Below are 144,179 nucleotides of genomic sequence, written 5' to 3'. Positions count from 1 at the left end.
AGTCTTTTTACCCTGCTGCCTTCAGGTAGGCGATACCGAAGCATCCGGGCCCGCACACAAAGACTGGATAACCTCGCAAGGCACCTGGTCCAGATGGCATATCAGGTAGGGCCCTCAGGGGCTGTGCTGACCAGTTAGCTGGAGTCTTCAGTGACATCTTCAATCTCTCTCTAAGTTTGTCTGTACTCCCTACCTGCTTCAAGAGGACAACCATCGTAACTGTAATGCAGTTGCGTGTGTAAACTTCCTGACGGGCTCAGAACAATAGAGGGCTGAGCACACAGCCCTGGGGCGTGCCTGTGTTGGTGATCAGTGTGGATGAGGTGCGGTCACCAATTCTCACCACCTGTGGCCTCCCCGTCAGGAAGTTGTGGATCCACTTGCATAGGGAGATGTTTAATCCCAGGTCCACGAGCTTGGAGACGAGTCTGGAGGGGATGATGGTACTGAAAGCAGAGCTATAATCAATGAACAGCATTCTCACATACGTATTCCCCTTATCCAGGTGGGAGAGAGTGGTGTGCATGGTCAGGGCGATAGCATCATCTGTAGACCTGTTGGACCGATATGCAAACTGCATAGGGTCCAGGGTGGGGGGCAACGAGGAGCAGATTAATGGTTTGACCAGTCGCTCAAAACACTTCATGGTGATAGAAGTCAGTGCTATTGGGCGATAGTCCTTCATGTCGGTGGCTTTGGTTTTCTTGGGCACAGGGACGATGGTTGTCCTCTTGAAGCAGGTAGGGAGTACAGACAAACTTAGAGAGAGATTGAAGATGTCACTGAAGACTCCAGCTAACTGGTCAGCACAGCCCCTGAGGGCCCTACCTGATATGCCATCTGGACCAGGTGCCTTGCGAGGGTTGATCTTTTTGAAGCATAGCCTCACCTTAGCTTCAGTTAATGTAGGCACGCCACTGGCTCTGCCTTCAGGCAGTTCCACTGCAATGGGTTCACTGTCCCTCTCGAAACGAGCATAGAAGTCATTTAGCTCGTCTGGTAGTATGACAGATGCCTGGGTCTCGCTACAACCTCTCCCTTTGTAGTCAGTAATGGCTTTAAGTCCGCACCACATACGTCTAGGGTCAGAGCCATGATAACTGGACTCCACTCTGGTTCTGTAAGACCTTTTTGCTGCTTTGATGGCCTTCCGAAGTTCGTATTTGGCCTTCCTGTACAAATCAGGATCCCGGAGTTAAAAGCGGCAGCCCGGGCTCTTAGGTTGGTCCGGACCCCAGCATCAACCCAGGGCTTCTGATTGGGAAAGGACTGAACAGACTTCTTAGGAACGATGTCCTCAATGCAGTGTTGGATAAAGCTGGAAACAGTATCTGTATATTCGTTAATGTTCCCATCTGCTGCCGCTCTAAACATCAGCCAGTCAGTGGTCTCAAAACAATCCTGGAGAATCGCAACACTCTCATCACTCCATAGATGGACTGTCCTCACAGCTGGTCTCACCTGTTTTAGCTTTTTCCTGTATGCGGGGATGAGAAAAATGGAAATGTGATCGGCCTTACCAAAAGCAGGGCGGGGAAGAGGTTTCTGCATAGCAAACCTGCATGATCGTGCTGTCTTTGAAATGTGATCAGATGTGTCTTTTGATTTGCGCCATTTCCTCTCCGCTGTCCTGAGTTCGGTCCGGTGTTCACTAAGAACCTCAGACAACCAGGGGTTGGGGGGGTAGCGCGTGCAGGCCTGGAGGAGAGAGGGCAGATACTGTCTAGAGAAGAAGTTAGAGTGAAGCATAAGGTATCCGTTGCAGTATTCACATTCAGAGAGGAGAATTGTGAGGGTGAGGGAAGAGAAGAAGATACGGCAGAGGAAAGATGGGCGGGAGAGAGTGAACGCAGCTTTCGTCTGAAAGTGACTGGTGGGGGGGTTGTTGGTACAGGGATAGAGAGTTGTAGACTGAAAGTAATGAGGAAATGATCTGAAACATGGAGAGGTCTCACCAAAATGTTGTCTGTAATGCAGTTGCGTGTGTAAACCAGGTCCAGTGACATCCAGGATCTTTGTACGAGCTGCTGTTTTCTCTAACACGGAAAACTGGGCAACCCACATCTCTTTTCAAGCCTGAAGTGAGCAGGTTTTTGTGTAGGTGAAGACGTCGTTGAACTCCTTTTTGCAAAACAATATGTTAGCTGAGTGCATCCTCTGCTGCTCACATCCACATTGATGGTTGGCCCCGGTGTCCTCTGCTGCTCACTTCCAGAAAGGAAAATAGCATGTGACTCACTATAAAGAGTAGTTGTGGCCGAGAGGTTAAGGCGATGGACTTGAAATCCATTGGGGTCTCCCCGCGCAGGTTCGAACCCTGCCGACTACGTGGCTCCTTGTCACTTTGTCCGTTTGCGACAGGAATTGTGACATCCGGGATCTTTGTATGAGCTGCTGTTTTCTCTAACAAGGAAAACAGGGCAACCCACATCTCTTTTCAAGACTGAAGTGGGCACCGTTTCAAAAGGCCCAGATCATATTAGATTTTGGCCATTTTATTCAGGCTGTCGGAGCAATGGCTTTGGCATCCCCCGAGTGAGCAGGTTTTTGTGTAGGTGAAGACGTCGTTGAACTCTGAACATCCTCTGCTGCTGACATCCACATTGATGGTTGGCCCCGGTGTCCTCTGTTGCTCACTTCCAGAAAGGAAAATAGCATGTGACTCACTATCAAGAGTAGTCGTGGCCGAGAGGTTAAGGCGATGGACTTGCAATCCATTGGGGTCTCCCCGCGCAGATTTGAACCCTGCCGACTATGTGGCTCCTTGTCTGTTTGCGACAGGAATTGTGACATTTACATTACATTTGGTCATTTAGCAGACGCTTTTGTCCAAAGCGACTTACAAATTAGGACTAAATTAAGCGAGTCATCGTGAAGAGGCAAGAAACAACGCAAGAGGTGCTCAAAATATGAAAATCAGGCAATGTTCAGAGTAGCATAAGCCCGATAAGCAAAGGTTTTAAAGGAAAAAGGTTTTTTTTTCTTCTTTTTTTTTTAGGTTAAGTGCTCACGGAAAAGATGGGTTTTCAGCTGTCTTTTGAATGTTGCCAGTGATTCTGCATTCCGAATGAGGCTGGGGAGAGCATTCCACCAGCATGGAACTGTGAATGAGAATGTTCTGGAAAGTGATTTTGTGGCTTTCTGTGATGGAACCACGAGACGTCGCTCGTTGACCGATCGTAGGCTTCTGGTAGGAATGTAGACTCGTAGAAGTGAGTGAAAGTAGGAGGGAGCTGAGCCTGTGATAGATCTGTAAGCAAGCGTCAATGCCTTGAACTTGATGCGAGCAGCGAGAGGTAGCCAGTGCAGAGAGATGAACAGAGGAGTGACGTGGGCCCTCTTGGGCTTGTTGAAGACAAGACGAGCTGCAGCGTTCTGAATCATTTGTAGAGGTTCAGTTGCACATGATGGAAGTCCAGCCAGAAGGGCATTGCAATAGTCAAGCCTAGAAATGACCAGGGCCTGGACGAGAAGTTGTGTTGCATGCTCAGTTAGGAAAGACCTGATCTTCCTGATGTTGTGCAGTGCAAACCTGCATGATCGGGCTGTCTTTGAAATGTGATCAGATGTGTCTTTTGATTTGCGCCATTTCCTTTCCGCTGTCCTGAGTTCGGTCCGGTGTTCACGAAGAACCTCAGACAACCAGGGGTTAGAGGGGGTAGCGCGTGCAGGCCTGGAGGAGAGAGGGCAGATACTGTCTAGAGAAGAAGTTAGAGTGAAGCATAAGGTATCCGTTGCAGTATTCACATTCAGAGATGAGAATTGTGAGGGAAGAGAAGAAGATACGGCAGAGGAAAGATGGGCGGGAGAGAGTGAACGCAGCTTTCGTCTGAAAGTGACTGGTGGGGGGGTTGTTGGTACAGGGATAGAGAGTTGTAGACTGAAAGTAATTAGGAAATGATCTGAAACATGGAGAGGTCGCACCAAAATGTTGTCTGTAATGCAGTTGCGTGTGTAAACCAGGTCCAGTGACATCCAGGATCTTTGTACGAGCTGCTGTTTTCTCTAACACGGAAAACTGGGCAACCCACATCTCTTTTCAAGCCTGAAGTGAGCAGGTTTTTGTATAGGTGAAGACGTTGTTGAACTACTTTTTGCAAAACAATATGTTAGCTGAGTGCATCCTCTGCTGCTCACATCCACATTGATGGTTGGCCCCGGTGTCCTCTGCTGCTCACTTCCAGAAAGGAAAATAGCATGTGACTCACTATAAAGAGTAGTCGTGGCCGAGAGGTTAAGGCGATGGACTTGAAATCCATTAGGGTCTCCCCGCGCAGGTTTGAACACTGCCGACTACGTGTCTCCTTGTCACTTTGTCCGTTTGCGACAGGAATTGTGACATCCAGGATCTTTGTATGAGCTGCTGTTTTCTCTAACAAGGAAAACAGGGCAACCCACATCTCTTTTCAAGCCTGAAGTGGGCACCATTTCAAAAGGCCCAGATCATATGTGATTTTGGCCATTTTATTCAGGCTGTCAGAGCAATGGCTTTGGCATCCCCCGAGTGAGCAGGTTTTTGTGTAGGTGAAGACATCGTTGAACTCTGAACATCCTCTGCTGCTGACATCCACATTGATGGTTAGCCCCGGTGTCCTCTGTTGCTCACTTCCAGAAAGGAAAATAGCATGTGACTCACTATCAAGAGTAGTCGCGGCCACGACTACTCTTTATAGTGAGTCACATGCTATTTTCCTTTCTGGAAGTGAGCAGCGGAGGACACCGGGGCCAACCATCAATGTGGATGTGAGCAGCAGAGGATGCACTCAGCTAACATATTGTTTTGCAAAAAGGAGTTGAATGACTTCTTCAACTACACAAAAACCTGCTCACTTCAGGCTTGAAAAGAGATGTGGGTTGCCCAGTTTTCCGTGTTAGAGAAAACAGCAGCTCGTACAAAGATCCTGGATGTCACTGGACCTCGTTTACACACGCAACTGCATTACAGACAACATTTTGGTGAGACTTCTCCATTTTTCAGATCATTTCCTCATTACTTTCAGTCTACACCTCTCTATCCCTGTACCAACAAACCCCCCACCAGTCACTTTCAGACGAAAGCTGCGTTCACTCTCTCCCGCCCATCTTTCCTCTGCCGTATCTTCTTCTCTTCCCTCACCCTCACAATTCTCATCTCTGAATGTGAATACTGCAACGGATACCTTATGCTTCACTCTAACTTCTTCTCTAGACAGTACCTGCCTGCACGCGCTATCCCCCCCAACCCCTGGTTGTCTGAGGTTCTTAGTGAACACCAGACCGAACTCAGGACAGCGGAGAGGAAATGGCGCAAATCAAAAGACACATCTGATCAAATTTCAAAGACAGCCCGATCATGCAGGTTTGCACTGCACAACATCAGGAAGATCAGGCCTTTCCTAACTGAGCATGCAACACAACTTCTCGTCCAGGCCCTGGTCATTTCTAGGCTTGACTATTGCAATGCCCTTCTGGCTGGACTTCCATCATGTGCAACTAAACCTCTACAAATGATTCAGAACGCTGCAGCTCGTCTTGTCTTCAACGAGCCCAAGAGGGCCCACCTCTGTTCATCTATCTGCATTGGCTACCTCTCGCTGCTCGCATCAAGTTCAAGGCATTGACGCTTGCTTACAGATCTATCACAGGCTCAGCTCCCTCCTACTTTCAGTCACTTCTACGAGTCTACATTCCTACCAGAAGCCTACGATCGGTCAATGAGCGACGTCTCGTGGTTCCATCACAGAAAGCCACAAAATCACTTTCCAGAACATTCTCATTCACAGTTCCATGCTGGTGGAATGCTCTCCCCAGCCTCATCCGGAATGCAGAATCACTGGCAACATTCAAAAGACAGCTGAAAACCCATCTTTTCCGTGAGCACTTAACCTAAAAAAAAAAAAAAAAAAAAAACTTTTTCCTTTAAAACCTTTGCTTATCAGGCTTATGCTACTCTGAACAATGCCTGAACTTCGTATTTTGAGCACTTCTTGCGTTGTTTCTTGCCTCTTCACGATGACTCGCTTAATTTAGTCCTAATTTGTAAGTCGCTTTGGACAAAAGCGTCTGCTAAATGACCAAATGTAATGTAAATGTAAATGTCACAATTCCTGTCGCAAACAGACAAGGAGTCACGTAGTCGGCAGGGTTTGAACCTGCGCGGGGAGACCCCAATGGATTTCAAGTCCATCGCCTTAACCTCTCGGCCACGACTACTCTTGATAGTGAATCACATGCTATTTTCCTTTCTGGAAGTGAGCAACAGAGGACACCGGGGCTAACCATCAATGTGGATGTGAGCAGCAGAGGATGTTCAGAGTTCAACGACATCTTCACCTACACAAAAACCTGCTCACTCGGGGGATGCCAAAGCCATTGCTCCGACAGCCTGAATAAAATGGCCAAAATCACATATGATCTGGGCCTTTTGAAACGGTGCCCACTTCAGGCTTGAAAAGAGATGTGGGTTGCCCTGTTTTCCTTGTTACAGAGAACAGCAGCTCATACAAAGATCCTGGATGTCACAATTCCTGTCGCAAACGGACAAAGTGACAAGGAGCCACGTAGTCGGCAGGGTTCAAACCTGCGCAGGGAGACCCCAATGGATATCAAGTCTATAGGCTTAACCTCTCGGCCACGACTACTCTTTATAGTGAGTCACATGCTATTTTCCTTTCTGGAAGTGAGCAGCAGAGGACACCGGGGCCAACCATCAATGTGGATGTGAGCAGCAGAGGATGCACTCAGCTAACATATTGTTTTGCAAAAAGGAGTTCAACGACGTCTTCACCTACACAAAAACCTGCTCACTTCAGGCTTGAAAAGAGATGTGGGTTGCCCAGTTTTCCGTGTTAGAGAAAACAGCAGCTCGTACAAAGATCCTGGATGTCACTGGACCTGGTTTACACACGCAACTGCATTACAGACAACATTTTGGTGAGACCTCTCCATGTTTCAGATCATTTCCTAATTACTTTCAGTCTACAACTCTCTATCCCTGTACCAACAGCCCCCCCACCAGCAGGGTTGGGGAGTAACGGAATACATGTAATGGCGTTATGTAATCAGGATACAGAAATCCAGTAACTGTAATCGGTTACAGTTACGTCAAAAAACGTAGTAACTTAATCAGATTATAGTTACATTTTGAAAAAAGGGGGAATACTTTAAGGATTACAATGGTTTCATTTAAAACTAAATAAATAAGTATTTTGGCATAATAACACTATATTAAGCGCTGCTTGATTATACAGTAGTTCCTGGTTCTGTTGCCAGTAATGACTCACGTGTGCCACGCGCTGGTGCGTGTGCAAATAACAGCTTTCTACAATCTCCTCAGACGCAGATTGAATCACTGCTGCTAGTAGAAACGATGCTGCCTGCGGGTAAAATCGCTTTTAATTCATGGAAATTCCGCTGCTATTTTGCAGAAATTAGGAGAGTAGCTTTTTTAGTACCCAAAATGTCCTTTCTTAATCTTTTCTCGCGTAACGGGATGGTCGCTGTCTCTAGGTAACGTAGGGGAACTCCCACTGCCAACGCCCCAAGTTCAGTCAGGCAAATTAAGAAAGATCACGGCTTTAGTCAACATGCAGGCCTATTTTAAAATAAACTAATATGTAGATTGTGTAAAAATTTTAAATGTTGTGTTTTTATTTTTTATTTAAAAATTAGTTAAAAATAAAACAAAATAATCTGTAATACCATACATTAGCCACTAGATGTCTGTATAGCCCTTTACATAAATATATATTCAGGCCTGTGTGTATATTTTGCAAATATTGTACACTGGACCAAATTCTTAATAAATAAAAGTTTTTTTTATTTTTTTTATAAAATTTCTTCTTGCTTGACTTTATTTATATACGTGACCTTGAAGTAATCCAAAAGTAATCAGTTACACTACTTTCATATTATAGTACTTGGATTACATTACTGAATACTTTTTTTATGAAGTAATTTGTAACTGTAATGGAATACATTTTTAAAGTAACCCTCCCAAGCCTGCCCACCAGTCACTTTCAGACGAAAGCTGCGTTCACTCTCTCCCGCCCATCTTTCCTCTGCCGTATCTTCTTCTCTTCCCTCACCCTCACAATTCTCATCTCTGAATGTGAATACTGCAACGGATACCTTATGCTTCACTCTAACTTCTTCTCTAGACAGTATCTGCCCTTTCTCTCTCCCTAACCCCTGGTTGTCTGAGGTTCTTTGTGAACACCGGACCGAACTCAGGACAGCGGAGAGGAAATGGCGCAAATCAAAAGACACATCTGATCACATTTCAAAGACAGCCCGATCATGCAGGTTTGCACTGCACAACATCAGGAAGATCAGGCCTTTCCTAACTGAGCATGCAACACAACTTCTCGTCCAGGCCCTGGTCATTTCTAGGCTTGACTATTGCAATGCCCTTCTGGCTGGACTTCCATCATGTGCAACTAAACCTCTACAAATGATTCAGAATGCTGCAGCTCGTCTTGTCTTCAACGAGCCCAAGAGGGCCCACGTCACTCCTCTGTTCATCTCTCTGCACTGGCTACCTCTCGCTGCTCGCATCAAGTTCAAGGCATTGACGCTTGCTTACAGATCTATCACAGGCTCAGCTCCCTCCTACTTTCACTCACTTCTACGAGTCTACATTCCTACCAGAAGCCTACGATCGGTCAACGAGCGACGTCTCGTGGTTCCATCACAGAGAGCCACAAAATCACTTTCCAGAACATTCTCATTCACAGTTCCATGCTGGTGGAATGCTCTCCCCAGCCTCATCCGGAATCATGCAGAATCACTGGCAACATTCAAAAGACAGCTGAAAACCCATCTTTTCCGTGAGCACTTAACCTAAAAAAAAAAAAAAAAAAAAAAACTTTTTTCTTTAAAACCTTTGCTTATCGGGCTTATGCTACTCTGAACAATGCCTGAACTTCGTATTTTGAGCACTTCTTGCGTTGTTTCTTGCCTCTTCACGATGACTCGCTTAATTTAGTCAAAAGCGTCAAAAGCGTTAACTTTGGACAAAAGCGTCTGCTAAATGACCAAATGTAATGTAAATGTAAATGTCACAATTCCTGTCGCAAACAGACAAGGAGCCACGTAGTCGGCAGGGTTCGAACCTGCGTGGGGAGACCCCAATGGATTTCAAGTCCATCGCCTTAACCTCTCGGCCGAGAGGTTAAGGCGATGGACTTGAAATCCATTGGGGTCTCCCCACGCAGGTTCGAACCCTGCCGACTACGTGGCTCCTTGTCACTTTGTCCGTTTGCGACAGGAATTGTGACATCCAGGATCTTTGTATGAGCTGCTGTTTTCTCTAACAAGGAAAACAGGGCAACCTCTTTTCAAGCCTGAAGTGGGCACCGTTTCAAAAGGCCTAGATCATATGTGATTTTGGCCATTTTATTCAGGCTGTCGGAGCAATGGCTTTGGCATCCCCCGAGTGAGCAGGTTTTTGTGTAGGTGAAGACGTCGTTGAACTCTGAACATCCTCTGCTGCTGACATCCACATTGATGGTTGGCCCCAGTGTCCTCTGTTGCTCACTTCGAGAAAGGAAAATAGCATGTGACTCACTATCAAGAGTAGTCGTGGCCGAGAGGTTAAGGCGATGGACTTGAAATCCATTGGGGTCTCCCCGGGCAGGTTCGAACCCTGCCGACTACGTGACTCCTTGTCTGTTTGCGACAGGAATTGTGACATTTACATTTGGTCATTTAGCAGACGCTTTTGTCCAAAGCGACTTACAAATTAGGACTAAATTAAGCGAGTCATCGTGAAGAGGCAAGAAACAACGCAAGAAGTGCTCAAAATACGAAGTTCAGGCATTGTTCAGAGTAGCATAAGCCCGATAAGCAAAGGTTTTAAAGGAAAAAGGTTTTTTTTTTCTTTTCTTTTTTTTAGGTTAAGTGCTCACGGAAAAGATGGGTTTTCAGCTGTCTTTTGAATGTTGCCAGTGATTCTGCATTCCGGATGAGGCTGGGGAGAGCATTCCACCAGCATGGAACTGTGAATGAGAATGTTCTGGAAAGTGATTTTGTGGCTTTCTGTGATGGAATCACGAGACGTCGCTCGTTGACCGATCGTAGGCTTCTGGTAGGAATGTAGACTCGTAGAAGTGAGTGAAAGTAGGAGGGAGCTAAGCCTGTGATAGATCTGTAAGCAAGCGTCAATGCCTTGAACTTGATGCGAGCAGCGAGAGGTAGCCAGTGCAGAGAGATGAACAGAGGAGTGACGTGGGCCCTCTTGGGCTCGTTGAAGACAAGACGAGCTGCAGCGTTCTGAATCATTTGTAGAGGTTTAGTTGCACATGATGGAAGTCCAGCCAGAAGGGCATTGCAATAGTCAAGCCTAGAAATGACCAGGGCCTGGACGAGAAGTTGTGTTGCATGCTCAGTTAGGAAAGGCCTGATCTTCCTGATGTTGTGCAGTGCAAACCTGCATGATCGGCATGTCTTTTGATTTGCGCCATTTCCTCTCCGCTGTCCTGAGTTCGGTCCGGTGTTCACAAAGAACCTCAGACAACCAGGGGTTAGGGGGGGTAGCGCGTGCAGGCCTGGAGGAGAGAGGGCAGATACTGTCTAGAGAAGAAGTTAGAGTGAAGCATAAGGTATCCGTTGTAGTATTCACATCCAGAGATGAGAATTGTGAGGGTGAGGGAAGAGAAGAAGATACGGCAAAGGAAAGATGGGCGGGAGAGAGTGAACACAGCTTTTGTCTGAAAGTGACTGGTGGGGGGGTTGTTGGTACAGGGATAAAGAGTTGTAGACTGAAAGTAATGAGGAATTACTTTTTATTGTTTATTCTATTTATTTATGTTCCCATTTAAATGCGTTCTAATGTCATATATGTATGTATGTACCAAGAGCTCCTGTAAAAACCACAAAAAATTCCTTGTGTGTTTGTGCACACTTGGCGAATAAAGCTCATTCTGATTCTGATTCTGATTCTGAAATGATCTGAAACATGGAGAGGTCTCACCAAAATGTTGTCTGTAATGCAGTTGCGTGTGTAAACCAGGTCCAGTGACATCCAGGATCTTTGTACGAGCTGCTGTTTTCTCTAACACGGAAAACTGGGTGAGCAGGTTTTTGTGTAGGTGAAGACATCGTTGAACAAAACAATATGTTAGCTGAGTGCATCCTCTGCTGCTCACTTCCACATTGATGGTTGGCCCCGGTGTCCTCTGCTGCTCACTTCCAGAAAGGAAAATAGCATGTGACTCACTATCAAGAGTAGTCGTGGCCGTTACTTCCAGCGATCGGCCGGCTTCTAACTTCCTAACACTTCCTAACAACATTTGAATACTTCCGAACAAGGTCGGAACGAAAATCCGAACGAGGTGCGAACACCTCCTAACTAAATCCGAACACATCCTAACGCAAATCCTAAAACTCTGAACATATGGGGCAAAATAGCCAATCAATTCCTACCAAACGGTGGGTGAAAGAGCCAATCTGCAATCGAGTTGATATGCCAATCTCGCCGCTGATTGGCTGAACTAGTATTGTCACATTCCAGCTGTTTGCAACTCACGGGACATCTGCCATCCAGAGATTCAAGGTACAAATCTGTGACACTAATGTTAACCTATTTGTTCAAACATTAATTCATGATTTTGAATAAAGATTATTTGGATCGGTACGCTGGCGTAGCAAGGTAAGTCAACTTAACATTGACATGTGACGTCTTGCTAGCTAACGCAAGTTATGGAGATATGATTACATTTGAAACCATTTTTAAGTTTTACTAAGTGTTAACAGTGAGATTACGTGGTTTTTACAATCAATTAACACTGCTTTTGTCATTTTTTAAAAGATGGACAAAATGTGTCACTAAAAACTCATTCGGTTTAACAATGAATATATTTAAAATTAATTTGCAGATCATTATTCATGAACAAACCTGATTTGACATTTACGTTGAGATATAGTGTATGACACAGAAGAAATATAAAATAACGTAATAATTTTATTGGTCTACTTTAAACCCTCCAACATATTCAAGTTAAACATTGCACAGGGAAATTAAAAAAAGGGAAATGTTTTTCTTTTTCTTTTTTACTCTCTGCTTTATATTTGTATTATTGTAGTTCCTTTAGTTATTAAAAATAGTATTATTCAATTTAAATATTTTCTATATCGGTTTACTGAATGACCAAGGCTGGTTATACCGAATGACTATGTCTGCTGCCCTTGACATTTTGAATAGTTTAAACAATACACAGGCACAAATAGCTACAAAAGCACAGTTTATTGTACATATAATATTACTATTTCAAACATTACAACTTTTCATTGTTATTGCAACAAAGATATTTACATAAAACTCGTATTGTCTATACAAACCCCATGTCAATACGATGTTTGATGTAAATATAATTAAATCCTGTTGGATTCAGTAAAAGAGAAAAGGTATTACTACCTTACATACTTTGGATGTCATATATTTGTTTATTATTATTATTATTATTAAAGAAAAAAAATACTGTTACGTCATTGATCCATTAACAGTGTTGGGGAGTAACGGAATACATGTACCGGCGTTACGTATTCAGAATACAAATTATGAGTAACTGTATTCCGTTACAGTTACAGTTTAAATAGTTGGTATTTAGAACACAGTTACATTGTTGAAATCAATGGATTACATGACGATACTTCTCTGTTTCAAGAGTTTATTCACTCTCTAAAAAAATTAAGGCAACTCCATGCATTTCCCAGAAGCCCCAATATGGAAAAAAAAAAAAAAAGCGCGGTTTGCGTGCAGTCACAATGGAGTCGGAAGAGGAGAAGCGGGAGCTAGAGGTAGAGATGGAGCCAGAGCAACAGAGCAGGGCAAGAATGCGTTTCTATCTTGGAAATTCAAACAGCATTTCACATTAAAGAAAGAGAAGGGAGAACGAAATATAACTGTGCAGTGCAACCTCTGCTTGCCAGCAACCAACCTCCTTTCGGCGTCGTCCAAAGACTCCACCTCCAATCTGAAGCAGCATCTTAAAGTAGGATAGGCTACTACTAATTTGGATATTTCCAAATACGTGCAGTCAATACTTGAAATATAAGTTCTCCGAAAATGCATTAATACCAATAGTGAAACGTCTGTATATATCCATACTGCCTTAATAAAGGAGTCCAGACATTAGATAAAAATATCGGTCTACATGCGATTTATATTTAATATGAGGGAAATAAAACATGCGTGACACAAAAAATCTTCATTGCAATCTGTGAATTACACTGCGCAAACCAAAAGTAATACTAGGCCTACTCACCAGATGAATAAGGGTTGGCTCTCCACAGAACATAAAATATTTATTTTATTTTTAGTATTCGCATTTATGAGGAAAAAATACAATGTTACGGTCGTGACAGTTCTCCGTTACGGACGTGAGCAGCACTCTGAAAGCGGCACTAAAAGACTGTTTTAAAACTTTCACAGAGACCTCAAACAGAAAGCACAAAGCCTTTCTTTAAAGTGAATTTCGTTTTGTATTAATTGTATCTTAATTTTAATCAATATTTCATCAACCAATTGCCAGGATTTAATAAGAAGTAAATATAGCAGACAATAATCACGGAGGCGCCACGTGAACTGGAGCTGGACTCATAAATGAACGCCCGTTTCACACATAGCCTACTCTGTTTGCAGTGCGTATGCGGTGCGTATTTTTTCTCTCCCGTACCCATGTTAACAGGTTAGAGCTTTCACACTGCGGTCCGTTTATCCGTTCCAGTTGTGGTGCGTATACAGGAGTGCAGCGATCGTTTCCGCACCGAGTCTATTTCTGCTGTGCCGCAAAAGCTGAATTAAAGTGACAGCGCATGTTTCGTGGTCAAAATAAACACAGATTGAGCTGAAAATGTAGTAATTTCACCATAAGTGCATATAATTAAATAAAATGTAGTAATACCATCATAAATTAATTTAATTAAACTAGTGCAAAATGCCTGTGCAAAATCAGTTTTAAATTGTTGGTTTGGTGCCCGTGAAAGAGACTGTGAACGCATTGAATTCAGGGAGCAGGCTAGGTTACTACAAATGATGGCTGTGAATAAACTATAATATTCAGAAGTAAACAGTGTAGCTGACTGAGTGTTTATGTATACCACAACCTTCTAAGTGCTAGTGCAAAATGCCCGTGCAAAATCAGTTTTTGAGTGTGTTTTTAGTAATTGTTGGTTTGGTGTGTTTGTGTGCTCATTGTTACAATTACACAGCAAAAGTTCAGTAACATTTTTATTTGTGATTGGTAGAAAGAAAATTAATCAAAATGGATTTATCACGTTCTGGAACCAAACTATAATATTCAGAAACACAAGAATAGGCCTGTTTATTAAGCAGGTCCGACACTTATAAAATGCAATTCAATGTGGAAGTAATCCAAGTATTCAGAATACGTTACTCAGATTGAGTAACGTAACGGAATACGTTACAAATTACATTTTTGGGCATGTATTCTGTATTCTGTAACGGAATACATTTTGAAAGTATCCTTCCCAACACTGTCCATTAACACAGCCAATAGCTACTGCCAAGAAAAGCACAACTACATTGATTTGTTCCACAATATTTTTCAGATATGACCAAAACAGGAAAATCCTCTGCCTATTGGAATGACATCTGCCATAGGTATGCCCAGGGCACCTTCCAATTCAGTACAGGCAAAAGGCCTGGAAGCAAAAAATGGAAGGAGGCCCTGGAGCGAATTGATGCCTGTCCCCTGCAAATCTTAATTTTCTCCCAGACAACAGATAAGGCCTTGATTGAGGCAGGGCCTATGGTAGAGGAAGCGGGCAGTTCAAAAGAGGCAGGGACATCACAGGGAGAACAGGGGGTGAAGTGTTCACTGTGTAGTGTGGTTGTGGAGGCAGAGAAGTTCTCCGAGCACCTCTCTGACCACCACGTTGAAGAGAGGTGTGACAGCTGTGGGGCCAGGATCCAGGGTGCTTTTGGACTGCTCCAACACATTGAGTCCAGCCATTATGGGGCCCTATTGGCTCCACGTATCAGCCCTTCAAAAAATCCCATACCATCTCCATCTCCGTGCCCCTCACCATCTCCAAGGCCGGCGCCACCACAGCAGCACTTGCCGTCTTCACTGAGAGCACCAGTGTTTCCATCCCAGTGGCCCACTCCATCCCCACGACCCACTCCACCACCACAGCGCTCTCCATCCTTGCGGCCCACTCCACCACCACAGCGCTCTCCATCCCTGCAGCCCACCCCATCCGCACGATCCACTCTGCCACCACAGCGCTCTCCATCCCTGTGGCCCACTTCATCCGCACGACCCACTCTGCCACCACAGCGCTCTCCATCTCCACGGCGTTCTCCATCTCCACGGCCCACTCCGCCACCACAGCGCTCTCCATCTCCACGCCGTTCTCCATCTCCACGGCCCACTCCACCACCACAGCGCTCTCCATCCCTGCGGCCCACCCCATCCGCACGACCCACTCTGCCACCACAGCGCTCTCCATCCCTGCGGCCCACTTCATCCGCACGACCCACTCTGCCACCACAGCGCTCTCCATCTCCACGGCCCACTCCACCACCACAGCGCTCTCCATCCCTGTGGCCCACTTCATCCGCACGACCCACTCTGCCACCACAGCGCTCTCCATCCCCGCGACCCACTCCACCACCACAGCGCTCTCCATCTCCACAGCGCTCTCCATCCTTGCGGCCCACTCCACCACCACAGCGCTCTCCATCCCTGCGGCCCACTCCACCACCACAGCGCTCTCCATCCCTGCGGCCCACCCCATCCGCACGACCCACTCTGCCACCACAGCGCTCTCCATCCCTGCGGCCCACTTCATCCGCACGACCCACTCTGCCACCACAGCGCTCTCCATCTCCATGGCCCACTCCACCACCACAGCGCTCTGCATCCCTGCGGCCCACTCCACCACCACAGCGCTCTCCATCCCTGCGGCCCACTTCATCCGCACGACCCACTCTGCCACCACAGCACTCTCCATCCCTGCGACCCACTACAACACCACAGCGCTCTCCATCTCCACGGCGCTCTCCATCCCCACGGCCCACTCAATCCTCATGTCCAGCTCCCTCACTGCAGCCCACACCATCTCTGCCTCAGGCTGTTACTGATTGGGAGCACTTTCTTCCCAGTCAGTTCAAGAGAGTTCTTCAGCCAGCAGATTGGGTGTGGATTGCCAAGTGCCTCTATGAGCCCACAGGGCAGCTGAGGCAGAAGTTCCAGGCGAACTGGTTTTATCCACCAATGCAGCCCAAGCCATCTCCTCCTGAGCCCGGGTGGTACTTCCGACAGAGGATGTTCTTGTGGGCACCAATGAGAATGTGGGGAATTCCTCTTAAATGCCCACAGTGTGGCCGGAAGATGCACCACTCAGGGATCTACCCGAAGGTCAGGGAGGTGATAGACATGGATAGCCGCTACTACCTGCTGGGTGGGGACTATCCACGTTGCAGTGCATGCATGTTGCCAGTATGCCCATGGAGCAAGGACATCCTTTCACAACTGGATGTGGCACACAGGACCATGTTTCCAGCGGTGCTGACCACTAAGCTTGCCCTGGACAGGAAATGTGTGACCTTCCTCAGGCCAAGGACTAGCGGCAACAGTTCCTCCTACCTCCAGTCAGCAGTAGAGGAAGTCCATAGTGAGGACTGGGCACGACGGACCATCCAGTACCTCTCTGACTGTGAGCATCATTTGAAGAAGGTTGCCCTAGTCCAATCTGCAACAGCACCTGCCTTTACTGCACCTGAACCCTTCAGGCCACTTCCACTCGCCCAGTGGTTTGAGACTGTCCACTCCAACGACATCCTCAGCCATCTGGACGAGATGAAGGGGGTGATTACCTCCACCTATGGCCGAATCCTGAAGATTACTACTAAGAAGGTACAATACATGAAGGTTTGAGCTTGAGGTTTATTTTCAGTCATCCATGTTAAGTAATTGGAAAAGATATAATTTCATTATAATGATGAAAAAGTGTGCATTTGTGTTATATATATATTGTAATGCTCCATAACAAAAAGAAGAAAATGTATAATTAAGTCTGTCAGAATGTCTTTATGTTTCCTTATGTTTGTTTTTCAGATCACAAAATGATGTTTTACTCTGGGTTCGGGCCTAATATCCGAGCTCGGAGCCCTCTCCCCGGACAGCACGCCAAATATGCATACCATTTATTCTATCTAACTTATTTGTAAGTGTGAACTCGTGAAAAAGCTGGCTGGTGGCATTGGGGACACGGCTGCATGGATGACCAACATTGGCAATGAGCTCGGCCAGGCTCTAAACAGTGTTCTGACAACAGCTGAAGGCGCAGGACTGGAGGAGCTGTGCCAGGGCGTCGTCAAACGCTACCAGAATGCTGGCGAGCAAGAGCCTGAGGTCATCTATGTTGACCGGGATTGCTGCAGTCAGTCAGGTGGGATTTTGTGGGATTTTTCACAATCAAATGTGCATTGCAATATATTTTATAAAGGTTAATAGTGGTGTGAAAAAAGTTCCCCTTTCCCTATTGGTGATGGTAATTTGTATTATTATTACCGTCAATGTAATGTAATTGTAATAAATTATAATGACTGAAAAATATGTTGAAGTGAAATCAAATGCATGCTTTTTGATTTTTTCCCCTCAACAGGTGCACCTGCAGTGCTAAATCTTTTTCGGCCATGGAAGTCTATTGTAAGGCTAGATATCTTCCATTTTATGAGAAGATTCAACTGTGGCCTTACTACAGAGCACCACCCTCTCTATGGTACCTTTTGTTCAAAACTTTCCTCCTGTATCTTTGAGTGGGATCAGGAGGATGTGAAAGAACTTAAGGCGGCCAAGAGAGGGGAGTGGAAGAGCAGCCATGGTGGACAGGCTCCCACTGAGGCACAGCTCATGGCCAGTATCAGCCCAGGTGAACTGGCGAAGCACTGTAGGCGGCGGACACGCAGGGCTGAGGAGATCCGGGCCATGATTTCAGGGCTGTTGGAATCAGTGTGGGAGCTAACTGACACTACAGGGTGTCTGGGAGATGCAACAAAAACATCTTGAGTGCATCCAGGACCCTCCACATGTAGAGTTGTAAATGAGTCCTAAATGTGCTTACAGTGAGGAAAATAAGTATTTGAACACCCTGCTATTTTGCAAGTTCTCCCATTTGGAAATCATGGAGGGGTCTGAAATTGTCATCGTAGGTGCATGTGCACTGTGAGATAGAGGTCTGCGCGGGACTGTTTTTTAAGTCCCGCTCCCGCCCGCTCCCGCTGGGGTTATATCCCGCACCCACCCGTTCCCGCTATATATACACTATTTGTTCACCCGCTGTCTGCTTAGAATAATTTTCTTCCCGACCGACCATCCCGCTTAATATAGATCTCCCAGAATTTCACATGTAGGCCTACATTTTCACAGAGAAAATAAAAATGTAGTCTGCACAAATTTTTTTTTGTTTTTTTTTTTCGCCTTGTCAATAGCCTATACAAAATTTAACATTTTGCTGCAGACAGTAGGGGAAAAAATGTCGCAGCGAAAAAAAAATGAAGTGTAGGCTATTATTTTTATTCGTATTATCAAAATTCGTAACATTTTGCTGTCAACACAGGAAAAGTGTCAGAGAAAGAAAGAAAATATGACATGTCATTAAGCAAAATATGTAGGCCTTAACCGAACAATATGTAGGGCAGACTGTAGCCTATACAGGTGTGTGTGTGCGTGAGTGTGTGTGTGGGTGTGGGTGTGTGTGTGCGCGTGTGTGCGCGGGTGGTCGATAAGATTAAGATTAGGTAAAGCGAAGATATGCTGTTCTTAAAGAACGTCGGCGTCGGGAACGTGATATTGAATGACTGACCGCTCCCGTTCAAATTACACCAGAGTAACCGACCGCTACCGTTTTTTAGTCGGAAATTTAATCCCGCGGCGCAACATATCTGGTCGGGTATGCAGACCTCTACTGTGAGAGACATAATCTAAAAAAAAAAAATCCAGAAATCACAATATATGATTTTTTAACTATTTATTTGTATGATACAGCTGCAAATAAGTATTTGAACACCTGTCTATCAGCTAGAATTCTGACCCTCAAAGACCTGTTAGTCTGCCTTTAAAATGTCCACCTCCACTCCATTTATTATCCTAAATTAGATGCACCTGTTTGAGGTCATTAGCTGCATAAAGACACCTGTCCACCCCATACAATCAGTAAGAATCCAACTACTAACATGGCCAAGACCAAAGAGCTGTCCAAAGACACTAGAGACAAAATTGTACACCTCCACAAGGCTGGAAAGGGCTACGGGGAAATGCCAAGCAGCTTGGTGAAAAAAGGTCCACTGTTGGAGCAATCAAATGGAAGAAGCTAAACATGACTGTCAATCTCCCTCGGACTGGGGCTCCATGCAAGATCTCACCTCGTGGGGTCTCAATGATCCTAAGAAAGGTGAGAAATCAGCCCAGAACTACACGGGAGGAGCTGGTCAATGACCTGAAAAGAGCTGGGACCACCGTTTCCAAGGTTACTGTTGGTAATACACTAAGACGTCATGGTTTGAAATCATGCATGGCACGGAAGGTTCCCCTGCTTAAACCAGCACATGTCAAGGCCCGTCTTAAGTTTGCCAATGACCATTTGGATGATCCAGAGGAGTCATGGGAGAAAGTCATGTGGTCAGATGAGACCAAAATAGAACTTTTTGGTCATAATTCCACTAAACGTGTTTGGAGGAAGAATGATGAGTACCATCCCAAGAACACCATCCCTACTGTGAAGCATGGGGGTGGTAGCATCATGCTTTGGGGGTGTTTTTCTGCACATGGGACAGGGCGACTGCACTGTATTAAGGAGAGGATGACCGGGGCCATGTATTGTGAGATTTTGGGGAACAACCTCCTTCCCTCAGTTAGAGCACTGAAGATGGGTCGAGGCTGGGTCTCCCAACATGACAATGAACCGAAGCACACAGCCAGGATAACCAAAGATTGGCTCTGTAAGAAGCATATCAAGGTTCTGGCGTGGCCTAGCCAGTCTCCAGACCTAAACCCAATAGAGAATCTTTGGAGGGAGCTCAAACTCTGTGTTTCTCAGCGACAGCCCAGAAACCTGACTGATCTAGAGAAGATCTATGTGGAGGAGTGGGCCAAAATCCCTCCTGCAGTGTGTGCAAACCTGGTGAAAAACTACAGGAAACGTTTGACCTCTGTAATTGCAAACGAAGGCTACTGTACCAAATATTAACATTGATTTTCTCAGGTGTTCAAATACTTATTTGCAGCTGTATCATACAAATAAATAGTTAAAAAATCATACATTGTGATTTCTGGATTTTTTTTTTTAGATTATGTCTCTCACAGTGGACATGCACCTACGATGACAATTTCAGACCCCTCCATGATTTCTAAGTGGGAGAACTTGCAAAATAGCAGGGTGTTCAAATACTTATTTTCCTCACTGTAGGTGTGGCAGGGGGTCATCCTCACTGGAGAGTTTTCACCGCCACCAGTGTGCCTTCATTCCTGGTAAATTCTGAATGTTAAATTGCAGTATGTTATGTAGATTTTAGATTTTTAAGTTAAAAAGATTCTTGTCTCATTATTCTACAGTATGTTACTCTTTAAATTGTAGGTCCTCAGTTTAAAATAATTGCTACTGAATCTGTGCATTTTCATTCTTAGGATGGAGATGCAATGCCATGCACACACAAATGTACATGTTAGAGGGGGCCTCGAGATGGAACATGAACCGGGCAAAAGATGCTGTATCTGTGGTGGGGGCCTCAAACCTCAGGACATTCGATGTCTGCTTAATGTCTCATTTAAACAACATGAGCCAACGGGTCCTTGGTTGTTCTTTGATGCCAGAATTCACCCCTCCAGGAAAACCCACTGGTAAGATCTCTCAGGGCAATGCTGAGTATTGGAGTATTGTGTGTGTGTGTGTGGAGGGGTATGTGTGTGTCCTCTCCCCAGGCACGTGCACACATAGACATCAAAGGGGGCTTGAGCACCTGCCCTTTTTATTCCTGGAGAGAAAGTGCCCTTTTTTCTGGGGTGCTTTTATTTTATTTTTGAAAAATAATATATATTCCTGTTTGCGCACAGCTTCCCTGTCAAACAAATATATTTACTGAAGAATAGTATATCTAAATATCAGGTCAGGAGTTCTGAAGCGCTCCCTCTCTGATTTAAACCCGATTGTATTGCTTCCGCTAAAGAAAATAGTACACTCCGTCTCTACGGTTAGAATCCTGTGAGTCCATAGCAACGCTCTGTTTTTCATGGCAACGGTCTGTTATACTCTGCCAAAGTCCTAGGCAAGTCGTGCCACTCGGCCGCCATCTTGGCAACGCCTCCAGGCAGCTATTTCGGACTAACAAGACCAGGCTCCTTTCTAAATGAATGGGCAGAGAGTCAGAACTGCACTTTCACTGGTCACTGGGACATAAAAACTGCATGTATAGAAACAGCAGTAAAATATGATAAAAATCGCTGAAAAAGTTTGATGACTTTGCCCCAAAATAAGGTTTAAAACGTCTTTTCCCCCACAGGTTATACTTTTGCTACGCATGCGCAAGGGTTCACGACACCAACTTCATTTACGTCTCTATCCAGAGAATGCTGGTGTTGTGCATATTCAGTGTCAATATTGTTCTCCTTTATTTAAATACAAGCAGGTTTGCACTTTATCAGTAATAACAATGTATTGTATAGATCAGTTGTTTTAACTATTCATTAAAATGAATCGGTTCAAATGAATCATTAGTTTGCGAACTGGACGTGCCATACGGTTGTGTGATTATCCCAGCAGTTAGGACATGGACATCCCACAAGGTTAATGTCAACACAGAAAACATTACATCACTGGATAGGTTTTTTCGTTTATTTAGAGAGTCATTTTATGTCAGCTGAATGTGCGGAATGCATTTCAGAGAAGATAAGGCAACGTATTTTAGCACAATTCACACCCAACGGTAATTCAGGGGAATTTTAAGTGTAATTGTGATTGTCAAAACATTTGGTAACTAAATAGAATTTTATGAAGTTTAGTGACAACATGTTACAATGTTTACATTGTACAATGACTGGTAGGATACAGTTTTTATTATAGCTTGACAAAAATGTCAAGATTTCAATTACATTCTTGTGATTTGATTCTGATTTTGATTCAATATTGACTAATTTGGATACATGTTTATTTTAAATTTTATTTAAACAAATAATCTCACCTAATGCTGTAAACATAGAGGGCCCAATCTGCTGGTATTATTAAAGGTTAAAAATAACAAATTAAATTAAATATAATGCAGTTTTTGTTATAATAACAATTATTTAATGACATAAGTAAAAATATAATAAATATGTAATATAGTGCTCAGCAAAATCTCCTCTCTAGCTATTTTTTCTATGCAATTAACATGCTATGGTCATTAAATGGCTTTCCTGAGGTTAATGTAAGGTTATGTGACATAATTGTTCTCCTGCTGTTATATTGACCTCTTTCCGTGGTTGAAAAACACTAATTGGTCGATATTATGTATACTTTCAGTAAGTTGTACTGCGTCTTTAAATAAAAAAGTAACAGATGATCGGTTCACGTGCACTTGAACTGAGGCGCTCAGCGATCTGTCACGTCACATTTACAAGCGCCAAACGTATTTTTGTCTGAATTTCGTAATAAAATTGACGGAATCTAAGAGCTGAGAATTAGTTTAATATTAAAAGTATCTCTTTGCTCCGCAATATTTCTGTGCGTGAAAATGGATGTGTGGCGTGAGAGCGTGTGAAAAGTGTAAATTGCGTGAGAGTTGGCAGCCCTGATAACAGACCGCATTCTACATTGGGAATTCAACCAAGTCATGTAATAAAATAAGCATATATCACCACCAGGTGATATGCTTTAGTTATTTTGTTTATCCTATTTACCTGCATTGCCCTGTCAATTAGATGCAAATGTGCGCATTTTAACTAGTTGACGCCTAATTTGCATACAGAACGTCCCCAGTTAATGACTTGCATCAAGAGTCTTTCCCCTATGGAGCGAATTATCTACTTCGCAAAGGAAAACTCCACTCGCAAACAAACTCGATCCGCTTTGCAAAGGAAAACTCGACTCGCAAACAAACAGAAAGCAATGTGCAAGCACAAAGGTCAGTTTGAGTGAAAATGCAGTGGAGTTACAAATATGTATTGTGTTTTACAAATATAAATAAATGAGCCAAGATAATACTTCACAAATATATACAAACCATCCTTCAAATTGCATGTAACCTTTGAACAAATACCAAATCTAGTGCATACAAATGCATATCTGTCTGTTATGATTGTGTGACACTTCGCTTTTTATGAGATCTCTCGGCTCGATTTTCTCACAAATGTGTCCAGGCAGATTTTCTCACAAATGTGTCCAGGCAGATTTTCTCACAAATGCGTCCAGGCAGATTTTCTCACAAATGCAGTTGAGCAACTTCCTCTTCTAAAACAGTAGATGGCGCTAAACTCTGCCATCATGTTGCTTTTTGTCATTTTTTTCTGCATCTGACTCATGCGAAATTACTAAATTAGTGATTATGTCTATACTTGAACAAATCTATTTCTTTCGTTCTCCATAAATGAATGAGAACATTAGTAAACTAATTTAGTAATTTCGCATGAGTCCGATGCAGAAAAAAATGACAAAAAGCAACATGATGGCAGAGCTTTCAGCTTATAGATTCCCCGATCCTAGAGAGAGTGAAGTGCTACTAAGTGCTAATGTGGATTTCTGTCTAGATATGCAATAAACATTTTGCAAGAGAAAACCTCAAAAAGGTTAATTATAGATCAAATAAGACAGAAACACACCCGTTCACCGGTCATTTTCCTCAGCTGTAGGCAAAGGCAAGTTTCAAATCAGTGCTTCTCCTGGGAGACTAGCGCTAAATTAGCCTCTAGTTTAGCGCCATCTACTGTTTTAGAAGAGGAAGTTGCTCAACTGCATTTGTGAGAAAATCTGCCTGGACGCATTTGTGAGAAAATCTGCCTGGACACATTTGTGAGAAAATCTGCCTGGACACATTTGTGAGAAAATCGAGCAGAGAGATCTCATAAAAAGCCAAGTGTCACACAATCATAACAGACAGATATGCATTTGTATGCACTAGATTTGGTATTTGTTCAAAGGTTACATGCAATTTGAAGGATGGTTTGTATATATTTGTGAAGTATTATCTTGGTTCATTTATTTATATTTGTAAAACACAATACATATTTGTTACTCCACTGCATTTTCACTTAAACTGACCTTTGTGCTTGCACATTGGTTTCTGTTTGTTTGCGAGTCGAGTTTTCCTTTGCAAAGCGGATCAAGTTTGTTTGCGAGTGGAGTTTTCCTTTGCGAAGTAGATTGAGTTTGTTTGCAAAATTCTGGATTTGTTTGTTAAACTAGATGTACCGCATGGCGGTACAAAATATGACCGCCGCTCAGGCCTGCACTGGCTTTCCATAAAAATAAATGACGTGGAGCAATTTGGCTGTATTGCGTGTTTATGTATATAAGTTGTATATTTTAAAAGACTGTCTGGAGTATTCCTGTGGATCATGGATAATTTAGAGTTTTGTAATTATTTGCCATTACTATTTAAGTTTTATATCAAAAGTCATTAGTTTAGACACTTAACATCCATAATGTGAAAACGTCACATCCATAACAGTGGTTAACAGTAAAAAGCGACTGAAGTGCCCTTGAGCAAGGCACCTAACCCCTCACTGCTCCCCGAGCGCCGCTGTTGTTGCAGGCAGCTCACTGCGCCGAGATTAGTGTGTGCTTCACCTCACTGTGTGTTCACTGTGTGCTGAGTGTGTTTCACTAATTCACGGATTGGGATAAATGCAGAGACCAAATTTCCCTCACGGGATCAAAATAGTATATATACTTATACTTATACATACTAAGTATGAAAAATCTGTGTTTTTTTTTTCCAAAGGACCCTCCCATTCAATTTATACAAACCTCTACCAAACGGTTGAGGTGCCTGTTGATGGTAAAAGTCTGTTATCTGACTTTGGCATGGGTTTGTTGTGTTTTACTGAAATAAAAAAACATTTTTTCCCCAAAAAAGTGGTTTTATCTTGTAGCCCTGGTCCCAGAGTTTTAAAAAAACAATGTTAACAAAATTAAACTCATTCCCACTGTACCTAGTAGAACACTTAAGTAAATGTCCCATTGAAATGAATGGGATTTTATGGATTTAGGTGAAGAAAGTGTACACATAATACATTTTGGTCTGTACCATGAAGAGAAAACTGATTCAACTATATAAACTATATATTTTCTGAAAGCGTAGACTCTCAGGATGTGATCTAACATGGCATGAAACATGTCCCACCCACGTCATTAGTATACTGCCCAAGCATAACACATTGGGTATTGGTAAATCGGGTATATGGCTGATACCTAAAAAAAGTAGTAGTATGTGCATGTCTGTCTGTGTGTGTGTGTGTATGTGTGTGTGTTTGTGTATGTGTGTGTCTGTGTGTGTCTGTGCGTGTATGTGTGCATGCGTACATGTGTGTGCGCGTGTGTGTTTGTGTGTGTGTGTCTGTGCATGTGGATTTGTATGTGTGTGTATGGGTGTGTGTCTGTGCCTGTGGATGTCAGTGTGTGTGCATGCTTGCGTTTGTTTGTATTCCTGCATGTGTGTGTGTGACAGTATCATCCTAAACCAGCAACCCTTCGCTCAACAGCACCATCTACAGGCCGATGAGTGTACAGTCACTAAATGTGCACATAAATGAATTTATTTTATACCCCCCCATGGATGAAATTCTACGAAACTTAGCATACCCCCAGAGGATGTCAAGTTAATCATACACATGAAATATGGTGCAGTTCTGAACATCTCCACTGAAGATAGGGGCGATTAAAGCAGAATAATATTGCATTTAAATTTTTTATGGGAGGGGCGCAAATCACAAATGAGTGATTATGGGCTAGGTTGATGTGGGCCCTTAAGACCAACATACCATAAAAATTTCTTCATCCTCGGTTCCACGGTTCAAGTAGTTATTTAGGAAAAACTGCATTTTTTGGGTTTGGGGGGGCCCAGCGCGGGGGGGGAGTGGCCCCCGGGGACCAAACGAAATTTTTCCATAAAAGTCTAGTGGGGCTACATGCCCACCAAATTTCATGTTCCCCGGTGTTTCGGTATCCCTGGTATCGTTGACGAAAAATTCACGGGGGGCCCAGCGCTGGGGGGTGGGGGGGTTGGGTGGCCCCCGGGAACCAAACGAAATTTTTCCGTAAAAGTCTAGTGGGGCTACATGCCCACCAAATTTCATGTTCCCCGGTGTTTCGGTGTCCCTGGTATCGTTGACGAAAAATTCACGGGGGGCCCAGCGCGGGGGGGGAGTAGCCTCCGGGGACCAAACGAAATTTTTCCGTAAAAGTCTAGTGGGGCTACATGCCCACCAAATTTCATGTTCCCCGGTGTTTCGGTGTCCCTGGTATCGTTGACGAAAAATTCACGGGGGCCCCAGCGCGGGGGGGGAAGTGGCCCCCGGGGACCAAACGAAATTTTTCCGTAAAAGTCTAGTGGGGCTACATGCCCACCAAATGTCATGTTCCCCGGTGTTTCGGTGTCCCTGGTATCGTTGACGAAAAATTCACGGGGGGCCCAGCGCGGGGGGGGGAGTGGCCCCCGGGGACCAAACGAAATTTTTCCGTAAAAGTTTAGTGTTCCCCGGTGTTTCGGTGTCCCTGGTATCGTTGACGAAAAATTCGCGGGGGGGGAGTGGCCCCCGGGGACCAAACGAAATTTTTCCGTAAAAGTCTAGTGGGGCTACATGCCCACCAAATTTCATGTTCCCCGGTGTTTCGGTGTCCCTGGTATCGTTGATGAAAAATTCACGGGGGGCCCAGCGCGGGGGGGGAGTGGCCCCCGGGGACCAAACGAAATTTTTCTGTAAAAGTCTAGTAGACCAACATACCATAAAAATTTCTTCATCCTCGGTGCCACGGTTCAGGTAGTTATTTAGGAACAACTGCATTTTTTGGGTTTGGGGGGGCCCAGCGTGGGGGGGGAGTGGCCCCCGGGGACCAAACGAAATTTTTCCGTAAAAGTCTAGTGGGGCTACATGCCCACCAAATTTCATGTTCCCCGGTGTTTCGGTGTCCCTGGTATCGTTGATGAAAAATTCACGGGGGGCCCAGCGCGGGGGGGGAGTGGCCCCCGGGGACCAAACGAAATTTTTCCGTAAAATCTATAGTGGGGCTACATGCCCACCAAATTTCATGTTCCCCGGTGTTTCGGTGTCCCTGGTATCGTTGACGAAAAATTCACGGGGGGCCCAGCGCGGGGGGGGAGTGGCCCCCGGGGACCAAACGAAATTTTTCTGTAAAAGTCTAGTAGACCAACATACCATAAAAATTTCTTCATCCTCGGTGCCACGGTTCAGGTAGTTATTTAGGAAAAACTGCATTTTTTGGGTTTGGGGGGGCCCAGCGCGGGGGGGGAGTGGCCCCCGGGGACCAAACGAAATTTTTCCGTAAAAGTCTAGTGGGGCTACATGCCCACCAAATTTCATGTTCCCCGGTGTTTCGGTGTCCCTGGTATCGTTGACGAAAAATTCACGGGGGCCCCAGCGCGGGGGGGGAAGTGGCCCCCGGGGACCAAACGAAATTTTTCCGTAAAAGTCTAGTAGACCAACATACCATAAAAAATTCTTCATCCTCGGTGCCACGGTTCAGGTAGTTATTTAGGAAAAACTGCATTTTTTGGGTTTGGTGGGGCCCAGCGCGGGGGGGGAGTGGCCCCCGGGGACCAAACGAAATTTTTCCGTAAAAGTCTAGTGGGGCTACATGCCCACCAAATTTCATGTTCCCCGGTGTTTCGGTGTCCCTGGTATCGTTGACGAAAAATTCACGGGGGCCCCAGCGCGGGGGGATAAGTGGCCCCCGGGGACCAAACGAAATTTTTCCGTAAAAGTCTAGTAGACCAACATACCATAAAAAATTATTCATCCTCGGTGCCACGGTTCAGGTAGTTATTTAGGAAAAACTGCATTTTTTGGGTTTGGGGGGGCCCAGCGCGGGGGGGAGTGGCCCCCGGGGACCAAACGAAATTTTTCCGTAAAAGTCTAGTGGGGCTACATGCCCACCAAATTTCATGTTCCCCGGTGTTTCGGTGTCCCTGGTATCGTTGACGAAAAAATTCAGTAGATGACGAAAAAAAAAAAAAAAAAAACTTTGACAATCCCTATATGACCGCTTTCGCTAGCTACGCTAGCGGCGGTCATAATTATGGCACATAATTCGCTCCATACTTTCCCTCTGAAATTTAGAAATCTAAATTGGTGAATTTAGAAGAAATCTACAGATGCAAACAGATGGAGGATACACTCTAAAAAATGTAGTAAATCTGAGTAACTGCATCTGGTACATTAATAAATAAAACTGAGTAGAAATAAGTTAACATTAAACATTAAAAATAACAATATTTATAAATTAACTTTTTATTTATGAGTAATTAATAAATTAGCAGATTTTACTATCTGTAACAAAATAGCAGCAACAGCCCTCTTCAGTTTAGAGTGAATATTTGTGTTGATTTTAAAGTGTTATGCATTCTGATAACACCAAAATAATTAAAATGATGTAGTGCCTTGTGCAAAAATAAACAAATTATTAGTAAAACACGCCCCTCTGCTTGATGCAGTTATTTAGGTTATTCTAAATATATACTTGAAACTAGTAGCATAGAAAATGTTTTCAAAACATGCACATTGTGGAATGGTTTCCTTTGCTGATCTATAAACCTAGTGAATACTAAGGAGACCATGGTTTCTGTGTGAACTGATTATTTTGTAGACATCTTTTGAAAATGAAACAATTGCGTGAGTTTGAGGAAGATAAAATTAATTAACTTTTTAAATAAATGTTTTAAAAAGGAAGTCAGAGTTGTGTTAATATATATACTTTTTTGTTAAAAAAAACAAAAAAAACAACAACGTAAGAATGAGAAGTGCCCTTTATTTCACTTGAGCCCCTGCCCCTCAAAATGTCTGTGCACGTCCATGCCTCTCCCCGTAAACAATGTCTTAAAAATTATTGCAGGGGAGCGCATTGCAGTGGAGTACTTGTTGGCCCAGTCCAATAGAGGCGACCAGTTATTGGGACACCACAATGACATACCTGAAGTGCCCCCAGAGGAGCCGGAGATGAAAGTGAAATTGACACAACTGTGTGCCATGCAGCTGACCTTAGGGCTGATGACTCTGACCTTCCAGTAGCTGACGTGGAGGCCCAGGTGACTAGTCAGGTGGGTGACACTGGACCCAAATCCCCTGATGAGGAGGTCAGTGAGGAACAGGAGGATGACACTACAAGTCCTAGCACATCAGGCCAGGTAATGTTGCTATCTTTTACTTAAAAAAAAAAATGTAACTGGTGAAGTGCAAAACACGTATTGTCAACCGTTTGAAAAGTTATAATATTTTCATGTACAAGGCAAAATAATTACAACATCATATATATTTATTGGACTGTGGTTGGCTTTTTTCCTACATTTTCAGAGTATACAGTGTGATTCCAGAGGTGTCTTGGGCTGGGAGGCAGTTGATGCCCTCGCAGCCTACCTGGTTGGCCTAAACCGAACAATCACTGCCTTATCATCAAAAGAGGAGGCCGACATAGTCCAGCTGTACATGGCTCTGCATGCCATGGACAAGATACCATCAAAATATAGCCAGAGGGTTAAGAAGAAGACTTTGACAGGACCTTGGAGAGCATCCAGGAAGCGGAGTGGCTCTGCTCCAGGACAGCAGGCAGCAGAGAGGTAATTTAACTATTTCGATCTTCACTAGTTTATTACCCAGTATACAGTCCAGTTTATATTGTCCTTCTTTTCCATAGACTGTTCATGACTCATGGGCAGGCGGCTCAGGACCCTGAAGTCCACAGGGTCTGTGAATGTGTTTGCCTACGGCTTTTGAAAGAGTTTCAGCAAGCACGGAACAGGCCCAAGGACACACGAGGAAAAACTCTGCCAATTCCACAATCTATTGTGGTGGTATACAGCCACCTAAAACAGCTACTGGAGGACAGCAGAGCGGTTCTAGGACAGACTAACCTGGTTCTGGTCCCGATAAACACCACTACTGTCTCCTCGTGGTGAGTCTTCTTTTGCGCAATACTTTTATACAATCATAGTAGTACATCAAGATTGTACTAATAAAACCTTCCTGTACATGTTTCCTTTAGAAATTATACTAAGTAAAGACAATGGGCTTTAATCTGTTAAAATTGCTAACATCAAGATGAAGAATGTTTCTCTTGCAGGCTACTAAGAAGACAGAAACGTGTGGACAGAGACATGCTGCTGCAGGGTACTGCACTGCCCAAACAATTATATTTGGCAAAGGATTCACTTCCTGAAGCACGCACACTTCCAGCTGCTCCTGCACAGCATGGGCATGAGGCCATGGTATTTGAGGAGCCAGTAAATCAGGAGGGAGAGGCCTTCATTCGTAAGCGAATCTCCAACAGGTGCCCACTGCCCACTGCTCCTCCTGGATCTTACTCTACATTTCCCATATACCCACCAGCACCACACTTTGCATTCTCCACTCTTGGGTCCTACCCACCCATTCCCAGCTACCCACCAGGTCTACCAGTGCCTTAGTCTACCCAGTTTATGCCCCCTCCCCAATTCCAGCCACCTTCCCAAATCCAGCCCCCTCCCCAAATCCAGCCCCCTCCCCAAATCCAGCCCCCTCCCCAAATCCAGCCCCCTCCCCAAATCCAGCCCTCTCCCCAACTGGGTCTCCCCAACTGGGTCTCCCCGCCCAGGATCGAACCCTGCCGACTACGTGGTTCCTTGTCACTTTGTCTGTTTGTGACATCCAGGATCTTTGTACGAGCTGCTGTTTTCTCTAACACGGAAAACTGGGCAACCCACATCTCTTTTCAAGCCTGAAGTGAGCAGGTTTTTGTGTAGGTGAAGACGTCGTTGAACTCTGAACATCCTCTGCTGCTGACATCCACACTGATGGTTGGCCCCGGTGTCCTCCGCTGCTTACTTCCAGAAAGGAAAATAGCATGTGACTCACTACCACTATCACTGATTCATTTTCAAGAGAAGTCGTGACCGAGAGGTTAAGGCGATGGCCTTGAAAACCATTGGGGTCTCCCCGTGCAGGTTTGAACCCTGCTGACTACGTGGCTCCTTGTCACTTTGTCTGATTGCGACAGGAGTTGTGACACTTTGTACGAGCTGCTTTTTTTCCTAACACAGACATTGGGCTCTTTTCAAGCCTGAAGTGGGCATCGTTTCAAAAGGCCCAGATCATATGTGATTTTGGCCATTCTATTCAGGATGTTGGAGCAATGGCTTTGGCATCCCCCGACAACTTCACGGCCTTCACGTTGTGCAGCTCATGAGTCGCCGCATTATATTTTATGGAGAATCTTGAATATTAGTGTTTTGAAATGTTGCATTCGTTCTCTCTTAGAAAAGTCAAACAGAAACCTACTCATTATGTCCCAATTGCTCGTTTGTCGAAACCACCTTAGAGTTAGCAACATGCCATGAAAAAAAAACTCCACTCTTTTAATGTCAGTGTTCCTAGCTTTGGAAGGAGCAGCCCATCTCTCTTGTCCCTTTTTAAATTGTGGTCTTTATCCTTTAATGCCACAAACTTTAAGCTGACAAAGCATGAACATTTTAAGGAGAAAGTGCTGTTATATCCCTAGGGTGGCTAATCCCTGGCAAAAGCCCGGCTAGCTCAACTGGTAAAGCATCAAACTTTTAATCTGAGGGTCCAGGGTTCAAGTCCCTGTTCGGGCGAAGGTTTGTTGCAGACCTCCCCTAATCTCTTGCTGTGCTCTTCCCAGCCTTTGAGAGAGGTGGTCTTCCTCTTCAAGATAAGATGTGGCAGGGTTATTTCCCAGCATTTGGTGTTGTTTTACCTGCTGTAATGCTTGGTAACTAGGGACTTTAAGCAACAGCTGCTGATGGAACGGCAGCCGGAAGTAAGCGTTAACTGCCGTAGCTAAAGAGAGCAAAAATCACTAAGCTACAGTAAAGAGGACGGCGTAGGGGTAATTTAATCATCAGGCAAAATACAAAAAAAGGAAGTGATTTTAAAAAGCAAGAGAAGGGTTGCTTTTGGTATTTAATGATATACAGAAACGATTACAATGCCACATAACCTAAAACATAACATTAACTTTCTTAATCTGTCACGTAGTAACGACTACAGCAAATCAGCTGTTCTCCCGTAGTAGACGGTTACAGTAGAACGTCGCGAGGTAGCAATTAATGTCACGCGTGCGCTTTTAATGATTATAATTAATCGTTCTCAATGTAAAAAGTATTCAGCCAATAGCACAGGATGGCTTTACAAAATTAATTCATATGATTAATTATTAATACGATCATGATTAATAATTAAGAGGAGTAAAACTTGGTATTTGGGTTTTGTGCTGTATCTGAGACTGAATGCCTCTAAACGGACTGACTGAAGTTGACTATCTGTATCCATCCAGTGAAGCCTGCAGCCGAACCGCCAAAGCCTCCAGGAAAGCCTGCAACCGAACCTCCAAAGCCTCCAGTGAAGCCTGCAGCCGAACCTCCAAAGCCTCCAGGAAAGCCTGCAGCCGAACCTCCAAAGCCTCCAGTGAAGCCTGCAGCCAAACCGCCAAAGCCTCCAGGAAAGCCTGCAGCCGAACCTCCAAAGCCTCCAGTGAAGCCTGCAGCCGAACCTCCAAAGCCTCCAGGAAAGCCTGCCTCCAGGAAAGCCTGCAGCCGAACCTCCAAAGCCTCCAGTGAAGCCTGCAGCCGAACCTCCAAAGCCTCCAGGAAAGCCTGCAGCCGAACCTTCAAAGCCTCCAGTGAAGCCTGCAGCTGAACCCCCGAAGCCTTCAGTAAAGCCTCCAGTGAAGCCTTCTACTGAAGAGCCGGAGCCTTCTGCTGAACTGCCGGAGCCTTCTACCGAACCTCCTGAGCCGGAGCCTTCAGACGAACTGCCAGTGGAACCCCTGAAGCCTCCTGTGAAGTCTGCAGCCGAACCACCCAAGCCTGCTGTGAATCCTGCAGCCGAACCGCCCAAGCCTCCAATGAAGCCTACAGCCGAACCTCCAAAGCCAACTGACCCTTATGGCCAATGTCCTGGCCATAAGTAATGCATTGAGTAAGGCATTGATAGTGTTGACATGGAAACGTCTGAATCCAAATCCAATGATTGGATGAACAATTCTATTATTGATTGCAATTAGATGTGAAGTTTCAACCAGTATTGTCAATTGACCAATAGTCTTCTGCATTCTAGAACATTTTAGTGAAATTGTGTCTTCTAGTGGTCATTTTATTTTAGGAAGTTGCAACTTCAAGCCTATTAACAGATGATCCCTTTAGTTACCTGCGACCAAATGAGTTCTGAATGCCTGTAATGCTGAGATCACACTGCACATTTTTCAAAGTAGTCGGGTCACTGTTCTTTTCACACTGCACGACTATCTGGGGTAACGTTCAGTTGCTGTGTGTACTGTACGATGACCTAGGTACAAAAACCTAGGTTTTTGTGTAGGTGAAGACGTCGTTGAACTCTGAACATCCTCTGCTGCTGACATCCACACTGATGGTTTGACCGGGTGTCCTCTGCTGCTCACTTCCAGAAAGGAAAATAGCATGTGACTCACTGGTGGGAGTAGTCGTGACCGAGAGGTTAAGACGATGGATTTGAAAACCATTGGGGTCTCCCCGCGCAGGTTCGAACCCTGCTGACTATGTGGCTCCATGTCACTTTGTCTGTTTGCAACAGGAAATATGACATCCAGGATCTTTGTACGAGCTGCTTTTTTTTCCTAACATGGACATTGGGCTCTTTTCAAGGCTGAAGTGGGCATCGTTTCAAAAGGCCCAGATCATATGTGATTTTGGCCATTCTATTCAGGCTGTCGGAGCAATGGCTTTGGCATCCCCAGACAACTTCACGGCCTTCACGTTGTGCAGCTCAAGAGTCGCCGCATTATATTTTATGGAGAATCTTGGATATTAGTGTTTTGAAATGTTGCATTCGTTCTCTCTTAGAAAAGTCAAACAGAAACCTACTCATTATGTCCCAATTGCTCGTTTGTTGAAGCCACCTTAGAGCAACATGCCATGAAACAAAACCTCCACTCTTTCAATGTCAGTGTTCCTAGCTTTGGAAGGAGCAGCCTATCTCTCGTCCCTTTATAAATTGTGGTCTTCATCCTTTAATGCCACAAACTTTAAGCTGACAAAGCATGAACACTTTATAACAATCAACCTTTTGACTTAGGCTGTGTTAACTAACAGGCACAAGGGGTTCTTTTGAAAGATTGACCAGATTAACAATAACAAACTATAACATTTGACAAACAGTATCTTCGGTCTACCAGCATCAAAGAAAAACATGCACCAAACAATAAACCAGATATGCTCACAGTATAGCGCTTTATATTTTCATACATTAAATGACCCACACAAGCCCACAATAGTTCAATGTCCTTTTTTTTTTAGTCCCAAAAGATATCCTGACAGATATCCTGTCCTTTACCATGACGCCTGCGAGAGAGTGTATAATCCAAGGCCGATGCTGGTAAATTGTCCCATGACGTAGCAAACAAAAATAGTAATCCACAAAAAAAGGAAAAAATTCGATCGTTGGTTTGCGGTTATACCACGCAAATAGAAAAAAGAACAAAACAAATTGGTCTCACCAACTCCGGTGAATAAGTCCAGCCAGCCGTCTGGTAAGGTTCTTTTGACGCGTCCTCAATTTGTTAATGCGCTCGTCTTCCACCCACTACAAGCGGCGTTTAGGTCATATGCAGTCCGTTTTTCCAGTCGGGATGCTTTCTTTCTATTTACCACTCAAGAGAAAACAGTTTACAATAACTAGTAGCATGCAGCACTGAGTAGGGGCGCCACCCATTCTGGTCTCACACACTTCTCTTCCCTTCAGACCGCCCCCCTATATATATATATATATATATTGTAAACTTCACACACAAGGCTGAGAGGGTTAGCTCTGGAATTCAAAGTAAATCATTCACCAGGCCGAACTTCATTGGAGCAAAACTTAAAGTTCTTTATTTGTCATAAAGCAGGGTTAAGGGTAAAGGGGAGAAAACTTGAACTTAGGTACTTCTTTCTCAGGTTGCTCCTTTTTGCATCAATTTACTTCTGGAAAAGAGGCAGAAGAGGTGTACGATTAGTTAAGGAGATTCACTTTACTCACGCCGTCAATTAAGCCTCTATCTTCAAGAGGGTAGTTGGGCTGGCTGGGCTTGAATGCATCCAACACTGTGTCTGTCCTCTTCCCCTCCTTCTCCCTACTGTGGCTTCTTTGTTCACTTTTATGTGATTACTAATTGGGCCCAACAGCCTGCAGCTGAGGCTGCCTGTCAGAGGGGAATGCTGCACACCTGTGTTAGAGCTGTCCTTGGTCCTGAACACCACTGTTTCACCCAGACCTTGTGCCCTCTTGATGGTGCTCTCCATGGTGCTGCAGGTGACTGTGCTGCATTGTGATGGACTGTTTCCTTCTGGCCACCACATACCCCCTTTTCCAGCTCCAAACTCCTAGTTGGAGCGCACGCCCAAGAGCAGTCATGCCTCCTGGACATGGCATCAGCATTCGCATGAGAACTCCCAGCCCGGTGTTCTACTTTAAACTGGAAGTCCTGCAACTGAAGAAACCAGCGAGTGATTCTTGCATTTTTCCCTTTGTTTTGAGACATCCATTTTAGGGGAGCATGATCAGTTATTAAAACAAATTTTCGACCCAACAGATAATACCTCAATTTTTCAATCGCCCATTTTACAGCAAGGCACTCTTTTTCGATTGTGGCATAATTCTTCTCATGGGGCAGCAACTTACGGCTAATAAACATGACGGGGTGTTCCATGCCATCCTGCAACTGAGACAGTACTGCTCCAACCCCTACTTCAGAGGCATCTGTTTGTAGAACAAACGGTTTGTTGAAGTTTGGGGCTTGTAGGACTGGTTCACAACAGAGAGACTGCTTGAGTTCGATGAAGGCCCGTTCTGCTTCTTTGGTCCAGCTCACCTGGTTTGGAAGGTACTTGCGGGTTAACTCAGTTAGGGGGGCTGCTTTTGTGGCGAAGCCAGGTATGAATATTCGGTAGTAACCAAGTAGCCCAAGGAAGGTTCTTACCTGTTTCTTGGTTTGAGGTCGGGGCTAGGTAAGTATGGTGTCGATTTTCTTCGGTTGGGGTTTCACATTTCCTTTCCCAACAGTGTACCCTAGATAGTTGGCCTCCTCTTGGGCGAGTGAACACTTGCCTGGATTTGCTGTAAGAGTCGCTGACCGTAATGCTTGTAATACAGCCTCTAGATGGTGAAGATGCTCCTCCCAACTCCTGTCATGGATAACAATGTCGTCGAGGTATGCAGCAGCATATTGCTGGTGGGGACGGAGGACTCTATCCATGAGTCTTTGAAACGTGGCTGGTGCTCCGTGGACCCCAAAAGGAAGAACCCGGTATTGAAAGGTCCCCTCAGGAGTGGAGAAGGCGGTTTTTGGTTTGGCTTGGGGGGTTAGAGGTACTTGCCAGTACCCTTTGGTCAAGTCAAGGGTTGTGATAAAACGTGCAGGGCCCAGTCGCTCGATTAACTCATCTATCCTTGGCATAGGGTAGGTATCGAACTGGGAAACTTCATTCAGTTTTCTGTAGTCATTACAGAATCGTGTACTCCCATCTGGTTTTGGTACGAGGACGATAGGACTTGACCACGCACTTTGGGACTCCTCTATAACACCTAGGTCAAGCATTTTCTTCACTTCGGTCCGGATGGCTTCCCTTTTTGCTTCTGGGATCCTGTAGGGTCGAAGCCTAACTACCTTCCCCGGTTCAGTTACTATATCGTGGGCTATAATGGAGGTCCGTCCAGGCAGATCCGAGAAGACGTCACGGTTTCGCCATACGAGTTCACGTAACTCTTGCTTTTGCCTGGGGGAGAGCTAGTTACCCATCTTTACCTGCGGGGTTATAGGAAAAGTGACACTGGCTGTGAGCACATTGCTTGTAGGCGCGATAGGTTCATGCCACATTTTCAGAAGGTTTATATGGTAGATTTGTTGGCCTTTCCTTCGGCCAGGTTGGCGTACTCTGTAGTTGACCGGGCCCACCCGCTCTACAATCTCATAGGGTCCCTGCCACTTGGCCAGGAACTTACACTCGTTGGATGGTACTAGCACTAATACCTTTTCCCCGGGGTGAAAATCTCTTATCTTGGCTCCCCTGTTGTATATTTTGGCCTGTTGTTGTTGGGCCTGTTGCATGTGTTCCCTTACTATCGGCCAGATCCTTGCCATTCGGTCGTGCATCTGTTCAACATGCTCAATGACGGTGCGGTGTGGTGATGGTTGCTGTTCCCAACTCTCTTTAGCGAGGTCCAGAATCCCTCGAGGTCGTCGCCCATAGAGGAGTTCAAAGGGCGAGAAACCAGTGGAGCTTTGTGGGACTTCTCGAATAGAGAACAAGACATATGGTAACAGGTGATCCCAATTTTTGCCATCAATGTCAATCACTTTCTTTAACATTTGTTTAAGGGTTTTGTTAAACCTCTCTACCAGCCCATCAGTCTGGGGGTGGTATATGGAGGTTTTGATTTGTTTTACCTTCAATTGCCGGCAGGTCTCTTTCATAACCGTAGACATGAAGCAAGAACCTTGGTCAGTAAGGATCTCATCTGCGATCCCCACCCAGCTGAAGAGTTGGACCAGTTCTCTGGCGACGGCCTTTGAGGTGGCTGATCGGAGAGGTATGGCCTCTGGGAATCGGGTGGCATAGTCAAGGATGACTAGAAGGTATCGGTGTCCCCGGTTCGATTTTGGCAGCGGTCCCACAATGTCCAGTGCAATCCTGCTGAAAGGGGTCTCAATAATTGGTAGAGGAATAAGGGGATTTCGGTAGGTTACCTTGGGGCTGTTGAGTTGACATTCAGAACAGTGACGACAATATTCTTCTACCGCCTTTTTAACCCCGGGCCAATAGAACCGTGTGAGTATCCTTTCATAGGTCTTCTCTGTCCCCAAATGGCCCCCCAGCAGGTGAGTGTGGGCGAGATATAACACTTTAGTGGTGTATGGGTTGGGGACCAGCAACTGATTTATAATTTCACCTCTTCGCTGATCCACTCTATACAACAATCTGTTTTTGATCATAAAATGTGGATAAGTGAGTCTACTCACCCCAACTTGTGGCTGGCCCTCAATCACCTGGGCATTCCCCCATGCTTGGCTCAGTACCGGGTCTTGCAGTTGAGCGGTGCCGAACCGTCCCAGCCTTTCTCCTTGGAGGATTTCTGCCGGGGGAAATTCAGAAAATACTTCATGGGATTCTATATCGTCACGAACCTGTACACCTTCGGGGTCTTCTGAAGCAGTGGCAGTGGAGTCAGAGTGATGTTCCTCACCTCTATCCCCATTGTGGGGTTCTTCAGGGCTGGTTGCATCTGCATCTGTGGTCCCTGCATTGGTTAGAAAAGCGCAGTGGCTGGATAGACGGCCTCTTCTTCTGCGCCGAGTAGGTTTCCTCCCCTCTGTAGCTCGGGTTGTCCAGTAGGCAGAAAAGGCTTGACAGTCTCGGCCTACGAGGACAGGGACTGGCAGGTGATCGACGACCCCTGCTCGTACTCGGAACTGCCCCCGTGGGGTGACCATGCTTAATTCTGCAGTGGGGTAGTTTCTGGTGTCCCCATGAATACAGGAAACGGAGATCTCTTTCCCCATGACAGGTCCTGCAAATTCTGGCCGAACTAGTGTTACCATACTGCCTGAGTCTATAAGTGCTTCTGTGTCTTTGCCCCCAATCTTAACAGGGACTTTAGGGGCGGCCGTCCCCTCATGAGCCCAACAGGTGGTAAGAAAATGGCATGGGAACCTGGATTCCGAGGTACTGGCGGTGGGCATCGGCTCCTCTCGGCCTGGGCAATCCCGGGCCAGGTGTCCCTCCCTCCCACACGTAAAGCATCGGAATGGAGCAGGATTTCGTAGAGGCCTTTCATCTTTCCAGTTTCCTTGGGCTTTTAGGGGTCCGGGTTGGACCGCTTCTGGGTGCTTCCTAGGAGGTTCTCGCTCTTGTCTCGGTTTCCAAGAGAGGTTTTTAGGTACTTCAGGTTTCATCAAGCTCACAGTCACCTGGTGGTTTTCTAGGAGTGCAATCAAGGCATCTACACTTGGTGGTCCCTGTTGAGCCACATATTTTTTTGCATCTGTAGGCAGGCCACGTATGCACCGATCAATCACCACTCTTTCTATCGCAGGTGGCCCATCCCCTTCGTCTAGCCAGCTTCTTACCATGCGGGTTAACGTGGTTACTTGAGCCCGTGCTGGAAGTGATGGACGGTATTCCCAGCTATGGACACGCTGGGCCTTGGCAGGCAGGCTGAGCCCATATTGGGCCAGGATTGACCTCTTGACCACTTCATAGTTTGTTGCCTCATGAATGGTGAGGTCACGGCAGGCCTTCTGGGCTTCCCCAGTTAGCAGAGGGAGTATCAGGTTCGCCCAGTCTGCCCTGGGCCATCTCTCTCTTTGGGCAGTTTTTTCAAAAAGGTCAAGATAGGTTTCAACATCATCTTCTATAGTCATTTTGGTCAGATAATCTTGGGGCCTCCTACCGTGTGCCTCAGTCCTTCGGCAGAGCTCTGTGACGGCTGCATTCAGGGTCGTTTGGGCCTGCAGAATGGCGGTCAGGGCTTCCTCCATTTTCTTAGTGTTTCTCTTCACTGTCTGAATCCCAGGCGAGGCTCAACTTTTGCCCGCATTCTCCACCATCTGTAAACTTCACACACAAGGCTGAGAGGGTTAGCTCTGGAATTCAAAGTAAATCATTCACCAGGCCGAACTTCATTGGAGCAAAACTTAAAGTTCTTTATTTGTCATAAAGCAGGGTTAAGGGTAAAGGGGAGAAAACTTGAACTTAGGTACTTCTTTCTCAGGTTGCTCCTTTTTGCATCAATTTACTTCTGGAAAAGAGGCAGAAGAGGTGTACGATTAGTTAAGGAGATTCACTTTACTCACGCCGTCAATTAAGCCTCTATCTTCAAGAGGGTAGTTGGGCTGGCTGGGCTTGAATGCATCCAACACTGTGTCTGTCCTCTTCCCCTCCTTCTCCCTACTGTGGCTTCTTTGTTCACTTTTATGTGATTACTAATTGGGCCCAACAGCCTGCAGCTGAGGCTGCCTGTCAGAGGGGAATGCTGCACACCTGTGTTAGAGCTGTCCTTGGTCCTGAACACCACTGTTTCACCCAGACCTTGTGCCCTCTTGATGGTGCTCTCCATGGTGCTGCAGGTGACTGTGCTGCATTGTGATGGACTGTTTCCTTCTGGCCACCACAATATATATAAAAGTTTGGGTGCACGGTGATAGGCGGTGACAGGCGTATCGGCCAAACAGTGTCCTTATACAAAACACCCATATCTATACCATCACACACAGTGGAAGTAAACATGATAAGTACATATAAATAAGTACATATACATATCACTCAGATATTATATGAAACCTACAGACATATATGCAATCAATTAAATACTTAAAGGAGCTGTATGTAGTTTTCAGCGGCCTCTAGCGGTGATGTTTCAGATAGCAAACAATAAGTTTAGAAGCGCGTGCTCTTACGCGTGCTCGAATTTATGAGCGAGCACTGTGGGTACCGGCCAGACTGAGACGCAACACACCGGAGAAAGCATCACACAACATGCTGGAACCTCAGGTAAACTCCCACTGCAATGTTACAATAATAGGCTACTTTTATCAGCTTGACGTTGAACTAATGCTCCATGCTCGTACCATGATAAGTATGGAACCCTATCAACCGTGCCAAATTTTGCCACTGCAAGCACTACTTCACATTTTCTTCAGGAAATGTACATTCTAGGTTTGTAGATAAGGTTTCTCCATGATTCAAATGCCCTGCCGATGTTGATCCGTGTTTTTTACCCGAAGTTCATCTGATTCACGTCTGGCCTTACGAGCTTCAGCAGAAAAAATATATATATATTTTTTTTTATCAATATGTGGAGTTTGTGTTGGAGTCGGTGTTTTGCTGGGCGCAGGTTGTTTCTTAGTGTTATCAGACATGTCATAAGTTATAAGTCCATGTCATAAGTTGCAGTGTCGTCGCTGTTGAGTGCAAAGTCAGTAGGCTAGACGAGGCGAGAGGCTCGGGAGCGTGCATGCAGGTGACGTCACTGGTGGTAAATCTGACCCGGGACCTTCACATAAAAATAAGAATACTTGCTTTCAGAGGTAATAGCAAAACCCGCAAAGTGGATAATTTTAATGTGAGATTACAACCTCTTCACACACAGGCAATAAAAAAAGGATTCGTTTTGGTAAAAAAGCTACATACAGCACCTTTAAACTCCTTGATGAATTTTAAGTAATGGTACCTAAACTAATGTGGCAGTGTCACAACTTTAAGGAGAAAGTGCTGTTATATCCCCAGGGTTGCTGTCTGGATAGTTCAGTCGGTAGAGCATCAGACTTTTAATCTGAGGGTCCAGGGTTCAAGTCCCTGTTTGGGTGAATGTTTGTTGCAGACCTTCCCTAATCTCTTGCTGCTTTCCTGCACCAGAGAGAATCATCGGTTGCATCACAGATAAACTGAAGTGAAACAAACAACCATTTAAATGTGCTGCTGTATTAAGTAGCCTGTAAATTTTATGCCAGACATGCTGACTTTCTCTGGTAGATAAGTATATGTACGTTAGTTTGCAAATGTTAACTTGGTGTTAGCTAGCTTAGTTTACACTAGGTTAGTTAACGTTAATATGTCGATGTTAATCAATTCCTGACCGATTGCAAAAGGGAACACAAGTTTACCCGTGGCTTATTTTGATTTTACAATGGTAAGTTAATAAACGTGAACGTTTAATCATTGAACGTATCTCGAGTCAGCGTCATAAGAATAACGTTAAAACAATAGAAGTTAACCTGGGGCCGTATTCACAAAGCATTTTATCTTACCACTAGGAGTACTCCTAAATCGCACTAAAAGATTTTAGCTATGAGTTTTCTCTTAAAAGTTATTCACAACGCCTTTCAGACCTACTCTTAGTAAAGAAAAATGACAACTCCTAAACTAAGAGTGAGTCTTCGTTGCTATGGATGACGTCATTACTCATGCACGAGCTTGACTGAAGTGACCACCTTGATTGGCTGATGATTGCAACGCGGGAATGATTCCAAACACCTCCCCTACGATGATGAGTGACAGGTCTGAGAATGCGTGCGCTACACAAGTAGTACAAGGACGGAAGATGATGAATAACTGAATAAATAGCCTAAATGAATAAAGAGTAAGGCAAAACAAATAGCCTAGTAGCCTAATTAAACATATGGATTGATGCAATATCTTTGCAACATTATTGAATTAATCTGTCACTATATGCCTCTGCCTACGTTTGCAAAGAGAAGAACATTTTAATTTGATTCACAATGAAACGTTACAATTAGTTTACATGCAATGAGTAGCCTAGTTTTGGTTGTTGTTGGTGGCGTTATTGCATCCCTAGTTATAACTACAATGCAAAATTGTTCCCTCGCCATTGGAAGCTCCTGTAGCCGCCGCATACGTATTTCAAAACATCGCAACGTGAAATGCCACAAAAAGCGGTTTGTGAATAGGTCTTAGTGAGTTAGGAGTCCTCTCGACTTCTTTTAAGCTGTCCCAGGCTTAGGTGCTACTTTTAGGGCTAAAATGCTTTGTGAATTACTCTTAGTCAAAAAAATTAGGAGTCCTAAAGTTAACTTCAGTGAATGAGCAACATGTAAAGGGACTGGCTTACATGTGGGATTAATGGTAACGTTAGCTAACAGTTGTGACTGGCGACACACACAATGGTCATTTATTTATGGCTTGTATGCATAGAAGTATTGCTGAATTGGCGCCAATCGGTTGATGTCGGTTGGTTTTCAAAAAAGTGTAGTACTAGCCAGAGGACACTGGGGGGCAGTAAAAAAAACAAAAACAAAAAAAAAAACGTTTTTTTCGTGGCATTAATAGGGTTGACACACTATGGAATCATATTGTAATGATTATTATATCAACTGATAACGTATATTGTGATAAAGATTGTTGACCATAATGTCCGGCCCTACCCTTCTTACCACATACCCTCCTGAATGTCTCTACTTTCGAATGCATCCATGTGTATGTATGACCATTCCCATTCATTCCTACATAAACTAGCTCTCAGTCTCACACTTAATAAACCTTGACACACTCACAGTAAATTAATGGATTGACTTAACCAGTTATTTAAATTTTTACTATCTTGATGCAGGATACTGACACCGCTACAAAGAGGGAGATTGCACTTAAATGTCTCATCCTTTACATGGGAGACGCAGTGGAGGACCTCATCAAAGATTTCCTGGTAAGACAAGATTACTTTAGAAATGTGAAAATGCTAGCTAATGCCTGGCTCACACTACAGGAGTTTTAGGCCACATTTATACATAGCCGGGTATTTAGAGCATATATATATGGGTATATCCTACATATATAATTGTAAAATCAGGTTGCAGCACACACTTAAAGGACAAATCCAGTGAAAAATGAACCTAGGGGTAATTAACACATGGTTACCGAGTCGATCGTTCCCTGCTATGCGTTTTCATGAAAATCGAATGTATAGAGTTTTATCTTTAAAAACAGATTAGCTCATAACAGTAGTATATGGGGCACAGAGTAAGTAAAAATAAATCGCTAGTTAATACCACTAACAAGGCTCAAAATAGCCTCACACTAACACGGTAACATAATGAGGGTCCTTACATACAAACCGAAGCATTGAGAACTTTGTAAGTGTACAGACAGTTTAATAAGAAGTTACTTTATAAAGGCAGTACATTACGCGTTGACATGCAGGAGCCATCTTGGAAAACAGTCTCGACTAATCGAGCCACGAACGCCGTGCTACGCTATTTTGAGCCTTGTTAGTGGTATTAACTAGTGATTTATTTTTACTTACTCTGTGCCCCATATACTACTGTTATGAGCTAATCTGTTTTTAAAGATAAAACTCTATACATTCGATTTTCATGAAAACGCATCGCAGGGAACGATCGACTCGGTAACCATGTGTTAATTACCCCTAGGTTAATTTTTCACTGGATTTGTCCTTTAAGGAGAATCTTTGCAGATTTTATTCCCTCAAATCTTAAACATGCTACAAGATTTGAAAATCGCAGCGCATTACACACTACAAAATGTTATTAAGATTATCGTGCCAGAGGAAGCGTCTCACGTGAGCTCACGCAGCAGATCTGAAGCGGAAAAGCATGTAAACACAATATCTTTCATGAAAGCTTTAGCGTATGTTCTGTTAGGAAGACTCAATCGTTGCGTCACTTATTACCTCCACATCTAACCAATCACGTGCTAATACTTGCAGTATAAAAGATTGGTACTTACACATGTCTGAGTTCGCAGATGCTGACGCTGCCAATTACCTCCATCCTCCCCACCTCCACCAGGATGGTCCCTTCCCATACCTCCCGGGGGTCGGCTTCTTCAGGCAGGAAATGCAGTTTCCGCTACCCTCGGATTGCGCTACGGACTTAATAAATATTTGCTTGCTGGGCTGTTAATAAATATATGCTTTGTTATATCATTCTATCTCCCGAGTCTTTCTGGTAGAACTTCATATCAAGTCATATTTGTGAAAAGATAGCCGTGACCAAGCAAAGTGAAATCTTTCAAAAATCATCCTTTTAACATTTAAGCATATGTCTAATGAATGGGGTCAGTGTCAGCGCTGGTCAATACAATGAATCAGTGCCATTGATCATGAAGTGACGCATCAGCTTCAGCGTTGCCCATGCGCCGCATTGCTGCTCAGCTGAGCCTTGTAAAGTGGAGCTCAAAGGTCAAATTAAATATTAAAATAATTAACAGCTTGTTTCATTACATCTATCTTTGAATGAATCCACATATTTCTTTTACATTTGACTCAATCAAAGACTGTCCCTTCCCGCCACCTAATGGCGTAACAATGTAACTGGACTGAGTGACAGCCTGTCTAGAATGCACAGAGACTATCAGTGCCAATACTGGTGAAATATCAGCAGAAAGTAAACTGAGATTCGAGGAACTAACTGGTATATAACAATGGCCTAACAATATATTATGTGGACCCGACCCTTATTTTGACTTTGTATCTTCATTTTACTCCACTTCGTTTTAACGCGCTTTTTAGTTTCGGCTTCATTACTGAACATGTACACTTCTTCATGCCTGCTGACCACAGCATAACACTTATTTATTTAGCAATAAATACATGGAGATGATAATGCATATCGCGCTGTTGAGTCACTCAAAATTACCTCAAGGGAAATTACTTCACCACGACAGCCCTACTTGTTTCTTATTGGCTATTTTGGCAGTACTGACGTAATCACAGTCTTGCTCATCCCGATTTAAAATCCTAAATATCAAACATGTTTGATGTGATCGGGGCGAGCCCGATTTGTGTGAGAGCAGATCGGGAGGTGCAAGATTCGATCTGTGAACGCCTCACATTACCAGATAATCTGTGCCGAACATCGGAACCGATCGAAATCAAGGGATGGTTGACGCGAAACAGTCGTTCCGAAGCTTTGCAAGATCCCGAAGCGCAGATGTTTCGAAACACTGATCCGAAAGCGTGATTCAAAACACCCATGTCACGTGACTATGGCCAAACGAAGTCTCGAAGTATTTCACAAATGCTGAGTCCCAATTCGCCTACTTATACTACGACCTAAAAGTATGCACTTTTTTTGTGAGGAAAAAGTACATACTTTTGAGTGTGTAGCAAAAGAGTATGCACGTTCTGGGACATACTTCGATGACGTCATGCAATGTGAACTTGAACGTGGTTGCCTAGTTACACACACTGCGACTGTTAACAAAACATTTTACATTTCATTCATTCATATCCAATATAATTTTATTTACTATTCCCATCTTTTTATCTTTTTTTCCTCATCGTTTTTTCCACAATACATTTACGATGTGTTCTACCAAATTGAGGAGTGAAGCAGGGCGTCGTCGTAGATTAACCAAACGCAGGTCGTGTGTGAGGTTAAAATATTTAAAGTTTATAGTATAACTATTGTTTAACATATTTTAAACTTAATTTCATCATTATGTATAATACTCAAAAATACCCCGATGAAAATGAACCATGCTTTTACTATAGTAAAAGTGTAGTAACCATGTGTCTTTTAGTTGGACTGATAAAGTTAACATTTGTACAGCCACAGTATTACAACAAATAAGTCAGTGTGGTTAAATATAGCTTTAATTAGGGTTAAACATTTGAATTCTTACACTTAAAAACTGAGGGCGCATCTCCGCTGCTGCGTCCGACTGTCATGTTTACATCATCACCACCATCACCACAAAGCTCCTCCCTCCCGCACGCAATGGGTTGTGGGCAATATTAGCCGTTAGAGTGTGCATTGATCTGCACTTCGAATTCTAACCGGAAATAGTAGACCATCCGGGTATCTTGGGAATACTCATTTCAACATACTACGATTTGGGACGTACTAATTCTAGTTTCGCATACTATTTAGGACGGAATTGGGACTCAGCATAAGTGTTTCATCAGGTGTGGTCCGCCAAATCAGTGTTTGATTGACACGGTCGGGAACAGACTACACAATCGCACATCTGTATAAAAGTGAAGTCAACGCATATTGACCTCGTGGGTTTTTGTGAGAGGAGTTTGATTTTGAGATAGCGGATTGTTGGTGATATAGTGACATAGTGCAATTTGATTAGTTATAGGCTATTTAGGCTTACATTTAAATTTACACAACATATTGACTGATAGGCTAGAGACAGACAGAGTATAGTGACACATTAATAGATACATAGATATAAATATATATAGACAGCTAGATTAATAGATAGATACATATATAGATAGATTATAGATACATATATAAATACATAGATAGATTATAGATAGATATATAGATACATAGATAGATTATATCTAGATACATATGTACATATCTAGATTATGGCAAGCCGTTTTAACATTTAATCATTTCAACCGACTAGTATCTATTTTTTAGATACTAGTATCTATTCCATTAAGTACTAGTACTTATTCATTAGGTACTAGTGCTTATTCTTTAGGTACTAGTGCCTATTCTTTAGATACTAGTGCTTATTCTTTAGGTACTAGTACCCTTTTAAAGATACTAGTACTTATTCATTAGATACTAGTTCTTATTTATTAGATACTAGTACTTATTCATTAGTTACTAGTACTTATTATTAGATATTAGTACTTATTCATTAGGTACTAGTACTTATTAAATAGATACTAGTACTTATTCATTAGACACTAGTAACAAATATTTTTTTTTGCCATTGACTTCTATGGGGATCTGTCATTCAGATATCAACTATTCAGTTCTGACTAGTATGTATTACAATTGTGACTAGAACATATATATTACATACTAGTAGTTATTAATTAGGTACTAGTACTTATTTTTTAGATACTAGTACCTATTACTAGATACTAGTATGTATTCAATAAATACTAGTACTAAGTCATTAGATACTAGTACCTATTAAATAGATACTAGTACCTATTAAATAGATACTAGTACCTATTAAATAGATACTAGTACTTATTTATTAGCTACTAGGAGTTATTCAATAGATACTAGTGCCTATTAATTAGATACTAGTACTTATTAATTAGCTACTAGTACTTATTCAATAGATACTACTACCTATTTATTAGATACTAGTATTTATTCCAAATGTTACTAGTACAATTTTTTATTTTACTAGTAAGATTTTTAATTGAACTCTCCAGTGGCCGTTCTGACTAGTCATAACATAAGACGAGTAAAAAAGCAGTTGTGACTAGTAAAATAAAAAATCTTACTAGTAACATTCGGAATAAATACTACTATCTAATAAATAGGTACTAGTATCTATTGAATAAGTACTAGTAGCTAATTTATAAGTACTAGTATATAATTAATAGGTACTAGTATCTAATGAATAAGTACTAGTATCTATTGAATAAGTACTAGTATCTAATGAATAAGTACTAGTATCTATTTAATAGGTACTAGTATCTAATGACTTAGTACTAGTATTTATTGAATACATACTAGTATCTAATAATAGGTACTAGTATCTAAAAAATAAGTATTAGTACCTAATAAATAACTACTAGTATCTAATATATATGTACTAGTCACAATTGGAATACATACTAGTCAGAACTGAATAGTTGATATCTGAATGACAGATCCCCATAGAAGTCAATGGCAATTTTTTTTATTTGTTACTAGTAACAAAAGAATAGTTACTAGTCACTATTGGAATAAGTACTAGTATCTAATGAATAAGTACTAGTATCTATTTAATAGGTACTAGTATCTAATGAATAAGTACTAGTATCTAATAATAAGTACTAGTAACTAATGAATAAGTACTAGTATCTAATGAATAAGTACTAGTATCTAATGAATAAGTACTAGTATCTATTTAATAGGTACTAGTATCTAATGAATTAGTACTAGGCAAGGCAAGGCAAGGCACGTTTATTTATATAGCACATTTCATACACAATGGCAATTCAAAGTGCTTTACATAGAAGAAATTAAAATAATAAAAAGAAATAAGAATAATTAAAACAGTTTAGAAAAATAAAAAATACAGTACAGTACAAACAGTCGGACGAACATTGGCACAGTGCTCATTCATTAAATGCATAGCTAAACAGATGTGTTTTGAGTCTGGATTTGAAAGTGACTATTGTAGGAGCACGTCTGATCTCCTCTGGAAGCTGGTTCAGCATAATAGCTGAAAGCGGACTCGCCATGCTTTGAGTGAACCCTTGGTATTTCTAGCTGATATGATCCTAGTGATCTGAGTGATCTGTCGGGTTTATATTCAGTGAGCATATCTGCAATATATTGAGGTCCTAGGCCATTGAATGATTTATATACCAGTAATAATACTTTAAAATCAATCCTAAATTTAACTGGGAGCCAGTGTAAAGACCTGAGGACTGGTGTGATATGTTCATATTTTCTGGTTCTGCTCAGAATCCTGGTGGCAGCGTTCTGTATGAGCTGCAACTGTCTTATGGTCTTTTTGGGAAGGCCAGTGAGGAGTCCATTACAATAATCCACCCTGCTGGTGATGAAAGCATGCACAAGTTTCTCTAAGTCTTGTCTGGAAACAAAGCATCTAATTCTTGCAATATTTTTCAGATGATAGTATGCTGATTTAGTTATTGCTTTGACATGATTACTGAAACTAAGGTCTGACTCTAGTGTCACAACAAGATTCCTGACTTGATTTTTAGTTGTTTGACCCCTAGAGTGAAGGTATGCGTTCACCTTGAGAACTTCATCTTTGTTTCCAAAAGCAATGACTTCAGTTTTGTCTTTGTTTAACTGAAGAAAGTTTTGACACATCCAACTGTTGACTTCATCGATGCATTTGTCACCAGGTGACCACATGTTGTGGGGCGGAACTAAAATTACCGAGGTTTGTTTCCCATAAGGAGGAGGCATTAAAAGACGGACCAAAACAAAGCCGGCATTTTACACGTGATGTCCTTATCGCTGACGATGGACAGGTGTGCAGGAGGGAAGTGTGGGGTTTAGTGATTGGCTAACAAGACTCGTCAATGTGTTTTTAAGCTTGTGACTTACAGTCTTTGAGACGAGAGAGTGTGGGGTGAGACGGATTCGCGGCGAGTTCTGGATTTCCGACCAGGTGCTGGCTGGGGACGCAACGGTGGAGTTTGTAATAAAGAGAGGATAACGAGCACGAGTGACTTAGAAGCAGGACTGCCTGGGGCTGTGGATTACCGAACCTGACGAGGCAAGAGAGAGATCGGCTGAGCTACGATAAGCTAAGTGAACATTCCTACACAAACATACTGCTGTCTTGCTAGTGCTGTAGCCAACGATTCACCTGCCTCATTGCACTGTTCTATCGACTTCCATACTGGATGTGCATACTGCTGTCTTGCTAGTGCTGTAGCCAACGATTCACCTGCCCCATTGCACTGTTATATCGACTTCCATACTGGATGTGTATACTGCCGTCTTGCTAGTGCTGTAGCCAACGATTCACCTGCCCCATTGCACTGTTCTATCGACTTCCATACTGGATGTGCATACTGCTGTCTTGCTAGAGCTGTAGCCAACGATTCACCTGCCCCATTGCACTGTTCTATCGACTTCCATACTGGATGTACATACTGCTGTCTTGCTAGTGCTGTAGCCAACGATTCACCTGCCCCATTGCACTGTTCTATCGACTTCCATACTGGATGTGCATACTGCTGTCTTGCTAGTGCTGTAGCCAACGATTCACCTGCCCCATTGCACTGTTCTATCGACTTCCATACTGGATGTGCATACTGCTGTCTTGCTAGTGCTGTAGCCAACGATTCACCTGCCCCATTGCACTGTTCTATCGACTTCCATACTGGATGTGCATACTGCTGTCTTGCTAGTGCTGTAGCCAACGATTCACCTGCCCCATTGCACTGTTCTATCGACTTCCATACTGGATGTGCATACTGCTGTCTTGCTAGTGCTGTAGCCAACGATTCACCTGCCCCATTGCACTGTTCTATCGACTCCCATACTGGATGTGCATACTGTTGTCTTGCTAGAGCTGTAGCCAACGATTCACCTGCCCCATTGCACTGTTCTATCGACTTCCATACTGGATGTGCATACTGCTGTCTTGCTAGGGCTGTAGCCAACGATTCACCTGCCCCATTTCACTGTTCTATCGACTTCCATACTGGATGTGCATACTGCTGTCTTGCTAGTGCTGTAGCCAACGATTCACCTGCCTCATTGCACTGTTCTATCGACTTCCATACTGGATGTGCATACTGCTGTCTTGCTAGTGCTGTAGCCAACGATTCACCTGCCCCATTGCACTGTTATATCGACTTCCATACTGGATGTGTATACTGCCATCTTGCTAGTGCTGTAGCCAACGATTCACCTGCCCCATTGTACTGTTCTATCGACTTCCATACTGGATGTGCATACCGCTGTCTTGCTGGTGCTGTCGCCAACGACTTAACAGCCTCACTGTACTACTCTATCGACCCCCATACTGGATGTGCATACTGTCGTCGTGCTAGTGCTGTGGTCAACGACTTAATTGCCTCATTGTGCTATTCTACTGACTTCCAGATTGGGCGCGCATTGCTGTTGTGACCCACCAGCCTTACTGTAATATTCTACCCTGTGTCTCGTTATCATCAGTCTGCATTGCAGCTTAAGGATCCCAGCTCTCTGCTCCAGCCATGCAACTGTAAATCTATCATCCAGTTTGTTTTCTCCCTGGCATGTAAATAATGGAATAGTCCATCTCAGTGTCGCCGGCGCCGCCTGCCTGTCATTGTTCCGAGTCGACCGCCTGTGGGGGAGTGTGGAGGAACTTCGGACCTAAGCCGGGCTTGGAGACACGACGTGGAGAAAGGCAGTTGTTCTGCTTCCAGAGATATATCGTAGTAGAAGACAGTTGCCTTGCTTCAAGAGACATTTTAACTATTGAGACTTCAATAAATTCTTTGTTTTAAACTCACTTGACAAGCCTCTGAACTTTATTGGTGGGTGTGGTTTGCTCCTCGGGGTGGTAGGTTAAAAGAAAAAGGGAAAAACGCCCTCATCTCCTGGTCACACATTGGCACAGGGAGTCAATGGGGCTGTAATCGTTAGGCGATAGGGCTAAGTAAATCTGTGTGTCGTCTGCATAGCTGTGGTAAGCAATTTGGTTCTTTCTCATTATTTGGCTCATTGGGAGCATATACAGGTTGAACAGGAGTGGCGCTTGAATTGAGCCTTGAGGGACTCCGCATGTCATGGATGTCCACTCAGACTTATGATCTCCTATACTCACATAATAACCTCTCCCATCTAAGTATGACCTGAACCATTTTAGGACTATCCTAGAAAGCCCCACCCAGTTTTCCAGCCTGTCAAGAAGTATGTTATGATCGACAGTGTCAAATGCAGCACTGAGGTCGAGTAGTACCAGCACTGATAATTTGCCTGAATCAGTATTTTTTTAAGCGAATATCGTTTATTATCTTTATGAGCGCTGTCTCTGTGCTGTGGTGCGGTCGGAAACCAGATTGAAAATTGTCAAAGTATCCATTCGAGCTTAAGAATTTGTTCAGCTGATTGAAGACAACTTTTTCAATGATCTTGCCTATGAAAGGAAGATTTGAGATCGGCCTGTAGTTGCTTAATATGGTCTTATCCAGATTGTTCTTTTTCAGGAGGGGCTTGACAACTGCAGTTTTCAGGGAGTTTGGAAAACTCCCAGAGAGAAGTGAAGCATTTACCACTTCTAGAAGATCTGCTTCTAAACTGTTTAACACACTTTTGAAAAATGATGTGGGAAGTGTGTCAAGAGCGCAGTTTGATGTTTTAAGGTGCTGTACGGTTTCTTCCAAAAATTTGCCATCAATTTCTTTGAAGTCAGACATAGTAACTACTTTCTCAGGTGGTTCGATCTGTCTAACCCCAGGGCAACTCAAGGATGTGCTGATCACCTTTCTGATATTATTGATTTTCTCAGAGAAGAAAGAAGCAAACTCACTACACTTGTTGTCAGTTTGTCAGTCTCTCTACAGTAGCAAAAAGAGTACGTGTGTTGTTTAAATTACTGTTTATAATATTTGAAAAGAAAGTCTGTCTAGCTTTGCCTAGTTCCATATTGAAAGCATGGATGCTGTCTTTGTAGATGTTATAATGGACTACAAGTTTTGTCTTCCGCCACATGCGCTCTACTTTTCTGCATTGACTTTTCATATTTTGCACTGCTGTTGAGATTCTCCAAGGTGCTTTTTGTCTGCCACTCTTCTTCCTGACTTTCACAGGAGCAATATCATCAATTACACTTTTAACTTTTGAGTTAAAAGAATCAAGGAGAAAATCAACAGAGTCTGCAGATATGCTTGGTGTTAAGGATATAGCCTTCATAAATAGTACACTAGTGTTCTCATTTAAGCATCTCTTCTTGACAGACACAGATCTAGCTTCAGTGGCAGGAGAGATCAATATATCAAAGAAAATACAGAAATGATCAGACAGTGCTACATCCTTAATAACAATCGATGAAATGTTTAGACCCTTACTGATAAGTAAATCTAGAGTGTGTCCACGATTGTGTGTGGGTCCGTGTATATGCTGAGTCAGATCAAAAGTTTTTAAAACACTTTTGATTTATTTTGCCATATTGTTCTCTGCACTATCTATGTGGATGTTAAAATATCCAGCAATGGCAAAACAGTCAAACTCTGAGGTAATTGTTGATAACAGTTCTGTAAAGTCCTCAGCAAAGGCTGGAGAGTATTTTGGAGGCCTGTAAATAATGATAAGCACAGAAGTGGCGATGCTGGAGAGAGGAAAAAAGTGTCTGGTGAAAGGGGCTGTTGCTCTGGTGTTATTGGAGGCTGTAATATGCTGTCCTGGCTTCCCTGGCTGTTTTCCAGGAAGTCTTCCTTGGGTGCTGAATCTTCAAGCAGTTCTGATATGTCTGTCTGTGGTGAGCTCTGTGGGCAGGTCTCAGCTGAGATTGTGTCCGTGAGCAGAGGTTGTTGTGGCAGAGTGGTGTTATCATGTCCATTTTGCTGCTGAAGTGAAGTCCCATGGTCATTCATACTGTGTCCAGGTGTGTGTGTGCCGGTCAGATTGAGTGGATTGGCACAAACTGCAGAAGGATGATTGAGGGAGAAGTAGATATTGTCCTTTAACACTCTTGAACCAAGTTTGTTTGGGTGATGGCCATCCCGATGAAACAGTTGTCTCTGACTCCAGAAAAGATTGAAATTGTCAATGAAGTTCACTCCTTTTATATTGCAGGTTTTTTGCAGCCACGTATTAAGCCCAAGTAACCGTGAAAACCTGTTTGTTCCTCTTGCTGGGAGAGGTCCACTGATGAATGTTTGAACTTTCAGTCTTTTAAGTGTTTCAAAAAGTTCATGGAAATCCTTCTTAAGGAGTTCTGACTGCTCTTTATGAATATCATTCTTCCCCACATGAATGATGAGTCGATTTGCAGTCTTATGTTTCATCAGAATGTTCTGAAGTTCCCTGTTTACATCAGAAATTGTTGCTTGTGGAAGGCAGCACGTAGTTGTATCCCTGCTGCTAATGTTTCTGATTATGGAGTCCCCCACTATCAGAGTCCTGGGCTCGGCTGCGCTCTGAGCTGAGTGCCGCTGTCTGCTCGACCTTGAGCGCCAGTTAGCATCAGTGTTAGCTACTGGCCCAATCAGTCTGTGTTCAATCACATTCATCACGTTTGGGGATTCCTCATTTACATTCCTTAGTACTTCAAATCTGTTCTCAAGATGTATAGGCGGTGGTAGGTGCAAAACAGTGTTTGCAATCCTTGTCAGAGCTGTATCTGGGGTAGAGGATGCTACTGCGGCAATATGTGATGCTCATGACAATCTGATGTCTCGAGTGCCTTTGGGTCTCGCTCCCTGTTTGTGCCATCGATTAGTAAGTCGATCGGCTTGTTTCTCTACCTGTCGAGGAGCACTAGTTTCATGGGACTCACTGGTATGCTGAGGGTGTCCATGACGAAGCTCTGTTGTGTGCTCCGTCTGGTTTGGTGGTCCTGTAAGTAACTTTCAAGAACTGCAATCCTTTGTAAAAGTCTGTGGCAGTTGGTGCAGCAAGTAGATTCCAGAAGAGGCATTTTCTCTTATCCTTGAGGCAGTTGTGTTTTCCTTTTCCGGAATGTAAGCTGGTCGGGTAAAAGAATTCTCAGTTTTTGTAGTAATCCAAACTTTGTCGTATGAGCACTGTGCTGATTTGCTAAAGTTAAAATTAGGTGATAAAAGGAAATAAAATAAAGGAAATAAAATATAAAAATAGGAGATAAAATGTAAAAGCGATAGAGCAAAGCGTGGAGCAGTAAGCAAGAGCGTCCGAACAGTAGCTGAGCAGGAAGTGGAAGTTACTAGTATCTAATGAATAAGTACTAGTATCTATTGAATAAGTACTAGTACCTAAAGAATAGGCACTAGTATCTAAAGAATAAGCACTAGTAGCTAATGAATAAGCACTAGTAGCTAATGAATAAGTACTAGATGGAAAAGATACTAGTATCTAAAAAATAAGTACTAGTAGCATGAAAACAGAGACTAGTCGGTTGAAATGATTAAATGTTAAAACGGCTTGCCATATCTAGATACATATCTAGATTATAGATACATATCTAGATTATAGATACATATCTAGATAGATAGATTCATATAGACAGATACATTGATAGATAGATTTGGATAGATAGATAAAATGGAGGCTCCCCAGAATAGATGCCGTACATCTGTGGTGTGGGAGCATTTCCGTTTAGAAACCCCAAATAAAGTGAGATGTGTGTATTGTGATAGGCAGCAAGCCTACTGCAACATTACACCATCCATGATGTGCCATTTGAGGAGCACTCATCCTGCCATTTTGCAGGGTGCAGAGGATGGCATTCCCCCTGTACCTAGGCCTGCTACTGACTCTGCTGGGCCATCTAAGCAAGGTATGCATTGTTTGAAATATAATTATAATTGAAATATAATTACAAACTGTTGGGACACTTTTTAGAAAGTCCATAGGCCTGTGTCAACCTAAGCCCTACAACCTAACATCCCAATCACAACTGCCAATCATGTTAAAAACAGCTTCACTGTGAATATAATATAATATGATTCATGTAATTTATACTTCATATATGCAGTCAGTTTAGGATTTGTTACTAACTGCTGTTTCCATTTTCATTCCGAGCCACAAATGTCAACATCAGGCCCATCATCATCAACATCAACACAGGACAGTTTATGGGAACTTTTTGATAATCGTATCCGTGAAACCCAGATGATACACAATGCTACAGCTGATGCCACAGTGGAAGTGAAAAAATACCTCAACGATGCGTTTTTGCCCAGAACTCATAATCCCCTAACTTAGCCTACTGGAAAGAGAGAGCAGTAATCTTTCCTCATTTGTATGTCCTTGCTAAAAAATATCTTTGCATGCCAGCAACAAGTGTCCCTTGTGAGAGGATTTTTTCAAAGGCTGGAGAAATTATCTGTAAAAAAAAAGTAGTAGGCTAAGTCCTTCCATAGCAAAGAAATTAATATTTTTGAATAAAAATCTATAAAAAAAAGTGAGACATGGTGGCTTGATTTCTTTTATTAAAGGCAGGGTAGGTAGGATTTTTCTAAAAAAAAAAAACCATTCCAAATTTGTTTAAACTGTCTTTATATACCAATACATAATTAAAATGTAAGTACTCTGAAAAAGAGAGTATAAAAATTGAGTGTCTGTAGACCTCTCACGACTGTTGTAAACACAGCTAATTATTTCCATTCACTCCACCCCCTCCCTTCTGGGCTCCTTCCAAAGCCACGCCCCCAAAACACATGAATGCGCGACACCAAACGCTCAGGCTCAGCTGGAAGACGCATTTATTTACCTGAGACGAGTGCAGAGGAAGGAGCGCAGTGCATGCAGTGACATCATGTCAGAATCACATGTAATAAAATACCTAACTTTATCACTATAAATATAAACAAATAAGATGGCTTTTAGTACTCACTATCAAGCTAGCATATCGATACTGGTAAAGTTTAAAATATATTTTGTTTGATTCGGTAACAAGCTATATTTAGGCTATAGGTAACGAGCTATATTTACAAGGCAAAGCTAAAAACAGGTTGCATTGATACACGTTTTTCCATTACCATCAGTTAAACTGTGATGAAGGTGAATTTCGTGTAAAATTCATAACATATACGGTGTTTTGCATGTAAGAGTTTCCATGATGAAAACATTGTTGACTCTGATGAGGACTAACGTTACACTCCGGAGACAAGTACCGCATCGTCGGTTCGAGGACAGGTCCGGGGTCGAGGGCGAGGCAGAGGAGGTCGTTCAAGAGTGCGGGCAACCAGGGTCCGAGGAAGTAGTTTTTGCCTTGTTTGCCTTCGCTGACTGCATATGCAGGTGCTTTGAATTTTGAATGCTCTTTCTCTGCCATAATTTTACTCTTATTAGGTTCCGCGCCTCTCTTGCACTCCTCAAAACAAACGTGTGCGCGCGCATATGGGCAGATCTTGTGGCAACAGTGGGGGTAGCCATGGTTGCGAGAGTGAGTGACAGTCGCCCAAACCAATCAATTGTTTCGTCCCGAATGGAAATAATGAGCTGTGTTTATTGCAGATTAAAAAGTCTACAGTCACTCGATTTTTATACTCTCTTTTTCAGAGCACTTACATTTTAATTATGTATTGGTATATAAAGACAGTCTGTTAACTGTTAAAACAAATCTGAAAAAATGTTTTTTATAAAAATCCTACCTACCCTACCTTTAAAGGTGCTCTAAGTGATGTTGGGTGACGTCACTTCTTGTTGACGTTTAAAGTATTGTCAAACAAAACGGAGGCTAGCTAGACCCTCCCTCCTCCTCATCCGCGCACTAACCCCCCAAACTCCACCCCTAAATCATTCCTGTCGGTTATTGGCTGGAGCAGTTTATTATGTTTCGTGGTGCGGGTGAGCCCAGTTTGTTTTTGTTGCTGTTTGTGGAGCCTGTGGTGTCTAGAGAGACCGCGTTTTTTTACAGTGTGTTCAAGGGACAGGCAGCTAGCGGATGGTGAGGAGATGTTTGCTGTATGTGACAAAAAATGTTTTGGTCTAAAAAACGCGCGACATCACTTAGAGCACCTTTAATATTCATTTTTCATGACCAAAATAACATGAACAGTGAGGAGCCTACAGGTTATAAGCTTCACATATTAAAAAAAAAAAAAGCCTCGACACAATATGGCACATTTGCTTCAACTGTTTCATTGTTTCACAAAGCCTCAATCTGCCCATCACTAATATCAACTTAAAATTTGGAACACAATTTGTTTTCCAATTTTTGGCTTTAATTTTCTTGCAGATTTAGAGTAAAACATGTTTTGTAAAATATGTATTTTATGCTTTATATAAAATATTATATTTTTACATTCGTAAACTTAAACTTCTATAACTTTTTCAGGTCTATTTTCCAAAGCATTATTGAATTACAACCATTTAAGTTTGGATAGTGCATGCGAAATGGTTAAAGTTGTCAGGATATATGCAAGGAGACAGAGGTAAGTGAATCCAAACACAGCTTTATTCAAGTTGACAAGAGTGCAAGGTGAGTATTCAGTGAGTTCAAGTGCAGATTCAATTAAGATCACTTGGTGCGGGGCAGACAGCAGGTAAGCATATTCACTTCAGGTTTGTAGATACCAAACAGTCACAGTTCATAAATACTTGTCTTTTCTCTTTCAAACGCAAATGACAGCAAGCAAGCTCAGAGGAAACACTGGAAGCTCGGGAGAACAACGGATCATAGGCAATAGGCTATCAAACAGGATTCCTGGAGACAGCAGAACAAAGACACAGAGGTTAGTGTTTACAGGTGAGTATATGTTACATCTTGGAAGCATCAGAGGTTCAGGAGACAACAGCTCATGGTCTGTTCCTGTTGGAGGCTTGACAATGAACTGGGGCTATGGTGAGTGTTTTATAGTGCTTGATGACAAGGTTGCTGATGGTGAACAGGTGCAGGTGATTAGTAATCTGGAGAGAGTGAATGCAGGTGTGCCAAAGAGGATCCTGGGTAATGTAGTGCAGAGACAGACGGTGAACGTGACAAAAGTGTAAGTTTAACTTGATTTAGTGTGGACCTATACATAAAAAACGAAAAAGTGTTAATTTCCACACTATGAGTGTGGGTTTAAAACTTAAAAAATTGCTGTAAAGGGTACATTTACACAATAACAATATGCTTAAAACGAAGAAGTTTTTCCTTTTGAGTTTTCTGCGACCAGACGACACCATTGTCAAAACAATCCCCATTCACACGGATCCACGAAAACAGCTTTGAAACGTGCACTTTGAAACCCATTTTAAAAAGTTTGCATTTCAGACAACCAAAACACCGCTGCCGTATAAACAAACGGCCAAAACACATTTAACGTTTTTAGTTGAAAACGGTGTTGTGTGAACAGCCCCTAAATCTCTCAAGATCTCAGCAGAGGAGGATTAAACAACTCCACAAACAGCATTACCAGCTTCACTTATTACTAACCAGAATGACTTTATTTCTGTTTTAATGAAAATAATTGGTCATTTGAAAAATCACCATGATGGAGATCAGTGTTTGCTTTCGTTGGGCTCTTGCCCCATAACATTAGTTTTTCTCTGGCTGCTGTAACTGTGTGTATAAGTAAAGTATTTTTGATATGGCAAAGAAAACCAAGAGAGAACATGATTACATTATCCTCATGTAGTCACTGATCTTATTATATTAGGTAGGCTACTTATTACTAAAATGAAGAAAAAAAAGCACAAAAGCTTTTCATCTACATCATTATTTAGACACACACAGACATCAAGGATCAGCATATGAATCTCAACAATGGTAACAATCAAAGAAATGCTTCATGCTGGAGTGTTTGCTGGATACCACCAAAACTCACCCATGGCTCCCAGCATGCATTGCGGCATTAAGAAATTATACAGCCCAATTTTTTTTACTGTTTTGATTCTTAACATTTCTTTTTATCTGACTATTTTTTTATTGTCACCATTGTTGATTCATATGCTGATTCTTGATGTCTGTGAGTGTCTAAGTACTGCTGTAAATGAAAATCTTTTGTTCACTAAATGTTTATAAAGTCCTGCATCTTATTCGATTACCACGACAGTGCTGGATCTCATAGAATCACGTGGCTTCTATTATGAATCATACAAAAATCTGTAGTGTGCACACACTAACACTTGGCAGTGTTAATTTATCATGGGCATTTTGCTTTGCACTATGAATCACAATCAGTTTATTAATACAATTACATAAATCTTACCTGTTTCATTGACGTATGACTGAGAAATATGAATCACAGTCAGGGCCCTATCTTGCACCCAGCGCAATTGACTTTATACATTGACGCATGTATCATTCCTATTTTGCACCCTACGCACAGCGGACTTTTCCCTCCACAGACGCATGTCGGTAAACTAGGGAATGAACTCCCGGGGTGGTTCAGCGAAAAGAGGAGGCGTGTTCTGGCGCAAACGTTCCCTGGTGCTATTTTGCAGATCTACCAGAAAGACTCGGGAGAATAAATACTGTGACAATAACTTTATTAACAGCCCAGCAAGCAATAAAGTTCTTTGGCGTAGGCCCCGTCCGTAGCACGCAATCCGAGGGTCCGGATTCTGCATATCCTGCCTGAAGACGAAGGCAGGGGCGCAGCCAACACCCTGTGAGGTATAGGAAGGGACCATCCTGGTGGTAGTAGGGAGGATGGAGGTGAATGGAAGCGTCAGCATCTGCAAACTCAAACATGTGTAAGAACCAATCTTTTATACCACGAGTATTAGAATATGATTGGATAGATGAGAAGGTAAAAGTGACGTAAAAATTGAGTCTTCCCGGCAAAACTTATGCTAAAGCTTTCATTTCCAGAAAACAATTCCGCCACAGACCAGGAAAAACCTAGTCTAAAGTCAAATTCAGATGCTATTTTAAGGGCGCATGCTTGGCCATAATATAGCTTGTGCACAACGCACATACTGTACACTTTGCTTCTCTCATCTACACACAGAAGCAGAAGTTTTCATTTTTGCAAACCATACATAATTACAAGGAAAAATATTCCACACGAGGGAAATCATTGTGGTGTCCATGAAGATGTGAAAAAATAGGCATAAATCTAGCTTACACATTTACCCAAATTATTATACGCCTGTTTAACCGAAGCTAATTTGGGTGTGTTTCTCCATCCCCAATGTCACAATGTCACTGTGTTTTACGGCCCTGACGAGAACGTCGGTCTCCTCGGCTGTGAACCGCTCCTGGCGTGCGTCTGGCAAATCCACCGTTATAATCGCAATCCGCCATGGAACAAGCGTGCCTGCTCTTAAAGGGAATGTGAGATGACGCTCTGATTGGTTTATTTCACGTTACACCCAAACCACACCTATGAGTAATGAAGCTACTTCAGACCAACCCATTTTAGATTTGCGTCGGGCGCAAGAGTCACTTATCCCGCCGGTATAATAGCAACAGCGCCCAAGACCCGCGCTCAAAGTTACTTACGTTTTGCGTTTGATACTTGCGTTTCAGATCGTTAAAATATGGCCCTCAGTTTATTAATACAATTACATAAATCTTACCTGTTTCGTTTACATGTGACTGAGAAATATGAATCACATTTAGTTTATTAATTTCTTTATGTTAAAACTATTTAATCCAAAAGGATGGAAATTTTATATGCAATTCAAATAAATAAATCTTAAGTGTAGACATAAATGTTTTTTTTGATTGTAGAGATCAAATATTCAAGCTGTTTATCCATTTTGGTTTTATTGTTTTTCCATTTGGCTGATTAGAATAAAGTATGATGAAAACTAAAATAAAAATGTGAAAAAACAACCAAGATTTGTTTATTTATGTTCATGAGAAGGGTCGAATAATTTGTAACTTTATTTTCCATTAAGAAGACAAAAAATGAGAAAACAAATTATCCATGCAGACTATTAATATGGTTAATATTAGCCATAATTGCTGTTTTCTGTTCTTGTACTTGTCTGCAGTTGCTCATATTAACTATGGTGTGCACAAAAGGATATACTGCACTGCTTATGTTACACGTATGCTACATAATAAAAAATGATTCTTCAGTGGCTCTTTGGGAGTAGTTGAGATGCTATATAGCACCGCTACCGTATAAAGAACCTGTTAAGCCCCTGGATAATTATTTAAAAAGTTCTCTAACTCTCTTTTAGTCTCTTAGTGTAGTTGGGGAAATTATTAAAAAATGACATTAAAATACACTGCAAAAAATGGGGGGGAAACTGTGAAATGCATGGCAGCACATGTTGCCCAACAATTACCATTAATGAAATAACAGTTAAAGATAATTTAAAAAGAACCAGCCAATGACTGGAAGAAGCATCTGCCAAATAAAAACTAAAATTAAGGTAAAACATCATAATTTATATCATAATATGTTTAACAATGTTTTACAAAAAACAGTTACAAGAAATTTTGGGAAACACTCAATAGTTACACAAATGTAACTATCACTGCATCAGCAACTACACAGTTACTGCCTTTAAATAAAGCAATATGCAGTATATCATCAGTGTTTTTTGGTCTTCTCCCAGACTGAAGCACAGGCTCTACTCTTCAGCACAATGGTGACCTCAAACAAAAATGGTGCTAAAAAGCACTTAAAGTGGTTCAGTGGCTTGTAATCATAGGGGACCCACTTTAACTGCTATTTAGCACCATTTTTGTTTAGAATGTAATGCTAATACTTTATTGATTTGAAACAACTCTTTTACAATGCAACTATCAAACTCTTTTCAGTAAAGCTTACAATGGAAATTCATTTTTGAGTGTAAATTTATTTTTATTTTTTTAAATTGATGATTTTTAAATGCAAGTGTTAGCAATAGATAAAAAAAGATGGACAACCGCATGTCTGACGAGAGCAGCATGAGCGCAGGAGCAGTGCTCAGTATCCAGCAGGATAGCCTCCATGCCCATGCCTATTGTCCGATACAGCACAAAATTTGTTCCCCTGTCGTACAACCGCCTGGATAAATGATAATGAAGTATTGTGGAATATAAAATGATGCTTCTTCTTCAAGCCATCAATTACTCCCTGCAATCACAAATACAAGAAGGAGGAAATTAGTATAATTATCACTTTTCTGACATTGTGAATCTAATTTAAATGGCAAAATGTTGTTGTCATGTGTAAGAATTCTACCTCATCAAAGTCAGATTCTACATTTGTCTCATTTTCCGTGATCTGAACTCTGGGTTCTGCAACAGCTTTCTGCAGGCCGTAGTCAAAGAACAGGTAGTTCAGGATCACCTGAGATGAGAGAGATAGAAGGGTCTTTTATCTTGTATTTGTCATTTAACTAAAGGGTTTTAGATAAAGGACAAATACACTTAAAAATCACAAAAACCTATTGTTTATTTATTAAAACACATTGCCTTTGCCATTGGTTTATTCAGAATAAACAAATTTTTTTGTTTAGTTCTGAATAATAATTCAGATTAATCATGTCACTGTACTGATATTGCTTTCTGTTATGTGCTGTATGTAATGTAAACTTTTTTCAGTGTTTTTTGTTTACCTGAGCGGTTGCAGTGGTGATATTTGTCCCACCTGCACCTCCAACCACCATTTTCACGACTTTTCCGCTGTCTTTATCCAATATTATTGTGGGACACATTGAGGAAAGTGGCCTTTTACCTTTTCAAAACAAATAGCATTTTACATGCAAACTTTTACGTTTATATAGTTAATTTTACTTGTACCTAATGTTTAAACTCAAGGTGTGCAAGTTTTTCTTTTTAACCTTTAATTACCTGGTCTAATTAAGTTGTTTTTGTTAACTCCATTTCCACCCCCAGGATTACTGAAATCACGCATTTGGTCATTAAATATAATGCCTGTTAAGTATGAAATCACCTTAGAGCCAAAACTGTGAAAACACAAAAAAGATCCAGACAACAACACTGAAACGAACAGCAAAGCAAGAAAGCTTCACTAAAAGCACATTAACATATTAGTTTTAAAATTAGAAGAAATGTTCTTAATCTATTCTTAAATGGAAGAGGTCTGTTTCTTAATAAATAAATAAATGAATAAATAAATAAATCTTAAGGTGAATGAGGTTTTTGTTTCCTCAGGGTTAACCCAGAACGTTCTCCAAATATTCACACTGTTAGACCTTACCAGGTTTTTTTTTTACAGTAAAATTTACAGTAAAATTATTTACTGTAATCTACAGTATGTTACTGTAAAAATGCACTAAAACTCGAGTTAACTAATTTCACTTACAGAAACTGGCTGCCTTAAATTTACCAACTGTCATTTAAATGTATTAACTAAAATTTCTAATGAATTAATAACGTAAGCAAAGTATTACTGTGAACTTCTTTCATTTGAAACCACAACAAAAGAGATTTCCACTGGACAAGCAACTACACAGGCACTGCCTTTTAAATAAAGCAACATGCAGCATATCATCAATGTTTGTAGATCTTCTCCTGTACTGAAGCACAGGCTCTACTCTTCTGCACAATCCCAGACAGCAACATAGTGTCGGCCCAGATCCGGTCCACATCTGGACCGTGTGAAATCCACATGAACCAGATTTGGGCCAGATCTGGGCTGATACTATGTTGCTGTCTGGGATGGTGACCCCAAAATAATGTTTACAGTAAACTACTGGCAACAGTGTTGCCAGTATAAACCTGTTTTATAACTTACAGTTTATTACTGTTAAAATACATTTTGTGGGTGTGTCTTTTTATCTTACACTTAACCCTTTCAACCCCACAGGGAAATCCACACTACAAAGAGTAAATGTAACATTGATGCAGTGTTGCAGTGAGATAATTAAGAGAATATGTAAGTGATTGTTGAGCATTAGTGATGAACACCTGCTGTTAACAAGCAGAATCACTTTAGGAAAGAGAAACAAATTAACAGAAAATAGAGAAACACAAGACCTACAACTAACTTCCAGCCATTACACATTATTACACTTATTATTAACCAGTCTGACTTTATTTCTGTCATACATCTACAGAAGTTGTTATTAAGATGTTTAATTGAAAATGTTTGATTTGAAGTTACCATTATAGAGATCAGTGCTTGCTTTAGTTTGGTTGCTGATGCTAAAACATTAGTGTTTTTTTTACTGCTTGAGCTGTGTTTTTGTGCAAGTCACACTTGTGCACACAAACAGTTTATGAATGAGTGTGGTTATGATGACAAATTCGTCATATTGCCTGTTCATTCACTAAAGACTTCATTCTCACTCATTCAGAGTTTAATCCTCAATCAAAGGTGTTATGTTACCACCACTTTGAAACCACAGCAATAAATTACAATTACTTTTTTTTTGATTGATTAACAATGATTTTTAATACAACATGTGTAAACCAAAATAAACAAAGCTGCAATGTCTTGTAGAAACACAGAGATATCACAATTTAGCACATGAATCTCAACAATGGTGGCAATTTTTGTATTTTATTTTTTATTCATGCAGCAGTGCATGCTGGGAGTTTTATATTATCCTGGAACCCAGCATGCATTGCGACATGAAACTTTTGATTGTCACCATTGTTGAGATTCATGTGCTGATTGTTGATGTCTGTGTGTGCCTGAGTCAAGCAGGAGTTAAAACTGTTTTAATGCATTATCTGATTACGGTATTCTTCTAAAGACCTTATTACAGAAATATTGATTTCATGTTGTAAATTCACAGATATATGCTAAATATGAAATACCCATAAATTCAAACAATATATACAGGAAAGATCAGAGAATCAGACATGTCCAGGATGATTGTGACGTCATCTCAAAAGCCAAAAACACCTGATCATCTTTCTCTTGACTTTTTCTTGCCATAACAAATGTGCTTTATAAACTCACTGTTACAGCAGCCAGAGAGAGATGAATGGTAAGAAGTCAAGGGACAAGAGACCAACTAAAGCAAATACTGATCTCCATTATGGTGACAACAAACTCTATTTTTAACTAAATCTCTGTTAATCCTCAACAATAACTTTTGTACATGTATGAAAGAAATAATGTTAAACTGGTTTGTAAACTGGTTTCACACTCACTGTGGCTGGAAGTCAGTTGTAGTTTTTGTGTTTCTCTTTTTTTCTGTTCTTGTTTCTCTGTCCTTCAGTGATTCTGCTTATCAGGTGTTCATCAGTGTCTCAATTCACTCACTTCTTTTCATTCACTCTGTCAAGGGGACTATATTAGTGAACAGTGAATAGTGAATGAGGGTATAGGGTGTGATTGGGAAAACAGCCTCTGAGTGTCGACTTTGATCACTGTTAATTCACAGTAAATTCCTGTGGGCTAGTTTTATTTTCTACGGTATATTACTGTTTTAATGGAAAATGGTATGATATTGTCAGAATTTGGCCTTTTTTTACAGCAAGGGTTAACAGTGCAGTGTTGGTTCTGGGAAAGTAAAAAATATCCAGTCTTGACTTTTTCAATCATTCAAACACCTGCTGTGAACAAGCACTAAAAGAAAGCGAAATAAGAACACAAAATACAACTTTCTTCAGCCACAGGCTCAGATGAAATCAACTGAAGATAAAATAAGACATAAAACCTTTAAAGGGGGGGTACAATGGTGTTTCATGTATTCAGAGTTGTTTACAGTGTTAAAGAGATGGATTCTCATGCTAAACATGGCCAAAGTTTAAAAAAAATATTTTGGACGAATAATGGAGAATTTCTGTGCCGAAAATCTTACTTCCGGGTTGGTACAAGTTTCGGCTGATTTTTTTCGATCGTGGATCTAATGACGTAGACCAGAGTGGAACTCCTTATATGAGCATTTCTCCCGGAAAAGCTCGCCTGCGCACACGTCGACCAGAGGAGAGCGAGACCGCGCACATCAACAGGAAATCATCGGCAGCCAGCGCTGCATAGGATTTGTTCAAGAATGTCTCTTCAAAGTGTGTTTTTGGATGTGAGGGAAAGCTTACCGTGTTCAGCTTCCCAAAGAACCCAGCGTTATAGGAACAGTGGATGCAGTTTGTTTTTCCGGGGCAAAAACGGAGATGTGCAAGACTGTTTGTTCCCTGCATTTCGACGATGATTGTTTTATAAACAAAGCCCAGATCGACGGATTTGCAGATTGTCTAATCCTTAAGGATCGAGCAGTCACAATGATAAAGGTTTGCGGTCGCAGGCGGTGAGTAAAACAATAGGTTACTGTCGTAACCCCGGTTCTCTGAAACATCGAGTGGAGAGATCCACCTATGGGAAGGGCATCCGTACATGACCTCTGCAGAAGCATCCAATTGCACCAAGTCTGGCTAGACAGACAGAAGCGCGCAGCCAATGCCAGGTAAGGCCACACCCCTTACCTAGGCATATAACTTCTCTGCGCGCTGCTATTCCTCAGTAAGTATATTCGCTTCTCGTGCGGCAAGCGGGGCAACGCTGGTGGATCTCTCCACTCGATGTTTCAGAGAACCGGGGTTACGACAGTAACCTATTGTTCTCTTTCATCATCTCGTTTCGAGATCCACCTATGGGAGAGACATGGACAGCTCCCCGATTGCCCAATACACTCACAGTGAGGTTCTGAAGGCCAGAGAAGGACGGTCACCTCAGAGAGGCGGTGCCTGACATGTCCCACAAACATGACCCTGCAAGTGTGACGCCACGCTAAACTGCTGTGAACAAGCAGGGCATGAAACATGCATGAGACACATACATGATAATGGCTCCCGCACCACCAATGCACATAGCTAAACCCAAGGAGGAATGCAAATGCTTGGTGACAGGAATGAACATGGCCAGCCGGCCTATTCACTCCTCGTTGGTTAACCCAACGGGGCTGTGGGAAAGGGCTAAGAGGACCCTACCCCTAGGACCGAGTGTGCCACCGAGGTTCTGGTGACATCCAACCGGTAGTAACGCTAGTAAAGGCAGTAAAGGTAGTAAAGGTATGAGGAGAGGCCCAGCTGGCAGCGGAGCAGATGTCCTGCAGTGGCACTCCCCTGAACAAAGCCCAAGAGGCGGCTAAGCCCCTTGTGGAATGAGCTCTGATGCCCCCTTGGGGCTGCACTCCCTTTGCTTCATAAGCCATAGTATAGCGTCCACAAGCCAATGTGAGAGGCATTGCTTTGAAATGGGACTCCCCTTGTGCGGGGGAGCCCCTGAAACAAAGAGCTCTTGCGGAAAGCACTGGTCCTGGTCATATATGCTTGCAGAGCACGGACGGGACACATAGCATTCAGCCTCTGATCCTCCGGGGAGGCAAAAAGGTGGAGGGTGAAAAGCGGATAGCTCCAAAACCTCCGAAGTGAACGCAGGAAAGCATTTCGGCATGAAGGCCGGGTTAGGCTTAAGGGAAACCCTATCTCCACTTAGGGAGAATTTGGCACACGAGGGGTGAACCGAGAGTGCATGTAGCTCACTGACCCGTTTAGCAGATGCCAAGGCCGAGAGCAAAGCTGTCTTGAGGGACAGCAACTTAAGGGAAATACTCCCCAGAGGCTCAAAAGATACAGAGGCTGTGCTTCCAGCACCATGGAGAGGTCCCACTCAGGAACAGATCTCCTGATGACCGGCAAAGAGCAGCGTGCACCCTTCATAAAACTGTGGGTTAGAGGGTGTGACGGTGGAGCCCTCAAAACCCACATGACAGGCTGAAATCGCAGCCAGGTAGACCTTAATGGTGGAAAAGGACCTGCCTCTTTCCATGAGGTCTTGCATGAAACACAAAATATCAGGCACCGAGCACTGATAAGATGTGAGACCACGCCCATCACACCACCCTTCGAACACTTGCCACTCACAGCCACATAGGGATTGCGTGGAAACGGCCCTGGCATTCTGAGTAGTGGCGATTACACGCGGCGGGAGCCCCAGTGCATTTAGGTTCTTCCTCTCACGGGCCAGGCCCAGAGAGCCACCCTGTACGGATGGGGGTGGTAAATCTCCCCTTTGGCTTGGGACAGTATGTCCGTGCGAGGGGGGAGGCGCAATGGCTCGGCGTATAACAGAGGGATTATCTCTGCCAGCCACGGGGCTTTGGACCACCTGGGTGCTATCAGAATGAGAGACAGGCCGTGCTCTCTCACCCTGGCCAGTGTGAAAATCATCAGGCACAGGGGAGGAAAAGCATACAGCAGTACTTTGGGCCATGGGTGGGCCAGTGCATCTGCCCCGAGGGGCGCGTCCATGTCCTTTAGCGAGAAGAACATAGGACAATGGTGGTTTTCGCGTGAGGCGAAAAGACCTACGGCTGCCTGTCCAAATCTCATCCATAACATCTTCACTATCTGCGGGTGAAGACGCCAATCCCCGTAGATTGGGTTTCCCCTCGATAGCAGATCCGGCGCCTCTGTTCAGAATGCCCGGAACATGAGTCACGCGTAATGACAGAAAAACCCGCCTGCTCCACATCAAAAGCCTGTAAGCTAGAGCGTGGAGTTTCGACGAGCACAAGCCGCCCTGACGGTTGATATAAGCCACTGCCGTGGTATTATCATACCGTACTAGAACGGGATGTCCCTGCAGGCGAGGCAGAAAATGATTCAGAGCTTTCCAAATGGTAAAAGCTCTAAATAGTTAATGTGCGCTGAACGTAGTCTGCTCAGCCACAGACCGTTCAGCATTCTGCCTTCCTGGGTGGTTCCCCAGCCTGTTAAGGACGCATCTGTCGTCACAACTTTCCGCATCGTAACCGTCCCGAGGGGGGTTCCCCGTGCGTAAAAGTTCTCGCTCTCCCAATGGCGCAGGGCCGCCGAGCAGGCGCGCGTCACCGAGCGGCAGAGATCACGAATTGGGCTGAAATGTAGTGACAAAACCCATTTTGTGAACGCTCTCATTCTCAGGAGACCCAACGGCACAACTTGGATAGATGAAGCCATGAGACCCTGCAGCCTGAGGCATGTGCGATATTGTACTCTCGCCCCTTCTCTGAACTGAGACAGACAGTCCATCAGCGAGCGAACGCGCTCTTGAGAGAGACGCGCTCGCATGGAGACTGAGTTCAATTCCAAGCCCAGGAAAATGACATTCTGACTGGGAGTCAGATTGCTTTTGCTCGCATTCACCTTGAACCCGAGGGATGTGATGTGCGCGAGCACCCGGCTGGTGACCAGCGACCAGCGACACCTTCTCCTTTGATTTGGCTATGATGAGCCAATCGTCTATGAAAGTACGAATTCTCAGCCCTGATACGCCTCCGCACACAGTTCGGGGACTCAAATTGCGCCTGAACGGAAGAACTGTGAATTCGTAACAAATGCCTTGGTAGGCGAAACGAAGATATTTCCAGTGTGGAGGGTAGATGCTTATGTGAAAGAAAGCATCTTTCAGATCGACTGATGTGAACCAGTCGTTCTGCTTTATGGCACGGGCGAGAGAGCCTGTGTCACATTCTGAAATTGTATTTCCTCAAATGTTTGTTCAACACTCGAAGGTCCAATATAGGGCGGGGGGCGCCACGCCTTTTGGATAATGAAAGTACCAGGAATAAAAACCATGGTTTATCAGATTGGGTGGCACCATCTTAATCGCTCCCTTGTTTAGGAGGGAGGAAATTTCCTCTTTCAGAATGTGTGAGGTGTTTTCTTCTGTGTGAGAAGAGAGAACGCCGTTGAAATGCGGAGGTTTTATTGCAAACTGCAGCCTGTAACCCTGGGTTACGGTACGCAAAACCCACTCGGGCGCTGAAACGGCTTGCCAAGCCGCTTTGTGACTCGCGAGCGCCCCCGCTCGGGCCGGAGCGGGGCTGTATGGGCCCAGCTGGTTCATTTGTGATGCAAAGGCGCCATCTAGTGGGCACACTAGAGGCGACATGCAGGGGTTCGGAGGGATTTCCTCTCTCTGCAGTGAGAAGTTTTCTCAGCGGAGAGAGGTCTTCTTTCCAAAACGTATTCATTTGAATATTCATTTCGTATTCAACGTATTTAACTTTGTGCGTTTTGTGTTGGCCAAACACTGGGGCTGAAAGCCTTTATTGACAGAGTGAGGGGAACATAGTGTGGTGTCCATTGTGCTAAACTTTCCCTCACAAAGTGCCCCCTGATTTTTAAGTGGGGGGGAAAACACACATCTCCTGAACACATGAACTGGGCAGTCACAAGTGTAGGCAGAAAAATAATATCCACGGAGAGAGATACTCTCTCTGTAACGGATTTATTTAATTTGTTTGTTTTAAAGTGTTATTTAGTTATGTGTGTGTTTTGTGTTGGGGAACACAGGGACCGAAGCCTTCCACACACAACGTCCACTAAAAATACATGGTTGATTTGTAAAGCAATGGCGCCCTCTTGTGGACAGACTCAGCGCGACATGCATGGGATCAGAGAGATTTGCTCTCTATGTTGGCAGATATATAAATCTGCACAAATTCATTTGATTCGTTTGTTAAATGTGTTGTTTAGTAATGTGTGTGTTTTGTGTTGGGGAACACAGGGGCCGAAGCCTTCCACACACAACGTCCACTAAAAACACGGGCTGGGCAGCCGCAACTGAGCTGTGTGAGCCCAGCTGGTTGATTTGTGAGGCAATGGGGCCGAAAAAACACTGGGGCCGAAGCCTTTAATAACTGGGTGAGGGGAACAAAGTGCGTGCGGTGTGGTAACACTGCTTATGTACTTTTCCTCACGACAGCGACCACTAAACACACGGGACGGGATTAACCGACCGTCCGCGGGAGACCCTGTGTCTTTTGGACAGGGGTTCCGGGACCGGGAGAGAATCCGGAGGGCTAACACATCAAGGCCCGTGAGACCGTGTTAACAGTCTAGCGGGACGCTCCAGCCGTGCTTAAGAGCTTCGTCATTGGAACCGGCCGGTTCGTCAACGAGAGTGAGGTTTTCCCGCGAAGATGTCCTCTTCAGGGAATGCGGATTGGCCGGGCGGGCTCGTCGTGATAGGCTGTTCCCCGGAGAAGCGGCAGATTAGACGGTCACATAGCCATGGGTGGGCCAGCGGTGAAGAACTCGGAAAAATCCGTGGCGGGCAGCCATGTAAGGTGGAGCAGGTGAAGGACAGCGAGAGCGCGGGCGGCTCCGGATGCAAAAAACACAGCGGATAGGCTGAAGAAACGACTGTCAATCACGTCTGGCGGAGGCTGATCTGGCGATATGTCCTCCTGAAGACTCGAAAGTGAGCAGCGTAACGTTAATCCAACCGAACTGTGTCAGTGCAGAGATCGCGAGAAGCGAATGTCAACTGAGGAATAGCAGCGCGCGGAGAAGTTATATGCCTAGGTAAGGGGTGTGGCCTTACCTGGCATTGGCTGCGCGCTTCTGTCTGTCTAGCCAGACTTCTGCAGAGGTCAGGTACGGATGCCCTTCCCATAGGTGGATCTCGAAACGAGATGATGAAAGAGAACTGCTTCAAATGTCTCTGTGTGTTGTTAGCAATCATATACTGTCTATGTTAGCAATCGGCGCGTCAGCACAGCTTTAGCTTCGCCCACACGGCCCGCCTCCAGACGCTCGTTTTTTTCCGGAAAGACTCGGTACAGCCTATCTTTCTTTTATAAATATAATAAAACTAAAGACTTTTTGGAGATATGAAGGATGCAATACTACTCTATAGGTACTCAAGATTAACAGGAGATTGAGTGAAAATGAGCATTTCACCCCCCCTTTAAGATCTCAGCAGAAGAGGATTAAACAACTCCACAAACAGCTTTACCAGCTTCGCTTATTACTAAAAAGGTTGACTTTATTTATCAGACGTCTACAGGAGTTCTAATTAAGAATTAACAGAGGTTTAGATGTAGATGTTTTTTTGAAAATGTTTTGTTTGAGGTCACCATCATGGTGATCAGCGTCGCATTAGTTGGGCTGTAGACCCTTGTCTTTTGTTAAGTTACTTCTTTTTTTTATTTTCAGCAATTGCAGGTGTTTTCATAAAATATTTTGGTAACACTTTACTTGAAGGGGTGTGCATAAGACTGACATGACACCGTCATAATCATGACATGACACGTCATGAAATTGAAGGAGTTTTATGCATGTTTATGACAAATGTCATTAAGTGTCATTCGCTCAATTATGACATTTTTAATGCAAATATGACATTGTGTGAGATGTCTTTGTTATGGCAACTTGACTTACTAAGACAACAAAACCTGTCATAAATATGTCATAAACATGACATAGCAGATTAATTATCAAACTTAAGAAACCACTTAGCTTTATGGGTTAACATTTCATTAAACTGTCATGTGGCTGGTTTTGACATTGGCTGTCATGAAGCCATTATAACATTTTAATGACAAATTAAATTTGTACCACTGTAGTTGAGGTCAAGAAAAACATTCATGACACAGTTATAATGGCTTCATGACAGCCAATGTCAAAACCAACCACCTGACAGTTTAATGTAATGTCAACCCATAAAGCTAAGTGGTTTCTTAAGTTTGATAGTTAATCTGCTATGTCATGTTTATGACAATTTATGTTGTCTTGGTAATGTCAAGTTGTCATGACAAAGACACTGACTGGTTATGATGTATTGGTTTATGTCAAGTTGTCATAACAAAGACATCTCAAACAATGTCATATTTGCATTAAAAATGTCATAATTGAGCGAATGACACTTAATGACAGTTGTCATAAACATGCATAAGACCTCCTTCATATTTATGACATCTACCATGTCATGATTATGAAGGTGTCATGTCAGTCTTATGCACACCCCTTCAAGTAAAGTGTTACCAATATTTCTGCATTCTGTCAATGTAACATTGGTGAGTTAATGCAGAAGATTCATTGAGATTCATGTGCTGATTTTTTTATATCTGTGTGTTTAAATTACACTGTAGTTTTTTTTAGCATGATTATTCAAAGTAACAGATAATATTCATAGTAAAACAAAATAATATAAAGTAAAATATTCATAGTAACAGATTGCTGTTGGAACTCTTGCTGTAGTTTCACAGGAGTGGTGATGTAACACTTCAATACATAACAAGTGCACATATACATAATACATAACTGATCTCATGAACTATATATATATATATATATATATATATATATATATATATATATATATATATATATATATATATATATATATATATATATATATATATATATATATATATATATATATTATAGTGGTGGGCATAGATTAATTTTTTAGAATAATTTATTAATCTAGATTAAAATGGCTCATTTGAATTCTGCCGAAGGCATTCAGAATATGTGTGCTAGCCAAATAATGACTAAAGGGCACGTGTTTCTTAAATACAAAAGTGACATTTAAAAGAACTTGTGAAGAAATGCCAGAGATTTTTTTTATTATTATTAAAACTAACATAATAAAGTATGATTTAAAAAAAAAAAAAAAAAATACTTTGAGCAATGATGAAGCTATAATAGACTCTTCTTATGAGCATATAAAACAAAACAGCTCCTTGGAAAAAATGAAATGTAGCCTAATATTGTAGTAGCCTAGTTATAAACAAAGGTCTATTTTTAGTTCAGATTAACATTTGAGGGCAGCAATTTTATTCATAATGTCAAAATAAAACCAACGTAATGTTACTTGAAAGCATTATAGCCTACTATTCCTGCCAAACTTCCATGATTGCAGTTAGTGTTACTACAGTAAATCCATGGTAAATGTTGTAGATCTGTGGACACTGGATAGTTCGTTCATGGCACAATGTTTCTTCCTGGTTTCCACGCACTGTTTGATCCGTTAATGATGGAGAAATGTGAATGTTTCTCACTAGATCTCGTAGCGATGTTATTACTTACTTCTGTGGCGAATTCAAATGATTTATTTACTGGATCTCTTAGCGCTGTGTAGTAACAGTGTCGCTTGATCAAGATCGGCTCGCGCCTGGCTCGCGCCTGGCTCGCGCTGCTTTGGTCCAAACTGATAAACGATCCGTCAACCACACAATAACGAGTAGCTCAGTTTCGTTCCACTTACATTACGTTTGCCATTTGATGTCGGACAATGTTAACGGCCCACCACTAATATATATATATATATACATCAGTTTCTCTCTGGTCAATATATATATATATATATATATATATATATATATATATATATATATATATATATATATATATATATATATATTTATTGACCAGAGAGAAACTGATGTTAAAAAGCCAAGGGTCCAGAGCTCAACTAAAGCAAACACTGATCTCCATAATGGTGACATATTACATAAAACAAACATTTTCAATTAAACATCTCAATAAGAACTTCGGTAGACATCTTTTTTTTCTGTTCTTGTTGTTACTTTTTCCTTCAGTGATTCTGCTTGTTAACAGCAGGTGTTCATCACTAATGCTCAACAGTCACTTACATATTCATTTAGTTATCTCTCTGCAACACTGCAGTAGGCTCTGATAATATCAAACATGTTGAAAGTTGCCAGAGAGTCAATGACTCTGCTGACTCTCTGGCAACTTCCAACATGTTTGATATTATTACTGTAGAGCCAGTTGGTGAAGAGTTTCCTCATTGGACCTGTTAATGTTCTTCCGCTAAAAACACAACATTCCCTCTACTTAGCCAATAACTATTATGGACAACTTAAAAACTAGTCTAGTGGGAAATCAGTTTAAACCACTATTGTTTTGGATGTAAATATTGTTAAAGGTATGATGTAATCAGTGTAAATAGAAGAGGAGCTCTAAATAACTGAATCTGGTTAGTTAGCCTAGGGCGGTGGTTTTCAACTCTGGCCCATGAGATCCACTTTCTTGCAGATTTTAGCTCCAACCTTGATCAAACTCAGCTGCCTCTAGTAGTTCTAGTATCACTGAGTACCTTGGTTAGCTTGTTTAAGTGTGTTTGAGTAGGGTTGGCACTAAGGTCTGCAGGAAAGTAGATCTCGAGGGCCAGACTTGACAACCCCTGATCTAGGCGTTAGTATAGTGACCTAGGGCTTCATTTTAAAATGTTGCATAGAAACTGCCCTACATTTGACCTTACGATCATTCTGACACCTGACGTGGCACTAAGCACTTTTCCACGTCAAAGACCATTTCTATAAATATGAAAGTTGGCATGTATTTTAACGTATGCACACTGATCTCATGATCTCATATCCAATCTGTGCATGCGCACACTTTATAAATGAGGCCCATGTAGTGAAACGGCACACCCGGAGACTCGGGTTTGATCCTTTGCCGATCCTGTTCCCCTCTCTTCAACCTACACTTTCCAATCAATCTCATAACCATAAAAAAAAAAGAAAAAGAAGAAACTAAATTAAGAAAAACTGAACTTTGTCTCTTTATATTTCACTTACTAGTAATTGATACTGCTTGTAACTGCCACTGCACTGCCATCATCTGCGATAATGGACAGGTGAGATGTCCCATGGTCATCAGGTACAGTTTTCACCTCGTATCTGTCTTGTTTAATGTCATCCTTAATCTGACTCCTGATGTGGTTGGCAAAACCATCTGAGGTCATATTTTGGACCAACTGTGAAACAATTATAGGAACAGTGAAAAGCTTTAAGAAAATAACATCTGCTATAACATAGATCAGATGTGGCAGAAATTCTGTATTTGTGATTAAGTTCACCCAAAACTAAAAAAATTCAGTTGTTGTTTATTCACCTTCAGATCATGTGAGATTCAGTCAGTTTGATGTCATTGACAGATCTTGACAATCTTTAGATCTTTTGTCATTTCCCTGATCAACATTGAAACAATATCAATTGTGCTTTATGTAAGGATTCTATGCCAGTATATATCTATTTTTATAGTCTTATTTATATTTGTATATTGTGTGTGATGTATTGTATGGTGAAGAGACAATTTTCCACAAAGTGGGTAAAGTAAAATCATGTCCTTTTTGATTTCTTTCAATCAGAGGCCATGAAGTGCTGAAATTAACATGCAAAAATCAACTAAAAAAACAGCTTTGCCATCCACTTATTACATACCATTTTGACTTTATTTTTGTCAATTCTCATTATGTCTTATTGAGAATTTTTAATTTCATTGTCATCAATATGCTGACTTTTTTTAAAATAAAATTAACTTTTCTCTGCACATGAATATCAAAAATCAACAATCAACAAAAATCTTCAAGCATGCTGGGTGCCAGCAGAGAACAAAACACATCAATGACTCCCAGCATGCATTGCGTCATGAATAAATTATGCATCTGAATGGTCTTACTATTTTCTTTATTTACTTTTATTTGTGGTTTTGTTGTGATTTTTAGTAGCCTGTTTTGATATGTTTATCTGAATATTTTATTTACTGTCACCATTCTTGAGATTCATATGCTGATTGTTGATGTCTTAAGTTTTGCTGTAATGCTTTTTTGTGCATCACATACTTTCTATATGGATTTAAACTGTATGAGATCAGTGAGTCAAGCTTATTTCATAACTTTTATTATAATTCACAAGTTCATTTGCCAATATAATCTTTAAGCTAATAAGGTTAAGCATATTTGGCTTGCTGTCTGCAATGGAGGGGCTCGAGGAAGCAGCTTCAATTTGAGCTTAGATATACCCCCCAGTGGGACTACTAATGATTGGATGATGAGTATGGTAGCAAGATGCTTAAATTATGTTTGTGGAGTTGGGGAGGTGGAGGGATGCCAAAACAGCTGATGCTAGAGCAAGGTGAGCAGCCGCTTATATACTCTGGCAGTTAATTGAAAGATTAGATGGGTTCACTCCTCACGAAATTACGTTGTGAACTTCACTTATGTCATCCTTGGTATATATAGCCAGGATCACCTGATCATGTTTTCTCTTGGCTTAACAAATGTGCTTTATAAACACAGTTACAGCAGCCAGAGAAAAACTATTGTTATAAAATCAGGGGGCAAGAGCCCAACTAAAGCAAACACTGATCAAATACTGAATCATAATGGTGACTTCAAATTTAACAATAACTATTTTTATTTCAAATCCAGAAGTTATGCAGCAACTTTTATTTAAAAAAAGTTTTGTCAGCATTGCGATTCTCTTTGTACACATATACACTCTTTAATGGACGTATGCACGTTTAAACACAATTTAAACAACGTAGGCCTATTATTCCATGCATTACTTTTACTTATATTAAGTTGCTCAAGCAAGTGGTCAAATATTTAACCATGTACTTATATTAAAATATAAGTACTTGGACATGCAAACATTTTAAATTAAAACTTAAAATTGATAAAAACAACCGACTCTCATGCCTTTTCTTTGGCATTTACATTTTAATCCAATAAATATTGCATATCACAAAGAACTTGTTTTTCCACCTCCACGAATGAGACGAGTGTTGTTCATATGTCGTCTTTTTGAGGTAAATTGTAGTTTTCCTTGCTTTACCCCAGTCTTAAAGTAAAAAGATGACTGTGAAAAATAGTAGCATTAAATTAAATACATTTATGGTGAGATTACTACATTTTATTTAATTAAACGCATTTATGGTGAAATTACTACATTTTCAGGTGAATCTGTGTTCATTTTGACCACGAACCATACGTTGTCACTTTATTTCAGCATTTGCAGCACAGCAGAAATACTTGTTGCGGAAATGATCTCTGCACTGCTGTATACGCACCGCTCCTGGAACAGATCAACGGACTGCAACCACGTGCAGTGTGAAAGCTCTAACCTGTTATCATGGGTACGGAAAAACATACTCCGTAAACGGAGTATCAAAGGGTGTAAAACATCAACATCAAAATCTCTGTTAATTCTCAGTAAGAACTTTTGTAGTTAATGATCAAACTGGTTAGTAATAATTGAAGAAGGTATTGCTGTTTGTTTCAGAGTTGTTGAATCAATGATTTTGGAGTTAATGACTTTTTGGTAAAAAAAAAAAAACATGTTAATTTCAGCCCTGCATAGTCTCTGCTTGAAAGATGTCAAAACGGACATGAAAATAAATTCACCGGCATGGAAATAAAGTAAGATTTATTATATTCAATTAAGATTTATTTAAGATCCTTTTGTACATAAAGCAAGATTAATTTGTTATTGTTTCAATGTTGATTCAACGTAAAATAAGTGATTTAATTTAAGTTGAACAAATATCGTACATATTAATCTATTTTTCATAACTGAAAACAATTTCAGGGTGCAAACCTGATGTGAATGTATGTTAGTTTCAACCTTGTTGGTCTGCTATCATTGCATCAGCGTTTACTTCAGCTTTGGTTGAAATATGTGATAGGGAACAATAATATAACAATCAGTGAAGGACAGCGTAGATAAGACAAGAAACAATAGAGCAGAGAGAGTGGAAAAGAATTAGCAAAGGACTCGGACGGGGGTTGTGCTATATGTCAGAACGCTGCCCACAAGGCTATTGCTCCAACATCTGTGGTATGTTTTCGATGTGTTTGGAGCTTGAAAGAGTCATGATGAGCTGCTATAGAATGAGGGGGAAGTTTCCTTATTTTGGGGCTAACCTTGGGGTCCCAAAGTTGTTGTTTTTGGGTGAGCTATCCCTATAAATCTCATGACAACCTGTAAATACCTGGCAGAGGTCCAAGGAATCCATAAGTAGAGCAGAACTCACCTCAGTCATGTTTTCATAATGAGGGTCTCCCAGTTTACTCTTTTGGGCTTCAGCGAAGTGGAACGCCTCTATCATACGATGATAGGTCAAAGTCTTGTTCTGTATTGTGGATACACTGCTGCTTGAGAGATTGTAACCTGAAATTAAAGAAATGCTAAGTTCTTTTAAATGAACCTTAGACATTTTTTCAATAATTAAAGGACAATTCCGATGAAAAAAGAACCTAGGGGTAATTAACACATGGTTACTGAGTTGATCGTTCCTGGAATGCGTTTTCATAATAATCGAATGTAAAGAGTTTTATCTTTAAAAACAGATTAGCTTATAACGCTAGTATATGGGGCACAGAGTAATTAAGTTAGCTATAGGTGACACACCTGAATGAATGGCTCATTAAGTATGCAGGGGCATTGTCTCATCAGGTGTGAACTACTAAATATGCATGATGCTGTTGGAGCGTTTACGCCCCATCCGCATATTGGCTTTCCAAACTAAAAGTGTTTCACAAAACTTAAATCAATGTATCGTTTTATGTGAATGATTAGGCAGGATGATTTTCACATCATTTTGAAGAAAAAAATCTAGGCGACGACATCCATTCAAAAGTCTTATTGACACATATTTAGTATGTGTTTTGTGGCCTTATTTCAGAAACTTTCATTTTTAGCTTTTTCAATAACCATGCATAAACATTATTTTCTCAAAAATGAAAACATGTACATACATGTGGCTCACTTATGGTAGTCCTGTTTGTGCTAAATAGAGTGTAATTAAACCTTTGCCATTGATATGTTTATAAGCAACTGAAAAAAGCACAAATGTCAGGGCATGTCAGAACATCTCAAGGACCCCAAAAACACCTCAGACCCCAGAGGGTTAAAAGTAATTAATACCACTAACAAGGCTCAAAATAGCCTCACACTAACACGGTAGCATGAGGGTCCCTACTCGACTAATCGAGTCACGAACGCCGTGCTAAGTGAGCTGGTCGATAGGAATTACGTTTGTGAAATCTAACGTAGCACGGCGTTCGTGGCTCGACTAGTCGAGACTGTTTTCCAAGATGACTCCAGCCTGTAAACGTGTAACGTACTGTCTTTATAAAGTATCTTCTTGTTAAACTGTCTGTACACTTACAAAGTTCTCAATGCTTCGGTTTGCATGTAGGGACCCTCATTATGCTACCATGTTAGTGTAAGGCTATTTTGAGCCTTGTTAGTGGTATTAACTAGCGATTTACTTTTACTTACTCTGTGCCCCATATACTAGCTTTATAAGCTAATCTGTTTTTAAAGATAAAACTCTTTACATTCGATTTTCATGAAAACGCATCCCAGAGAACGATCGTCTCGGTAACCATGTGTTAATTACCCCTAGGTTCATTTTTCACCGGAATTGTCCTTTAAAGATTAAGATTAAAGAAGAACTCTAAGAGATTACTAAAGCCATGGTGAACAGAGTACATGTCATCTGGTCCTTTAGTTGTTGCTTTTCAGAGCGTTTGATATGATCTAAAAATTTAAATGATGAATGTCTGTAACTTAAGGTTAAGCAAAAGATGATGGCATGACCTGTTAACTGTAAATATAACTATATTAATATAAAGGTAATGGGACATGTTGTGTTGGACGATCACACAGCGAGGGTTTATATAGTAGCTTTGGACTGAACATGTCTCTCACATGCACACCTACAGTATGTTATGAACTCTTGAGCTTCCTCATATGGCTTGACTCATTGAGGCTTCTGCTCCCCGTTTATGTAACCCTAACCCCAGCTATCCTGGGAACTGACAGGGGTATGTCACGGGGTGATTATATTTAGTGGGGGAGGAACATACTCGCCAGGGAATGGGTTTCCCTTGGGTTTTTTTTTTTTTTTAATGTAACACCCAGCAAAAGGGCTGCCTTCAGTGGCTGGCATAGACAGTAAAAGAATGGACAGTGACCCCATAGACTTCAACGGAGAAAAGTGAAGTCAATTAGAAGCTCTCACTTCCTGATGGCTGAGCATACTGCGCAGACTCAAACTGAACTTGATGACGTAGATGTGACGTGAGCAACCCGTCAGTCTTCTAGTAGCTGTGCCAAGAGAAATCTGAATCATTCCCTTCCGAAACTTGCAGAAACGGAGAGAGTGAGTAGGAGGTGTCCATGAGCTAGGAGCAACTTTTGCTAAGTATTCTGATGAATAATTTTGTCATTTTGTCTCCACGACCCCCGATTGCCTGCAAGCTTCTCCTCCTGTCTATATGGTAATCTCTCTACTGTGCGACAGAGAGTCGCGTGGTTATGACACAATCGTTAGCCTATTTTTACAAAAACTGCTTCTACGGGCCCACAACGTAAGATACAAGGTAATGGAGCCTTTTATACATTTTCGTGTTTCTTTAGAAATAAATAATGGACAAATGGAGTCTTTAAACGCCTCAGATGTAAAGTTATTCGCTGTCAAAGTGATGCCAAAATGAATGGGAGTCAATGGATTGCTAACAGCAGGTGATGGTCTGCTAATCAATGGCGGCCCCCGGAGAAGCTTCAGTTTCTGGCTGATGGATTAGCCCCTTGGTGGTTAGATGTAAACAGTTGTTAATCGAGCGATCTATTTGACAAACTAGATTCAGGTGTAGGGAAGAAACTAGGCTAGCGATTGGCATGTATGTTGAGCGGGAGTGCTTTATATGTTCGATGTTGCCAGCAGTATAGGACAGCAGATTCAGGGGAGAAGACAGCACCCAGTGAATGCACCCGGCTGGCGATCTGACGAGCACATTGGCACGAAGCTGATGAGGATCCAAAACGAAACCGGCATTTTGACGGAACTGGATTTCGCGATCTTCCCAGCTGTCGCTGTGGTGGAAACTCGGCCCCGTTGCCATCAAGTTAAGTGCCGTAAATGCCTACTTGCTAGTTCAATGATTATTGATCTGATTATTGACCTTTATGATCTGTACGTCATTTTGAGCTCCTCTCATATCTTGGTTTCTCTGCCTCATTCCCTCAGTCAGTAAAGATAAAAGCTTTCTAAGGTGTTCCCTCCTGCTCTCTGCTCTCTGGTTACAACAACTAACCAACCCAACTTCAGGGAGACGTTTGCCTGGATACTGCTTGTTTTCCTTGGTCACAGTGAGTTTACTGTTTGAAGTGTCCTTTTTCTTGAAGTGTTCACATTGGGAAATCTCTAGCTGTTTGAAGTGTGCACACGAGTGCTTGGACTGTAATGTATTGTTTGGTCTGCACTTAGGCCACTACAGTTCCAGATAATAAGTCACCTGTGATCTGGGTGGGTTATGTTGGTAACTTGAGCTGGGTGAGATTTCATTTGAAAGATGGCGCCGCTGTGTGTGGCTCGCCGCTTACTTTTGCTGGGATTATTGTTGATTTGCCTGTTTCTACTCTTTGTCACTCGAAATGTGTCACCGCTGCTGGTGTATGACCGCCTGACTTTAAGTATATGTAACTCTGTGGAGAAAGTGCCGATCTACGGCTCTGTCGGTCAGTCAGGTATTTCATTGCGTCCATACCTGCCTATCTATGGCGTCAACCCTGCCTGCCACTCCGCAGAAATCGCCGCAGGAAATGCGGTAGGAGAGGCAGAATACGTGTCAGGCTCAGAGCGTACCTGACATCATCCTCCACCTGCGATCGGGGTCATCCGTGTGTTGGGTTGTCAGCTGGGTTCATCGGCTGCAATCTGTGTTCTCTGGCATGCAGTTACCGGTGGCTCCGGTCGATTGTACCGGGCTCCGAGTGCCCATCTCCCAGCTACTGGAACAGGGCACGCTCCAAGCGAGGCTGCATGCTTGGGAATCTCTGCCCGCTCAGTCGTGCTTCCCAATGGACTTAAAGGCGCTCAGTTCATATGTTGCTGATCAACACTAGGTCACTTACAAATAAGACTTTTATATTGAATGACTTTTTTGTGACAAATGCTCTGGACTTTTTGTTGTTGACGGAAACATGGCTGAAACCAGGTGATGACAGCGCCTTCTCGGAGCTCCTCCCCCCGGCTGTTCTTTCTACAACTCCCCACGAGTGTCAGGTCAAGGCGGTGGGATGGCCACGCTCTTCAAAGATGAGTACAGATGCAGGTTATTACCTGCACTTGTTTATAATAGTTTTGAACTTCAGCTGTTTGTGGCTGATCTAGATTCTCCTGTATTGTGTGCAGTTATTTATCGCCCACCAAAGCTAAACAAACATTTTATGCACGAGTTCTCTGAGTTTTTAGCTGATGTTGTTCCTAAATATGACAAGCTTTCGGTTTGTGGGGACATCAATATCCATGTGTGTTGTCCCTCAAACCCATTTGCTCATGATTTTAAAACTCTTTTAAATTCTTTTGGCCCAAATCAATGTGTGGAAGGGCCGACACATCATCTTGGCCACACTTTGGATCTCATTATCTCACATGGGCTCTCAGTTTCACTTGGAGAAATAACAGAATCTGGTATCTCAGATCACTTCCCCATTAGATTTGAGATCAGTATTCCACCACCCGCTAGTACACCTGTCTCCTCAGCCTCTAGGCGCTGCTGCATCACACCCTCTTTAGGTGTAGAGTTTGTTTCTGCATTTATGGGCTCACAGTTTTATGCAATGAATGGTCTGGTCTCTCCTTCATCCCCAGATAATATTCGCTCTGTGTTTCATTCCACAAGGACTGAAATCCTAGACTCTATTGCCCCTTTTCGGACTAAATCTATTAAACCTAAGGTGGATCCTTGGCTAAATGACACCACAAGGGCCCTTAGGCAACACTGTAGGCAAGCCGAACGAAGGTGGAAGAAGGACAAATTATTTTCATCACTGGGTTTATTAACCCTCTGAGGTCGGCAATCACGCCGGCGTGATCTGCTCGCTTTTTTCCTTATCAGTTGAATTGAGACCTGAAATACTCTTTTGACTTTGATTTTACAAACAAGTTTCATACATCAATCGATTCTGTTAAATGTGTATTATTTTTGTGTATACTCACAATAAAAACAAAGTGTTGTGCTTTTTGCCAAATAAAGAAAAATTAACACGAAGCGAGTTCTGCCTTCTCTCTGGCAGTGTAGTCCATTCTGAAACGCGTCCGAAAATGAACAATAACTCAGCGAATACTCAGTCAAACAGACATACAGACTAGAGCCCGACCGATATATCGGCGGGCCGATATTATCGGCCGATATTAGGCATTTTCCTAACTATCGGTATCGGCATTTATAATGGCCGATAAGTTAATATTTAAAAAAAATGCAGCGTGCAGTGATTTATAAGGATGGCGCTGCCAATAAAGCACCTAAAAGCTGTCACAAAGAACAGGAAAAAGTGGCAAAAAAATAACGGCCGCGTCCATGTAGACACAGTGTTAAAGCTCATTCTGCTACGTTACAACATCAAGCAATATTCCAATAATTTATGTAATTATAACACTTTATATAGGGCCATTTTGCATTAAGAGTAGCCAGATGGACACGCCAGACGCGACACGTTCAGAATTAATACACTTTTAGTAAACTACAGAACAGCGCGAGCGGGAAGCGGCGCACCTCACAGGCAGAGAATGCGTCCGAGAATGGACACTGCATTAGTGATATAAAACGCACACACACAGGTCTGTTAAATTAAGCAATACTTTTAAGGTAGTCTAATATTTTTCTGACTAACAAAATTACTGACACAGTAAAGGGTAGATTTAAATAAAGAAAAACGAAATTTAAATAAAGAAAACGAAATTTAAATAAAGAAAAACGAAATTTAAATAAAGAAAACGAAATTTAAATAAAGAAAAACGAAATTTAAATAAAGAAAAACTAAATTTAAATAAAGAAATAAAACTAAATTTAAATAAAGAAATACGAAATTTAAATAAAGAAAAACGAAATTAAGTTAAATTAAAAAACGAGATTAATTTAGATTGATAATAACGGGTAAAAAGGCTAATACATTTTGTTTCTATTATTCCATTTTCCACAATGTCAAAGCAACACAGCTTAACCCAAAACACAAGCTCAGACATGCACTTCGTCCATACAAACTCCGCTGTTCTGCGCTCTAGCCAGAGAACACTCCCGTTGCTGGAACACTTGCGCGTCAGTTCTATTTCTAGCTTGCATGCGTTTTCCGCGTGGCTCGAGCCGCGCCTGAGAGACGCGTCTCACGCAGGCAGTGTGCAAACTCCAACCTGTTAACATGGGAGCCGAAATAAAAACGGCCATGCCACGCAGTCAGTGTGTCGCCGGCCTTATTCAAGCGCGAATGAGAACCGTTTCGCGGGGGATCCCAGATGTGAAAAAAAAAAAAAACGAATGTCAAATTTTCAAATCGAATACCAACCCACCGAACGAATATTCTAATATTCGGGTCCAGCCTAGTTTCACGTTTAGTACATTTTGCTTACTACTTATTTAAAATAGTATAAAACTACTGTACATATGTAATTATAAACGTTTTCATTATGATATTATTAATTTTACTTTACTAAAAAGATCTGAGTTCTTCCTCCACTGGTAGATATTAGAGAAATTAAGATTAAAAATAGAAGATAAGGTTTTGTCAGTGACACTTTTGATATATTTATTGATACAAGTTATGTTTTAAATAACGTGACTAAATTAAAAGACAAAGTCCTTAGTGAAGATTATGCAACAGTATTTAGAATATAATATAATATAAAATGCAATGCAAACTAGCTTGGTTACAGCTCAAATTCTCATTCTATCATTCACCCTGCCTCCATTACATATCTTTGTCACACAAGTGTTTGATCACCACATTTGAGTGATCATTGCAAAACGTTTATATATTTATTCTGTTTATACTGTGTATTCTATACAGTACCCATCAAAAGTTTGTACACACCAATTGGAAAGTGTGTCCAAACTTACTGTACTATAATACACATAAATAATATTGCTACTGTATTATAATATACACATAAATAATATCGGCCGATATATCGGTATCTGGCTTTTTTTTTATCGGTATCGGCATCGGCGCCCAAAAATCCATATCGGTCGGGCTCTAATACAGACACACAGGCATGAAGCTTGAATTCTCTTCTTTTAAATGAAGTAATTTATATAAAAAACAAATATTCTCAGTTCATGTAATCTGTAAGAAAAGAGCGAGATGTCAGTCGTTCTCATCTCATCTAATTACTTGTAATGTGACTCCGCCCACGGAGAGCGCGCGCTATTCAAACGCAAATGTCTGAGGCAATCCACGCAAACTGTGAACGCCCCCATATCAGCTCGAGAAAACACAAGTTTAATCAGATCATTATAGCCCACTTGATTACACCGTCTCGCAGCGCTGTGAGGAATAATAATAATGGAAAATGTACCTCAGAAGTGCGGGTATTTCGAGGAGCAAGGATCCGACTGAGCTAAGGAATACTGTAGTAAGTTTTTTTCCCTTCTCAAGTGATTCGCGTTTCTGTGTGAATGAATGAACGGCAGAGATGCGCGCTGTTTACCACAGCTTGCACACTCGCGTTTCTGTGTGAATGAATGATGATGTTTTAGCAAACTGTATTGCTATACTGAGATGAGTAAAAATCGATTGAAATATGTTGAAATAAAATGTAGGCTATTTGTATAAGCAATGTATTAAACTGCAAATTAACATTTATATGCCCTAATATTTTATAAAAACAACGTTACAGTCAGGCAAAATATGAAAGACAACATTTTGTTGACTAGATTTGGGTACAGTTTTTACTGTAGAATATACTGCCACATCAAATAAGCTTTTGTTTAGCAATTTCTGCTCATATGTTATATATATGTACTGCCCCCTTGTGGGAAGAGTTATTTGTGTTTTGAGTTTCTTGCGTTTTGTCCACGCAGAGCTTCCGTAGTTCAGTGATTCTCCTAACAGTCCCACAGCAAGTCGAACTCCAGAGTGTTAAAGTCTGTAAATTATTATTTTGGTCCCTAAAAAAGATCTGTCTGTAAGTATTTATTTGATAGTGATCTTAGCTTCCTTTAGATACCAAATTTAGTAATTGTAACATGTTTTCAATTCGTAATTTGTAAGGAAATATGTGGCGCTAGTATTGTTAGCTTCCCTATGGCATTTTCCATGTATATTGGCATTGTGCTAGTCGCTCGCTAATGCGATCGTTTTTTTTAGGTTTTTAGTTAATTCTAAGCTACTTATTTTATATTTGCATTGTATATTCACCCTATTGAGATTGTAATATGCATTTTCTTTGTTTCTGTATGTTACAGTTTTACAGTCTTTCCAGTAAAACACACCAACAAAGCAAGATGCTTCCTGGTTCTTTATTGGAGATTGTTAGCTATCTGTAAAGCTAGTTCACACACATTAGTAAAGGCAGAATAGTAAAAAGACAGATGGAAGGCCAGCCAAAAGTCGATACAGAAGACAACACTGCTGTCCCGGACCACCAAAGTACAGTCAGCAACGTTGGTGACCTGTGGGAAACGAGATCGAACTGTTCTAACATCTCACGTGCCAGTCAGCGGTCACGGGCCAGTCAAAGGTCCAACGCAAGCGTTTTGGCAGCAAAAGCACGTGCTAAAGCAGCTGCCGCTCAAGCACAGGCATCATACGCTGAAAGAGAAGCAGAGGTGATAAAACAACAAGCCCACATCGAAGCTTAAGCTACAAAAAAGAAAGCAGAGCTCAGCGCTGACCTCCTTAAACTGCGTCTACAGAGTGCAGCTGCAGCCACCAACGCCGAAGCAGAGGTCCTGGAGGCAGCAGCTGAGGATGAAGGTGGAGATACCTGGTTTCCAAAAAACAGCGACAACGTCGCCAAGCCCATACCAGTTCCACCTCCGCCTGCCAGTACCCGCTGTACCACACTAGTGCTTCCAGCAGCTCAGCGAGTAAAGTACAGTGGTGATTTTGTGCCAAATAAAATCAAAGAGCACAGAATACAAAACAGTGAGATTAGTGAATATGGGTTTCAAGAGCTACCGATGGAGCATTCCTCACAGTATGGCATCACCAGTGGAGCAGATCATTCTTATGCCCAAAGCTCGTTCAAAAATGCCTTTTTCCCATCTCACTCGCAGTATCCAACCCCAGTTACTACTGACCACAGATTTCAGCCACGCTCTAGCCATCAGTCTCTCCCTTTCCAGCCCAGGCTATCGTCTCCACGCCCTGCTGTCAGTGCAAACAAGTCCAATCCCCCAGCCACATCAGACTTAGCCAAATATTTGGTGCGCAGAGAGTTGGTTAGCTCAGGGCTCCTGACGTTTGATGATAAGCCTGAAAATTACTGGGCTTGGAAGGCATCTTTTTTGAACGCTATAGAAGGACTCTATTTATCCCCAAGAGAGGAGTTGGATCTCCTCTGCAAGTGGTTAGGCCCCAAATCATCAGAGCAAGCAAAACGATTAAGGGCTGTACACGCCTATGATGCCACAGCTGGTGTCAAAATGGTGTGGCAAAGACTGGAGGATAGCTATGGGTCCCCAGAAGCGATAGAGAATGCTCTCCTGAAAAGGTTGGAAGATTTTCCCAAAATCGCAAACAGAGAAAACCACAAGTTGAGGGAGCTAGGTGATCTCATCTCAGAGCTCGATGCTGCCCGTGTAGATGGTCTCCTACCTGGCCTGAGTTACCTAGATACGTCCCGGGGCATCACTCCTATTGTTCAAAAACTCCCATTCCACCTCCAAGAGAAATGGATTACTTCAGCATCCTACTACAAAGAGCAACACCATGCTTCATACCCGCCATTCCCTGTTTTCGTGAAGTTTGTGTGCGACAAAGCTAAAACTCTCAATGACCCAAGCTTTGCCCCCTTGCTCTCTACTGGTTGCCCAAGTGTTTATAGGCCTGAAAGACTGAACAAGCCCAACTTCAAAACTGCAGTATCTGTTTTCGAAAAACTGAAATAACTGCTCCAAAAGGCTATCGTGACTCCTCTGACCAAAAGATGGTTGATCCAGATAAGCTGTGCCCGCTCCACAACAAACCACACTCCCTCCGCAAGTGTCGTGGTTTCAGAGCAAAGACCTTGGATGAGAGAAAAGCCATTCTGAAGGAAAAGAACATTTGTTACAAGTGCTGTTCCTCCGTCGACCACATGGCAAAAGACTGCGACACAAGTGTACATTGCAATGAGTGTAAAAGCGACCACCACACCACCGCGCTGCACCCTGGACCAGCACCCTGGAAAACGGAAGCTCCAGGCTCTGCAGCCCCAGATGGGCATGGCGGGGAGCAACGAGAAAGTTATATCCAAGCCATTGTGTCCAAATGTACAGAGATCTGTGGCAAAGGTACCAGCTCACGCTCATGCTCCAAAATCTGTCTAGTAAACATTTATCCTGCTGGACACAAAGAAAAGGCAGTGAAAGCCTATGCTGTGTTAGATGAGCAAAGCAATAGGTCTTTAGCTAAGACGGAATTCTTTGAGATCTTTAACGTTAACACAGGCACCAAAGTTTACACTTTGAAAACCTGCTCAGGTGTAAGTGAGACAAGGGCACGCCAAGCTGACGGTTTCATAGTAGAGTCTCTCGACGGCAACACTAGCGTCCAGCTTCCCACATTAATCGAGTGCAACATGCTCCCAGATGATCGATCTGAGATCCCGACGCCGGAGGTCGCAATACACCACACTCACCTCAAGCATTTGGCAGCCAAGATTCCAGATTTGGACCCTAATGCTTCAATACTGGTCCTCCTCGGTCGGGACATACCAAGAGTGCACAAGGTCAGAGAACACTACAACGGCCCCCACGATGCTCCGTACGCCCAGCGCCTCGACCTTGGCTGGGTCATAATAGGTGAGGTCTGCCTTGGGGGTGCTCACGTGCCAGGCAAAATCAGTGTTTACCGCACAACAGTGTTGAACAACGGACGCACATCTCTTTTGGACTCTTGCCCCAACTCATTCCTTGTCAAAGAAAAGGTCCTGAGCACTGTCTCCCCATTTAACTCTTTGAGCATGACCAGCTTGATTGACATAGATGAAAACGACTGTCTCGCCAACAAATTGAAAAACAAACATCTACATACACAATGCTTACATATTATGGTAGCCCTGTTTGTGCTATATAGAGTGAATTTACACCTTTGCCATTATCATGTTTATAAATAACTGAAAAAAGCACAAATGTCAGGGCATGTCAAAACATCCCAAGGGCCCCAAAAACACCCGCATACCAGAAGGCTGTAAAGGCGGCGAAGATGCAATATCTTTCTTTGGTCATAACTAGCAGTTGCCATGAACCTAGAGTTTTATTTAATACCATTAACTCTGTGTTGAATACATGCACCTCTGATCCGACAGAGGTTTCAATTAGTATATGTGAGAAATTTCTCGGTTATTATACTGACAAAGTAGCATCTGTCAGGCAAAACTGCAGTGCTAATTTTAACGTGTTTGTACCTGCTGCTCCTGTGCTTTCCTGCTGTTTTTGAGGATTTTAAGCCTGTTTCACTTACGCTGCTTTCTGAGGTATTGCAACACATGAAACCCACCTACTGTCCTTTGGACATTGTCCCAGCCAGGATAGTGAAAGAAGTTTTTAATAGCACCATTGGCTCGAGTTTACTACCCTTTAATTAATTTGTGTCTTAGTCTAGGTTGTGTCCCAGCTGCATTTAAACATGCTGTGGTCAGGCACCTACTTAAGAAGCCAAATCTTGACCCTTCAGTGTTATCTAATTTTAGACCAGTTTCTCATCTGCCTTTTCTGTCAAAGGTTTTGGAAAAAGTTGTTTTTATAAAGTTACAAGCCTTTATGCAGAAAAATTCTGTGCTTGAAAAATTTCAACCTGGTTTTAGATCACGTCACAGTACTGAGTCTGCACTGCTAAGAGTACATAATGATATTGCCGATATTGACACTTCAATGGTTTAGCTCCTATTTAGCAAATAGGAGCTTCTCTGTTATGATTGGTGAATGCTCCTCGTCAGCTGCTCCTCTTTCTTGTGGGGTACCCCAGGGTTCAATTCTTGGCCCAATCTTGTTTTCTTTATATATGTTGCCATTAGGGAGTATGATAGGAAAGCACAATCTATCCTTTCACTGTTATGCTGATGATTTGCAGATTTATTTGCCTTTAAAACCGAATGATAATGTCGCACTAGACTCCTTACTTAGTTGTATTGATGATATTAAGATTTAGTTGTCACAAAATTTTCTTAGTTTAAACAAAGAAAAAACTGAGTGTATCATTTTCGGTAACCCAAACGGTTCAGCGGTGAGTTTGGGGGCTCTGGCTCCATAACTTAAGCCTGCTGTCAGAAATTTGGGGGTTACTTTCGATTGTGACATGGAATTTGACAAGCAAATCAGCAATATTGAAAAAAAGGAGTTTTTTCCAGCTTCGTCTTCTAGCTAAAGTTAAGCCTTTTCTTAACAGGCATGATCTAGAAAAGGTGATTCATGCTTTTATTAGTTCGAGGTTGGATTATTGTAATGCTCTTGATGTTGGTTTAAATCAAAGCTCTATTTCACGACTTCAACTTGTGGAAAATGCTGCCGCTCGGTTTTTAACAAATACATCTAGGCGTGCACACATTACTTCCATCCTCTACTCTTTACACTGACTTCCAGTGCAGTTTAGAATAGATTTTAAGATTTTGTTGTTATTTTTAAGGCCCTAAATGGCCTGGCCCCGGAGTACTTAACTGAGATTTTAACCCTGCGTGAGCACAGCCGGTCGTTACGGTCTTCAAATCAACTGGTTTTATAAGTCCCAAGGTCGAAGTATAAGCGATGGGGTGATCAGGTGTTTGCAGTTGCTGCCCCAAGACTTTGGAACAAGTTACCCCCTGATATTCGTACAACTGCAGAACTCTTTTTAGGTCTAAACTCAAAACCCACCTGTTTAGAATGGCTTTTAATACGTAGTAGTGGTGACACAATTTCCTTTTCCTGTTTTTTTCCCCAACTTTTTCTTTTCTTTTTTGACTTTACTGTTATATGTATTTATTGTATGATATGATGTTTATTTTATTCTATGATGTGAAGCACTTTGGATACCTGACGGTTGTTGTAAAGCGCTATACAAATAAATGTTGATTGATTGATTGATTGATAATCCCGAGTGTTATAAACAGTGGCTGCCTGGACAGCTGGAGAGAACGAGAAACTGCTGCGCTGACGCTAACTAACCTTCCACTGTCCAAGCCCTCTGCTGGAGAGAACGAGAAACTGCTGTGCTGACGCCAATTAGCCTTCCACTGTCCAAGCCCTCTGCTGGAGAGAACGAGAAACTGCTGTGCTGACGCCAACTAGCCTCCCATTGCTTAAGCCCCCTGCAGGAACAAACGGCCTAGTCCTCCTGATAGTAATTCTCAACCTAAGACTCTTTTAATAATTTAATAAAAATAAACGTTTTGAAGCTATCCAATGAGTTCTGACTTCTTTGCGGGGATACGGTTTGCTCCTCAGAGTAGTATAGAAATAAGGGTGGTGGCTAGCGCCCCCTGCTTGTGACAGGTAAAAGGCAGTATTTTTTCAGCACCACACCTGTTGTTTATGAGAGTTGCCAGTGAGCAAGAATCATTCACGGTGCGGTGCACTGTAAAAAATTGTCCTGCAAATTAAAGCTGCCGTCTGCAACATTTTTTTGATCATATTCAGTGAAATTGACACTATAATCCGACAGAACAACATAAATAAGGTGGTTTTAGAAAAAAACCCGAGCTTCTAACTCCACCTGGAGCGTGTTATTTGTTTAGCAAAAATCCACCGCTCCCGGATCATCGGGTCCAATCAGCGCTGGGGGGTGTGAGATCTGGCTGTCAATCACAGGTCGTGCACACGCCACAGATCCCCCCTCCCTCGCGCACTTTACAATATATCACATGCACACGACACGCCTGAAGTTTGCCTGAAGATTGCACGAAGCGTGATGGCGGAGAGAAAATCTACTAACAAGCTTCCAATTCCTCGGTTATTGCTATCTATGGGTAGATTAGCCAGGGCAGCCTACCTCCGAGTCCATGGTGTTGATCGATGCTGAAGAGACGGACGCGTTCACAGAAAATCAGGTACACACGCACAGTGACGCACTGACGAGCACGAACTCGATGGGAGGGTGCTCGCTGGTAGTAGGGGAGGGGCATGAGAGTTGTAAACATTCAAAATTTTGGCTAAGTCGACCCAATCTGCCAGACTTGCCGACTGCAGCTTTAATGGTAAAACACTGTTGCCAGTAATTTACTGTTAATTGTACAGTTCTTTACTGTAATCTACAGTATGTTACAGTAAAAATACCATGCAATAAATTAAAACTCGAGTTGCAGAAATCGACTTCCTTAAACTGCCATTTACATTTATTAACTAATATTTATAAAGCACTAATAATGTGAGAATATTATTACTGTGAACTTATTTCATTTGAGACCAGAAAAAGAGATTTTTATTGAATCAGCAACTACACAAGCATGTAGTCGTGCCAAATGAGCAAGTCGGAGCGCATTTAGGGTTTTCTGTTAGAACGGTATCGTGTAAGTACCAAGTCAATAACTTGACTTACTAAGTCAATAACTAATGATCTTTGCAACGGAAGTGAATCAATCAAAACTAACTTTAGCTGGACAATAACTTTATTCTAGAGCTGCTGTAAAGCCAAATAATCTGTTACTTTAATTTCCTATTATCACTGTAAAGCTGCTTTGAAACAATCTATATTGTTAAAAGTGCTATAGTGTTGCCAGTATATGAATGTTTTTTTTATTTTTTTTTTACTTAGTTTATATATAAAATATATTTCATGGGTGTATATTTTTTATCTTACACTGTAAAACTTTCAACCCCACAGGGAAATCCAGTAGTGCCCACACTATAAAGAGTAAAAGTAACATTGACGCAGTGTTGAAATCAGATAATTATGTGAATATGTAAGTGATTGTTGAGAATAAGTGATGAACACCTGCTGTTAACAAGCAGAATCACTGAAGGGACGAGGAACAACAAGAACAGAACAAAGAGAAGAGACGAGCAGAAACTCAAGAACTACAACTGACTTCCAGCCATTACACATTATTTCACTTATTATGATCCAGTTGTACATTTTATTTCTGTCATATGTGTACTGAATGTCTTGAGAAGTTTAATAGAAAATATTTGGTTTGCTGTTACCATTATGGGGATCAGTGTTTGATTTAGTTAGGCTTTTGACACTTGTCAAAAGAGAGTTTTTTCTCTCTATCACAGATATGTAAACCCATAGTTTAAACTCAGCCACTTTCCAGTTTGTAGAATAATAATATTGCCCATCCTGCTTATTATGACCAAAGAATTGATTTACACACATTTGATAGCACAATTCATTTTAAGCCAATACGCTTATAACACAGGTATGTTATACAATCATCATAAACCACCAGAAAAAACATTATTTTCATATAAATAGATTAGTCAATGTGGAAATTGTTTTTTTCTTCACTGATATTTCTAAGCCTTAACTGGTGCAAAATACAATGTATCAGATCACATCAGGTCATCTGGATTGTATCTGCTTGGTTTACACTCTTTGACCACCGGGTGGTATTTTTTCGCCTTTTTTCACCTTTGTTGCCATTGGCTTTTGGCTTGCTTAGTTGGGGACATTAAATTTAACATTTAATTTAATATTCCACAATAATATTGATCTGCCTGCATTGACTCCATTATATGAGAACTGAACTGAACTGGACGATGACATCACGGTTTTCTCCAGAGCGGCTATATATAAATGAACTAAATTAATAACTTTTTTACAACAAAATGAAACATCACTGAACTTACTTAAGCTGGGCTATGACACTATTTTCTTCTGGAAACAAACTATGTTGCATTATTTTCCTGTTATCTTTGTAAAGCTGCTTTTGAAACAATCTGTATTGTAAAAAGCGCTATATAAATAAATGTGACTTGACTTGACTATTGTGAGCAAATGAACCCTTTTGTGAACCACTTGGCTGAAAAACTTCAATGCTTCATGAGGCTTCATCTCACCACCACTTTGCTATCATATAGCCTCTTCATTCACTGATCTCATTCAGAGTTTAATACTATATCAAAAGTGTTACATCACAACCACTGAGAAACTACTATTTTTGCGCCCTATGCAACTATGTCACCTGTGGACCAGTCCTGAATGAAGTGTTCAGATTGCTATATTAATATGGAGAGTTATTTAGTTATTGGAGAGTGTTGGCCATGCATTTGCACAGAGCGGCTCTCTGACACTGAATCAAGCACGGCGCTACACCGGGGCTAGGGGGCGCTAAAGCCCCGTCAAAAATCTGTGTAGCCCCAGTTAAGCCCACGCAACCAGGGGGCAAAAGACCCGCGCTCTTAGTTCGTACCGGAGTACATCTGACCTCAACACGCAAAAATCCGGTGCAGCATCAAAGTATTTGACGAGCTGCACATGACCACATAGCACGTAGTTGTATGCATCAAGGGATTTGTACGCTCTAATAATTTCTCTTGTATACACATTTGGTGTTTGAATTAGATACTTATATATATCAGGCCATACAATTGCTGGCCACTTCTTGTCATCCACAATCCAAAGATCGTCAGGTATTATTGTATAGGGATCCGGCAAGATCTCACCATTGCTGAGAGTAAGTTTTTTAATATAATCGCCACGGTCAGAGGTACTAAGGCTTCATAATCCATCGTCAAATCTTTGATTTACAGTAAAGTAACGTTATATGTGTGCAGTCATGATATGTTGCAGGTCGTAAAGTAACGTAAACAAGGTTAACTTATATAAAAGCAAATTCGGGCTCTATAGAGGCTATTACATTACTAACTTAGTCTAACATGATAACCCAGCAAACACAGAACGTTGGCACAACGTAGCCAACCTTCTAACAACGTTTTAACAACATGGCCAAAAGGTTGCTATAACTACGTTGTGTGGTGAAGTTGTTACAGCGTTGTCACAATGTTGACATTAAACCATCGTTCAGGGCCATTGCTTAAGGTTGTGCCTAGGGTGTCTTGACAACCACTGGACTACATAATGTACTCGTCACTGCCCTGATGCGGGAAAATCAGACTTTTAAATTCCAACCACCTGTTGTTGGGCTCATTGTGTTCTCATTCATCATCGAGCAAGGATACGTGAGTATTGCGTTTAGCCTACTTCAGCTATCAAACACAACCTACAGCTTTAATTTCTAATGTGATTAATGAAGCATCGCTCGCACTGTTTAGTTTTTCGTTTGATTTTTCCGCTATTTAGTCTCATTCGTTTCTTTGCTCCTCTGGATTTGTGGATGTTTCCCCGGTGACACCTGCTCGGCTACTGTCTGTCATACATACCCGGTTTTGTTCATTAAATGTTCTGATCTGCCTTTGATTTTCATGTTTTATTTATTATACTTAAAATAAATGTGTATTCGTTTATTTCTTTCTTTTTTTCTTTTTTCACAAATGTATGACTTTTGGAAGTGCAATTTGATTATATGCAATTTTAATAAAGTTGAATTAACGAAACCTTCTGTCATTTTTACTCTTTAAAGTGTAGGCTACACTTGCAGGTGTTGATAGCCCCATTAAATAATATAGATAAACAATAAACGATAAAAAGTATATAATTATCTAACAAAATACACCATATAAAAATATTGTCAGAACGTCGTCTCTCAGTTGCTGAATGTCGCGCAACAACGTTGCTACAGCCCTGTCACGTCTTACAATTCTACGTTGTTACAATGTTGCGAGCACGTATACAGCGACGTTGCCATAGCAGAAATGCAACGTGCCAGAGACGTTGCCACAACGTAAATGTGTTTGCTGGGAATTCATACATGCATCACAGTATGTCCGGATTTTGATTCGTAAACAGTTGGACGTTTTACATAATGTAATATTAATATGAAACACAAACAAACAGATCCAACTCTGAAATTGCAGTTTATTATTGAGTCAACAACAAGAAATTACAAACAATGCGAAATTACGTTAATTACAATGTTCTTTTACAGAACTCGGCATAAAAGATAGCTGTTTTTTGCCCAGTTCATTTTTAACAGGTACAGGGTGTTTGTTTTTCTTGCTGTGGCGTTGTATATTATTTTTGACGTTGTGATCCGAATCATTAGACACCAGTGATGAGCGGGTCAATGTATAAACAACCCGCACCCGACCGACGTTTTCAACTAACCCGCCCGCAACTCGGACCGCAAAAAAAGAAAAAGAAAATATTGTACCTATATTGTAGTGACTGAATGACGTGACACAACTTCCAAGCATGCAGTTGTGAGTACTGAAAATAACTGAACTGTGTGTGAACATAAACTTATTAAGGACTTAAAAAGTTAAAACAGGTCTGACAACTGTGTTATGTTGCTGTGTGAACGTTGTCATAGACACACACTCACTTACCTTTGAGTATGTTGAGTATCAGAGCGAGTACAGGTCCACCGAATGGAGCGTCAGGAGCATGAAATATGTATTTCCCCACAGTAAAGTTAAATGCATATGACTCATTCTGAGGCTTATAATCTTCTAGGTCCTTACGTGTTATAATCCCTCCTGTGTTACAAGAATAAAAAATTCAGATTGATTTTACATACTGCTCAGATATGAATAGAATCAAATTTGAGCAGGAAATAACCTTTAGCATTGATATCATCCACTATAATCTGAGTCAATGTCCCATTATAAAAGGCATCTGGTCCTTCTTCTGCGATCATCTTATATGTGCGAGCTAGTTTGGGAAATCTTATAGTGTCATTTTCCTTCAAGGTGTTATTATTTGAGTCGCAAAACACTTCACTGGAAAGAAGAGAGAGAAGAGCAGAAGCAAGAGGGATTATTATTGTTATTTTTTTAATGAAGCAAGGTCATACAAATTAAAAGGCAGAACTTTTGGGAACCTGGTGTAAATTACAGAGCCCTGCATATGACATGCAAGAAAAAAAAAAATCGTGCGCACGATTTAACTAAATGAGGGAACGAAATGGAAAATCATGCACACAATTTAGCCTATTCTTTTCCTGCATGTCGTGTGCAGGGATCTGTAGTAAATAGAGACATATAATATTATTGTCACATGTGTTATTTTTCTATTTAGTTTTTGTGAGTCTGTTTGCTTCAGTGCTTCAGTTCATCAGTTAATTGGTCTCCATGGTCACTGATTAAGTTAAGCAGGTGTTTTGTGTTAAAAATTCTCTGTCTAAGTTTGATTATTAAATTAAACACAGTGAGTAATTCTTCATCAAGTGATTATTAACAGCAACCAAGTTGTGACAATTACAATAGTGTAAGATCTGTTTTGAAAGATATTTGTTGGTCATCTGTGGCAAAAACATCTGCCACAGAGAAAATATTTTTTTTATGAGACTATTTTTTTCAGTAGTTCACAAATTATAAATTCTTACCACAATGCAAAATCATTCCGAATTGTTTGACTATTCTCATTGATGGCATCAGCCAAGCCCTTGCCAATCTTAAAACCGTTGTTTGCCAGCTCTATACTGGGTTTAAACAGCTCCTTCCATTCCAGTCTCCCGTACTTTTGGTGTGCCATGTGATAACCACGCAGTTCTCCTGGTACAGCTATTAACAACCCTGGCATTCATACAAAACAGAGGAGTGGTCACGTTATTCAAGAGCCAAACTGGTAAGAAATCACTTTGCAATTTTAATGTGCTTATTCTATCTGTGCCGTAAAACCATCATGTAGGGTGGATTTAAGAATATGTACATTTATTGCAGTTTACCTTTTTTTGCTTTCTCTGGGTCATTGCCAAACATGTTCTCTGAAGCTTTCATTGGAGCAGTTTCTCTCGCATTAATTATCTCCACTATTCCTGGGGGTGAAAACATGAAACTATAATTGAACACAAAGAGGTGGCCCAGCGGGTCAAAGGGTTTCAGTGATTTTGCCAAATAGGACACTGAAGAACTGAAAAACTTGAGATCTTTAATATAGCAAGCTGTGGGTGCAGCTTAAAGAAAGCAAACCAATTTCTTTCAATTCCCCCCATATTAATATGGCAAAATCTGTTAGCTGGGGGGATTGTTCACCACTATTATCAACTATTAATTCCCTCTTTTAGCTGTCATTTTTGGTAGTGTTTAGGGTGGCACTTTGCTCCTTTTCATACTGTAATGTGAAAGAGAATAAGAAACAGCAAAAATCAAAATTCTCCAAATATTCAGTTTTGGCTCTGGGAACGTTAAAATGTCCAGTTTTCTTGATGTTAGAGAAGATGTTGTCCCTCAAACACTCTTGCAACTTCATTTTGATTAAAAATTCAACATTGAACGTTGATATGTAACATTCCAAGAATGGACAAAAGTTAATAAAGGTCAAGGATCTAGACCCCAACTAAAGCAAATGCTGATCTTCAAATGAGAAAAATTCAACCAAACATCAACATCTAAACCTCTTCTGTAGACGTCTGACAGAAATAAAGTCAATCTGGGGTGCGTTTCCCAAAACCATAGTTGCTAACTAAGTTAGCAGCTTTGTTGGTTGCAATGCAATTTTCCATTGCCAACCAACTAAGTTGCTAACAGGTTAGCAACTATGGTTTTGGGAAACGCACCCCTGGTTAGTAATAAGTGAAGCTAGTAAAGCTGTTTGTGGAGTTGTTTAATCCTCCTCTGCTGATGCTCTTCAAAGATTTAACGTCGTATTTTATCTTCATTTGATTTAGACAGTGGCTGAAGTCAGTTGTTCTTGTGTTTCTCTTTCCTTCAGTGATTCTGCTCATTATCATCAGGTGTTCATCCTTAATGCTTGATCATCACTTAATTATCTCATTAAGTTTAACACTGCTTCAGTGTTACTTTAACACTCTGTAGATTTGGACCATATGTGCTCTGAGCAGTGTTGATTTAACCAGTTTTTGCATCTATCCCTAAGAAAATATGCTATTTTCACTTAGCGCAAATAGCCGTTGCCAAGAAGAAGGAAAAAAAAAAAAACAGAGGCTCAAGATTTGTACAGATGAGCACTCATAGGAGGTTTGGTTTTTTGTTTCTTGAACTGTTGCCATTGTGGGAGTTGTGGCAGTCTGGTTAATTATCTCAAAGCCCATGTACCTGTTGATTGATTGTATATGGTGAAAACCACGCCTCCTCCGATGCCCATGCTGTGGGGATTAACCAAACTCACACACAACAGAGCAGCAATAGCAGCATCAACTACTGAACCGCCACGCTTCAACATGTCCCTGCAAACACAAAGAGCTCTGTGTAAATTCAAGCAAAGAACAATAACTCAATATTAGTAATGCAGACTATAGAGGGTAGTAAAATCAGATGGATTTTTGGCACCGTATACCTTCCAAAGTTAGAACAAATCCCAGCATCCGCATCCGCTGCCACTGCTGCTTCATCGCAATTACCAGAGGGTGTTACAGTGGGTATTAAAGTAGGTGTTTCATTGCGTCTCTTTGTAAGTGTCAGAGAGAGTGTCAGAATGAGCACCAGTAAAACCACTGCAATCACAATGCAAATCCAATACCTGAAAGTAAAACACCAGAGTACAGTTTGAGAAGTTTGATATTTAATCATTAGCAATACAAAAATAATTGTTTATTTGAGACCACACTAAAGAGTGTTAAATGAACACTGAAAAGTGTTAAAGTTAATGAGATAATTAAGTGATTCATTGAGTGATGATTCACAATTTTTCACAATCCCATAAAAGCGCCGATGGGAGTGTAAAGTTCTGTGGGTGCGCTTTCACACTTGGTTTGATTGCCTGTTCCGAACCCGAGTTCGATTGAGTGATGGCTGCTAATATACACTGTTAGACCAGGCTTTTTTTTTACAATAAAACACTGGCAACACTGTTGCCAGCTGGTCACTGAAATAAACCTTTAACACTAACACTGTTGCCATTATTTTATTGGAACTGAGCAATTATGGTGGCAAACTGGCAAACTGCCATAATGTGCTAATAAAGTATTAATTTGAACTTATTTCATTTGAGTCAGGTGTTGATCAGTGTCTGAATTCACTCACTTCTTTTCATTCACTCTCTCAAGTGGACTATTGATGATATATGGAAGTAAAATAATGCCAAATGTTTTTGAAACAAAAAAACTTTAAAAAATAGGCATTGCATTAACCATGCTTGCATTTTAATAAATTGTATTTTTAGGGCTTGCATTTTTATGGGCTGAAATTCAACATGGTTGAATATGTAAGCTGTGAATATTTCAATTCAAAACATATCAAACACATTTTCATTATTAAAAATTCAATCATCCATATTCACCTTTCATATTTCTCTTCCAAAATATTCAAACTGCTTAAAAATACAACCTATAATATTCAACAGGCAATTTAAAGGGATACTTCACCTCTGGAAAGATGAATGTGTATTTAAATTGGGTCATTTATGTAGTAGAAATGTGAAATTATTTTTGAATTTGGAGCTTTCTATACTGAGAAAAGCCAGAAAATGTACTTTTTGGCTTACGTGGATGAAAGACAACAACTCCCAGAATGCACTTGCTTCGCTGCCCTAGGAGGCCACTCCCAAGCCACGCTTACCGGTGGCGTGATTACTGATGGCCGACACCTGCTGTGAGGCACTGGTCTCGTATCTCTCACGGAGGAGCGGGTGCCGGGTATTTTCTTAGCAATGGTAAAACGCACATCAACCGATCACTTGTTTAGCGTTCATGTAAACACTACATTCAGATTCACCAATCGGAATGAATTCAGTTAGATTGAAACAAAAGGTGTGTGTAATGGGTAGAGAAAATGGCCACATATGTTAGTTTAATAAATAAAAAAATCTATATATTTTTTTACTTTTTTACTTTTATTACACATAAGATAACATTCCCATGTATTTCACTTCATGGCGCTGTTGCACTGCTTCACCATAGTGGGTTGCCTTGGAGATGGTAGCTCTAGCGCTCAGAAATAAAACATCCAGCGCTTGAGAAAGACATAATTTCTGTATCTCCACTTCTTTCCAACCAACAGGTATATTTTTAAACCTTTCCAATCTCTGTTAAAAGGTATCGAAAGAGTATATCACCAGTACGGTTGTCTAGGTGATGTATGTTGTCAGGTTCCGTGTAGAAAGATTATTATGTTGTGTTTATACTGTATGTATTGGCTAGCAGCTTTAGCTAGCGAGCTAGTTGAAGTTAGCCGTTCTCTCGACTTTTTTACTGACTGTAAACAGTTGTCAAGTGAACATCGGTATGTTTAAAGTGTAAGATGTAATGTCTACATATTTGAATGTGCTATAGCAATTGTTTCAAGATATAATATAATCTATAGTGTCATTTGTTGATGTATATTTGATATATTGTACAATAAGACATATTTCACAATATGTTATTAATGGGTTTTGTATTTTATCTGATATATACCAATGCTTTACATATTGGTTTGTTTATTGTATTCAGTATAGTTATAGACCATTTCTATATTATATGGTACATGTAATGGCTAAAGTTACGGTTTATGATCTCATAGTATTATTGACATATTTGACTCAAAGAAGAAATAAACATCCAGCGCTTGAGAAAGACAATTTTTGTGTCTACACTTCTTTCCAACCCACAGTGCTATCCAGCCTGTGGCTTTGTACCTGCCCAGATTCCCCTAGGTCTGAGGCTGGTAACATGTGCATGTAAACAATGAATGGTGACCGCGGAAAGCAAAAGCTGAATCCCGGACATTTTAGACGATCTCGATGGCCGGACATGTACGGGAAAAAGAGGATGTATGGTAACCCCTACTACTCAGCTTTCTCCTACTACTCAGCTTTCTCCACAGAATAAGAACCCGTTAGTTTAGCTTCCAAATAAAAGATGGCTGACACTGTTTGTATCATAGACAGTAAAAGAAATGGACACAGTGACCCCATAGACTTCAATGGAGAAAAGTGAAGCAAATTAGAAACACTCTCTTCCTGATGGCTGAGCGTACTGCGCAGACTCAAACTGAGCATGATGACGCAGATGTGACGTGAGCAACTCATCTGTCTTCTAGTAGCTGTGCCAAGAGAAATCTGAATCATTCCCTTCCGAAACTTGCAGAGACAGAGAGTGTGAGTAGTAGCTGTCCATGAGCTAGGAGCAGGAGCAACTTTATGATTCTCTATGGGCTTCTCCCCTGACTTTATCGGACTTTATGCCTCCACGTCCCCCCGATTGACTGCGTGCTTCTCTTCCTGTCTATAGGGTAATTTCCAGAGAGTCACGTGATTATGACGCAATCGTTAGCCTACTTTTACAAAAACTGCTTCTACGGGGCCATAATGTAAGATACAAGGTAATGGAGCCTTTTATACATTTTCGTGTTTCTTTAGAAATAAACAATGGACAAATGGAGTCTTTAAACGCCTCAGATGTAAAGTTATTCACTGTCAAACTGACGCCAAAATGAATGGGAGTCAATGGAATGCTAACAGCAGGTGATGGCTTGTTAGCCAATGGCGGCCCCCGGGGATGGTACGCTTTCCGAGTGCTGGATTACCCCCCTGGTTTGTACATTCTGTGAGTGAGATCCCACCCTCTATGGGCGGGTTGAAAACATGCAAAACTAGCCCCTACTACTGGCTGTAGTCTATAGCCTCTGGCCAAAAAATCATCTGATGACGCAATTCGTCATTTTGCGTCATCTGACGATTTTCTTCAGACAAAAAATACATAAATCTCCCGTCTCAGGGGGATATGAGGGAGGGAAGCACGGTAATTCGAAAATATTACAGGTTTTCTACTGATACAAAGCTTAATGTTAAATCCTGAAGTATCCCTTTAAGGTCCATTTTATTTCGCTTTGCAAATTCGCGTCCACAAATTCAGTTGTTCAAATTCGACAGTAAATTCTACATCAAGGAACTGCAGGAAAAGCAGTAGATTGCTGAGCATACTCTACATCTGCTGTTAGTCGACCTCACCAGCAGGTGGTGCAAGCGCGTGTTGTTGACAAAGACCAGAGCAACAGTTAGAGCAAGCCATTCATTCATAAAATGAAAATGATTATCTGGGTCAGTATATGTGGAAAAGATGATAAAAGACACAAAAGTTGTGTTTGTTTCATTAAATAACTTCTTTGTTACTTTCCCTGTGTAGCCTACATGTTATCATCTTTCTCTACCATGAACAGATTATAATCGGTTTCCCTCAATACCTCATCATACTCAAGGATTCCCCTTCCGTCGGGACACGAGCTTAAAGGTGCTCTAAGTGATGTTGGGTGACGTCACTTCTTGTTGACATTTAAAGTATTGTCAAACAAAACGGAGGCTAGCTAGACTCTCCCTCCTCCTCATCCGCGCACTAACTCACCAAACCACACCCCAAATCCTTCTTGTCGGTTATTGGCTGGAACAGTTTATGTTTCGTGGTGCGGGTGAGCCCAGTTTGTTTTTGTTGCCGTTTGTGGAGCCTGGGCTGTCTACAGAGACCGTGTTTCTTTACAGTGTGTTCAGGGGACAGGCAGCTAGCGGATGGTGAGGAGATGGTTTCTGTATGTGACACAAAATGTTTTGGCCTAAAAAACGCAGGACATCGCTTAGAGCACCTTTAATGGACTAATACAGTGATATAAAAGACCAAACTCGCACCTTATTGGGGATGTAGGCTGTAGGCTACTATATAGGCTACAGGCAAGCAGATGGACTCAGAATATGAACTTAACGCACAAAGTTTCATGGTGATATTTTATTCACAATAGAATATAGATAACATATCACATGTTGAAAGTGAGACATTTTGAAATCTCATGCCAAATATTGGCTCATTTTGGATTTCATGAGAGCTACACATTCCAAAAAAGTTGGGACAGGTAGCAATAAGAGGCCGGAAAAGTTAAATGTACATATAAGAAACAGCTGGAGGACCAATTTGCAATTTATTAGGTCAATTGGCAACATGATTGGGTATAAAAAGAGCCTCTCAGAGTGGCAGTGTCTCTCAGAAGTCAAGATGGACAGAGGATCACCAATTCCCCCAATGCTGCGGCGGAAAATAGTGGAGCAATTTCAGAAAGGAGTTTCTCAGGGAAAAAATTGCAAAGAGTTTGAAGTTATCATCTACAGTGCATAATATCATCCAAAGATTCAGAGAATCTGGAACAATCTCTGTGCGTAAGGGTCAAGGCCGGAAAACCATACTGGATGCCCGTGACCTTCGGGTCCTTAGGCAGCACTGCATCACATACAGGAAGCCTACTGTAATGGAAATCACAACATGGGCTCAGGAATACTTCCAGAAAACATTGTTGGTGAACACAATCCACCGTGCCATTCGCCGTTGCCGGCTAAAACTCTATAGGTCAAAAAAGAAGCCATATCTAAACAGGTTCTAGAAGCGCAGGCGTTTTCTCTGGGCCAAGGCTCATTAAAAATGGACTTTGGCAAAGTGGAAAACTGTTCTGTGGTCAGACTAATCAAAATTTGAAGTTCTTTTTGGAAAACTGGGACACCATGTCATCCGGACTAAAGAGGACAAGGACAACCCAAGTTGTTATCAGCGCTCAGTTCAGAAGCCTGCATCTCTGATGGTATGGGGTTGCATGAGTGCGTGTGGCATGGGCAGCTTACACATCTGGAAAGGCACCATCAATGCTGAAAGGTATATCCAAGTTCTAGAACAACATATGCTCCCATCCAGACGTCGTCTCTTTCAGGGAAGACCTTGCATTTTCCAACATGACAATGCCAGACCACATACTGCATCAATTACAATATCATGGCTGCGTAGAAGAAGGATCCGGGTACTGAAATGGCCAGCCTGCAGTCCAGATCTTTCACCCATAGAAACATTTGGTGCATCCTAAAGAGGAAGATGTGGCAAAGAAGACCTAAGACAGTTGAGCAACTAGAAGCCTGTATTAGAAAAGAATGGGACAACATTCCTATTTCTAAACTTGAGCAACTTGTCTCCTCAGTCCACAGACGTTTGCAGACTGTTATAAAAAGAAGAGGGGATGCCACACAGTGGTAAACATGGCCATGTCCCAATTTTTTGAGATGTGTTGATGCCATGAAATTTAAAATCAACTTATTTTTCCCTTAAAGGGACACTGTGGAGAAATTGTGTTTTTGTCAAACAGCGACCCCTAGAGTCGCTGTGGAATACTTGCACTGTCGTAAATACCCCTCCACCCTCCACCCTCCACCCTGTACACCGGTACCTGCGTCGGGCATGGAACAGGCACACAGACTCCGAAAACATGATTATTGCAATTTATCTAGTTTGCAAATTGTGCTCGTTTATTTACAACCTCTACGTTAGGCATATTTGTGTCCTGATATTTATGTGAGATATTGAAAACTGTTCTCATGATCGCAAGAATCAACGTCAACAGCGTCATTTGATATCCCTCAGGACTACGTGATAAATACACCTCACAACACCTAAGTTCAGCTGGCAAACTAGTTCATGAGGCAAGCTAGGCAATAAAACATAACGCAAAAAACACGTAGGCCTTAGAGAACGAGTGTTTGTTGTCTGTTAACAGCTCTGATAATCGAAAGCTAGCTAGACATATGTGGAAATTATTGGACTGGTCTAATTATCAGCAATGGATGAATGAACAGCATGTAAAAAAAATGACATACTACAAGCAAGCGCAACAACATACAACATAGAATGCAAACAAGTTTACAAATAAGAGATTTATTTACTGGCCACTTCGTGCGTTTTCTCAGATCGGATAGCTATCAGATTTATCAAAACGATTCTATTTACACCTGGTCACATAAATGTGTTTTTGCGAAACGGATTTAAATCCGATCTTCAATTCTCGCGCTATATGCAGATTTAATGGAGTGCACGTCACCGAAAGCAACAGATATGAACAGCATTTTATTGATCATCAGCTAAAATTTCAAAATCAAAGACCGCAATAAGAGAGAGCAGCAGCAACAGCCCTGGTAAGATCATTTTGTTTCTTTACTTTTAATGATGATGATGATTGTGTGTTAAGCATCTGCGACTTACTTTCACTTTGTTTTGCGATAGTTTGCACGTTGGCTTGATGATCTGATGCTCAGCTTCTCATCTGCGGTGATGCGTGTTCCAGCGCGTCGTCATATCTGGCAATAACATATAGCCTATAACACGCTCTCACACGTTTTTTTTATTATTAATTTTTTTGCATTTTTGGGAGGAGTACAATTTACATATGTGGTTTAAACAACCAGATGCATTTACACTTGTTCAGTTTCGTCTGGAATGCGTCTCAGACCTCCTCCTGAAGTGGTTTGAGTGTCTTGAATGCGTTTCGGAGGGCATTTACACCTGGTTTTTTCACGATCGGATAGCTATCCGATCTGAGAAAACGCATGAAGTGGTCAGGTCTAAACACAACAGCCCCCATGACAAAAACATACGCACGAAAGCCGAAAACAAACGCTAGTTGGCATCTCACGTCCATAGACAGTATATAAATGCTCACGGCCAAATTTGAGGAAGTGGTGGGGGAAGTGACGTATGCCGTAAAGCAGTCGAATTTTGTAGTTCTTTTTGTGCTCTGGTTACTACCCGAACCCCGAAGTTACATAGTGCCAGTAAAAGCGATACAGACCCCGTCAGGCTATGGCAGACGTGTCATTCAACCTATTGTAAGTCGATGTACCATCACAAGGGTCTTGGAAATATATTATGAAGGTTGAAAAGTTACACGGTGTGGCTTTAAAGGAACACTCCACCGTTTTTTGAAATAGGGCTTATTCACATTCTTTCATACATTTAGATAGGTGGGCAAATACATTTTTGTCTCAGTGCATGCATTGTTTTAGTTTAAAAGGGTCGGCGCTAGCTTGGCTTAGCACAATGAATGGAATCCTTTGTTGCCAGCTAGCATGGCCTGAGTAAAAGTGATCAAAAAAAAAAAAAAAAACGTAATTACTTCTTGTGGCCTGCGTATTCACAACGAGTACAAATAGCGATGCAGATTAACACTAGGCGATTTCCTAGGCAGATATTGACTTGGGACTATATTAGGGGGAAGCACAGGCGAAGCACAGCAACTTAGGCGAAGCACTGCTACTTGGGCGCAGAGATATCATGCAACACATGAAATCCCACGACTTCCGTCAACATACCAGTGTGCATTGCAACGAGTCAAAACACAGAAGAAGAACAACACGCGTGATCTGCACCGAGTGTCTTTGCTTTTGGATTGTTTATTTTGAGAAGTTACAGCTACAGTTACAGCAAACATGGTAATTACCTGCGTAGCAAAAGGTTGTGAGAACAAGCAAAGGACATACACGAATGTAATGTTTCACAGAATTCCATCGAATGTGGAACTGAGAAATAAATGGCTAGCTACTCTGGATATCTGTACTTCAACGCCTCTCTACAAAATTAAACAGTATCATGTTTGCGAAGAGCATTTTGCACCGGAGGACTAAGTTACTTTAAAAAATGGAATATGGGCCCAGAAAGACAGTACTACGTCTGAAACATACGGCTGTCCCATCCCATCTATTTTCAAAGCACAGGCAGAACAAAGTGCACATGTAAGTTGTCTTTTATTCCTCTTCCTCATGTTAATCTGTGTCTTTATTCGGTTGTAAGATAGATGCTGAGAAGCATATAGACTACGGTTCAAATAACGTTAGCCTCCTCTAGTATAACCTCATGTTCAATTCAACCTGTTTAGCATGAACAACCAGTGTTGGGGAGGTTACTTTGGAAATGTAATAGATTACAGATTACAAATTACCCTATTTAAAATGTAATAAGTAGTGTACCTTTTCAATTACTTTATAAAAGTAAAGTAACTAATTACATCTGATTACTTTGATTACTTTTAAGTTTCTAATGGATATTTTCAACTAAATCATTTTCAAGCATTTATACCAAGCAGGTGTGACCTTACAGTAGCTCTGTTTACTGTGAGAATTTCAAAATCTTTCATCACTTGAATTAAGATTATATTAATTTAATTTTAACGTATAACAACCACAAAACCAGATCTTATAACAAAAAAAATTGTTTGCTGCCGTTACAAAATCTAAATTTTGCATAGCTATGACAGAACACACTGGCAAGTAACAATGCCTTGAAAAAAACTTTAATCTTAAAAAATAAAGATATACATAAAACCAGATAGGCAGTTAAAACAGTTATTAAAACAGTTACATAAAAGAAAAAAAACACTGGTGTCTCATAGCCATCAATGCAATTAGGGAAAGAAATTAATTAAATGTGTGTGTGTGCAAATGCTCTTTAACCTCCAAAAATCAAACTGGGCAATAGAGCGACAGATAGAGTGTCCATTACCAACCTCATTCAAGGAAAAAAAAATGCAAGCTATGTATTTTTTTTTTTTGTGAAAGGGTTCATAAAAACAAGTGTGTCTGGTAAAGGCAGCTAGCAGCTGCTAGCTAATTTGTTATGAATGTTTTTTAATATTGGTCTCGAATACACAAAGGGGACGATGAACGCGAGGGTGCGTTTTGGTGATTTTTTTTCACATAATAGCACCTACAGTAAATCGACTTAAAACTACTCCGTCACTTATCATCATACAGAAACGAGTAATATATCATTCGAAGTGAAAGGGTCTGTTTTTATTTCTGTACACTCACAATAAAATAAAGAAAGGCTAGGTTACATACCTGCAGATGCTTCCTCAGGTTCGACATTGAAGCTTTTGATGTCGAAAGTATTTTAACAGCTGGCAAACAAATTTTGCACTGAACTGTTATATTTGGGCCCCTCTCGGATTTCAGGGTGAAATTATTTTTAAATTTCCAGCAATGAAATGCATTTTTATCATTCGCCATGGTGGCAGCTTTCAGACTGGTTGTAGTAGCCTAGCGGCAAAGAGGATTAACGTAATTGGCAGACGTGGTGCGCCGCAAATTCAAACCGATGAACCAATCAAAAGCATCAAAATAGCACCGCTTTAATAAATGGCTTTAGCAGAAGGCATCGTGCATATCAAAAACAGGCAAAGCAACAGATTAATATTATTCAACATATCCCAGATTTTTAAAGAACATTTTTAGATGTAACCCCATTTGTAATCTTTAACATTTTCATAAGTAACTGTAATTTAATTAAAAAATTTTGTCAGTAACTGTAACGAATTACTGTTACATTTATTTTGTAATTAAATTACGTAACGCCGTTACATGTAACTAGTTACTCCCCAACACTGTGAACAACCAAACTAAAATAAAAATTGCTGTTATCGTTACCTGTAAAATGAAATGACTGAGGGCTAAGTTAGCTATTTCTCTCACCGAGTTAGCCTGGTTCTTTTGACTCAGGAGTTTTAGTACAACAACTATGAGGAGAAGGCTACAAGCAGTTTACTATACATGTGTCATGTTTAAAATAATCACTTACTCTGTGGACAGCTGTCCATTTGGTCTATTCGGCGTGGGGCATTTTTTCCAGTTCACTTTATCACACCAGAAAAAAAAATCGAGTAACGTTACTGCCGGATGGATCAGCGTCGTGAAATCCTCGTTAGCTGTGACACAACTGCGGGCACGCTCATCTTGATCTGACGCGCTGAGCCTGGTCATCGATGGCAGTAACTTGTCCCACTCGCCACAGCACAGACACATAGATTGGCATATTCCCCCACATTCACACCACCAGTTCGTGTTGGCTCTCATCCTCACGTCCTCGGGCTGTTGAGCGATCGCAACCTCCGCCTGTCGTTCTATTTCCACTAATTTTCTGTAAACTCTTGTACATATAGGTATGGTTCTGGCTCACACAAAATCAGCCATGTTCATCGCCATTCATGTACTGTTGGGAAAATAGCCAGGCAGCTACTATTCACACCGGTATGTTGACGGAAGTCGTGGGATTTCATGTGTTGCGTGATATCTCTGCGCCCAAGTAGCAGTGCTTTGCCTAAGTAGCAGTGCTTCGCCTGTGCTTCCCCCTAATATAGTCCCAAGTCAATATCTGCCTAGGAAATCGCCTAGTGTTAATCTGCATCGCTATTTGTACTCGTTGTGAATACGCAGGCCACAAGAAGTAATTACGTGGGGTTTTTTTTGATCACTTTTACTCAGGACATGTTAGCTGGCAACATTGTATTCCATTCATTATGCTAAGCTAAGCTAGCGCCGACCCTGTCAAACTAAAACAATGCATGCACTGAGACAAAAATGCATTTACCCACCTATCTAAATGTATGAAAGAATGTGAATAAGCCCTATTTCAAAAAACGGTGGAGTGTTCCTTTAAAATGAAACATTTTCTCAGTTTAAACATTTGATGTCATCTATGTTGTATTTTGAATAAAATATTGAAATTTGAAACTTCCACATCATTGCATTCTGTTTTAATCACAATTTGTACAGTGTCCCAACTTTTTCAGATTTTTTTCTGATTTTATTTATTAATATATAAATTATTTATATTTATATATAATATAAATTATGTATAAATGTATATACAGTATATACATGCAAATATTTCTTAAATAAATACATGCATATGTGTGTATTTATATATACAAAATAATTATACACAGTACACACACATATATTATGCAAACACAAACTTTTATTTTGGATGTGATTAATTTTTTCCCAGCACTACTAATAAGGCGAGAAGTTTCACTCTCAGTACACTTCCTGCTTCTAAACTGGTTGCAGTTCCACTCTGATTCCATATGAGGGCGCTCACAGGACGAGTGCAGAATGAATGGAAGTCTATGGCGCTATACCAACCAAAATCCACTTTTCTCAGGATATAATTTTTTGTCTAGTAATTTGAATGTTGTATTCGAAAGGAGATGAAAAGAAATTACATATTGCTGGGTGTTAGATTTTTTAGAGTCACTTATTTGCTTAAAATTTTTTTTTAAAGTGTCAATGACGTCATACACATAGTACGACCAGAGATACTGCTTTACGGCAATCCTTCAGTCACTTTGGTGCTTTCGCGCTCTAAACTTTGTTTTCTCTCGAGGCATCGACAACACAGCTGACACAGGCAAACACACGTGCTAGAAGAGTTTTTGTTTTGTTTGTTTCTGGTCCCGCTTCGGATGCCACGATGCCATCAAGCGGTATCTGTGGTTGTAATCAGTCCTTCACTGACCAATCAGCGTTCATTAGCAGAATGCTAGCGTGTTATGGGCAACAACAACTCAACCTGTAAGAAATTGAAAGGACATTGTTCATTCAACTTTCGACCTATAACCCATGTTGAACTTGCAAAACCTACAATCAAATCGTCTCGGGTTACGTATGTAACCCTCGTTCCCTGAGTAGGGAACGAGACGCTGCATCGATACTCGATACTTTGGGGAATGCCTTCGGCATGACGCGTCTGAAGTCTACTATACAACTATTCCAATCTTGATTGGTGCAACGTCATTACGTCACGCGTGATGTCGCATGTGACGGTGATCCGGAAGCTATAAAACGGTCACAGGAACCAGGAAGTGTTAGCTTCTAATTGGTCAAAGCAAGTCGTTCTCAGGGCGCGAAAAGTATGGCCGAGTGATGCAGCGTCTCGTTCCCTACTCAGGGAACGAGGGTTACATACGTAACCCGAGAAGTTCCCTTTCGTAAAGGGAACTCCCGCTGCATCGATACTCGATACTTTGGGGAACGAATACCCACGCCGCCATACTGAGAGAAAAACGCCCTGGTACAAAGCATCTGGTACATCTCACGGATGATAGAATAAGTAGAGTACAGATCCAAACTAGCTTGTCATAAGATTTGGTGTAGAAAAGAGGAGGTCTGGAACTAGAGGCTCGACTGACCTCCTGGATGGGAGCCCCATACAAATAGAAAGCATTGGATAAGAGGTGAAGGCAAAAGCGCACCTTATACTTCAGATAAGTCTATTGGTTTATAGATAGCCAGCTGCTCTCTTAATAATAGAGGGAAATAGCTCCTAACCTTGACCTAGCTAGATGGACTAGCTCCTTTCAGCCTGAGGCCTATATAGAACCCTCCAAGGCTATGACCTTGACCATCCGACACATGCGATGGAGGATAGAATACCTTGAAGAATCATAATTATTACCTACCGGCACCTTAGTACCGGAGCAAAAATGATGCAGAGTGGCTCCTCCAGTAGTAAGTGAGAGGGGGCAGCATCACCACTCTTACAGGGAGTAAGATAAACAGGAAACCGACTCATTAGATTCTTCTATATATATTTATACATACTCATATATATAATATATGTCCTCCACAGGACATGATGGGTGCCAGGGATACCCCATCAGCCTGATGCCAATAAGCTGGACAAAAGGATTCATCCTCCAATCTACAGGAACATGGAGTTTGAGTGGGAATGTCCCTACATGTACACCCTTAGAGGCTTGCGGAGGGCACTAAGGCCGCCACAGAGGCCCTAAGCATGAACGGGAGATCCCGTTAGAGAGTAGGATGGAACACCAGAACTGAAGCCAGTGGGCAGTAATAACACTGGGTTCGATGCCCTCCCTAACTTAATTGTTTAGTTCCTAGTAGAATGAGGTTCTAGAATGGCTGTCCTAACCACCTCAGTGGAAAGGCAACCTGATTATGGATGGGACCCCCTCAGGGGCCAGACCCATAGTCTCCATAACTCTGGTCTGGGATGAAATATTGTACCATCAGCCTGGGACAGAAGATCTCTCCTAACAGGAATTTTCCATGGAGGACTCTCCAGGAGACTATTAAGGTCCGAGAACCAAATTCGGGCCGGCCAGTACGGAGCTACAAGGAGTAGTCTCACTCCGTACCTCCTGACCCTCTCTAGAACCCCAGGGAGCAGAGCGATCGGGGGAAAAGCATACAGAAGTGACCTCGGCCACCTCTGTACCATGGCATCCAAACCCAAAGGAGCTGGATGTGAGAGAGAGTACCAGAGCGGGCAATGAGAGTTTTCATGAGAAGCGAACAGGTCAACCTCCGCCCGGCCAAACTCTCTCCATATAAGTTCAACCACTTCAGGGTGGAGCCGCCATTCCCCGGGCCTCAGCCCCTGCCTCGACAGGATGTCTGCTCCCATATTTTCAACCCCAGGAATATAAATGGATCTCACAGAGAGAAATTTGCCCTGGGACCAAAGAAGGATTTGATGCGCCAGTCTACAAAGAGGGCGAGATCTCAAACCTCCTTGGCGGTTGATATACGAGACCACCGACATATTGTCTGTCCTAACAAGAACATGATGGCCTCTGAGGTATACAAGGAAGTGCCTCAAGGCAAAGAATACAGCCAACATCTCCAAACAATTAATATGCAATGAGATATGATGGTCCTTCCAAGCACCTCGGGTGTAACGGCCCTCCAAAACCGCACCCCAGCCCGTGAGGGACGCATCCGTGGTAAGAGTTCTTCTCTCACATGGTGCTCCCAAAACCGGACCTTGAGACAGGAACCCTGGTTTCTTCCACATGACCAGAGAACGAAGACATCTGTGTGTAACTCTGATCGTGCGAAAAGGGTTTCCCAGAGGAGAAAATCCCTTGTTCCTGAGCCACCACTGCAGGGCCCTCATATGAAGCAGACCAAAGGGAATTACCGTGGAAGCTGCAGCCATAAGACCCAAAATTCTCTGAAAATGTTTCACAGTGATAGCCTGGCCTAACCTGATACTCTTCATTGTGTTTAAAATGGTTTCAATACGAGCGGGAGACAACTGTGCCCGCATCGTGACTGAGTCCCACTCTACTCCCAGGAACGTAGTCCTCTGAAGAGGAGTTAATGAACTCTTCTTTACATTGAGTCTCAGCCCCAAGCACCTCAAATGGTTCAAAACAACATCTCGATGTTGAATTGCCAGTTCTTCCGACTGAGCTAAAATAAGCCAGTCATCTATATAATTCAGGATACGAATCCCCTGAAGTCTCAAAGGAGCAAGGGAAGCATCCATACATTTAGTGAAGGTGCGAGGGGATAAGGCTAGGCCGAACGGAAGAACTCTGTATTGATAAGCTTTTCCCCCAAAAGCAAATCTAAGAAACTTCCTATGATGTGGGATGATGGAAACATGAAAATACGCATCCTTAAGATCTATCGTAACAAACCAGTCCTCAGATCTGATTTGTTGAACGATCATAGGTATAGTTAACATTTTGAATTTAAATCTCCTCAAAGATTTATTCAATACCCTAAGATCTATAATGGGACGCAACCCACCATCCTTTTTTGGAACTATGAAGTACCGGCTGTAGAACCCGGAATCCCTCTGCTCTAAGGGCACATATTCTATAGCCTCCTTAGCTAAGAGAGTCTGAACTTCATCTTCCATCACCTGAGCCTGATCAGGAGATACCAGTGTGTGAATAACGCCACTAAACTTAGGTGGTCTAAACTGGAACTGGATTCTGTATCCCTTCTCAACCGTATTCAGGACCCACTGAGATATATTTTGAAGACCTTTCCAGGTGTCTAAATAATCTACTAAGGGAATCAGTCTCTCAGGACTGACCTCAGGTGCTATATTCACATCTGTATTTCTTTCCTTATTTTTGTATTTATTTTTATTATCGGTGACCTGAAGCAGTTTTCTGGCAGGAGCCAACCGAACCATTTTTTCTACAGGCCTCGTGAGAGGTAGCGAACGTTTCAACCCACTAGATGTCATAGAAATATTCTGTGTGATACATTCGCTGGAACTCGATGCGTCCCGAGGCGCACTCGGCGGCGGGAAGCAACATCGATTTCCTGAGGGCTCCGCGGAGCGAAGTTTTAAAAAGCCCACGCGGAGGGGGATGCCCTCAGAGGCCTGGGTGTCCCGTCATGGCCTCTTAGCCGAGGCCTTCTTCGCCTGAATAACAGTCCTCAGATCTGTTATCGGCTTGGAAGACCTCGACTGAGGGTGTTGCTTCTGCCTCCAGGCCCCTTGGGGGGGAGCACGAGAAGCAACACTCTCCTTCTGCCTCAGCAGGTGTGAGGAGCTGGCGGCGGCCTCCTGGGACTGCCCCCTGGCAGCAGACCCACGAGACCTGGAACGACGGCGGGGGATAAATTCTTTAAATGCGGCTGACTGTCGCTTCGCCTCCTGAAACCTATCGACGACCTGGTTGACTCCGTCGCCGAAAAGGCCAGAAGGCGAAACCGGGGCATCGAGGAGACAAGCCCTGTCCTTGTCCCCGATGCCCGACAGGTTCAGCCACAGGTGTCTCTCCGTAGCTACCAATGCTGCCATGGAGCGGCCGATGGCGCGGGCCGTCTCCTTAGTAGCACGGAGAGACAAGTCAACCACTCGACGCATCTCCCTGATGTCGTCGAAGGCGACCTCCCCGCTGTCGTCCACCTCTTTAAGGAGGTCGGCCTGGTATGCCTGCAACAGCCCCATCGTATGCAGACAACTACCAGCCCGACCTGCCGCCATATATGCCTTTCCCACCAAGGCCGATGTTGTACGGCAGGGCTTGGTGGGAAGCGTCGGAGCCCGCAGGGATGATGCAGCGTCAGGGGAGAGGTGTGACGCAAACGACTCTTCAACCCTGGGCATCATCCCATAGCCCTCCTCCCTAGCACCCAATATGTTGGAATATAAATGAACATTGGGGCCAGATATGCGTGAGGAGAAGGGCTTATCCCACGATCTCGACACCTCAGTGTGGAGATCGGGGAAAAATGGCAGGCTCCGACGTAGAGGCTGTGACCGAGGCTGCAGGAAGCGCTCATCGAGCTTACTTTTTACTGTCGCTTCCTGCACCTCAGGTGGCCAGTCAATTTTTAATTTATCAACTGCTCTGGTCACAACCTCTAGCAGCTCCTCAAATGCAGGGGAATGGACTGATGTCTGATTTTCACACTCCCCTGCATCGATGCTCATACTCTCCAATTCCTCAGAACCAGAGAGTTCGAGCATCGGTCCCGCTACCGGGGCGGAAGAAGCCGCAGCGCGGGCTTCCGCACCCTGAGCGGAACTACGGGAACTAGCTTCAGAATGCTGAGAAAGGGCCGAAGCCGTCTCAGCATTATCCACTAGATCCCGCTGCGATCCCCATGAATGCAGACGCCGCGCTGCCTCGACAGACGCGGGACCTGATCCACGAGGATCGCGGGGCTGGCCGGATTCATTAAACATAGCTCGCCGGGAGCGGAGCGTTCTCAGGGGCATGATTTCACAGTTAGCACAGACAGCGCCCTCGAGCGCTGCCTGTGCATGCTCCACTCCCAAACAAACTACACACAGCGAGTGTGTGTCACCCTCGGCGAGAAAACGTGGGCAAGGGGACGCACATTGTCTAAACTGTTTTTTCTCGGCCATACTCATACCATATAATACTCTTCAATATAACAGGACAAACAACACCAAATAAGACAGACAAGTTGTACATAGAGCGCTTGCTGAAGACCAGAAGCTAACACTTCCTGGTTCCTGTGACCGTTTTATAGCTTCCGGATCACCGTCACATGCCATTTCTTTCATTTGAAATGTCCTTACTGTCAAGTGCATTGCTATCCTATCCATGTCAACGTTTTTCTCAAATGTTGAAGAGTCTGTTTCGATTTGTTTTTCTTAAATGTCTGCGATTTCGTCTGAACAGCTTTCCATCAGGAGTCTTTACTATAAAAGAATGTGGCTGTTCATGCTTTTCCAGAACAACAGCTGTCTTCCAGGAATCTCCCTTTTGCATCCTTATTCCTTATCCAGGTTGCAGATCAGGTAAGAATTTAGCCATCCGGTCGTAGTACTGCTTCTGTTTCTTCTGTCTCTGCTTAAAGGGATAGTTCACTTTAAAATGAAAATTCTGTCATCATATACTCACCCTCATGTTGTTTCAAACCTGTATGAATTTCTTTCTTCTGCTGAAACAGAAACGTCTGTCTGTCTGTCTGTCTGTGTGTTATTCGCATATCTCTCGAACGTTTGTCCGATGGATTTCAAACTCGACAGGTGTCTTGCTACGGGCACGAGTAAGTGCAGTGCCAAGTTTGATGTTGTTTGGATGAGAAATGCAAAAGATATCGTTAAAAATACCAGTAAAAGAAGCCCCAAGAAGGTTGTGGTTTAAAAATAAACATTCTGATATAAACACTCACTGTTACAGCTACACTGTTTACTTCCGAATATTATATTTTATTCACGGCCATCATTTGTAGTAGCCTATTCACAAACTGTTTGCTCAAGCGTAGCATCTGTATTGTAACAATGAGCACTCAAACACACCAAACCAACAATTACTAAAAACACACACAAAAACTGATTTTGCACGGGCACTTTGCACTGCTCCCTGAATCACGACATGCTTATTCATTTGTGGATGTTATCTGAATCTGTAAGCAGTTTTCTGGCAGGAGCCAACCGAACCATTTTTTCTACAGGCCTCGTGAGAGGTAGCGAACGTTTCAACCCACTAGATGTCATAGAAATATTCTGTGTGATACATTCGCTGGAACTCGATGCGTCCCGAGGCGCACTCGGCGGCGGGAAGCAACATCGATTTCCTGAGGGCTCCGCGGAGCGAAGTTTTAAAAAGCCCACGCGGAGGGGGATGCCCTCAGAGGCCTGGGTGTCCCGTCATGGCCTCTTAGCCGAGGCCTTCTTCGCCTGAATAACAGTCCTCAGATCTGTTATCGGCTTGGAAGACCTCGACTGAGGGTGTTGCTTCTGCCTCCAGGCCCCTTGGGGGGGAGCACGAGAAGCAACACTCTCCTTCTGCCTCAGCAGGTGTGAGGAGCTGGCGGCGGCCTCCTGGGACTGCCCCCTGGCAGCAGACCCACGAGACCTGGAACGACGGCGGGGGATAAATTCTTTAAATGCGGCTGACTGTCGCTTCGCCTCCTGAAACCTATCGACGACCTGGTTGACTCCGTCGCCGAAAAGGCCAGAAGGCGAAACCGGGGCATCGAGGAGACAAGCCCTGTCCTTGTCCCCGATGCCCGACAGGTTCAGCCACAGGTGTCTCTCCGTAGCTACCAATGCTGCCATGGAGCGGCCGATGGCGCGGGCCGTCTCCTTAGTAGCACGGAGAGACAAGTCAACCACTCGACGCATCTCCCTGATGTCGTCGAAGGCGACCTCCCCGCTGTCGTCCACCTCTTTAAGGAGGTCGGCCTGGTATGCCTGCAACAGCCCCATCGTATGCAGACAACTACCAGCCCGACCTGCCGCCATATATGCCTTTCCCACCAAGGCCGATGTTGTACGGCAGGGCTTGGTGGGAAGCGTCGGAGCCCGCAGGGATGATGCAGCGTCAGGGGAGAGGTGTGACGCAAACGACTCTTCAACCCTGGGCATCATCCCATAGCCCTCCTCCCTAGCACCCAATATGTTGGAATATAAATGAACATTGGGGCCAGATATGCGTGAGGAGAAGGGCTTATCCCACGATCTCGACACCTCAGTGTGGAGATCGGGGAAAAATGGCAGGCTCCGACGTAGAGGCTGTGACCGAGGCTGCAGGAAGCGCTCATCGAGCTTACTTTTTACTGTCGCTTCCTGCACCTCAGGTGGCCAGTCAATTTTTAATTTATCAACTGCTCTGGTCACAACCTCTAGCAGCTCCTCAAATGCAGGGGAATGGACTGATGTCTGATTTTCACACTCCCCTGCATCGATGCTCATACTCTCCAATTCCTCAGAACCAGAGAGTTCGAGCATCGGTCCCGCTACCGGGGCGGAAGAAGCCGCAGCGCGGGCTTCCGCACCCTGAGCGGAACTACGGGAACTAGCTTCAGAATGCTGAGAAAGGGCCGAAGCCGTCTCAGCATTATCCACTAGATCCCGCTGCGATCCCCATGAATGCAGACGCCGCGCTGCCTCGACAGACGCGGGACCTGATCCACGAGGATCGCGGGGCTGGCCGGATTCATTAAACATAGCTCGCCGGGAGCGGAGCGTTCTCAGGGGCATGATTTCACAGTTAGCACAGACAGCGCCCTCGAGCGCTGCCTGTGCATGCTCCACTCCCAAACAAACTACACACAGCGAGTGTGTGTCACCCTCGGCGAGAAAACGTGGGCAAGGGGACGCACATTGTCTAAACTGTTTTTTCTCGGCCATACTCATACCATATAATACTCTTCAATATAACAGGACAAACAACACCAAATAAGACAGACAAGTTGTACATAGAGCGCTTGCTGAAGACCAGAAGCTAACACTTCCTGGTTCCTGTGACCGTTTTATAGCTTCCGGATCACCGTCACATGCGACGTCACGCGTGACGTAATGACGTTGCACCAATCAAGATTGGAATAGTTGTATAGTAGACTTCAGACGCGTCATGCCGAAGGCATTCCCCAAAGTATCGAGTATCGATGCAGCGGGAGTTCCCTTTACGAAAGGGAACTGAGATTTCTCAACGGCAATCGGGTGAAAGAGACAAATTTAGCCGTCTATCCCCATAGACTCCCATTCATTTTGCACTCATGGCGATCGCCCCCAGTGGAGCTCTGGTGGAACTACAACCAAAATTCGGTACAATAGGACTTAATAGGGAATGGGCAGGCTCTCCGTAGACGGGCTCTGGTTCTGTTCTTTAGACAGACAGGCGAACACGAGCCCCTGCTCCATCACATAACTTTATTTAACTCTTCAGTAACAGAACATACACACGTGACTCTGGATGTCATTATATCAGATGACCACTAGATGTCCTCATAACCTCATATATGTATAACATATATATGTTACATCCCCCTTCTTAAGTATATTTCTTTATACTGATGCATAGAACTTTTGCACAAACTTTTAAACACAACATTTGAGTTTCATTTACCAAACTTTCAGCATAACTACAAAATTATTCAACACATTTTCACAAATGCATTTATACTCATAAACTATTGCATTTTAACTTATTGCACATCCAACAATGCACGTACATTGTATTAACTCTCAGTCTTTGTATTTTTCAGGTATTTTTACAATTCTTCCAGACCTTGTACGGTAAGCTTGCTCTTTCTCTACGCTTCCATTACCATTTCTTTCATTTGAAATGTCCTTACTGTCAAGTGCATTGCTATCCTATCCATGTCAACGTTTTTCTCAAATGTTGAAGAGTCTGTTTCGATTTGTTTTTCTTAAATGTCTGCGATTTCGTCTGAACAGCTTTCCATCAGGAGTCTTTACTATAAAAGAATGTGGCTGTTCATGCTTTTCCAGAACAACAGCTGTCTTCCAGGAATCTCCCTTTTGCATCCTTATTCCTTATCCAGGTTGCAGATCAGGTAAGAATTTAGCCATCCGGTCGTAGTACTGCTTCTGTTTCTTCTGTCTCTGCTTAAAGGGATAGTTCACTTTAAAATGAAAATTCTGTCATCATATACTCACCCTCATGTTGTTTCAAACCTGTATGAATTTCTTTCTTCTGCTGAAACAGAAACGTCTGTCTGTCTGTCTGTCTGTGTGTTATTCGCATATCTCTCGAACGTTTGTCCGATGGATTTCAAACTCGACAGGTGTCTTGCTACGGGCACGAGTAAGTGCAGTGCCAAGTTTGATGTTGTTTGGATGAGAAATGCAAAAGATATCGTTAAAAATACCAGTAAAAGAAGCCCCAAGAAGGTTGTGGTTTAAAAATAAACATTCTGATATAAACACTCACTGTTACAGCTACACTGTTTACTTCCGAATATTATATTTTATTCACGGCCATCATTTGTAGTAGCCTATTCACAAACTGTTTGCTCAAGCGTAGCATCTGTATTGTAACAATGAGCACTCAAACACACCAAACCAACAATTACTAAAAACACACACAAAAACTGATTTTGCACGGGCACTTTGCACTGCTCCCTGAATCACGACATGCTTATTCATTTGTGGATGTTATCTGAATCTGTAAGTCAGCTATGCTGTTTACTTCTGAATATTGTTTACTTCTGAATATTTCATTCTGGTGCGCTTAACGTTATCGCTATTGTGTAATAGTAGCATATGCTATTTACCAGCTAAACATATCATATTCAATGCGTTCACGTCTCTTTCACAGGCATCATTTGTAGTAGCCTATTCACAAACTGTTTGCTCAAGCATAGCGTTTTCTCTGAGTTCACTTTGTGCTTTCTACCATGCACAAATAAAAATAGTCACTGAACTTTTGCTGTGTAATTGTAACAATGAGCACCAAACCAACAATTACTAAAAACACACACAAAAACTGATTTTTCACAGGCATTTTGCACTAGTTTAGAAGAATGTCAGTAACCAGGCAGTTTCTGGGTCCCATTGACTTCCATAGTAGGAAAAAATATACTATGCAAGTCAATGAGACCAGAAACTGCCTGGTTACTGATATTCTTCTAAATATCTTCCTTTCTGTTCAGCAGAAGAAAGAAATTCATACAGATATGATGACATACATTTCATTTTAAAGTGAACTATCCCTTTAAGTTGCTCATGCACTTGCGACATTGTCTCCGTGGTAAGCAATGCAGATGATGTTGGTAGCTTCGTCCTGAGACGTCTCCCCATCAGTAGTTGTGCAGGTGATAATCCTATTCCTTCCAGTGGCGTGTTACGGTACTCCAGTAGTGCTATGTACGGATCACATTGACTACTCTGCGCTTTCTTTAAGATATTTTTCACTGTTTGCACTGCTCTCTCGACTTGTCCATTAGACTGTGCATAACCAGGACTTGAAGTCACATGCTTGAATCCCCATTCCTCTGCAAAACTTGAAAATTCAGCACTTGCATTCTGAGGTCCATTGTCAGATACTACTATATCTGCAATTCCAAGTCTTGCAAAGATGGACTTCATTTCCCTGATGACTCCACAGCTTATCGTGTCCCTGAGTAGTTTTACTTCAATGTACTTTGAAAAGTAGTCCACACATAAATGCTGAACCACTATGGTAAAAAATGTCTGTACCTATTTTTTTCGTGTAGATAAGCACGACTTAGAGCATCTGCTATGTATAGTTCCTTACCAGGTTTGTACATCACCTTCAGATTGTATCTCTGTAGTCGTAGAAGCATTCTTTGTAATCTCATAGGAGCCTGATGCAGCGATAATTATTAAATATACTCTCTAATGGCTTGTGATCACTTTCAATCGTGATTTCCTTTCCAAACACATACTGGTGAAATTTCTCACATCCATAAACTATGGCTAACAACTCCTTTTCCATTTGTGCGTATCTGCGCTGACAGTCGTTCAGAGCTCTTGAGCCATAAGCCACTGGCCTTCCTTCTTGCAGAATCACAGCTCCTATTCCTTCTGAACTGGAATCTACCGACAATGTGACTGGTTTGCTCACATAAAATAATTTCTAAGTAGGATTTTGAGTAACCAAATATTTCAGTTTTTCAAAACTTTGCTGTTGAGCATCCTCCCAGTGCCACTCTGTCTCTTTCTCCAGCAATTTCCTCAAAGGTGCACTTATGTCAGACATATTGGGAATGAACTTTGCCAGATATTGCACTACTCCAAGAAATCTTTGCAGTTCTTGCTTGCTTTGTGGTGGTGGAATTTCAGTCACTGCCCTTGCCTTTTCTTCATCTGGCTTAACTCCTTGAGCACTCAGTATGTGTCCTATGTATTTGATCTCTGTCATTCTTATTTTGCACTTGTTCCTGTTGAGCTTTAAATTGTTTTTTTTTCGTGCACATTCCAACAGCTTTATTAGCCTTTCATCATGCTCTTGAATGGAGTCTCCCCACACCAGCAAGTCATCGATGATATTTACCACACCTTCCAGTCCTTCTATCATTTGTGCAATGGATCTCTGAAAGACTTCTGACGCTGAGGATATACCGAAAGGTAACCTAAGAAAACGGTATCGCCCAATTGGCGTGTTCATTGAGCAAAGCTTTGAACTTTCATGATCCAGCTTCATCTGCCAAAACCCTTGATTCGCATCTAGCACAGAAAAGTACTTTGCATTCGGCATTCTTGAGACCACATCTTCTGATGTCAGCATTTGATTATGCTCTTTTTATTGCCAGATTGAGATCTTTAGGATCCATACAAATGCGCATTTTCTTCAATGTAACTACAGTTACCATGCTGTTGACCCATTCAGTTGGCTCAGTTTGCTATGCGATGACCCCCATCTGCTGCATTCTTTGTAGTTCTTCCACCACTTTCTCTCGCAGAGCGACAGGTATCCTTCTTGGTGCATGCACAACTGGTCTGATATTTGGATCAATTTGTATGTGGTGTTTTCCTGGTAAACAGCCTAATCCTTCAAATAGATCGTCAAAATCCTTGAGAATGTCACTGCTCTTTTCAATTTCATACAGTCTCTTTATCATGCCCATTTTTTGACATGCAGATCGTCCTAGACTGGCAGGTGCATCATGCTTCATTGTTTCAAACAGGATTGTATTTCTGTCCTTTGTACACACAATTCAGTGCTTTCTTGCCCAAATGGCGCCATCTTGTGTCCAGAATATGTAACAAATTTGCAGCTTGACCTCTGCAGTCTTCCTGCTATGTTTAGCAACTTGTACACTCTTTCTGACATGACATTACACTCAGCTCCTGTATCCAGTGTCACTTTTACATCATTCTTGTTTATCTGGATTGTCTCGACCCATTGTTCATCCTCCTTACTTGTATTGGACATTACTTTTCTTTCTTTTTCCACTGTTACTGTACCAATAAACATAATAATAATAATAATAATAATAATAATAATAATAATAATAATAGATTTTATTTATAACGCACTTTTCATTCCGAAGAATCTCAAAGTGCTACACAAAAGAACAACAATAATAATTACAGAATACTAAAAACCATAAAAACAATAAAACAATCAGCACATAAAGGCCTTCCTAAATAAAATAAAAATAAATAATAAAAAAAAAAAATGTTACATGTTACCATCTTGTATAATCACGTGCATTCTTTTACTCTGACTTTTTGGCATTACACATCTTTGCAAAATGATTTTTCTTCTGACAAGACTTACATGTTTTCCCGTAGGCTGGGCATTTTCTGTACTCGTGCTTGTTGCCGCATCTGCTGCATTCCTTTCTCATCACTGACGTCTGCTCTAATTTGGTGTCTCTTTTCTTTGCCTTTATGGATTCAACTTTGTGTACATTTACTTCATCATTGAGTGCTTTCATCTGACTCGACGTGATCTCGCTGGCCCTGCAAATGTCTATGGCCTTTTCCAATGTGAGATCCGTTTCTCTTAGAAGTCTGCCTTTTAGTTGATCCTCTCTTAGGGACCGTTCGGTATTTATGGAAGGGGCCACCGGAGGAAAATAGGGGAGGGTCATGTCTTTTTATTCTTTGTTGAGGGGAGGGTCATCCAACTTTTTTTAAGTCTAAGGGGAGGGTCACCCAACTTTTGTATTCATGAAAATAGCAACATTTCAAAGTGGCTTGTTTGGTGCTATTTTGTTCCATTTAGCTCCATGGCATGTTGATCTCGCGTTATCAGCCCCCCTTCGATATCAGATGGGTCTGACCCAACAAAAATCACGTTTGCCGCTGTTCGCGCACTTCAGTGCGTGCTTAGAAAAAGTGCATCATGTCAGACTCAGAACAGAATGCCAAAGAAATGTTTTCCCGGCAAAGCTTTAAAGCACGAGCTAATAATGAACTTTTGTGAATGCGAATAAGTGCACAGTGTCCTGTGAGTGTACCTCTACCACTGCATTAACATGTGATGTGAATGTACGTCGAGTTTTACAGTATTGGGACTGAGGCACCAGAACTGCAGTTGATAGAATGTGCGCTAGCGCGCTACTAGGCTATATTTTAGTTTCTATTCTTATTTTGTTTCCACGATGTGTAAGATGTAGGGTTACCACATCTTTAAATTACTATTAGTATTATTTAAGTTAACATTAAATACATAGACCATACACCACAAAAACTAGTTGAGGATAAATTCGTTAAAATTGGGCGATTCCAGTGTTATGGACGTGACATTTGCAGTCAAAACTTGAAATATAAATTCTCAGAAAATGCATTTAATACCAATATGTTGAAACGTCTGAAAGGAGTCAAGACATTAGAAAAATATCAGTCTACAAATGCGTTTTATATTTAATATGAGGGAAATACACATGTGACGTGACAAAAAATCTTTAACTTTTAGGTGGAAAAATATTTGTTAGTAATTCTATAAATTACACTGTGCAAACCAAAAGATATATACACACCGGATGAATAAAGATCGGCCTCCACAGAACATCAAATATTAGGCTATTTGTATTTTATTTTTCGTGTTCGCATTTATGTGAAAAAATAAAATAAAAACAATGTTACGGGCGTGACAGTTCTCCATTACAGACATGACTGCTCTGCGTCTGAAAGCGACTTTATAAATATTTCCCAGAGACCTCAAACAGAAAGCACAAAGCCTTTCTTTAAAGTGAATTTCGATTCTTTATTAATTGTATCTTAATTTTAATCAATGTTTCATCTGTATTTAATAAATAGCCTAAGAAGTAAATATAGTAGAACTGTCGGTGATCATGACACGGAGGCGCGGGCGAGTGAACTGGACTCTTGTCTCATAAATGAACCGAAACTCAGCGTAAGATAGGCTATGCTACTTGCCTCACAGACCTGAGAAATATATAGAAAGCTTGAAATGTCTACTTTTAAACAGAACAATTCAAAACGAAGGAAAACAGACTGCTTTCTGCTTTTGAAATGTGCATTTCTCTCTGGCGCGTTCTGAGAAGATCGCGACGCATTGTCAACTTTTATCTTTGCAGTCGACACAGAAAACACTTGTTTATTAATAAACAATTAAAATGTCTCCTTGCTATATTTGCTATATCTGACATATTAGGCTAATAATCATTACTTTTGCCGGTTATTTTGTGACAGCTTTTAGATGCTTTGTTGGCAGCGCCACCCACATGGTGAACGAGTCACACCGCATCAGCACCGAAAACATGATTTTTTTTCAAATCTAAAATCAAAAATCTTGATACGAACCGAATCGTAGGTTTGGTCTATCGTTACAGCCCTTGTAAGATGAGAAAGCAAGAGTTTATGGTGTAAACAAACAAAAAACAATGGCTATCTGAACATCTTTGCAGAAGTAGGCTAATCAATAAATTATCGGGGAGGGTCATGCCTTTTTTCACAATCATTTTGGAGGGTCATAGAAAAAATTATTGCTGGCGAAGGGAGGGTCATGTCTTTTTTGACAACAGATCTCAAAACTCCTCCGGTGGCCCCTTAAATAAATAACGAACAGTCCCTTATGCCACACACAATCCTATCACGAATTAATGAATCATGCTGAACACCAAACTCTGATGTGTCTGATGTACAGTAGTTTTTTTTCAAGGCTCACAGTAATTTTTAAACTTGTCTTTTAGTACTTGTATTTTATTTCTCTCCTCTTCTGAGAACTCAAATGTATTACATACTTTTATGGCCTCTTCCCCCGCCACGTGCAGAAATGTAGCACACTGAACCGTCTCAGACTTCTCAGCTACTCCTCTAGCTAGCGAGAAAAGTTCGAACCTCTGTATCCAGTTCTTCCAATTTTCCGAGAGATATCCTTGCAGAATCAATGGCGGTGGGCTGTAACTGTGCCATCCTCTTTTTCTGCGTATTTATCAGTTTTATTCTGACACCATGTTCTGTTCTTTAGACAGACAGACGAACACGAGCCCCTGCTCCATCACATAACTTTATTTGACTCTTCAGTAACAAAACATACACACGTGACTCTGGATGTCATTATATCAGATGACCCCACTGATGTCCTCATAACCTCATATATGTATAACATACTTAATATGTTACAATCGCCATCCGTGACGCGCCAGCAGCAGCGCAAAGACTCTCACCTCAGAAAAACCACAGACTTTCCTGTCCTCTTAGCCGCACAACCTTCAATTGCACGCGCAAATGCGCCGGTGCGCTCTGTATCACTTCACTAAAGCGCAAAAGAAATATGAGCATGCAATGTCGTAAATTAGTAAGTAACGGAATAAAGTAAAATACCAATAAATTACGTTATTGGTACGTCATGTGTGTTGCTATTTATCAGGAACAGTTTCCATGTTTCTTTACCAGTTCTCTTAAGTATTGTGTATCACCATGGTAGCCTAATTGTTGTTTGTTTCCATAACAAAATGCCACTTACTGGTTATTTTGTATATTTTTATATGACTGTGGTGGCTCATACCAAGATTGTATTAACAAAAACTAGTTTGGGACTGCTTTTTAATAGCTTAACCTCGCAGTGCCTACTGTTTATCAGTATTTGTCATATTCTTAAAATTTTTTTTTTTTGTATGTTAAGGAAAGGGGGACAGAACTTGTGTGTCAATAATTTTTGTGTAAACAAATGTATTATAATAGGCCTATATAATTCCTAAAAAGTTGGGTCGTGGCTTGATGACCATGGGGAAATGTAAGTCCCATGGCCAAACTATTCAAAACATCATTCAATGTTGTGATAATCGTAATTAATAATCGCAATTACAATTTCAAGGCAATAATCGACAATTATGATTTTTGTCATAATCGTGCAGCCCTACTTTTTTTCAAATAAAATATGAATGCATTTGACATTAATTGTTGTTTACTTGTTTGTTTATATCCATAATTAATTGATACCTGATTCCCTTACAAGAATTTTTGGCTAAAAAGTCACTGAATCGATTTCAAGTCACTGAATCGTTTCGGATCGTATCGTTCTAAATGAACCAATATCGTCCTTGAATTGTATCGACAACCACGAATCGCGATACGAATCGAATCGAATCGTTGTTAAAACGAATCGTTACACCCCTATATATATATGAGTCATAGCACTTGCATATTGTAGTCCTATTGTTAGTTTAGTTTAACTGTAAGTCGCTTTGGATAAAAGCGTCTGCTAAATGATTAAAGGTGCTCTAAGTGATGTCACGCGTTTTTTAGGCCAAAATATTTTTTGTCACATACAGCAACCATCTCCTCACCATCCGCTAGCTGCCTGTCCCCTGAACACACTGTAAAAAAACGCGGTCTCTCTAGACACCACAGGCTCCACAAACAGCAACAAAAACAATCTGGGCTCACCCGCACCACGAAACATAACAAACTGTTCCAGCCAATAACTGACAAGAATGATATGGGGGTGGGGTTTGGGGAGTTAGTGCGCGGATGAGGAGGAAGGAGAGTCTAGCTAGCCTCCGTTTTGTTTGACAATACTTTAAACGTCAACAAGAAGTGACGTCACCCAACATCACTTAGAGCACCTTTAAATGTAGCCTAAATGTAAAATTGGCTTGACATTGATTGGACATTCGCACTTTTAGGGACCGTCTCTAAAGTTGCATACAAAATTGGCATACACGTTTCTAACATCAATAGCAAACTTCAATTTATTTGAATAAAAATCAAAAATATAAAGGCTGCGCATTATGCCTGACACTACATGAACACTTTACAGTTGGTTTTATGACTGTAAGTCGTTCTATTCACGTGCTATTTAAGTTAAAAACGTGTATAACAATGTCGTATGTAACTAGAGACGGTCCCTAAATGTGCGAATGTCCAATGTCAAGCCAACTTTATGCCAGTATATCACTTGGAAACGCTCAGAATTAAACTTTGCGCTGTGTTAAGTTCATATTCTGAGTCCATCTGCTTGCCTGTGAATTTGATCTTTTATATCACTGTATTAGTCCATTAAGCTACGTTAAGCGTTTTATATGTCCAGCAGGGGAATCCTGAAGTATTGAAGGAAACCCTAATAGCCTGCATGCAGCACATCGCCGCAATATAAAGTTAAAGCAACTAAACAACCAAGAGAAATATGTCAACCTCAAATGTAACATTGGATCTGTATAATCTCGTTCCAGGTAGAGAAAGATGCATGTAGGCTACACAGGAAAAGTAACTGTGAAGACACTGAATTTAACATAAAACAGCCGTCATAATAATCACAAATACACTTACATTGCTGTAAATGAGTTTTATGAATGAATGGCTTGCTCTAACTGTTGCTCTGGTCTTCGTCAACAACACGCGCTTGCACCATCTAATGGTGAGGTCGACTAACAGCAGATGGAGAGTATGCTCAGCAATCTACTGCTTTTCCTGCAGTTCCTGGATGTCAATGTTGAATTTACTGTCGAATTTGAACCACTGAATTTGTGGAAGCGAATTTGCAAAGCGAAATAAAATGGACCCTTAAATTGCCTGTTGAATATTATAGGTTGTATTTTTAAACAGTTTGAATATTTTGGAAGTGAAATATGAAAGATGAATATGGATTATTGAATTTTTAATAATGAAAATGTGTTTGAAATGGTTTTTAATTGAAATATTCACAGCTTAAATATTCAACCATGTTGAATTTCAGCCCATAAAAATGCAAGCCCTAAAAATACAATACATTAAAATGCAAGCATGGTTAATGCAATGCCTATTTTTTTCAAGTAGTGCAATTCAACAGGCTTTTTTGTTTCAAAAACATTTGGCGTTATTTTACTTCCATAATGATAATAGTGAATGAGGGTGTAGGGTGTGATCATTTGGAACACAATCTCTGAGTGTCGACTTTGAGCACTGTTAAGTTACAGTATTTTCCTGTAGGCTATTTTCTTGACAATGGTATGATCAGATGTCAGAATTTTGGTCGTTTTTTACAGCAAGGTTTAACAGTATGCACAGTGTAAATGTACTTCATCTTAATAGCAAATACTTAATGGTGACATTGTGTAGATGTAAAATGTAATTTATATTATCATAAGGTACAGATATCTCTTTTCAAATACCTTAAATATCTTAATCTCTTTAATAATAATAATAATTAATTATAATAATTCATTACATTTATATAGCGCTTTTTCTCAGCACTCAAAGCACTTTACATGGAAGGGAGAATCTCCTCAACCACCACCAATAAATTAATAAACCAATCCTTTGGTAAAAGATAGACAGACATACCTTTTCTTCATGATGTCTTAAAACTTTCTCTTCTTGGATAGATGGATCTATATATAAAGTGGACTGAACTAATATAATCTGTTGAATAAAAAATGGCAATCTTAAAAATCAGTCTAAACTTAAAATTATATAGTGATTGGCCAAACAGGATCTTACTTGATTGGTGTGTAAATTGTAAATTAATTAATGTTTTGAGATTTTAAATTACAAATGTAATCTCACCGCATTCTAACTAATATTAGAACAATGCATTTCTAAAATAAAAACATGACATAACAATTGCATGTTATAATAAAATATTTGTGAGAAACTATACACAAACAAAAAGGAATCCCTAATTCTATTACAGTTTGTGTGCACCACAAGGATGCAAACTAAAATAAAAAAAAACAAGAACAATATATTCACCCAAAAAGCAATCACTCTAAATTAATTATAATAATCCTGGATTCTGTGAATATAATGCCTTTATAATGTATAGTAGCATCTGATATATCTTACTGGTGTCTATTATATCCCAAGTGATCTTTTATTCAAATTGTTGCAATAATCCATGTAGAGCAGATATAAAGATGATTACCTGTAGACTTCCTCTGATGTGTTGTGGTCTGCAAGGCTATGCATTTTTGTAAAGGGTAATTATGAATATGTACACTCCCTCATCCAGTTTGTACTCTTAGGTAATGTGACAACAGACTTACAAATCTTTCACTTTCGTATTTGTTTTTTGGTTGTGCTCTATACACACACACACACACACACACACACACACACACACACACACACAAAAAAGTGGTTCTTTGGGGGTGGTTGAGATGCTATATAGCACCGCTACCGTATAAAGAACCTGTTAAGCCCCTGGATAATTATTAAAAGGTTCTCTAACTCTCTTAGTGTAGTTGGGGAAATGATTAAAAAATAACAAATCAATGACTGGCAGAAGTGTCTGCCAAACAAAAACTAAAGTATAAAATATCATAATTTATATCATAAGTTTTTTACAATGTTTTACAAAAACTTTCAAAGAATTTCCTGGATTACTTTTGGGAAACACTCTCTGTAAAACTCAAATTTAACTATCACTGTATCAAGGCAAGGCAAGACAAGTTTATTTATATAGCAAATTTCATACACAATGGCAATTCAACGTGCTTTACATAGAAGAAATTAAAATAATAACAAGAAATAAGAATAATTAAAAGAGTTTAGAAAAATAAAATGAAATACAGTACAGTACAAACAGTCGGACGAACAGTGGCACAGTGCTCAATCAGTAAATGCACAGCTAAACAGAAGTGTTTTGAGTCTGGATTTGAATGTGACTATTGTAGGAGCACGTCTGATCTCCTCTGGAAGCTGGTTCAGCATAATAGCTAAAAGCGGACTCGCCATGCTTTGAGTGAACCCTTGGTATTTCTAGCTGATATGATCCTAATGATCTGAGTGATCTGTTGGGTTTATATTCAGTGAGCATATCTGCAATATTGAGGTCCTAGGCCATTGAATGATTTATATACCAGTAATAATACTTGAAAATCAATCCTAAATTTAACTGGGAGCCAGTGTAAAGACCTGAGGACTGGTGTGATATGTTCATATTTTCTGGTTCTGCTCAGAATCCTGGTGGCAGCGTTCTGTATGAGCTGCAACTGTCTTATGGTCTTTTTGGGAAGGCCAGTGAGGAGTCCATTACAATAATCCACCCTGCTAGTGATGAAAGCATGCACAAGTTTCTCTAAGTCTTGTCTGGAAACAAAGCATCTAATTCTTGCAATATTTTTCAGATGATAGTATGCTGATTTAGTTATTGCTTTGACATGACTACTGAAACTAAGGTCTGACTCTAGTGTCACACCAAGATTCCTGACTTGATTTTTAGTTGTTTGACCCCTAGAGTGAAGGTATGCGTTCACCTTGAGAACTTCATCTTTGTTTCCAAAAGCAATGACTTCAGTTTTGTCTTTGTTTAACTGAAGAAAGTTTTGACACATCCAACTGTTGACTTCATCGATGCATTGGCACAGGGAGTCAATGGGGCTGTAATCGTTAGGCGATAGGGCTAAGTAAATCTGTGTGTCGTCTGCATAGCTGTGGTAAGCAATTTGGTTCTTTCTCATTATTTGGCTCATTGGGAGCATATACAGGTTGAACAGGAGTGGCGCAAGAATTGAGCCTTGAGGGACTCTGCATGACATGGATGTCCACTCAGACTTATGATCTCCTATACTCGCATAATAACCTCTCCCATCTAAGTGTAACCTGAGCCATTTTAGGACTATCCCAGACAGCCCCACCCAGTTTTCCAGCTTGTCAAGAAGTATGTTATGATCGACAGTGTCAAATGCAGCACTGAGGTCGAGTAGTACCAGCACTGATAATTTGCCTGAATCAGTATTTAAGCGAATTTTGCTGCTGTCACGTGGTGAAGTGACAGTTTATAATGTTATTTTAAGTTTGGCCTCAATAAATTATTTTGTAATATGACTAAAATGCACAACAAAGCAAATAAAAACATAAAACTCGATTTCAATATATGAGAGATACTCATTTTGTATTGAATGCTATTTATTCCATATCTATTCTAGATTATATGAAACATTAATCTAATGTAAAGACAACAAACACAATTTAGTGTATAAAAACATATAACTGGACAGGTTTCACTTTTGAAGGCTGGCTCCATTTTATTATCAAAACAAAAACAAATGACAGATTAGGTGGGTGCGGGCAAGGGTGAACCTCGCGCCGGGCTGTACAGCGCAGGCTCATCAGGCAGCGACCACTCGAGGCCGAGGCCTTATACGGCCTACGCTGTCCTCGTCAGCGTCCTCACCGTTAGGTACACCAAACCTAGCTCCTGGAGCAAATTGTGAAACTCCTGAAACCCTCCGGAGGGTCTGGTGGACCTGAGTACAGCTACGATGTCCCCTACGCAGCTGTTTCTACTCTCCAGAGCATATACGAGCGGTGACTCTCTTGATTAATGCTAATGCTAATGCTCGATAAACATCTAAAAAAGATGGCCGCCAATGGGTTTCGAAACTTTCGCATCCGTATTTCGCCTCTGACGCGCGTGATGACGTAAATTTCGCTACAAACTTTTGATTTTACGCGCGTCAATTTCACTCTTGACGCGCGAATTAACACAAAGTGGTCAAGCGTATAACTAGACGCGGCAGGCGCGAATTTGACGCCCTATTCGCGTCCGGTGTGAACGCACAGATTTGTATACAAGTACTTACATTGAAATTAATAATTTGATACAATGGACTTATTTTGTACATACGTGTTTGTACATTGTACTTCTATTTTGAAAATACCTGCATGTAATTACAGCTGCAATTAATTTATGTAATTACATTAGTAATTTCACTGATGACCCTTCCCTTAAACCTACCCATACCACTAACCTGTCCCTTACCTTACCCGTATCACACCTCAATAGCAGCAAAACTGTTTTACAATACAACATGAACACAATAAGTACATTGTACTTAAGTTTTCGATGTAAGTACATAGTACTTAATAGCCACTTAAAATAAAGTGTGACCAAATATACTTTGTGCCAGGTTTTATAAAATATTTTCATAGACATAGAAAATAAGTTATTTAGTTTTAAGTTTTTTTTAATTGGATGAATGAAAAACTTTTTTTTCAGTGAGGTGAACTTTCTTTTTTTATATTTTTAATACCAAAGTTCATGTTCATGTAACCTAATTTAACCGAAAATTTTATTGCCTGGATGTTTTGGACGTCATGAGTTTACTTAGTTCAACCAAAAGGAATATTCTGTCATCAATTATTCACCCTCATATCGTTCCCATAAGACATAAGTTCCCAAACCCATAAGGTTTTAATTCATTATTCTTTTAATTTATCATTATTTCTCATTCTTTCAAAGGTCTAAACACAAGAATGGAAAACAATGTGTATTGTGAAAATCGCTATACAGTAAAAAAAACCTGTGAAATTTACGGTAAAAAAACGGCAGCTGTGGTTGCCAGTATTTTACCGTAAAAAATAAGGTAGCAACCTTTTATGTTTTACGGGATTTAAATTTACGGGCAAAAAAACACAATGTAAAAAAAAACCTGTGAAATTTACGGTAAAAAACGTCAGCTTGGTTGCCAGTATTTTACCGTAAAAAATATGGTAGCAACCTTACTTTAAAAAAAACACAAAAAACAACAACCCTTCAGCAGGATTTAAATGTGTGGTAAAAAAAACATCAGCTGTGGTTCCCAGTACTTTACCATAAAAAATACAGTAGGAACCTTTTAGTTTTCACGGGACAACCGTTATATTACATAAACCGATAAATGTTATCATTAAATTTCACTAAAGTATTAAAGTCTGCTTTATATCTTTGTAATATACTGATAACCATCATAATAACACAGGTGGTAAAAAAGAAAAGCACACGATGATTTAAGTATACCATTAGTTTTCCACAAACTGAGGCACATGTTAATATTTAGAAGGTGCACAGTATCATACACACAAACACACAAACACAAAACACCATCATGGTGACACACACATGACTCCAAATAATGCCATAAACATTCATTAAACAATATATGATGTAATATAAACCCCAAATGTATAAAACTGATAACAAAAACCAAGAAGAAACATAATTATTTAAATTAAATAGCATCAAATGTGAAGTGTCACACAGGGAATTCTGGGAATGTCCATTTAGAGAAACAACAGGAACAGAAAAAAGAGACGATGTCACGGTTTAGGTCTGGTTTTGTTCTTGTCATGTTTGCTTCCTTGTCTGTCATGTGATCCCTTGTAGTCATGTGATCCTGCCATGTGTCTTGTCATGAGTTTATTGTCTGATTGTTTGATCATTGTTCACAGGTGTCCCTTGTCTAGTCATTAGTCTTGTGTGTATTTAAGCCCTCATGTTTGCCATATGTCGGGGTCTTGTATTGCTGATGTAACCACTAAGTAAGTTCATGTTTCTGAGATTGTTTTCGCCATGCCTTGCCATGTTTTTTGTTTCTATGTCTGATTTTTATTAAACTGCATTTGGGTTCTACATACGCTTGCTTCAGTGGACTTAGTTACATAATATATGATCCAAGATGGCGCCGCGGATGGCTGCCTCGGTGTTGAGCTCTGTTGTTACACTGTTTTTGTTAGTTTGTCCTGTTTTATGTTTGTCATACGCTATCAGTTATACCAGGGACGAACTGCTGAACATTCGGCAGCGCACACCAACTGATCACCAACCAGTTTTTGATTCTTCTGGCGTTTTGCGGAACATTGTCGTCGGTTGCGCCGCTGCACTGTGGAAACAGTATAAGACGCGCAGGCGTGGGAAGCGAGCCGGCACACTTGTTAAGCTCAGGCAGCGCGGATTCAGAACGGTGCTGCCTAGCATCCATCTGGCGAATGTCCGCTCTCTCCCTAACAAAATGGACGAACTACTTCTGCTCTCACGCAAAAACAAGGACTTTACCAACTCTGCTGCTCTGTGTTTCACGGAAACCTGGCTGAACGAAGCCATTCCGGACAGCGCGTTACATCTACCGGACTTTCAGCTGTTCAGAGCGGATCGCGATATGGAGTCAACGGGGAAAACGCGCGGTGGTGGGGCATGCTTTTACATCAACAGAAGGTGGTGTACTGATGTAACTGTGTTAAGGAAGATGTGCTGTCCTGATGTGGAAGTGCTTTTCATTAACTGTAAGCCGTTCTACTCGCCGCGGGAGTTTTCCTCGCTCGTTCTCATCAGTGTTTACATTCCACCGCAAGCACACGTGAGTACGGCGCTGCAACAGCTGGCTGATCTGATCACAGAAACAGAACAACAACACCCGGACTCTGTTCTTATCATTCTCGGAGACTTTAATCAGGCAAAACTCACACGTGAGCTGCCTAAATTCAAACAGCACATTACATGCCCCACCAGAGACAATAATATCTTGGACCATTGCTACACCACAACAAAGGATGCATATCGCTCCGTCGCCAGAGCAGCTCTAGGACTTTCTGATCACTGCCTGGTTCATCTTCTACCAACTTACAGGCAAAAACTTAAAACTGCTAAGCCAGTAATAAGGACTGTAAAGAGATGGACCAACGACACAGAGCAGGTCTTACAAGCCTGTTTTGAATGCACTGACTGGAGTGTTTTTGAAGCTGCTGCCAGCGATCTGGACGAGCTCACAGAGACTGTAACATCATACATCAGTTTCTGTGAGGATTTATGCATCCCTACCAGGACTTACTTATCATTCAACAATGATAAACCATGGTTCACACCAAAACTCAGACAGCTTCGTCTGGTCAAAGAAGATGCCTACAGGAGTGGGGATAGGATCTTGTATAATCAGGCCAGGAACACATTGACAAAGGAGATTGAAGTGGCTAAGAAGAGCTATGCCAAAAAGCTGGAAAACCAGTTTTCCTCCAACGACCCTGCATCAGTGTGGAAAGGCCTGAAAGACATTACCAACTACAAGACACCATCCCCCAGCACCGACAGCAACAAGCATCTTGCGAACGAGCTGAATGTCTTTTACTGTAGATTTGAGACCCCCGATCAGACACCCCACACCCGCCCTGACCATCTCTCTACACAGCCATCAACACCTCCAGCCATCCCCCTCCCCTCCCCCCCTGCACTTCAGATCAGTGAGGATAATGTGCGTCAGATCTTCAGGAAACAGAAGAGAAGGAAAGCACCAGGCCCAGACGGTGTTTCACCAGCCTGTCTGAAAACCTGCGCTGACCAGCTGGCCTCTATCTTCTCACTGATCTTCAACAGATCACTGGAGCAGTGCAAAGTCCCTTTCTGCTTTAAACGCTCCACCATCATCCCAATCCCGAAGAAACCAAAGATCACAGGACTCAATGACTACAGACCTGTTGCCTTAACATCTGTGGCCATGAAGTCATTCGAAAGACTGGTGTTAGCATATCTGAAGGACATCACTGGACCCTTGCTGGACCCCCTGCAGTTTGCCTACAGAGCAAACCGGTCTGTGGATGATGCGGTCAATATGGGACTGCATTACACCCTGCAACATCTGGACAAACCAGGGACCTATGCAAGGATTCTGTTCGTGGACTTTAGTTCTGCCTTCAACACCATCGTCCCACCACTGCTCCAGACCAAACTGACCCAGCTCTCTGTCCCTAGCTCCGTCTGTCAATGGATCACCAGCTTTCTGACAGACAGACAACAGCTAGTCAGAATGGGCAAAATCACGTCCGACAGCCGCATCATCAGCACCGGTGCTCCACAGGGATGTGTTCTCTCACCACTGCTCTTCTCCCTGTACACAAATGACTGCACCTCTAAAGACCCCTCTGTCAAGCTCCTGAAGTTTGCGGACGACACTACTGTTATCGGACTCATCCGGAACGATGACGAGTCTGCGTACAGACAGGAGGTGGAGCAGCTGGCTCTTTGGTGCAGTTATAACAACCTGGAGCTGAACACGCTCAAAACAGTGGAGATGATCGTGGACTTCAGGAGAAACCCCCCTGCACTCCCTTCACTCACCATCATGGACAGCACTGTGACTGCAGTAGAGTCATTCAGGTTCCTGGGCACCACCATCTCTCAGGATCTGAAGTGGGACACTCACATAGACTCTATTGTGAAGAAAGCCCAACAGAGACTGTATTTCCTGCGTCAGCTGAGGAAATTCAACCTGCCAGAGGAGCTGCTCGTACAGTTCTACTCAGCTGTCATCCAGTCCATCCTCTGCACTTCCATCACCGTCTGGTTCGGCTCTGCTACCAAAACCGACCTCCGTAGACTACAGCGGATAGTTCGGACTGCTGAGCGAATCACTGGCACTACCCTTCCCACACTTAAAGAACTGTACTCATCCAGAGTGAGTAAAAGGGCTCGCAAAATCACTCTGGACCCGTCACACCCAGCACACTCTCTGTTTGAACTGTTACCGTCTGGTCGACGCTACAGAGCACCGAGCACAAAAACAACCAGACACAGGAAAAGTTTCTTTCCCCAGGCCATCTACCTCATGAACACTTAAATGTTCCCCTACTGTGGAACAAACATGTGCAATACTTCCCTCAGACATTTCATTATAGCACCTTATAACTTTATATATATTTATAATTTATAATTTTTTTATTTTTTATTTTTTTATTTATACCTATGTTACTTGTCACTTGTCTTGTCACTTTATATTGTATGTGTACTGGAAGCTACTGTCACCAAGACAAATTCCTTGTATGCGCAAGCATACTTGGCAATAAAGCTCTTTCTGATTCTGATTCTGATTCTGATACAAGACCTACCATGAACCCAGCAGCAGCACTCCTTAATCTACGGCAGGGGAATCGTCCCCTGGAAGCGTATATTAAGGATTTTCTATGTTTCACGGATCAGGTACCTTGGGATGAGACTTATTTAAAATGGTGCTTTCAAAATGGATTGGATGATGAACTCGCTGAGTTAATGCCTTCGTTTGATCACTATTCTACACTATGCCAGCAAATAGACTTTATTTTGTTTTTAACTGGTTCTAATTACACAGTGGGTGAGGCTGAGAACGTGAGGTTTGATGAAGAACCCCACAACTCCACAATACTCACCAAGCCTCAGCCACTCCACGCCATGCCTGAGTCTCTCCACGCCTTGCCTGAGTCTCTCCACACCATGTCTTTGGACAAAATGGCTGCCGCTACATCTGAGCCTTCAATGACAGCCACACTCACCATTTTTTCCACAGCCATTTGGTGTGTGTGGTCGGCATATACTGAGCCTAATCTCGCCTCGTCTGCCCAGCCAGCCCCTGACCACGCCTCGTCTGCCCAGCCAGCCCCTGACCACGCCTCGTCTGCCCAGCCAGCGCCTGATCTCGCCACGTCTGCCCAGTCTGAGCCAGTCCTATACCCCCTGGCTCTCCCCAAGAAAATTTTGGGAGGGGGTAATGGGGTCATTGATAGGACCATGGAGGCTGCTACGCCATGGTCTCCCACACATCCAGATCCGCCCTGGCCACCGGAGCTGTTAGGTCACGCCAAGCTTCGTCACGCCAAGCTTCATCACGGCCCTGGTCCGCCCAAGCTTCGTCACGGCCCTGGTCCACCCAAGCTGCGTCACGGCCCAGACCCGCCCACGTCTCGTCACGGCCCAGGCCTGTCCACGTCATGCCACGTCCCAAGCCCTGTCCCCCTGCACGGGCCTGGCCCACCATCCTTCCCCCAAGACCGCCTTCGCTCCACCACCCACCTGGACTTTTATGTTTTGCTGGACGTCGGGAGACGCCCTTAGAGGGGGGGATTCTGTCACGGTTTTGGTCTGGTTTTGTTCTTGTCATGTTTGCTTCCTTGTCTGTCATGTGATCCCCTGTAGTCATGTGATCCTGCCATGTGTCTTGTCATGAGTTTATTGTCTGATTGTTTGATCATTGTTCACAGGTGTCCCTTGTCTAGTCATTAGTCTTGTGTGTATTTAAGCCCTCATGTTTGCCATGTGTCAGGGTCTTGTATTGCTGATGTAACCACTAAGTAAGTTCATGTTTCTGAGATTGTTTTCGCCATGCCTTGCCATGTTTTTTGTTTCTATGTCTGATTTTCATTAAACTGCATTTGGGTTCAACATACGCTTGCTTCAGTGGACTTAGTTACAGACGAGCAGAAACACAAGAACTACAACTGACTTCAGCCACAGCCTTAGATGAAATCAACTGAAGATAAAAAACATTAAATCTGTGAAGATCTCAGCAGAGGAGGATTAAACAACTCCACAAACAGCATTACCAGCTTCACTTATTACTAACCAGACTGACTTTATTTCTGTCAGACGTCTACAGTTCTGTTTGAGAATTAACAGGTTTAGATGTTGATGATTTATTGTTTCATTTAAAGTCACCATGATGGAGATCAGTGACTGCTTTAGTTGGGCTCTTGACCCTTGACTTTCTGACATTAGTTTTTCTCTGCCTGCTGTAACTCTGTGTTTATAAGACATGTTGATTATGGCTAGGAAATCAGAGAGAAAATGAATCATGTGATGTTGGTTGTGTATCAGTGATGGCAATCACCATGTTTGATTCACTGAGCTCTTATAGAGTCTTATCTTTGATTATATGTGTTATTAATTTTACATTATTGATTGTAGTAGCCCTATGATTCTACAGCATGTGATCCATCATTGCTGTGATAATCAGAAGAATTTTTAAAACATTGTGTACAATAAAGGTTTGAACTGCTGTATCTTTCAGACACACACAGACATCAAGAGTCAGCGTATGAATCTCAACAATGGTGATGATAAAAGTGCAGTGCACTTGATGGAGCCTCCAATCAAAACTCATCAGTATCTCCCAGCATGCATTTTGCAGCATGAATACATTATGCTGAATTGCCTTAGTATTTTCTTTTATTATTATATCTGCTTTTATTTTTGATGTTTTGTTGCAGCTTTTTAGTAGCTTGTTTTGTGATGTTCAGAGTTTTATCTGATTATTGTGTTGATTGTCACCGTTGTTGAGATTCATACGCTGAATCTTGATGTCTGTGTTGGTTTAAATCGAGCAGTAGTTCAAAACCTTTTTTCTACACCATGTATTTTTAAAGTTCTTCAGATTATCTGTTGCTTGCTGCTGGCTTACAGAGATATTATACTCAATAACATGAAATATTTATTTTTAATATTATAATTAATATTATCACTTTGCTCATAAAGTGAGAGATAAGACTCTTTATGAGATCAGTGAATCAGGCCACAATATGACGATTATGTCATCATTAACCTGCCATCATTACCTGGTCACATTTTCTCTCTGATTTTCATGCCATAACGTTTGTGTTATTGTTTGTGTAACTGTTACCACACAGTTAAGGCAGTCAGAGTAAATCTAAAGTTAAAAAGTCAAGGGTCAAGAGCCCAACTAAAGCAAACACTCATCTCCATAATGGTAACTTCAAACTTTATTATTTTCAATAAAACATCAACGTCTGAACCTCTGGTAATTCTCAATAATTAGATTACAGGAAACCACAGCTGGCAGGTTTTTATTTTTTATTTTTTTATATAAAAGTTCAGTTCAATGTTCAATGCCATACAACCTAAAATATTACTACTGTATTTTTTACGGCAAAGCACTTGCAAGCTGCTAGTTTTTTACCGTAAACTTTAGTTCAGTGCCATAAAAGCAAAAAAAATTATACCGTATTTTTTACGGTAAAGTACTGGCAACCACAGCTGCCAGTTTTTTTTCCGTAATATTTAGATCACTGCCGTAAAACCTAAAATATTACTACCATATTTTTTACGGTAATTCGCCTGCAACCAGCTGCCAGTTTTTTACCGTAAACTTTAGTTCAATGCCGTAAAACATAAATATTTATACCGTATTTTTTACGGTGAAGTACTGGCAACCAGCTGCCAGTTTTTCACCGTAATTTTTAGTTCGATGATGTAAAACTTTGTAAAATTAGTAAACATTTGCTACCGTATTTTTTTACGGTAAGGTACGGTAAATGCAACGGTAAGTTTTTTTTTTACAGTGTACTTCCAAAATCCGTACATTTAACAGTATATTAATGTAAAATTACATGAAATGTCCCGTGAGAGCTATTACAGTTTTTCACTGTATATAGTAAGGGTACATACCGTTAAGGAATTAACATTTTTTTTTCGTTGCTTTTTTACAGTTTTTTACTGTTAAAATTACGAACATTTTTTACAGTGTACAAATAAATTAGAAAGTAAGAAAAAAAAAAACATGCAAAAATGTAATAAAAAAATAAATTAGGTGTCACTGGAGATTCACTGTGGATAGTGTGAGGGTTCGTTTGTGAAGAAAAAAAAGGATGTTACCCAAAACAGTGCTGTCATGCACGGTGTTGTTTATTGACTACACCAAAGACATTTACAAAAGTCAATGAATGATGGTGTAAAAATATGTATACAGTGTAAACACCGAAACACAAATTAACTGGCAGAAATAAGGTTTAAAGACTTAAAATGGCTGATGAGTTTGAGAATGCAGGTTTGGACATTCAGAACATGAAATCATTAAGTGCATTGCGCAGAGGGAAGCTCTTTTTTCTCTCTCTCTCTGATAGATGTGAATGAAAATTTTTAGAAAACCTGTTACAAGAAGATGTGAGAGAAACGTAATGAACAAACTGGTATGAGCTTTTGAGATTGGAGAAAAAATTAGATTTTTCTACATGGTTGAAGTATGGATGAATGCTCTGAATTCAAAGACATGCCCCAAAAAGTGGAAGACCACTTGGGTCTTTCCTTTCCTTTTATCTCACATGGTGTGGGATATACCATAATCTTCACCTGTTTCTAACATACCATATCCCTTTTCTAGGCTATCATTCATGAAGCCTTCATAATCTCTTAAGAATAACTCATCCTTTCTAAATCTTTTAAGGAGTTGCATGTCGCAACTCACCCGCCATCTCCTCCTCTGGAAGTCAGAAGGATCTGAGGTCGCTTCGCGCCATGTATGTCTCTGGTGTGCTCAACCTTGTGGCCAACGAGCTATCACAAGCTATGCCCCTGGGAGAATGGCGAATCCACCCCCAGGCGTTTCAGCTGATCTGGAGAGAGTTTGGGGAGGCTCAGGTAGACCTTTTTGTCTCCTCAGAGCAGGGCCTGAAGTTAACTTTTTTGACCACCAGCCACTGTGGCAGGTGGATTTAAAAATCCACCCGCCACAGTGACTTTTTACCAGCCAGTTTTTTGTTTGGTTTTTTTGGCCTCATAAAAGGTGAAAAAAAAAGGAATTGCACAAACATTTGTTCTTTAACTTGTAAGAATACACATTTAAGTGCTGTCAAGTCATTAACGAGATCCTTACAAGTAATAATGACTCTTAGAATACAGATATAGACCTAGTGCAGCTCGTATGTAAACAAATCACACGCGGCTGTGTTGATGGCTGGGCAGCTGTTAGTTACAGCGTTCAGGAACCGTTAAGCAGAACTAAATTAATATTGTTATTACTGGTAAAGTTACCGGGTAGGCATTTTCTCACCGGTTCCCAACTCCCAACATCTGTGCAACTGTCATTGTAATGTAGCTTATGTCAGCGTTGCATTATCTCATCTCATCTCACCAACAGTTTAATACTTAACTCACATATTATTCAAACGTAGTCAGAGAAGGGCCTCATCGTTCTCTCCGATCACATATACGTTCCGACCGAAACACTCAAACTGCGCTGCTTTCACATATGCTTTCTGTACTCCAGTAATGTGCCGCCACATTTTTAGCTAAAATCCAACTTCGTTTAAATGTCAAAGAACAACAGTTGCAAAAAAAAAAAAAAAACGCAAAGACCCGGCTCCTTTAGTTACTGTTGCTATGTCCGTCAAGCTACACCGCGCTCACGCCAAACCATGATCTCATGCAATGAAAAACACATCGTGCAGCAGAGAC

At 41.8% G+C, this 144,179-nt stretch overlaps 1 protein-coding gene across 4 annotated transcripts; it reads right to left on the bottom strand.

The window, feature by feature from the left end:
* Positions 1 to 60,185: 60,185 nt before the first annotated feature.
* On the bottom strand, positions 60,186 to 131,411 carry LOC311066087 (glutathione hydrolase 1 proenzyme-like). 4 transcript variants are annotated; one of them, XM_084087075.1, is made up of 14 exons: positions 131,279 to 131,411; positions 130,778 to 130,855; positions 100,363 to 100,545; positions 100,122 to 100,252; positions 98,792 to 98,881; positions 98,450 to 98,639; positions 97,684 to 97,844; positions 97,452 to 97,601; positions 79,133 to 79,269; positions 75,895 to 76,073; positions 63,452 to 63,567; positions 63,217 to 63,335; positions 62,841 to 62,948; positions 60,186 to 62,732 (listed from the first exon to the last, which is right to left on the bottom strand). In XM_084087075.1, the coding sequence occupies exons 2-14, from the start codon at positions 130,786 to 130,788 to the stop codon at positions 62,583 to 62,585; spliced, it is 1,725 nt and encodes a 574-aa protein (XP_083943201.1). In that variant the 5' UTR covers positions 130,789 to 130,855; positions 131,279 to 131,411; the 3' UTR covers positions 60,186 to 62,582. The 4 variants fall into 4 exon arrangements, with proteins under 4 accessions (XP_083943201.1, XP_083943200.1, XP_083943199.1 ...); XM_084087074.1 differs by having other exon boundaries at positions 131,358 to 131,389; XM_084087076.1 differs by having other exon boundaries at positions 61,443 to 62,732; positions 63,452 to 63,501; positions 131,358 to 131,389.
* Between the last annotated feature and the right edge of the window lie 12,768 nt (positions 131,412 to 144,179).

This window comes from Abramis brama (genome assembly GCF_963993115.1).
Source record: "Abramis brama genome assembly, chromosome: 16".
Lineage (NCBI taxonomy): Eukaryota > Metazoa > Chordata > Actinopteri > Cypriniformes > Leuciscidae > Abramis > Abramis brama.
The sequence above is the reverse complement of the archived record's forward strand: the minus strand, read 5'-3'. Positions and strand labels throughout refer to the sequence as shown.

Coding starts and splice junctions, on each gene's coding strand:
- LOC311066087 (XM_084087073.1), bottom strand. CDS start 124,879: ATGCAGCAGATGCGGCAACAAGCACGAGTACAGAAAATGCCCAGCCTA. Junction 63,336..63,451: donor AAACAACTTAATTAGACCAG/GTAATTAAAGGT, acceptor TGTTTTGAAAAG/GTAAAAGGCCACTTTCCTCA. Junction 62,949..63,216: donor TCACCACTGCAACCGCTCAG/GTAAACAAAAAA, acceptor CTCTCATCTCAG/GTGATCCTGAACTACCTGTT.